Source organism: Lissotriton vulgaris, chromosome 9 (assembly GCF_964263255.1).
Source record: "Lissotriton vulgaris chromosome 9, aLisVul1.2, whole genome shotgun sequence".
Lineage (NCBI taxonomy): Eukaryota > Metazoa > Chordata > Amphibia > Caudata > Salamandridae > Lissotriton > Lissotriton vulgaris.
In genome coordinates, this window is record NC_141697.1 from 883,903,225 (window position 1) to 884,047,403 (window position 144,179).

A 144,179-nucleotide genomic window follows, 5' to 3' on the forward strand; every position below is an offset into this window, starting at 1 on the left:
CGAACCCTGGTCCCGGGCCGACCTCTGCTTCCGGGTCTGCCGTCTCTAACCAGTGAGCCACACCACTCCATATGCAAATCAGTCTTGACCCTGCGCCCAATGGGAACAGTCCAGCCTGAACTGCCAGGCCAGGTCTCAATTTTTTCCGGTCCAGGAAGGACCTGGCTTAGCAGATCGGGCTGAACTGTTCCCACAGGGAACAGGGTCAAGACTGATTTGCATATGGCTGGGTCCAAACTGGGGTGGTGTGGTGAGCAAAAGAAAGATAGAATAAACCAAGAACCTTGTGACTGGGGGTGAATGTTTGCATTGTCCAGCATTCCAGCCATCAATTGTTTCTTTTGCATATGTCACCCTAATTGGGAAGGCTATGCCCAGACGTGGGTCTCATGCTCACTACACCACTGTATGTATGTATAGGCATTTATATAGCGCACTACTTACCCGTAGGGTCCCAAGGCGCTTCGACCGCTGCGAAACCCTTCCTGGCTTCCCTGAGAGACGGTCCCTTAATGGGTATCTCCAGGGTGAGACCAGGCAACCCTTCCTGGCTTCCCTGAGAGATGGTCCCTTAATGGGTATCTCCAGGGTGAGACCAGGCATCCCTGGCGGTCTGGTGGGGCCGTTAGTGAAGATGAGGCAAGCTAATGCCCAGAGTTGCCGAGTGTGATCGCTGATCAGAGTGGGCACCGAGGCGAGAGAATTATCGAGTCCGCTGACCCTGGTCCAGAAACCTGCCGCGCCGGGAATCGAACCCTGGTCCCGGGCCGTCCTCTGCTCTCGGGTCTGCCGCCTCTAACCAGTGAGCCACACTACTTCACCACTGGATTCAAGCTAGCCTGGCTGATGAAGAGTGATGCCCTGCAACTGGTCCCTGGAAGCTTGTTTCCAGTCCAGGAAGGACCTGGCTTAGCAGTTCGGGCTGGACTGTTCCCACAAGGAACAGGGTCAAGCCTGATTTGAATATGGCTGGGTCCAAACTGGGGTGGTGTGATGAGCAAAAGAAAATTGGATTAAAACCATATCCTTGTGACTGGGAGTGAATGTTTGCATTGTCCAGCATTCCGTCCATCAATTGTTTCTTTTGCACATGGTTGTGAGGTTACCATGTCTGTGTGTATGTTTATACGTCTAGTGATTATACCAGCTACAGACTCACACAGATGTCCACACTAAGGAACCTTATGACCAATATGGAGCCATGTATGTATGTAGATACGTCTAGTGGCTTTACTAGCCCCAGACGCACACAGTGGTTGCGGTAATGGACCTTCTTTTTAATAAGGAGAACTTATGAGAGAAACATTTTTTAACCCTTCCACGATTTCTGTCTTGTTTCCTTATTTTCTTCTTTTCCCATGTTCTCTTCTAGGTCGGACAATCAGGTATATTAATCGTGAGTCGGTCCACCCTGTTAGAGGGGGGCCGCTCTTTGCTGAATCACAAGAGGGGTTATCTATTTACCCTCCCTTCGATTTCTTTGGTCCTGATGAAGCGCCAGGGATCAGTTTAGACCAACAGGGGTGTGAAACATGTTGACCTATTTCTATCTCACAAAGGAAATCACACTTGGTTACTAGGGAACTTAACAGCTCAGACAGTAGCACTAACCTACCATGTCTTTTTATCTGACAGGGGAATCCACATATTAATCATAGAATAGATATCCCCTGGCCAGTTTTAATATCACTCTTTCACATACACCACTTACCATCCCTTCAGGACTTTCTCCCACTCATCAAATGGTGTTAAAACTAAAAGATGCCAGCTAAAGTGACCGTTCTGGGGACCCATAGGGCATTGCAGTGCCGGCCCGACGAGGAGCACTTACCCTATGATGAAGTATGACATCCCTAAGGATGTGTGCGGGCAACAAGAAACAGTCTTGTTGACGGTCCCTTATAAACTATCAAGTACCTAGAATTCCCTTATAGCTACCAGGACCAATAATACCTCTTTTTGAAACACAGGGATGTGTGCCGTGTCGAATCTTATGTTTTGTCTGCACCAGGATACACAGTCTGCAATTTCAGTGTACATGTGTTAGGTGAAGGGTCTCTGAGGGCGGTACACTACATGCTGCAGCCCTTAGGAAGACTCTCTGGTCACAAGGCACTTGGTACCAGTGGTACCTTTTACAAGGCAAATGTGGAAGCAAATGTACAGTTTTGGGGAAGAACACAGGCACTGGGAACCTGATGAGCAAGGACCCAGTGCACATTCAATCAAAGTGCATCATAAATCAGACAAAAAGTGTGAGGGGGGGGTACTGCAACATATACTCCCTTTCCTACATCTATGTATAGGTTGCACCACATTAGTACCTGTTTAACACCCAAATATAGCAATAAGAAACAAAAAGGCAGCCACTCAACCTTTGCAAAGGGCCTCCCACTGCACTGCAACATGTGTTGCTGTGTTTTTAGTACTCTTTGAAAGATTTGAGTTAGAAATACAATTTAGTTTTGTTAAAATCTGCACATAGTGCAGCGGACGATGGATTAAGTGGCACATTAAGCAAATCCATATTTACATGAAAACAACACAGTCGCACTGTACATAATTCCAGAGGCCCTAAATATAGGTGCAAATTCATTGAATGCATAGAAGACCACAGCAATTCTCCCAAGATGTACTATTACAGAAGCAGCCATAGAGCTAGCTTATCGTGCTGATGCAACCAGGCTGAATTTTTCCATGGTAATAAGCCCCTGATAATGACATTACATATGAAAATCCACCTGCATTCTGCTATATTCATCAAAGCTTGCATTTTACCACCGTGTCTTGTTAGGTCGAGCGTAGCGATGGATCTCAAGTATACTTTAGTATACCTATATGCTTGAATATGTGGACACGAGACTGGGGCGCGCATTTTCCATCTCGGATTTGGCCTCGTGAGCGCGCGTTTGCTGCTGGCAAGAGCTGTGAGCGTGTACGGCGGCATCAGCAGCGTCTGTTCTCGCGCTCCTGCTTTCACTTTTGAGACGCCACATGAGCCTCTCGCAGGCACCTTCACTATCGCCGATCTCTCCCCCACAGTGGTTGTTTAGGTATCGCAGAAGGATGTATTGTTTTACTGTCTTGCCTTCCAAGCGATACAGACCGGACACCCGCAGATTGGGGTCTGGGTACGTGCTCGTGAACACACGCATGTGCACATCTCACTTTCGTTTTTGTAATGCGCACGCGCGCTCCGTTTCCATCCACTCAACTTCGAAAACCGCTCTGTAATTATCAAATATCAATTCAGAAAAGCTGCATGCGGTGGTTTGCTGAACTAAGGAATATAAAATGCATAAAGCAATCCAAGTACAAATGCAAAACAGCATTACCGACAGACGCACCCATGTTGTAGGGAGCACACAATTACGGTCCAATGTTCCTCGTACAGACTACCGCAACGTTAGTCCAATATAGATAAACTTTTATTTAACAGGGCTCCTTTTGGGGCTTGTAAGAATGCCTGGCCCTGAACCCACTGCTTCTCACACATGTGAATGCACTGCTGTGGCTGGGGTCCAGGTCCATGCAGAAAACACACACGCTTCACTGGCCCTCAAGGTGCGGTCCGTTCTGCCAGGAGTTTCACTCACCATTGCCGCCAGTCAGCCCGACGCCCTGTGCGCTCCAACGCCGAAGGGCCAGTTCGCACGTCCAGCGCCTCCTTTCGGCTCAGCCGCTCGCCGTAGAGGCCCTGCCCCAAACCTTCCCCCTCGGTGCCGCGCCAGGGTCCACTGCTCTCTTCTCAGCAGGGCCTTCCCGACAGGCGGATGTGAAGCCTCAGGTGCTCCAATATGAAGCAGGTTCAGCCAACCGGCTGCAAGCACCTGCTAGAGAGCCAGGCTTTGATGGACCGATGGTCTCTTCGTATCTACCGGAAGTTTTCAATCATGCTTCACAACCCGAATTCTGCCGCACATGACACTACATGCTTGTATTATTATTGTTGTCTTTAAACATTCACAAGTTCAACCCAAATTTCTATCACATGACAGGTGTCATTAAAAAAAAAAAGTTAGCGGTATCTCTCCCCCGGGCCCTCGCCCACAAGAAACACAGACAAAATGTCAAGCGTGACTCAAATGGCAGAGATCCTGAGAAAGTCACTCCCTCCGCCTCGGTTTCTTTATCTGTGAAACTTAGAAAAGCTTAGAAACAGGTTAAATGTTGTTATTAAGTGATATATAAATAACTGGAAGTTAACCTCTTCTGCAGTAGACAAACAGATAAGCGAGGGGCGTGATATTTCTAAATGTTACATTCCCAAGTTAAAGAACTTGGCACGAGTTTGCAGCACCCAACCTATACCTGTGGATAGCAAGGCACATAGTGCTGTGAGGGTCCCCACCGTACTTGAAAACAGTTACTGCAAAATGCCAAACCATAGCACAGTGTGCGACGTAGCTGGAAACCATCATGTCCAAATACCTTAGTAGGCCGACTACATGAGCCCTGTTTGAGTCAGCCAGAATTCTAGTTTCCTTTAAACTTAAAAAAAAAATAGAAAAGAAGCGCTGCATGTTTAAAGAGGATGCAATGGGGCCCCTCTCTGCCAGCACTACTCGGAGTGTGACAGGGTGTCAGGGAGCAAAACCCGCTGCCAGGCAGTGCCATCTGCAGCCGCACGAGATTGTCTCCGGCAAACAAACACATCTGCCTCTGCGTACCCCTCTGTGCCGCCCATCTGAAGCTGGTAAGCTAGGGGGCGGGACCCCCGGTATCAATGGGGGCCAGGGGGAGATGGCATGCTGGGAAATAAGGTAACGCAGCACAATGTCACATCCTGCTGTGCCGAGAAGCAGATTAAATTTCCCTTATTAGCTACCGTATTTTTAATGGCTGTCGGTGCCTAAGTAGGCAGACACTTGCAGTCTCACCCTCACCTCTGCCATCTTCTCTTGCAACAGCATGACCTGCTAATAAGCAACCTACCCACAAGGTTACCACAAACAGATGGTGGTAAAGAGGGCTAGAAGCTATGCCTCCCCCCCGACGCCTCCAAAAGAATCATAGCCACAAAGTCCGTAAAAAGGCATGGTGAGCAGACCAGCTACTTAGGAAGCGTGCGTGCATTCTGAAGTTCATATGTTTGGTCAGAAGGACAGCAAATGAGTCCTAAAATTGATAACCTTCGGCTAATAGGACTGACTAGGTGTCAGTAATGTGTCAAGAGGCAATTAGTTAGTTGGCAGCATGCGCTATAAAACCACTCAGTGCCACATAATTACACGCCACATAATTACACTGCACTCAATGCAACATACACTCCAAATCCCACTCACTGCCACATAATTACACGCCACATAATTACACAGCACTCAATGCAACATACACTCCAAATACCACTCAGTGCCACATAATTACACGCCACATAATTACAGTGCACTCAATAGAACATACATTCCAAATACCTCTCAGTGCCACATAAATACACGCCACAGAATTACACTGCACTCAATGCAACATACACTCCAAATACCAACAGTGCCACATAATTACGCGCCACATAATTACACTGCACTCAATGCAACATACACTCAAAATGCCACACAGTGCCACATAATTACATGCCACATAATTACACTGCACTCAATGCAACATACACTCCAAATCCCACTCAGTGCCACATAATTACACGCCACATAATTACACAGCACTGAATGCAACATACACTCCAAATACCACTCAGTGCCACATAATTACACGCCACATAATTACACTGCACTCAATGGAACATACACTCCAAATACCTCTCAGTGCCACATAAATACATGCCACATAATTACACTGCACTCAATGCAGCACACACTCCAAATACCAACAGTGCCACATAATTACACACCACATAATTACACTGCACTCAATGCAACATACACTCGAAATACCACACAGTGCCACATAATTACACGCCACATAATTACACTGCACTCATTGCAACATACACTCCAAATCCCACTCAGTGCCACATAATTACACTCCACATAAGTACACAGCACTCAATGCAACATACACTCCAAATACCACTCAGTGCCACACAGTTATATGCAACATAGTTACACTGCACTCAAAGCAACATACATTCCAAATACCACTCAGTGCCACATAATTACACACCACATAATTACACTCTACTGAATGCAACACACACTCCATACAATACCACTCTATCTATCTATTGCCCTGACTCTATCGGCCTCACTCTGTCTATCGGCCTCACTCTGTCTATCTATCGCCCTCACTCTATCTATGTATCGCCCTCACTCTATCTATCTATGTATCGCCCTCACTCTATCACCCTCCCTCTATCTATCTATCACACTCACTCTATCTATCTATCGCGTCGCCATAGCATCACTCAGCACCACCACAGCATCACTCAGGGGCACCACAACATACTATGCACTACCACAGCATCACTGAATGCCCAGGCATCACTCGTCGCCACCACAACATCACTCAGCGCCACCACAGCATCAATCTGTGCAACCATTCAACAACGACTGATTCAAATATGTTCTCCCAATGTTTCAAGCTTTATTACAAATGTCACAAAAAGATGTTAATATTTCACTTCTGTTCTTGCATTTTCATCATAATAAAATACAGTGAACATAATCTTCACAAAAGTTATTTACAAAAGTTTAAGCTATTGCCATTATAATTTACAATAACCTTTTTTTACGTATTAATTATTTAAAAAAATTACAAGCCATTGTTATTTGTAATATCAATACATCTAAGTCATGTAAATACAACACATATTGCGTTACAAATGCTATAGCTGTCTCATTTGCGAAAGTTAAAACTATTGGCATTGTAAATGACAAAGATATTAATTTTGCTATTTTCAAAACCAATACATAAATAAAAAATTGGTCATTTACAATACCAATAGCTCAAACTTTCCTAATGCGAGACCTATTGCATTGCAAATGCTTGTTTTTTTCACTGTCTTAACCACTTGCCAACAAATATCATTTTCTTTGTGACCCAGTTCCACAAAATGATTTACAAGTGGGTTGTGAGATTCTTACATCGGATTCAAATCTAGTATGGACATGGCCCGATGTAGGTGGCCCAATACCGATCGGTAACGGCCGAAAATACCGATTTTTGGCCCTTACCGAGCGGTATCCAGCCATCGGGATGTAGGAGCCTGAAATCCGTCCGAATCGGTATTTATACCGAATCGGTATAGATACCGAATTGGTAATAAACCGAATCGGAAATACACCGATTCGTTAAAAGAACGAATCGTTAACATACCGAATCGGTAAATATATCGAATCGGACCATGTACCGAATCGGTAGACATACCGAATCGGTAAATAGTCCGATTCGGACCATCTACCGAATCGGTAGAGTTACCGAATCGGTAAATTACCGAATCGGACAGGCCAAAACTCTGATAGAGATGTAGGGAAGCACAGAAATACCGATTTTGCCTCAAAATCGGTATTTCAAAATCGGCATTTACCATGGATTTGAATCAGGTGGTAACCAACTGCAACCTATAAAAATGCAATGCAACTTGCAGGATGGCGGCATTTTATGTCATTGCAAGGCGGCTACGGCTACAGCAGGAAGGAGAGAGGGAATGGCAAAGAGAGAAACAGGTCCACAGACAGAGGATCACCCTGTTCATGCTCACAGAGGCAGAGATCCTACAGAGGTACAGGCTGGACTCAGACACCATTCTGGAGCTCATCAGGGACCTAAAACCACTATTGGACCACCCCACCCCAAGGGCACACGCCATCCCAACGCACGTGCAGGTGCTATGCAGCCTACACCTGCTTGTGTCTGGCAGCTATCAAAGTGCAGTTGCTGCGGTAGGAGGGGTGACCCAGAGCAGCCTGTCAAGGTTTTTCAACAAATTCCTTGACGCCATGATACAGAGGATGGAGCAATACATTTCTTTCCCTGCAACCCATGCGGAACTGGTACAAACAAAAGCAGACTTTTACCAGATGGCACGATTCCCCCACATCATCGGCTGCATTGATGGCACGCACATTCCGATTTGCCTCCCTGCTGACACAGTATACATATACCGCAATAGGAAGTCTACTTACACCATCAATGTGCAGGTGATCTGCAATGCTAAGTGCACCATCACAGACCTGGTTGCAAAATTCCCAGGGAGTACCCATGACTCCTACATTTTCCAAAACAGCGGCATCTATGCACGGCTGACGGCTGGGGAATTTGGTGAAGGATACCTTCTAGGTGAGACACATCATCAGACCCCCATAACAAAATGTAGCACTGTGAAGTACATGTATGCATGTGAGTAATGTTACCCCTTTTCCTTCTAGGCGACAGTGCATATGCCCTCCGCTCATTCATACTCACCCCCTACCTCAACCCCTCTACACCCAGCCAAAGGAGGTATAACCGGGCCCACAAAAGCACAAGGAATGTAGTAGAACGGAGCTTTGGCATCTGGAAAAGCAGGTTCAGATGCTTGCACAAGAGTGGAGGTGCAAGGCAGTATGCCCCCATCACCTGCTGCAATATCATAGCTGTCTGTGAAATGTTGCACAACCTTGCGGTGAAGAAGGGCACTGAGGTGGAGTTGTCAGACTACGAGGACCATGACGAGGACGTTGCTGTGCCACAAACACAACCTGCTGGGGTGACTACACCAAGTGATGGCAGATACAGACGTGAGGAGATAACAGAAAACTATTTCTGAGTGAGTACAGATGCACAGACAGGTTATGGATGTGAAAAAAACAAATTTAATAATGTTGGCACAACGTTACAGCACTGATGTGCAACAAATGAAATAACTACAGAAAAGGTGGGGAATGGAAATGGGCCGGGTTGCCTCACCCACCCTGGCAGTCTCACTTCCTTCTGTGCTTTGCTGAACCACTGGGATGTGGCTCCCCCCCTTCTGCATGGCCGGCTGCCTCAGCGGAGCGCCTGATGCTCCGGCGCGGCTCAGACACTGCGCTGGCCGGGCTGCTGCGGCTGCTGCTGTCCCCAGCCTCGGCCACGTCCAGGGCAGGATTCACCACCGTGTTGGAGATGATGAGGGCCTCCATGGCAGTGGTGATGCGGGCCATGCCCCTGGTCACCTCTGCAGTGTTCTGAGTGAGGCAGTCTTCCATATTTGCCTCTCGGCGGCATAGCAGGGCGGTTGCTGCGGCAAGTCGGTTGATTGCCCGGTTTTGTACACGGGCATCCCTGCGCCTAGTGTGCTCATGCTCCTCCATCTTGGCAGTAAAGTCAAGTCAAGTCAGAGAATTTGTATAGCGCACTACATACCCAGAGGGTTTCAAGGCGCTTAGGAAGGGGGGAGGATTACTTGTCAAATATCCAAGTTTTAAGTTGCTTTCTGAATGCTAGGTGGTTCTGGGTAAGGCGAAGGTAAGCGGGGAGTGAGTTCCATGTTCTAGCAGCCAGGTATGAAAAGGATCTGCCTCCCATGGTGGTCTTGTTGATGCGAGGTACAGTGGCGAGGGCTTGGCTGGAAGAACGTTGTTGGCGGGAGGGGGTGTAGAAGGACAGTCGTGAGTTGAGGCATTCTGGACCGATGTCGTAGAGTGATTTGTGTGCGTGGGTAAGCAGTCTGAAAGTGATCCTCTTATTGACGGGTAGCCAGTGGAGGTCTTTAAGGTGACCAGAGATGTGTTCGTTGCGTGGGATGTCTAATATGAGTCTGGCTGAGGCGTTTTGGATTCGTTGGAGTTTCTTCTGGAGTTTTGCGGTAGTACCTGCGTAGAGGGTGTTTCCATAGTCCAGTCGGCTCGTGACCAGAGCGTGGGTGACTGTTTTCCTTGTGTCGGAGGGGATCCAGCGAAATGTTTTTTTGAGCATGCGAAGAATGTTGAAGCAGGAAGAGGATACGGCGCTGACTTGTCTGTTCATTGAAAGTGAAGAGTCCAGGATGACGCCTAGGTTCCGTGCGTGGTCTGTCGGGATGGGTGCTTTTCCGAGGGCTTCCGGCCACCAGGAGTCGTCCCATGCAGATGGGGATGTACCTAGGATGAGGACTTCTGTTTTGTCTGAGTTCAGTTTCAGGCGGCTTAGTTTCATCCATTCGGCAACTTCTTGCATTCCTTCGTGTAGGTTAGTTTTGGCGGTGCTGGGGTCATTGGTGAGAGAAAGGATCAGTTGCGTGTCATCCGCGTAGGAGATGATGTTGAGGTTGTGTTGGCGTGCGATGGCCGCGAGGGGGCTCATGTATACGTTGAAGAGGGTGGGGCTGAGTGAGGATCCTTGTGGTACGCCGCAGATGACTTCAGAGGCCTCTGACGTGAATGGTGGAAGACGGACTCTCTGGGTTCTTCCGGTGAGGAACGAGGTGATCCATTCAAGTGCTTTTCCTTGGATTCCGATGTTATTGAGGCGTTGTAAAAGTGTTTTGTGGCAGACTGTGTCGAATGCTGCAGAGAGGTCAAGGAGGATGAGGGCGACAGTGTCACCATTGTCCAGTAGAGTTCGAATGTCGTCTGTAGCTGCGATGAGGGCGGTCTCAGTGCTGTGTTTTGCTCGGAATCCGGATTGTGAGGGGTCGAGGGATTTGTTGGCTTCGAGGAAGGCGGCGAGCTGGTTGTTGACAGCTTTCTCGATGACTTTGGCTAGGAATGGAAGAAGTGAGATGGGGCGGTAATTTTTGAGTTTGGTGGGGTCCGCTGTGGGTTTTTTCAGAAGGGCGGTGAGTTCAGCGTGTTTCCAGTCTTCCGGGAAGGTGGCGGAGTTGAAGGAGCAGTTGATGACGTCTCGGAGGTGCGGTGCTATGACGGAGTCTGCTTTGTTGAAGATGTGGTGAGGACATGGGTCTGTGGGAGATCCTGAGTGGATGGAGTTCATCAGGCGGATGGTGTCCTCAGTGGAGATTGGGTTCCAGTCGTTAAGGGTGTTCGCGGGGGGAGGATGATCAGCAATTGGTAGGGTGGGTTGGTTGTGTTATGGCAGTTGTCAGGCGACCCAGTCCTGTTGCTATTTCCCTGTTACTTGCCACGAAATTAACAAATCCCTTTGACATTTCCTCCATCTGCAGGTTGTGTTCCCGCAATCGGCGCTGGCAAGCCAGGATGGACTTGGCCTGCATCCGCTGGATCCGCACCATGCTCCCCTCAAGCCCTTGGGAGGCGGTGCCCTCTTGTGCTGGTAAAGCACTGCTGGAAGTGCGTGTGCAGCGGCGATTGGTGCTGCCCTGCTGGGTGGCCTGCTGTGCCACAGGTGTCGCAGGTGTGGGTGCTGGTGCCTGACCCGCAGCTCCATCCATGATGGTCAATGGGGCCACAATGATCCTCCTGGCAGGAGATGTGGTAGGTGCTGGCTGGGTCCGTGTGGGTCAGTTCTCTGGTGAGAACTGCAATGGGGGAGATAGTGACAGTAGGGGGGAGTGGGGAAATGAGAGGGCATGTCCTGGGTCATCCTCATTGGCCATGGCACTGCTGTCCTCCTCCTCCTCCTGTGAAGGAACCATGCTGCTTGGCCCTGCCACCGCACTGTCCGCTGTTGCTGGAGCTGTCGCTTGTGGAGCTGCTGCTCCACTGCCTGATGGCGCCCCTAGGTATAAAGAAGCATTTGTGAACTGAGTGCAAATGTCTTACAGTCACTACAATAAAAGCATTGCACATGTCATTTTCATTACTCTGAATCTATTTTTAAGTGCATTGCAGTTTAATGTGCACTGACATTTGTTTCTACATTAGCTGACTACATTTACCATGATGCTTTGCTCATGTATGTTGCTAGCAGTACTGGGCTGGGGTTTGGCTGTACATTGAGGCTAAAGGGGAGGAGTCTGGTAGGGTGTGTCATGCTGCGCATGCTTATTACCTTTTGATGTAGCTCTGGCTGAGCTGTCCAGGTCCCCAACTCCCACCACACTCTTGGTCTCAATCGTTGTGGACACCAGTTCCTCCAGTTCAGTGAGGGGTGGCGCTGGGTTCCTGCCTCCACCGGTCAGACCTGCCTGCTTGTGCAGCTCCGCCAATTTCCTCTTGGTGAGGCTGCGTATATCATAAAACCTCTTCTTGAGGTCGTCCAGGCTCCTGGGGCTCACACCAACTGCATTGACCCTCTCACTGATGCCACTCCACAGTTTCCTCTTGGTGGACTCAGGGACTGTGAGGGACAGCCTCCAAAACAGCTGCCTGTGGACCCTCACCACCTCCTCCACCAATACTTGCAGCTCCATGCTGCTGAACTTGACCTTGCGCTTTCGCTCAGCCTTCTGGCTCTCAGAGCTGCTTGCCATTTTCACTGTGATCAGGATTGTGCTACCACTCTCTCTGCTGCTCACTCTGAATGCTCAGCTCTGGCTGCCTCTCCAGAAAGTTCTAATGAGTTGCACCTGCCTGGGTAGCCACTCCCTGCTAGGGTGGGGGAGGGTGGCTCCACCTCATTGGCTGTTGTCATTAGTTTCACTTTTACTTGCTCGCCGATTCCGTATTTACCGACTCGGTATTTACCGATTCGGTATTTACCAATTCGGTAATTGCCGAATCGGTAAATACCGATTCGGTATTTACAATGCATTCCTATGGGCCTTTTGGCCCATAGGGTTGTATTGCCATTACCGATTCGGTATTTACCGATTCTGTATTTACCGAATCGGTATCTACCGATTCGGTGAATACCGATTCGGTAAGTATCGAAACACGATACCGATTGTTTACGAATCGGTATTTTACCGATTTTTTTTTACTACATCTCATTTTCCGAATTCAAAATACCGATTCGGTAAAAATCGGTATTTTAAATTCGGTAAATGACTTTTACCTACATCGGGCCCATAGTCTGGCCATGACTTTATGAGAGATCTGGCCTTTATATACCAAATTACAGGGACACCAGATTACATAGATTACATTGTTCGTATTCCAGTTAGAATAGACCCTTAATGTCTGTTTGATGCTTCAATGAAAAGATTCTCTGTGATCCATAATGTGGTTACACATAATACAACTTCCATTCCTATAATGTCCAACAAGGCAATCGAATTGTAAATAGCAGCCTACATTGATGCGGGCCTGTTCAGAATGAATGCTGCCTCAAGTCAAATGATCCCTTTAGTTCCTACCCTTGCAAATGAAAACATTGGAATCTGGTCAGTAAGATCTATGGAGGTGAATAAATACCAATTTGTTTAGGATTTATGTGCATTACTCACAATTCAAAATGTGGTAACACGGACAATGCAGTCAGTCTCTTTTGTGTCCTTGATGGTAAGAAGGTGTTCCCTGGAGAATACAAAGCTCTTTTCATGGTTCATTTCATCAATATTCCTAGGTACCCACAGGCCAACAGTTTGTTGCTACAAATTTCTGCTTCTCTAGAATAATTGGTTCTCCACTTACAGTTCCTATTAATACATAGGAACGGACCAAATGGTAATCTATCTCTAAGAACCTGTGGATGATTATTTTGTAATGAAGTAATGTATTATTTTCTGTTGGCTTCTGAAAGATCTTGGCACGTAGATGGCCATCAACTGCACAGATTTCCAAGTCAAGAATATCAAGGGGATTCTGGTTCTAGGTATAGGTGAATCTTATATACAGTATGAGGGAATTCATCCATGATAAGAATTCATGCAGGATATGTTCATTGCCATGCCAAATTACAAAAATGTTGTCAATAAATCATTTCCACTGCTGAATGTGATTGTGGTAAGAAGGGTTAGAAGTGGGATAGAAAAATGTACCAACGGTCAAAATTGTTCAAAAAATAATATGGCAAAGTTAGGCTTAAAACAAACCCCATAGAAGTCCCCTTAGACGGTAAGTTATATGTGTGCTCAAATTCAAATTAATTCTTCTTGACAGCCACCTCATCAAGAGATATATTGAACTCTTTGATCACCACAATAGGTTCTGGGCAAGTACCTAGAAGGTCTGAAATCACTTGAATTCCCTCATCTTGAGGTATGTTTGAATATAGGGATTCTACATCCATTCATACAAGAATGTCCTCATTCCCATCAAAGCTACAATCTCCAATATTGGTAATCAATTCACCACTGTCCTTTATATCGCTCTGTGTTTGATTGACAAAGTCTCTCAAGAAAAAGTCAATATATTTGCCAAGGGGTTCCTGGACAGTATCACACCCAGAGATGATTGGTCTATTTGGTGGCCTGCTGGGATCCTTATGAATCTTTGGGAGTGTATACAGTACGGTAATACGTGGATATTTAGTGTTCGGGAAATCAGATTCAAAGTTACTCACATAGTCTTTTTTGGTAGCCTTTGTAGTAATCTCCCCAAGTAATTCTTTGGAGTTAATGAAGTGGACTAAATAACAATGAAGTATAATGATCTCTGTTTTCTAATTACTTGTAGATCTCTTGTTTAAATTTGTAGGAGACCTTAGATTACAATACCCCTACTCTTGTCTGCCGATTTGATCACAATGCGATTATTTCTTTTGAGCTCATTCAGAGCGTTTCATTCATCAAGGATTAGATTATAAGATTATAAGAGAATTTGATAATTCTCTTAATACCACATTCTCAAATGCTAATATCTCTGCTGGTATTTTAGCATTTGGTGGGCTGAACATAGATGGTGGCTTTTGATTAGTATGAGTGGTAATCTCAGAGTCAAAATTTTCAAGGAAACAAACTTTCAAACTAAGGGGCACATTTGCAAGGGCTTATCGCCACCAGAACGTCACTTTTCATGGTGTTCTGATGGTGATAAGCCCTTCGCCTTATTTACCAGGCGGCATTAAGCCACTCAGCGTAGCTTAACGCCGCCTTCTAAATAAGGCCTCTGTACACGCACCACTTACGTGAAAATGGGGGCAATGAATGTTGTGGTAGGCGTTCCGCCACAACACCCATTGCTTTTGATGCTGCCTCCTATTTACAAGGGTGAAGTAAATATGGGGCAGCGCCAAAAATAAGACCAGGGAAAACCTGGTCATAGCCTGGAGAAACGAGGAGAAATTATGAATTTATCCTTGTTTTTGCTGTTTCTATGTGTGTTGCATTATGCAGCACGCCAGAAAGAGCACATCACCACTAGTGAGTGTTCATGTGGAGGAAGGTTTCACTTCCTGCACATAAACAATCATTAGACAGCGACAAGTTGCAACTTCTATGTGTGCTGCACAAAGCTGCACAAATGGAAGTTACAATTCGCCATTAGTGCTTGTTTATGTGCAGAAAGGGACACCTTACTGCACATGAACAATCATTCCCTGCAAAGCAGACACCCTTGCACTATGGTGCAAGGGTGCCTGTGCTGACGCTAGGCAGTTGGCCTCACCTGTGAAATATTCGTTGTGTGTGTCTTTTGCCGGGAGACAATTCTGTGGTTGATCCCTCCCCCATCCTTTTCCCTGGTTTTGATTCAACTGTCCTAAAAAAATGGTCTGAAAACCAGGATTTGCTGTCCGACCAATGCTGGTACCATCACCTGGCTAAGAATCATACACAGAACTAACAGAGGCTTCAGAGAAAGTCCCAAACGGCTGTGTTTTGCATCTCTCTGAAGGTCTCTAAGGACCAGTGTTGCCAGTTGTCTGTTGTGTGTAAAATTCACCCAATAAATATGTGTATACTATTTCTTTCTTGTTTTTTAGATATCTTTCTGGACCTTGTTCGTTTTTTTGTTCTGTTCAATAGTATTGATTTCTTCAATTGTTATATGTAGATTTCCAATGCAGCCTTTGCGTCAGAACGTGATTGGACCTCGAGAATTTTTTCTCTCTGACTCAGTACTTGTTTTAAGATCCTTTTTACCGTGTGCTAACGCCACATCTATGGCAAGTGCTAGCTAGTGTCTGGAGCAGGTATTAGCAATGCAATTGAGACCTTTTCTAAATTCTGGAGAGTGTGTGACAAAGACTGGGGCATTTCTTACTTGAAGGCCCAAGGCCTCCAAGGTATTTTTCTTAATGATACCACAATTCCTGAGAAAGTTCCTTGAGGTATGTTGTAAATATTTGGTAAATTGTCAGCCTTACATTTATTTTTCACGATTTAGTTTTCCCATGATTCAGTCAAGCTCTATTTTTGGTTCTCACAGTCGCTGTTTCTATTGACTCTGTTTTTTTCTGAGTTCTAACTGGCAGATCCTTCCCTCTAAGGTATTTTTCCTAAAGGTATCACGCTCCCTGATGATGGGGCCACAGTTTTTGATTTAGATCTAATAGTGTATATCTGGCTCATTTATAGATTCAGTCAGATTCCTCTACCCGATTCAGCACCATATAAATTTTAACAGTCCTGACGATGACCCCATAACAAGGCTAGGGTTGAAACAGCGTCGGCATAAAGGGCAAAAGGAACCAGTATGATTGTACCCCTTGAAGGACCAATCAATGGGGTTCCTTTGCTCATTGTATTTGTGTACACACTGCATTATTTGTTTTTCATTTATCACTGTGTGAATACTCATGAGTACTGAGCCCTTTTTGTACCACAGTAAAAATTTGGGATACTTGTTTATGTGTGTTTCTGCTTCATTAGCCCTTTCCCTGCTGCCGTCGGCCAATGGCCGACGGCATACTACGTCCCCAGTGCTGCCGCTGCCGTCGGCCATTGGCCGACGGCATTCCACCCGCGCACGAAAACGCCCGCACCGCGGCGGTATTACCGCCGCGGTTAACGGGTTAATTCACCTATTGATGTTTTTTTACTTCTATAAAAGGACAAATTCTTATTACACGTTGTTTGTCTAGCATATGCCCTGTGTTCTAGATATTGAAAAGGAGAGTCCCTATTTCTTAAATACATGTGTAGGAAAAGTCAACTGCAACAACAAGTGATGGATGGAATGCTTGAACTAATCTCAGTCACTTGCAAAAACGCATGGCCTCATCCTAATCCATTGCTCACAAATTGTACCACTTAGGTTTGGGCCCAGCCATATGCAAATCTTTTTGGACCCTGCTCCTGATGGGCACAGTCTTCCCTGAAAAGGCATGCAAGCAACTCAGAACCTCAGGACCACTGTTTCCCCTATTAGGGCTCATCTTCCGGTTATAACTTGCGTCCAGAGACACAGTGAGCACGGGACCCATGTCTGGGAATATCTGTCTCACTTAGAGCATAAGCTGCAACAATAACAAGGTGATGGATGGAATGCTTTAATCAATCTCAACCACTGGCAATTGCTGCGGGCTGCACCCCAATCCATCGCTATTCACCCACCATGCCATCTCAGCTTGGCCTCAGCCATTTGCACATCTGTCTGGACTCTAACCCTCCTGGGAACAGCCGAGCCTGTACTGCCAGGTCAGGTCCTCCCTGAAATGGAATACAAGCAACCCTTGATTAGTTTCACCCTGTTTAGGGATTATCAGCCAGATACAGCTTGGCTCCAGTGGCACAGTGAGCATTCGACCTACGTTAGAACATATCCATCATACTTAAAGGAACAAATACATCAACAACATGGTGATCAATGGACTGCTTCTGTAGCAAGGGCAGTAAGGAAAGTCATTTAGCACAAGAGTGCAGGAACAACAAGATATTGAATGTGGGTGAAGTGGCTGAGGGAAAAAGGAAGATTGTTTTAAATATAAACGTAACAAATGAGCCCGTGGATGGGTATACAGAGGTGATAATATAATGTGAAATCCACATTAGAGATAAGGTAAATTTCAATCTTGGATGATTCAATCTCACTGTACATGTTGATTGGTTACTGAGAAGTTACTAGACATTGGTCTCATACTGTGTCTTAGTGTCAATGCTTATTATAAACTCATCAATGGCATTACACCTTAAAGTACACAAATGTGTGCTATAGTGATTTGCAATGCTGCTTCTATACTAGCTTAATGTACACATTGACCTTAACATACCTTCGATCTTTTATGGATTTCTGAGCCCTATCGGCTACTTTAATGGATGTTGTACATTTGCAAAACCCCTGCACTACGTAATAAGCAAAGCCTTGTTATGAGGACTGGCAGCAAGAAGTGTGAACTTAAGTGTGACTGTAAGTGACCCTCAGGGGGTGACAATAGCGGAGAGAAAGGAAGGCCCCATCCACTCAAGCATAAATGTTGAATTAACAAAGAAAGAAACTTAGCCAACAAATCTGAAGTTTGGGGGGTGGCGTTCGATAGGATTGTTGAAGAGTTACTGCTCAACGAATCGATGAAGCTAGTGTTAGATTGTGATTCTTCCGGGAATCGTGGCGGTCGAGGGGGGAGGAACACTCTGCCACCAGATGCAGCACAGCCACCAGAGTGAGTAGCTGCTGGTCTCTTGTGTGAGGGAGCCCCCTTCACACTTGGCATCAAATCAGCACAGCTCCGCCGTCTCCTCACTCGCCGACGTCCCTCTGCACAAGATCCCTGTATTGGAGTGGTTGGAGTCGTTGACTTAAAGTGGTGTTTTTCTAAACAGTCCCAGGCGTCAGTAGGTTTCGTGAAAAATTAACTTGTCTAGTTGGCCAGAACTTTAAGCTTCGCTGGGCAAAATGAACAGTAGGTGAGGTCCACCTGCCTCAGGTGCTTCTTAACTCTCAAGAAGGGAACCTTCCGACGTTGGACCATCTGTGTGTAATCTGGGAAAAGGAAGATACATGCATTGGGCATTGTCATATTGTAGGGGATCTGCGGTACAGGCAGCCCTTAGGATGGTTTCCTTTTCTCAAAAGTTCAGGAGGTGGATCATCACTTGTCTAGGACATGATCCCAGAGGAGGTCTTCTTGCCGAAACCCTGTGTGCTCACTCTACCTGGTAGTGGGCAGAAAGGGTCACCAGGGCAATGACTTTTGCAAACCAGCATTCGAAGAAGGAGACCCGATCCCTGCCCTCCTTTCCCTCAGGAAAACCAACAACCTGGAGGTTGTTGCAACAGAAGCGTCCCTCACAGTCTTCTGCCTAGTCCTACAACTCCCACACCTTGGTCACCAAAGATTGAACCTGACTTTCAAGGTCCGTTATTGCAGGTCCCAGCTTGCTAAGTGTGCACTCTGTCTGGGTGACTCGCCCAATAGCTCCCTGTGATCCTCATGTAATAAGCCCACCTCAAGTGCCACTGTGTCGATCCTGGTGCACAGGTCCTGTTGGGACTCTGCTACGGCTTCTGGTATTTTGCCCAATTTATTAGCCGAGGGAGGGTCACCATCACCCAGTGTGCTCTGCTCCGGTGATATCACCCCCTGTCAACTCAGTGAGTAGAGCTGCTGACCCCCACACCTCCCCATAGTCTGAATCCACAAGGCAGGTGCCTAAGAAGATGCATGAGGCAAGGCAAGAGGGGGGAGAGAGAGAAGGCCAGTGAAGCTGTTCCGCACTCAATGGCCACCTCAGACCACCAGAACATCCACTTAGGCAGCGGCAAGGCATAGGCTAAAAGGGTGATTGCCACTCTAACGCAAAGCACACCCACAACAAAGTGCAGACCAGGTGTTAACCGGTGTAAGTTAGGAGGTGGATCTTCTCTGATCATGTACTCAAGATATGTCTCTACGGGTGAAGCCGCAGGGGCTGATGATCCCGCCCCGGCGCAGGCAGCGAAACCAACACCCGAAGGCCATCCAGCCTCACTTGTCCAGATATTAAAAGGAAGGGAGGCAGCCCCTTGCTGCCGCTGGGACACAGAGAGTAGCGTACGCAATCCTAGGCCTCCCTTGTGCCACAGATGATACCTCAAGCACGAGATCGTTGGTACTCACCACCACCACCCAGGGCTTCCAGGTCAGTCGGAGGAGTCAGTGTCTGGGACCAGATGCACAGCTCGGAAGCCAGAGAGGCCCCCAGCTGCGAAGTGCCTCAAATGGGGGAAAGGGAGCCAGCCACCTCTTCCTCACCCTGGCCGCAGGCCACGCCATCCACCGCGGTAGTCCATCCAGTGGCCCATGCACCAGCTACCTCGGGCCTCCGCAGTCCCCTGTCCACGAGGACGACAGTCCACCAGTCCCCTCCCGAGTCAGAGGGTTGGCAGCGAGGCCCACAAGGAATACACCTACCCTGGTCACAGCCCACGCACTGCAGGGGAGGCCCGTCCAGGCCCTCTCTCAGGCTCACCTGGCAAGGCCCCATGCCAGATTCTCCATGCGGGTTCCTCAGCCTCGGAGTCATTCGGCAGACCACAGCAGCTCTCCGGGTATCCAAAGTGATCCTCGGGCCTACAGATTCTGCGCACTCCAACTGAGCTGCAATGGAGGTGGTCAAGCACCAGGATATGGACTGTTGGCAGCTGACCGTGAGTGGAGGCACCGAGCAAACCTAGATTGCGTGTTCCATCTTGCCACGGTCGGCCATGCCCACAGATAGAGTTAACGTATAAAAATGACAAGATAATGAGGAAATGCTATCACAACCTGTGCCACATTTTGCCACGTAATTTGTCTGTTCTTGCCACATAACTTAGCAAACCCAGCTGTAGAATGTTGCCCTCCCCTGCCACATAATTTCAGTGGCCCTATCCATAGAGCACCATAAAAGTTTGGGAATGCATACACACAAAGGGGAACCTCAACATAGCTGCCCAACCCCATGTACTATGCTGATGGAGGCAGTGTCACCTACAGTTCGAGGAATGAAGGGGCCAGTCATGATATACTACAAGGATCTGTCACGAAGAACCTGTATGAAGTCTCCCCTCTGGATCTCGGATAAAAAAAGGCATGTAGTCTACTATTATAATCCGCTACCACCAACCTTTAGTAGAGTCATGGCCTGGTCATGGGGATGACAGTCACCCTTGTTAAATGGAGAACCAGTAGGGTGGACCTTAAACTGCAGAAGAGTCCATAACACATGTGAGGTTCCGTGAGAATCGGAACGACGTTTTCGACTCGTTCGAATATGGACGAGTTTGGTATCTATGAACCGCAAATGACGAGTTCAGTGGGTGTACGTATTTTCGCTACACTACTTTGCACCGTTCGTCTTATTCGTGGGTTTCTGCATTTGAACCCACGGGTTCCATTTTAGATACGGCATCCATTTTGTCTCTTGCCCTCAAGTAGTCAGCGAACGGACACTGTTCGCTTCGTGACCCTGGGATTCCCAAGCTCTTGCGGAAGACACGTGTTCCTTTGAGGGTGACTTTCTGACGAGGGGGATGACACAGCAAAGGCAGATGATTCCGCTCGAAGCGCATCTTGCCGGCTGGTCTATTTTTTCAGTCGTGCATGCATATGGCACGAATCCTTTGATCCTGCAATCTTGCTTCCGATACTGCCCCCGCACTCTCTTTCAATCTGTTGGACTATCTTCCTTGCACCTGTTTCTGTCTTTTCTCTTTGCTCATTTACAGCCTAAATGGAATGTACTTAACGATGAGATGATGTGCTTTTACAGTTGGGAACCGGCGATGTTACTGTAATTATGTTCCGGGTTTCTGAAACATGAAAGCGACCCTTTTGTCATTTACTGTGGGAACTGAGTTGTAATCTTCCCTGGAGTAAATAAACCTCGATCTTTGACGCCGAAGGAAGTGTCCCGTGTCTCTGTCATTTGTGCGCCAGAACAGGTAACCCAGGAAGGTTTCAGGTGTTGTCCCCTGGCACCGCTGGGCCTTAGAATAGCCCAGTCCTTCAGTTGGCGCCCGACACGTGGGGCGACATCAGCGGTACTGGTCCGAAGCCTGACAATCGTGAGGAACTTCGTGTGAAATCTCCGAGGGAAGGTGCACCCCGCTTCATCGATCCTGTTGTCGAAATAAGTGGCCCGAAGACTTTTCCCGCGAAGATTCCCGCCTCCTGACGGCTGCGACGGACTGATGCCCTGACTGTCGACCTGGTTTGGTGCCTGGCGTAGACCTTTGTACAGCGAGACGATAGACGGGCCTTTCTGGTGACGCCATTGTTCTTTCAGTTAAGTATTTGTGGGTCGCTCCCAGTCCTTAGTTGTTGGTTCCTTTACGGGACTTTTTGCTTTGTTGTTGAAACTTAGTTGTTTGCATGGTTCCATTGCATTTGTGGTTCTTCGTTGTTGGTTCTTAGTCGTTGGTTCTTAGTTGTTGGGTTTTATTTGACGATTGCAATTGCCAAAAACCGAGGGTCTTGCATTTTTGCAAGGACATCGTAATTCGATAAACCCTTGAAGTTTGTAAGACGGTTAGTGTGCACGATGCCTGGCCGTAGTTCTTTGTTTGGTTTCTTTACATGCCGCGGTTCGGATTCCCGACTAGAGGACTCATGTCTGATACCTCCGGTTGGAACTCCAATTTATGAGCTCTATAGTCGCCACGGAGTAGGTCCTATGGTATATAATGATTTCTGGCTCCGTTACACTAAAAACAATGGTGTCCTTAGTTGGCCACCTCACGGAAGTTTCGAACTTGCAATTTTAGATACTCTTGAAGCTAAATTGTTTAAAATGAAATCTAGGCCGGCCATGTTTGATTCCTCTCGGTTATGGCGCAAAGAGGCCAAGCAGAAAGAAATCAAACAGATTAAGAAAAATAAGAGGGAAGGTATCATTACGGTAATGAGAAATGCAGAGCAGTTTCAGCGAGACAAAGAAGAGAAAGAAAAAGAAGTCTTTGCTAGATTGCATCATATGGCGGTGGATAAATGTTATCCGGTTTTACCGTCCAGTTCTGATAAGAAGGGAGTGGAATCGACGGAGGACCCTTTGTTGTCCTATCTAATGAAATCAACACCTCCATATGCACAGGATACTACAGTCCCTGTGGTTCCTCCTGTTCCTCTACCTGTTGTTTCGGCAGCTGCTGGTCAGCCTGCCGTAGGTCCTGTTCTTCCGAATCCCCTTGGTCCTCAAATTGCTCTTACTCCCTTATCTGCTCCTATTCCTATTGCTCCCTTACCTGTACCTGCTCAGTCTATTGTTCCTGCTACTTCTGCTGTTTTGACTACTCCTACTGCTCCTACGTTTAGCCCTCATGTTGTTGCTCCTGTACTTCTTTCCTCTTCTCCTTCTGTTCGTAATCGTATACCTAACGCTGTCGCTAACCTTTATTCTCCACTTTTCGGACCGATTCTTGGGTCCGATGTTTCTGATGTCTCTCAGAGACGAAGTCAAATTCCTGGTGGTAGGGAGAGTGAGACGTTAGTAACCATGGCACGCAAATGGATTAGACATCCTGCTAAATATGCTCCGCGTGTAGTTTACGAGACGTTCTCTCAGTTTAATGAGCCCACACAAAGATTTGTGTTTGAAGAAATGTGCAAATCATTGAAGGAGGAGTGCGACGAGGATGAATTAGATAATGTACCGTCCGAAGTGACTGAACTTCGGAATCAATTTTCGAGCGGTATGATTATTGGCGGTAATGTACGACGCGCATTAGAGCGTTTGTTATCTTTCCGACCTACAGTACAACCTAGGGCATTGTTTAGCAAAGAAACTGAGGAATGGATGGCAACACCTGGTCAGTATCCCATGCGAGAAGTTCCACCAGTGTGGATGCCAGGTGATGCTACTGTCAATCCTGCTATTTTACCACACTTCCAGAGAGTTTGGATACACCTCCCATGGAAATGATCAGAGGTTTTGCAGGTGAAGCAATCTTTGCCTGATCCACGAAAGAATCCCGCAGGTTATTATAAGGAGTTATCCCAACTTGTGGATGCTACCATCATGAACATTGCTGATATTGACATGTTGTTCGGTAACGTAGTTCCGCAGCCAATTTGGGCGAAAATTCGTCAAGAAAATCACGCAGCCGAGTTAGGCGGTGATTGGGCTGCTCTGGTGGCGGCTGATGCACTACAAGTTGGTGGGGCTAAGCCTGAACAGTTGATTACGGCTCTGCCCCAAAGAATTATTACGCTCATGAAAACGCTTATGCCAGCGATGAGAGTTAACTGGGACAAATTATCTGCGTGTAAGCAAAAGAAAGACGAGAGTGTCTCCGATTTCTTTACTAGGTTTGAGGAGGCATTTGTCGATCATAGTGGTCAAGACATGAGTACTGAGGGAGGTCAGCGACTGTTCGTTGATAAATTTGTGTCGAATCTGTTGCCTGAGCTAAGTAACAAGTTGAAAATTCCGAAAGTTCTTGGGCTGTTTTCACCACTGCTCAAATATTAGCTACGGCTCAATATTATGAAAATAGAGAGAAAGAAGAAAGTGATCGTGTAGATAAGAAAACGAAGGAGCTTAAAACTAAGGTGTTGTTGCAGCAAGCGTATCCTCCGCGCTCAAATCAAAATGACTCGCAACAGCAAAATCGATTGCAACCACAGTCTTCTAGGTCGCGTTCTGACACCTCTACACCAAGATCTATGCTCGGTTATAATCAATGTGCGTATTGTAGGCTTGATGGCCACTTGAAGTTTAATTGTCCTGCTCTACGTGACCGAAATAATGGCGTTCCGGCTCGAGGCGGTCGTGGTGGTGCTCAACAGGCACCACGAGGTAGAGGTCGGGGTACTTTTCAAAATCAGAACGAGCGTTCTACGTCCTCGTCGGACTCGAACAATTGCTTTGACCAGCGCGATTCATCGTCTGGTAGATCTGCACAGTACCATGTGGACGACCATTACGTCGAGCACGACATCGATGCAGACGGTCATTACTAGGACCGCCATAGACAAAGAGAGGGAGTAGTATCAGTTCCAGTTGATCAGAGTGGGCCTTACGTCGCAGTTGCCACATCGGGCGTAGTTGAGCCTTTTCTGTTGGACACTGGTGCGACAAAAAGTTCCATCATGCATTCGAAACTCCCTGGCGCACCTTTGTCTGGCTTAACGAATGTTTCCGTTGGATTCTCTGGCGCCCCCGTTAGTAATCCAGTTTCTAGCCCTTTGCCCCTCACAATCGGACCTCGTGAGCTAGAAGCTCCTTTGATTTTGACTACTGGTTGTGGTGAGAATCTTTTGGGCCTGGATTTGTTGAAGCGGTTATATGCGACTTTGTATTGTTCTCCTGCGGGAGTGGAGCTTACACTGGGTCAGAGAGTGATCTCTCCTATGTACTTGTCAACAGATAAGCTACCACCGGAATTGAGTTCTCTTCCTGAGTCTTTGTGGGCGACAGGTCCCAATGATGTGGGCCTGTTGGACATATCGCCCTATGTCGTCCAATTGAAATCGAATGTGCGATTACCACGTATTCCCCAATATCGTATCTCTCTTGATGGTGAACGTGCGCTGTTAGCGATCATTTACGATTTAATTGAAAAGGATGTAATTGAAGAAACTAGAGGAAATGTGTGTAACAGTCCTGTGTTACCCATTTTAAAATGAACTGATCCCTCTGAGCCTCCCGTGTACCGTTTTGTCATCGATTTGAGAGAGGTGAATAAAATTGTGATTCCACAATTTCCTGTGGTGCCTGACATTACGGCTTTACTGACTCTGATTCCAGCATCTGCTTGTTGGTTCTCGGTAATTGATCTGAAGAATGCTTTCTTTAGTATTCCGATTGCTGAGGAAAGCAGAGATCTATTCGGCTTCTCATTAGGTGGTCGCAGCTTTAGATTTAAACGCGCTCCTCAGGGCTACTGTGAGAGTCCATCGATCTACAGTCAAGCTCTTAAGAGTCAACTTGATGCGTTTGTATTACCGGCTGGTGCAGCCTTGATCCAATACGTCGATGATCTGTTGGTGGCTGCTGACACTAAAGACATTTGCAAAACTGCTACAGTATCGCTGTTACAGCATCTATGTGATTTACATCACAAGGTGTCACCTTCTAAGCTACAATATTGTTGTCAAGAAGTAACCTACCTAGGCCACTTATTGTCAAAGGAGGGAAGAAGGTTGACCCCAGAAAGAATTGCAGCGATCGCTCGAATGACTGTGCCAACAACTCAGAGAGATGTACGTGCCTTTCTAGGTATTACGTCATACTGCAGGCAATGGATTCCAAATTTTTCATTACTAGCGAAGCCATTGTTAGCACTTACGTGCAAGGATGTTCCAACTCCTTTGCCATGGACTGAAGAGTGTCAGACAAGTTTTTCTGAGTTACGTGATGCGTTGTGTTCGGCTCCTGTGTTAGGTACTCCTGACTACAGTAAGCCGTTTACACTATACGTTCACGAGAGAGAAGGTTGTGCGTTGAGTGTTTTGACGCAACAATTTGGCGGTAAGCAGCGTCCATGTGCATATTTTTCCTCGACCTTGGACCCAGTAGCTAGAGCATTGCCGAGTTGTCTAAGAGCGACAGCGGCGGCTGCGGTGTCCATCCGACAATCTGCAGGACTGGTCATGGATAATATGCTTACGGTAATGGTTCCGCATGCAGTTGACACTCTTTTGAATCGGACAAAAACTCAGGTTGTCTGGTTATGAGTTGACGCTTTTGGCAAGTCATATACAGATCAAGCGCTGTAATGTGCTAAACCCTGCAACATTGTTGCCGACCAATATGGAATCAGATGATGTATCACCACATGATTGTTATTTAAGAACTGAAGAAGAAACTAAAGGTCGTGTTGACCTGAAAAACACTCCATTGACAGATCCCGATGGTACTTTGTATGTTGATGGTTCGTGTTTTAAGTTGCCGAATGGTGATGTGACGACCGCGTATGCTGTGGTGACGTTGAGTACGGTTGTGGAAACTGCGAGATTGAGTCAGAGTTCTGCTCAAGCAGCGGAGTTGATTGCGTTGACGAGAGCGTGTGTTTTGTCTAAGGGAAACCGAGTGAATGTGTTTACTGATAGTCAGTATGCTTTTGGCGTTGCACATAGCTTTGGTCGATTATGGAGAGAAAGAGGATTTATGACATCGCATGGTACGAAGATCCAACACGGACAGCTCGTGAACGATCTTTTAGATGCACTTACATTGCCTAAGCAGGTGGCAATCATTAAATGTAGAGCACATCGAAAGATTACGGATGATATTGGTCGTGGTAATGCGTTTGCGGATGAGATTGCTAAAGAGACAACTAAAAATCTTGCAACTCAGATGTATGTGACGAATTCAGTAAGATGGCCGACAGAGACTAGTATGTGTGAAGATACTGTTGAGAGCGTGAAGGCGATTCAGAATGAGGCCACTGAAACTGAAAAGACTAAGTGGAAAGAAAGCACAGGGAAGTTAGACGCGAATGGATGTTGGGTTGATTTGTCGGAATGTCAGAGGTGGATGTTACCGGATGCATATGTGCTCGCCGTTGTGAATATGGCTCACGGCATGTCACATATTAGCGCGAAAGGTATATGTAAGTTGTTGTCTCCTGTATGGAAGAATGATGGTATTGCTAAATGTGCTGAGAGAGTGGTTAAAAATTGTATGGTATGTCTGATGTATAATCCTGGCAAGGGCACCCCTACTCCACCTGGCCATTTTGCTCCTCCTACATGTCCCTTTGAAGTTATCCAATTGGACTTCATCCATATGGAGAGATGCAATAACCTAAAATACGTTTTAGTTGTGGTTTGCGCATTCTCCAGATGGATTGAGGCCTATCCGTTGAAAGATAATACTGCCCTGTCCACAGCGAAAGTCCTACTGAAGGAATACTTTCCTCGGTATGGAATGCCACGGATTGTATGGTCAGATAACGGAAGTGAGTTTGTGGGGAGCGTGATGAAGAGTGTGTGTAAGGGCCTTGGAATTCGACAAAAATTCCATAGCGCCAACCATCCCCAGTCCGCAGGTTTAGTGGAAGGGTACAATGGCACTCTGAAGCTGAAACTTGCTAAGATTCAAGCGACGACTGGTCTGTCGTGGCCTGATGCCTTGCCTCTAGCTCTCTTGTCGACCAGGGCGACTGTACATTCTCGAGTAGGGCTTAGCCCATATGAGATTGTGTTCGGCCGTCCTGCAAACATTTGGGGAGTCCCGAGGCCCAAGAACTTCAGTGGTCTTGAATATCCAATGTTAATTGACTATCTTCATAATCTGACTGCTAAATTGAGGTTAATTCATCAACTGGTCTTTGAAGCTCTACCGGCACAAACGGAGGGTCCTGGACATCGGCTCCAACCGGGTGACTGGGTTGTCACCCGCAATTTCGGAAGGAAACGGAACCTGGAGCCGAGATTCGTTGGCCACTTCCAAGTTCTCCTGGCCACAAGGACTGCAGTTCGGTTGGAAGGACGAAAGAATTGGGTGCATGCCACCCACACCAAGAAAGTTCCGATTCCTTTGTCATCAGATTCTTGGGTGAGGACTGGAATTGCTGCAACGGAAACAGAGACCCCAACAAGTTTTGTGCCGTTTAGTGATGCTCAACCTGTAGGAGACATTACATTACAGTCAGATACATTTGTTGAACCATCAGCGTTGGAGAATTCAAGGGCTGAACTGTCATCAGAACGATCGAACATTGTTTCACAATCTGAACAATTATTTGAAGAACAAACTCGTCCTGGAAGAAGCAGATATTTCCTTCATTCTCGTGACAAATACTAATAAAAAAACCCTTTTTATTTTTGAATCTTGCGAATTTTGCATTGTCCCCCTTTTCTGTTTTAACAGACATTATGAACAATTGCATCCTCTATTAATTCTTGAAGTTCGGTTTTATGTGTGTTCCTTTTTCCGCAGCTAGGAGATTTACATTAAAATTAAATGTTTGATTAAAGAAAACCTTTCATCTGGGTTGACCGTAAGGCCGTGCGGGTACTTCCTTCTGTTTAGCAGGTTTTTGACACTAGGTCGATTACTTTTGTTGATTCCTGGGAACTCCTGGGAATTGATAATCGCTACTCAGAACGAAGTGCGTCAAGAACGTCACGGACGGTTTTTAGAGGATGGAGTTCTCTAAGCTGTCGGAAGTAGAGAAGATGTCAGCGTCAAGATCTAAGCTTCATAAGCTTATTCAAACCAAGTGCTTTCTGTTTCAGCTATTTTTGCTATTCCTGACTGTTTCTATGCTGTTAGTGGGTGGAGTGTATTTTGGAATACAGTCATTATTGCCTTCTGTTTCACCTACTTCTTCTTCTGTACCGAAATCTACTCCCACTGTTTCTCCACATTCCTTTCATCTCCTACCCCAACATGAACAGGTTAGACGTGCGGAATTCATGAACAACTCTTTTGTCCAGCTCCTACATCAGCATCAGTAGGTGATGAATATTACTAATTGTTGGGTGTGTGGGTTAATGCCACATACCATGGATAGGTGTATTCCGTATTTGGTTCTTCCTTACAGCTCCCAGGGGTCAGCTCGAGCATTCCAAACTATGTTTCGTAGTGCACTAGATTCCTCCCCCCATCGAGAGCCACGCTCTGCAGACCTTGGTCCCGGCCCGCACCACAAGCCTTTGGCAATAGCAATTGCTGATTTAGATAGAGATATTTTTGATGCATCGCTTATTCCAGAGGAAGAGGTGCGAGCATACAAGGATCTGAGTGAGGCTGAGTATAGTATGTCAGTGGGTGATAGACAGCTTAAAAGCTCGTCTCCGATCTGGATTGTACCCCACCTCGGTAATTTCTGCTTGCAGGGACGTGGTCGAAACCCGCGAGCTCAGCTTGGGGAGAGTGCATGTACTGAGACGTATGTTTTGCCAACGCTCTCTTCCCCCGTTTTCTTGGCTGCCAAGGGTACATACTTCGTATGTTATGATCGTGCATATACATGGTTGCCCCGTGACTTCTCAGGCACCTGTTATATTGCGAATCTTTTGCCACCAACTTTTACAGCTGCCCCAGACTATCACAAGACTAGAGTTGTGAGAGGCATTGTTAGCAAAGAGGACACTGCTGGTCAAGAAGCAGGAGACTTCTTTAAGGGTTTCCTGCCGTTTTGGGGGCCTATGGTTAATAGTAGGAACCTGAGACAGTTGACTCGTGTGGTAGAATCGACTGCTAACATAACTGCGAGCGCTCTTGGTAACCTAACAGCAGAGCTTCAGGCGGATAGACTTATGACGTTGCAGAACCGTATGGTTCTAGACGTTGTTCTTGCAGATAGAGGTGGTGTGTGCAAGGTGATCCATTCGAGTTGCTGTATATTCATTCCTGATAACGCTCCAACTGTATATCAAGCCATCTCAAAGTTGCACAAGATCTCCGAATCCATACACGTGGATGTAGGTGATTGGACGCTACTAGGATGGTTTTGGGGCCTAATGTCGGCGTGGGGTTGGAAGATTCTGATGATCATCGGGGTTGTTGTAACGTTCCTATTCACGTGTTATCTTTGCGTACAATGTGGTCCTGCCTTATGTGGCCTCTGTGCTACAACGTGTATAAGACGGCCATCTGTTACCAAGGAAGCATTGATGGATAGAATAATGTTGCAGCAACATCTAGATGATCTGATGAATATCGAGATCGATTCTGATATCGACTAGTGCTTGCCTACATGAGGGCAAAAGGAGCGTCTGAGGTACCGTGATAATCGGAACGACGTTTTTGACTCGTTCGAATATGGACGAGTTTGGTATCTATGAACCGCAAATGACGAGTTCAGTTGGTGTACGTATTTTCGCTACACTACTTTGCACCGTTCGTCTTATTCGTGGGTTTCTTCATTTGAACCCACGGGTTCCATTTTAGATACGGCATCCATTTTGTCTCTTGCCCTCAAGTAGTCAGCGAATGGACACTGTTCGCTTCGTGACCCTGGGATTCCCAAGCTCTTGCGGAAGACACGTGTTCCTTTGAGGGTGACTTTATGACGGGGGGGATGACACAGCAAAGGCAGATGATTCCGCTCGAAGCGCATCTTGCCGGCTGGTCTATTGTTTCAGTCGTGCATGCATATGGCACGAATCCTTTGATCCTGCAATCTTGCTTCCGATACTGCCCCCACACTCTCTTTCAATCTGTTGGACTGTCTTCCTTGCACCTGTTTCTGTCTTTTCTCTTTGCTCATTTATAGCCTAAATGGAATGTACTTAACGATGATGTGCTTTTACAGTTGGGAACCGGCGATGTTACTGTAATTATGTTCCGGGTTTCTGAAACATGAAAGCGACCCTTTTGTCATTTACTGTGGGAACTGAGTTGTAATCTTTTGTTCACATGTTGTGCAATGTCGGAAAGATGTATAAAAGGAGCGACCCACTTAGTGGAAGTTGAAGCAGTCTCCTAGAACATACACGTGTTGTACTTCTTGTGACTTCTGTATTCCCTGCAGTAAATAAACCTCGATCTTTGACGCCGAAGGAAGTGTCCCGTGTCTCTGTCATTTGTGCGCCAGAACAGGTAACCCAGGAAGGTTTCAGGTGTTGTCCCCTGGCATCGCTGGGCCTTAGAATAGCCCAGTCCTTCACATGGAGCACTGGTCAAAAGACATTGGGCAAAGGTCTCTTGTGCTTGAAAACATACTGGGTCTGGTACAAATCAGTGGCAGGTTGTCAAGTGTATACTGCACCAAAAAACTTTGAGTCCTACACTCAAACATCAAATACACAGTCTTCTCATATCACTGGTAACGCTCTTCAAAAAAACTATCATTCTCACATGTGTGTATGTGGTCTTTTTTAACAGACGGTGTTGGCTCTTGTTTGCCCACATTCATGCTGGTACGACAGAATCCTTTACTTCACCCCATCACCCACACGCCTGGGGGTTGATCTCTAACAGTACTAAGAGATACCTACCCCTCTTTGCCGGAAGTCAATTTACTGGTGCAATGCATGGACTTTCAGCAAAGGTGAATGCAGAGCGGAGAGTTACATTATATTTTTTTTGACCTACTAAGCAGTCTCTTATGAAAAAGAAATAAAGAATGGCATTGATATGCAGGAAGATTTCTACCTTTTCCTGAGGCCATTATTTGTTTTCCCTGCCAGGTCCACTTTACCTGCTAAATAGCACACACCTACCAATTCATGAAAGGCAGTAGCCGTGCAACACTTGTGGGCCCTACTTTTGAGGAGGATGAATTCTGAATTAAAGACTTTCTTTGGGGTATTTTGTTTCTAATTTGGCCTCAGCACTCTGTAGTAGCAGGTCATATCATCCTCCTGAGTTGTGGGTGGTTAGCTGGTGAAATGTTTCCAATAAGCAAGTGAATTATCCCAGGTAGAGGGTTTGGCAAAGAAGGCATAGCTGTTGAACCCAGTTGGGTCTGGATAACTAGCCATCATAAACTGGCTGAGGCAGGAGCAAATATGTCCTGGACCAACCTTGATGGTGTGTTTCATGCTCCTTGTTGTATAACCTGCTATGTTTTTGTTGTGTAAAGCACAGCAGACCTTGTGTAGCCTTCTTCACAGTCTGCATCATGCCTTCGACATGTAACTTTTGACTAAAAAGTAGAGGGAATCTTCACTATTTGGTGATGAGGAGTGAGTGATTGTTAGGGTCCAATGCAAACATTTTCACATCGTGGAAAGGTAATATATCTATTTATTTCATGATATGAGTTTGGAATGTCAATTTATTTGGTTATCATGATGCTTGTTTTCACATCTTTCATATGGACTTTTATTGTAATTTTGTTTTTGAGCACTCCAACTTGCACATTTCGTTTTTTAACTTTTCCAGTTTTTGGATTGCTAATTGGTGATTGTTACCACTAGCTTTATTTTTTTAGTCTATCAGCCTTACTTTCAGTTGATCTAACTTCTGTGTGGTCACCGATCCCTGTTGCGGCTCTAGAGATCAAGACTATTTTTGGGTTACCTTTTAGATATTTTGTAGTTGGAGGCTGTGTTTAGGGTTACCATAGTTAGTATAGGTTAGTGTTTTGTTGTGGTTTACAAGTTAAGTGTTAAGTACTAGTATTGGACTTGTAGTACCAAAGTCCATAATGTATTATGTATGTTTTCATTTAAACTTTTTGTTCAGTGCAATATTGGTATGTTATTTTAAACTTAATGTTATTTTAATCGTTATGTTTACTGGCTTATTTTTGTTTGGGAAGTATTTTGTGTATTCTTGCAGGGTTTTAGTTGGACTCCAAGATTAGACCTACTTTATGGATTTTTTTAATTTTAAAGGAAATAAGATATGTTAACCAAACCATTTTTATAATTTCCTTTACTTTTTGGTTTTATTTTAGCAAGTTTATATTTTATTTTTGGGGTTTTGGATGGTTTCTGAGGATTTCTATTTTCATCTGTGGCATGTGTTTTTTACACTTTGCGTTTTTGCACTCTGGTTTCGGCTTTCTTTTTCTCCATTTTGTGAATTGCCTTTTTTTGGCAATCATATTGAGATCATAGACATCAGCAACAAAATTGTAAGATATATTTTATTTGTATTCGGTGGGAAATCTTGTATCGCTTTTAAAGTTGACTATTTTATTATTATGGTTTATTATGTGTTATACATGTTATGGTTTGTTTGCTAATTGGTTTTAAGTGTTGTACTGTTTAGAGGAGGCACTTGTTGGGTTCAAGGTATATGAATTTAATTATTAGTATTTATTATAGTAAGTTTTACATTTCTGTGTAAATAGATGTTTTAACTGATTATAAAAATTAAAGTTACATGTATAGATACATTATTTTGGTACATTTATGTTGTTTACAGTTGTATTTTAGTTTGAGTTGTAATATTTGCATTATTAGAGTAACGTTCTTGCTATGAATTCTAGGAATCAAGGATCTTGTTGTGAGAAAATGTTCTTTGCATTGTAGTTTTTCATACACTTCTTTGGTTTGTTTTGAAACTGTTGGTTGTATTTTGGTTATAGATTGTTATATTCTATATTGCTTATAGCTTTTTCTTTTTTTTAATTCTAGGAATTGGTAGCGTACAGGGTGGCTTCAGCCTAGTGTGCCTTGAAAGGCCTTGGTTCACTCAGCCATTGCATTCTGTGTTTTGGCTTGCTGTGCCATTGTACTGTTATATACGTTCCACCATTGAATATGATTATAGGGTTGGCATCTGCGACTGGAATGGTGCAGTCTGCCAACCCAAGTATATTCAAAATAGTCCATTACAGGGCCTATTTTATCTTTGAGTGTTTAGTAGTAAAGTAACTCCATTACGAGGTTGTTGTGATTTACTACTTCTGATAACAGGAAGTATGCTAGAGCAATTCATTGTTTTATTTAATAGGCAAATTGGCTGTTTGCTGATTACTCCAAATTAAGTGCAGATTTTTGGAGTGGTCTCCATATACTCTTATTAAAATGATGGTAAGAGCCCTGTATAGCAGTATGTGAGTATATTTTTAAAATGGAATTAATCATTGCATGTTCAAAGTCAATGATTACGTTTTTGGGAATAGTAGTTGTTAGTTTTGGATGATAGCTGAGTTAGTTCAGGGGTCTCCAACCTTTTCTGTAGTGAGACCTATTTCAGATCAGTGAAAATTATCGTGAGCTACTAAAATCCAAATGACTTGCACATTTTTATGAGAAACCCTCTATGCCTAACTTATTGACTTCAAGCCTAATTTTTTCAGAGTCCATACTGTGGTTTGAACAAAATACTTAAAGTTCCCTGGAAACACTGATAGGAATGCCTTTGTAGTTCTGTTGTCATCACACTTCAAGACTTTTCAATTAATAGTTATCACTGAAATAATCATTGTAATGCAGTTCAATTAACAAACATGCAAGGAAATCAATCTTACCTTTAATGTGGAACTGTGTGATGTCCTCTAATCAGGAAGGGGAGGGAGTCACAGTGCGTGGCAGTCAGCCAGTGCAAAGCTTTGCTGAATCACAAATACAGATGGATTCAAAGAGGTATTATTCTTCAATTGCAGCTGTTACAAGATGGCTGTGCTTTTCAATATCCAGATCAGCTGAACTTCAGCTATGTTTTATGCAGCTATTTAGACTGAAGCATGAAAAAAAGTACTGAATTTGTCTTGTACTCTACATTCTTTGAAAGGTTACGTTTTGATTTTAAGGTTTTTATGGCACCAATCTTGTTGGCAATTATATTCTCATTTCTCTGTTTACTGATTTTTGGTGTCAGTAAACCAGGCCTGCAGTACACATTACTTTGTTCCTGTTCAACTAATAAAAGAACTTTGAAAGATGATCAAGATTCTTTTCTATAGCTATCTTTTTTTTCTTGATGTCAATAGACCAGGCTGGCAGTAAACCCTGCTCCATCCTTATCTTGTGCAGCTAATAACAATTGTAAAGATGCTGAAGAGTCTTCTCTCCAACTACTTTTTTCTTGGTGTCTTAAACCCAGGCCTGTAGTACATATTGCTTTGTTCTTATTCAACTAATACAAATCTTTGAAAGATGCTGAAGATTCTGTTCTATAGCTATATTTGTTTGGGATCGCAATAAACTAGGCCTGCAGTAAACTCTGCTTTGTTCTTATCTCGTGCAGCTAATAACAATTTGGAAAGGTGCCGAAGATTCTTTTCTCTGGCTACTTTTTCTTTGTGTTAGTAAATCAGGCCTACAGCACTCATTCCTTTGTTTTTATTCAACTAATAAAAAGCATTCTAAGGTGCTGAAGATTCAATCCTGCAGCAACTTTTTTATTGGTGTCAGCAACAAAACAGATACCTGGGTTTTAGATTTCACCAGTATCTGTCACTGAATGTGTATTCATTGCAACTGCATATTAACCATTTCAGTGAGAGACTTGACACTGCACGGTGTCCACTAATCCCCTGTAATCTGGGGTATAGCCTGAAAGGCAACTCTAATAGAGTCATTCAAATGTTCATCAGTCATGCATGTTCAAAACATAGATTTTACAAAGTTCAGATCAGAAAACACAGCTTCATAAAGTAGAATCAAACAGGGAAAACAGTTTCATTGCAGCTGTGTGGATGTTCTTATACTTTTCAGCATCCGCACGATTCCAGAAATTAATGTCAGATTGCCTTGCTTTCAATACAATGTTATTTTGAAGTGTGACAATTTCCATTTCCATGGTAGCAGAGCCAAGCTTAAGAAGTGCATTAATTTTCTCAGAAATGTCAATAACATCCACTTCCATGAATAGGTTTGGAGTAAACATAACACATAGCTCCAGTTGCTCAAATTCACTAAATCTCTCAATGAACTCTTGATTAAGCCTCACCAGGAGGCTACTCAATTTTTCTATATCCAGGAAATCAGCTTTGTTTTCCGAAAGGATTTGAAGCATGGATGGAAATTGCTACATTTTTATTTTCTGTACATGCTTTTTTCACAGACTAATCATGTTGGTGATTCATTTGTTTTTTCATTGTAATTCGCAGTTCAAGACATTTAGTTTTTCAGTCACATCTGTCAAAAATGCTAAATTGAGCAACCACTCAGTATTTGATAAATATGTGGTAACTTGATTTGTAGACTACATGTAAGCTTTCACTTCGGGCAATAGTGAAAAATCTATGCAATTTTCTCCCCTTCTAAGCCATCAGATCTGAGTGTGCAGTAAAAGGTCACCATGCTCGGCTGATATTTCTTCAAGGAATAATTTGAAGGTTTGGTCTTGCTTGGCCTTAGCAGGCATTGAAATAATAATTTTAACAACAGGAGTCATCACATGATCAAACCTCATTACCATGGCACATATTGCCTGATGATGTATAATGCAATGATAGTTCAATAATGGAAGAAAATCTGGATCTGTTTACAATTGGTAATGAAACCAGAATGACATCCTACCTTTGCGGGTTTACCATCAGTTGTTATTGCCACTAACTTTTTCAATGGGACATTTTGTTTCACAAATAAATTATTCACCTCATTGTGGATGTCAGGTCCTCTGGTTGTGGTTTTCAGATGCAATAAAGTTAAACATTCCTCTTTATCAGTGAAATCTTAAAAAACCATTCTAATAAACATAGCCAACTGGGCAATATCGCTTGCATCAACAGATTCATCACACTGAATTGAAAAAGAATTGTTTGTCTTTAAATCCCACTCTATCTACTCTATCATGTTGACCAATAATGCAGATACCCTTCTTCTCATAGTGTTCCAACCTAACTGCACATCTGAAATGGAAGACATACTTTCAGGGCTATTTTTGAAATATTTGAATAAGAACTCAGCCATTACAAGCATTGCTTCCTTCCCAATGGCTCCATCTAAAAATGTTGTTTTGTGCTAGATCAACTGATGAGTAATTTTTAAAGATGCTGCAGTTGCCACATTGGCTGTCTTTGTTGGCTTTGTAAAAAAAAAAAAGAGTGCTGAGTCTGTAGTGCAGAATTTAGTTTGTTTACTTTTTGTGACCTCAGGCTGCTTCCTTTAAGAAACTTCCTCTCAAAGTACATGTGCAATGTTGAAAAAATGCCTCTCAGCATTGCCCTTTCTTCCCACTGCAACTTTTACTCCACAGATAAAACATACACAGTTGTCTTTAAATTGTGTAAATAAAAATGTGTTCCCCCACTCTTGATGAAAGTAGTATATCTTAATTTCTTGTCTTTTGGAGGGACCTGGCTCTTTATCCATGATTATAGTTGTTAAGGCTATAAGCAAGAGTAGAAAATGTTGACAAAGTCAACATCTAATTTATAAAAGGCACGAGTACCATGTGGACACTTTTAATGATGTTGTATTGTGTAAATGTAAATGTGTGTATACTTGTAAAGCGCACTATCACCTAGAAGGTATCTTGGTGCTGTATACCGCTGTGGAACCCTTCCTGGCTTTCCCTGTGAGATGCCCCTTACTGGGCACCTCCAAGGTGAGGCCAGGCATCTTGGTGCTTTCGGGGCCATTGTGGAGATTAAGCAAGCTATTGCCCAGAGTTGCAGAGTGGGACCCATGATTAGAGTAGGCACCTAGGCGAGAATTATCGAGTCCATGGACATTGAGCCCAAGACCCTGCTGCGTCGGGAATTGAACCCTGGTCCCGGGCCAGACCTCTGCCTCAGGGTCTGCGCTCTAATCGGTGAGCCACACTTCTCCAAGAGAAGGTCATTTGTGCAGGTCATTTGTGCTAAGCAGCCATGCTGGTAAATTAAACAGCACCGTTGGAAAGTGAGACAACTAACTCACATTAGTTATGTTTAATTATGAACACTAGATGACTGCTTTTCACAAATGATCATACATATGATTTAGCTTGACCTAAGAAGAGCCAAAAACTATGGGTTGTGTGGAGGTTACCCAACTTCTGCAAATGGGAAGAAGAGAAGACTACAAATCACAAAGGTAAACATTTTGCAATTCATTTCTATTGGGTACTCCTACAGTTGTAGCAAACATTTGACTTTTTTTAATTTTGGCAAGTTTTCAAAACTACTACAGGTTTGGTGACATAAACCTGTGACCTCTGACTTATGGCAACTGTAATCTCTCACAATTCCAATCAATATCACCCTCCTAAGGAATATTAATTCTCCAGTTCGTCTGGATCACCCTCTTAAAAGTCTGCCTTCACCTGTATTTTTAAGTCAATAAGTTCACACGTACGCAAGACAAGAAAAAATTCCGAAAAATCATTAAAATACGTACATGCTTTTTTTCCCTGTGTAACATGAAAGCAACAATTACAGGAAAAGATGCTCTGAACCTAAAAGCTAACTGAGTTTTAAACCAGACATTGCTCATTGGGTGAGGTGAAAATGCCCCAGTATCATGTTGACCAGCTAATCTCCGACTGGCCCTGTTGCAAAGAGCAAGGTAATTTAGCACTGCTGTTCTGAACTGCCCCGATGCTTAGTTTGTGTCTTATCTTCTTCATCAGTACACCACAGGCGACATATCGCCCTGTGAAGCACTGAAGGTGGCCAAGCCGTCTCTAGGGAGAAGAAGATACCAAGTGTTTGAACTGTACAACATAAAACTAGAAAACTTTGGATCAATCCTGGTTCCCCTCTTCAACAAACTGTGTACTCCTGACCTCAGTAACACCCAGCTATGGCTGCTGGCAGACTACTACAATCACCTGAAATACCAATAGAACCTGCAGAGCTGATCACAGCTGTCAGCAGACTGAAAATCGACCACCACACTGCGGCATGCTGCATCCAATAATAACACCTTGGTGTTCATCAGGCAACACATGGGAACACTTCTCACATAAGATCACAAGCCAAAAGAAACACAACTACACACCATACATGGCATAGCTTGCTGTTCATGTGGATAAGTGCTTCAGGGCCACACTTGCATTAGTAAGAGCTATAAATGCTGCAACACATTGCCTCCCCTTTCTTCATTATCACACATGACAGCACCTTGAAGGCATCAGTTCAGATTGGGCACTGTCCAAAATCTCTCCTGTGCAACCTTAAAGGTATGTGTAATAATAACAACCAGGGCCACATATGTGATGCACATGGAAAGTGACTTTCCTTTATTGTCATCAGAGATTGAGGGAGCCCATGATGTACTTACTATTACTTCTAAAAATGCCTCTCAAAGCAGTAATATGATCTTGTGTTCTGAGATTAAGGGGCACATGTACAAGGGAATTCCACCACCACAACGTCACTTTATTCGATACCTGCGTGAAAGTTTAGCATATTTACAAAGCGGCATTAATCCACAAGAAGTGGCTTAACGCCACTTTGTAAATATGGTACAGGGCATATTCCTGCAAAGTGATGCTCCGGTAGTGCTAGGGGCTTGTACATATGCCCTCAGTCTGTGAAAAACATCAATAAGTAAAGAGTTGTGACCATCGCAGAATGAAGGCAGCAACATCAACGTGACTGATTGTTAATTGAAAAGGAAACATGATTACTACAATCCAATATTAAATACACCTGCAGAGCAAATAAAAAGCTGTGTGAATGAATATATAATTGCTGAACTATTTGTCAGGCGGCCATTGGGCAGAGACTTGATCCAAACTCACAGGCTACGGAGAAAGTGCCAGAAGTACAATTGATTTTTTGTGAAAAACTATGTCACTTGTCCTGTGTTTCTTTACTATTGTGTTGCCATGTTGTTATCGATCTGGGTGGGGCTGGTGGGCTCTTAGCTTTATTGAATGCATTTCTAATGCAAGACATACTTTGTAGGAACATTTAAACAGGAGGAACCAGGAGCTATTGTTTAGGTCCAGCACACGGCTCCCTCATTTAATGATTTAGATGCAAGGGTGTGCAGTTCCTGCGACAAGGAAAAGTGCTAATAATCTAGAAAGTCAGTGGAATATCCTTCAATAGGACTAAGTGCCCTCACACAACCCGAAAGGTGTCATGCTTCATCATCTGGGAGTGCTCCTCGTAGGGCCGGCACTGCAATGCCCGACGGGCACCCATGAAGGGGCTCTTTGCCGAAGATCTTTTAAGTATGCCGTTTGATGAGTGTGAGTATGTGGGGTGTGAGGAGTAGTGTAGTGAAAGGGGTGATTAAAATACGTTTACTATTTTAATAAATCACTTAACCTATTTTAAAAACCCCTTTCACTACACTACTCGTCACACCCCACATACCCACAGTCATCAAACAGTAAAATTAAAATATCTCCGGCAAACAGACCCTTCGCGGGTGCAGGTCGGGCAATGCAGTGCCAGCCCGATGAGGAGCACGCCCAGATGAAGAAGCATGACACCTCTTGGGGTGTGTGAGGGCATTTACTCCTATTGGACGAAATTCCACTGACCTGATAGATTATTAGCACTTTTCCTTGTCGCAGGAACTGCACACCCTTGCATCTAAACTACTTAGGAGCCAATTCCGATGTCGGTCAGGAGCAGTAACCGACCGACCTGCTGTGGTCGGTTACGGCCCTGCTAGTACGATGCGATCGAACCCTGTTCGGTCGCATTCGTATGGTTCACAATGCAAGCATGCATTCCGATGGAAAGGCATGCCTACATAGAGAAAAGCAGGGGTGCAGTTCATCCCTGCACCCTGTGGCCGGCACCCCAATGAGCCTGCCACTGAGTGCAGGGATCCACAGAGGGGCACCATAGGTGCCCCCAGGCTGCCATTCAGTGGCCTTGCACCAATGGGGGCCCTACTGGGGGCCCCCACAGACAGTTTCCGACTGCCTTTTCGTGCCAGACAGACCGGCACGAAAAGGCAGTGAAAAACTGCCAACGTATTCCCTTGGTCGTAAAGAGGCGACCGGGGGAGTACTGGAGGATTTCCGGATGGCAGACGGGCTCTCCGAGCCCGTAGTAGGCCATCCGGAAATCCGAGTCGAATTCCTTCCTGACCGAGCCCATCGAAATGGCTCGGTCGGAAAGGAATCCGTCCAACACTAACTGATTCGGTCGGAAGGGCTCCGAACATGGTTCGGAGCCCTTCCGACCCGAATCGGAATCGGCCCCTAAGTGTCTTTATGCCGAGGGGAGGAGCCAAGCGGGTATCCGAAATGGCCGCATAGCCGCTCGGCTCCGTGAGCCCTTTCGCCCAACACGACTATCCTGCTACATATCCTGACTAATGAAGGCATATTTCGATGAATGAAAGAAACAGAACACCTACCATCTACGTCTGGAGCTCCTCCGTGCCGCCGATCCTGAGAATTGTCCCCGGCCATTCCGCGGCCTGCGCGATGCTGAGACCGGGGCGTTGACTAGGCGGGGCCTCCGGCAACAGAAGCAGTGCCTACGGCCATTGATGGGGGCCGGGAACTCGCCTGTGGGGGCCGATGACCTGAAAGACCGCTGCCCGCGGTAACATCCTGAGCCGCTTGACGGGGACCTGTGAGGGGCTGTGTGGTGGCGTGGAATCGGAGGGGGCACTTGCCTTCCGCCCCCCCCCCCTTCCCCAAACTGTGCTGCCCGAATATAGCCAAGGAACGCCCCTGACATTGGCGGGCAGCCCCCGTGGCCCGGCGGGACCATAGCCTTTTGGTGGCTCTCCCTTCTGGACCCTGCCCAACAGTTCGTTTGCTTCGGAGATACCCCTGCGGTGCCTCCACAGTGCGGCCTGGTCTTTGACTGTGGTGACAAAGGGCGTGACCGCTTGGTTCAAAATGGCGGCTGGTGCCCCTCTTCACGGTTCGCATCCAGGTTGGGCGATTGTTCCAGAGATGGGGCCGTACTGCAAGACTGAGTTTACGCCATGGGACGTGTTGGCCGCCCTAACAGATCTGCGCGAAAACATTGGCTGCTTTGTTTGTGATCTGGGTGCAAGGCTGGACGCTATTGTTGTTTCCACATTTATGGGGGCTGCGGTCCTGTCCCAAGAGTCGGCCGATGTACTTGCGGCTGTCCCCATGGAGGAGGTTCCGGACCCTCGTGTGCACCATGGGCCGCTTGGAAATCAGGTCCCTGTGCCCGTGCGGACCGTTTTGACTGCTCGTCTGTCTGCATCCTTGGGACAGGTGCTTTGCTGGTGGATGGGGACAGAGCGCTGTTCTACTCTTTGGACTGGCCGGGATGTATCGAGGTGGTGGCCAGGCTGTTTGTATCTCCTCTCCTGGACGCTGTTATTTATTACCAGCCTTGCGATGTTCGTGAAACCGGAGTTGATGTCCCCTGCTCTTCACTATCTATTTTTGTATGGATTTGTACTATCGCACTGTTTTATGGCTTCACCACGTCTGGGCCCCTCCATTCCGCTCGGACCCTTGGGACTTTGTTTCATATTGGTTAATGAGAGACCTTCCGGTGGGACTACTGCCAGACAGGGTCAGGGATGAAGTGGCCTCCATTCTACATGTTTCATCGCTGACGAATGATTCAGCGGGTGTTCTTGTTGATATTTCATTGCTCTTGCGTTTGGGGTTTGCTGTACTTCTTATGGTGTCGATGCCTTTATGGGACTTCATGGTATGTAAGATGCGGAGCGGGGCCGGGCGGCGCGATGAGGGCCCTCCTCCTGCCTATTTTCACTTCTTTTATTTCCCTTCCTTTCCCTATCTTTCTATATTTCGGGTTCTATTAGGGCGACAGGCACGCGGCTAGGGGGTAGGCCATGGCCTTCTGCGGGTGTGCAGGGTGGGGGGTTGTGGGATGGGTGATAGTTTAGTATTTGTTTCTATGGCCCTTTAGTCTTTCTTTTCTTTTCATGTCATCGTCGTCCATGTTCTTGTGGGGTATTTGAGGTTGAGGGGCGGGGTTTGATCCCGTTAATGATGGGACAGTGCTTCTACCTCTTCTGCTTTATATACTTTGCTTCCTGGTGCCCCCCCCCATGTTGCTACTGATTCAAATATCCTGATTTGTCCACTACCACAAGACTGGGCGCGACTGTACGTCTCTTTCTCTATGTTCGTTTTTTTTTCTTTTATTTTTTCTTTCCTTATTTGAAAATGAACCTCTCACGTTCTGATTCCATACTATTGTGCCTACTTCCGAATCATGTGCTGTTGTTATATTATCCTGGACTTCGTATTTCTTTATCTATACCACTCGCTTGCAAAGGTTTGAATTTGTCTAGCGGCCGGCCGTGATGGTTGTAGGCCCATAACTGTAACTATGGTTGCTGCAAAGAAAGGTTCACCAAAAAGAAAAAAGAAAAAGTGTCTTTATGCCCATTTGAATTTCACGTTGGAATGTCAAAAGTATGGGAATTCAGGCTATTCATTTTGCATCGATGGCTAAGATTCAATGTATGTGTTGGAAAGTGTCAGGATTTAATGCTTGGAGCAAACGGCAATTGGTTTGGGAGGAGGTTGGGCAATATAAACCCCATTTGGTAACTTTGATGAGACCCACCTGGCATATAAAGATAGGGCTCTACTTAAGCATTTGTGCTATAATTTAGTTGTCTGTACATCTCAAACTATATTGATTCAAGGGGTGGTGTTGCTTTCCTCCAAGAAATGTCAAGGTCAAGTGTTAAAGGATAGATATGGTTTTTACTAAGTGCTCGCTGCTGGATAATATGGAAATGAGCGTGTGTCCAAGGGTCGTTTCAGATCATAATTTGAATTATTTTTATTTTTCATTTGGTGTGAATTGGAATAAGTCTAATAGCTCTAAGTTTACCTTTCCTCGCCACCTACTAACTAACAGTGAGTATAAAAATTATGTTTAATTCTTACTAAAGGATTTTTTTGTGTTAGTATAGGATCAGCCTCACCAACAATAATGTAGAATACAATGAAGCATAGGTCTGGGGTATAAAACTGTAATAAATAGTTAAGCAAACTAGAGCCATCTCTGAAGAATCTTATGTTTTACTCCAAGCCATTTCCCAGCTTGAAATATTACATGCCCTTAAAATTACTCAAGGACCGGCTAATGAGCGAGAGGTGTTTTTCGAACATTTAGAAATGCAAACTCGTTTTAGACATAGATTGAAGGAGCAGGCAGCGGCCAGATATGTCAAATACAGGAAGTTACAATATGAATACGGTGAAAGGGTTGTTTGAAATTTAGCACATCGGATTACAGATCAATGATCTAAGGTATAATCCAGGCAACTAGGGGGGCAGACGGGAAGCTCTATATGACTACTACACTTATCTTGGAACAATTCTCCCAGTTATGCAGGGAACTATACAGCCAGACGCAAGAATTCGATCAGGGTGAGTGTTCAGAATAAATTCAGCAGTGTCACCTACCCCTTCTAACTGAGGAGCAGGATGCCGGAAATTGAGGTTGAACTAATGGCCCTACCCTCTGGCAAGGCGGCCAGTGATGACTCTCTACCTATTAAGTTGTATAAGACATTTAGGAGCATATGCACAAGCCCCTATCACCACCACAATGCCATATTTTATTGATGTTGTGGTAGAAATAGGGGCTTAGTCTTATTTACAAGGCAGCGTTATGCCACTTAACGTGGCTTAACGCTGCCTTGTAAATAAGGCCCCCTTTCATGCTATGGTTAGCATGAAAGGGGTGGGCAGGGGTGCTGTGGTGGCCGTTCCACCGCAACACCCATTGATTTTGATGCTGCTCCCTATGTACAAGAGCAGCACACATTGGAGGCAGCGCCAATATTAAGACCAGGGGAAACCTGGTCTTAACTTGGCGAAACAAGAGAAATGCATTATTTATTCTTGTTTTTGCTTTTTTCATGTGTACTGCCATGAGCAGCACACATGGAAAAAGCAAATTGCCATGGATTTTATTATGTACAGGAAGATCCCCCTTCCTGTACTTAAACAATCTGTAAAAAAGAATGCCATTTTGTGACTTTCCTGTGTGCTGCATGAAGGAGCACCCATAAAAGGGACAAAATGGCATTTTAGGACTGTTTCTGTGCAGGAAGGGACACCTTCCTACACATAAACAATCCTCCCCTGCACATAGACACCCTTGCACTATGGTGTAAGGGTGCCTGCATTGGGTCTACACTGCTACGGGGGAATTAAATGCAAGGCTGCATCATATCCTTGTAAATATGGTGCAGCCTTGCGTTTCAGAAGTGGCATAGGGAGGCGTTAAGCCATGACGGCTAACGCCTCACTCCCCCACTTCCTCGTACATATCCCCCATTGAGAGCTACTGGGAGTGGAATTTTCTATGGTCATTCAATCTATTCAAGCAGGAGGGCTATCCCACAAAGCTGAACACAACTAACATTGTGGTCTTTTTAAAAAAGTATACACCAGTTGAAGTTCTGGGATCATATAGGTTTGCCAAAATCTTGGCCAGCCGTCTTGCTCCAGCAATCTTGGTCTTTGTACCCCCTGAGCAACATGGATTTGACCCAGGTAGTGACAACACTGGGCATACTAGCACGGCAAGTGTGGCATTTGTTGTTGCCGGAAAGTGCAACACAAATATGGGCATGAGTCTACTTGATGCAGAGAAGACGTTTGACCATGTTTCTTGGGGCTGCTTATTGGTCACTTTGTATGCCTTTGGTATAAAGGAAGAGTTTATCAAATTGATTCAGGTACTATAAAAGACACCATGAACTTGGATTGCTCATGCTGGGAGCTACTCAGATTATTTTTGTATCTACCGGCGGACATAACAGGGATGCTCACTCTCCCCCTTTTTATTTGCTCTATATATAGAGCCGTACTTACAGTCTCTCCTCAGGAATACAGCTATTCAGCCTCTGGTCCTTGGCAGTCAAAGACTGAACTGACTACATATGCTGATGATGTGGTGATTTTTTCCTCTAATCCATTAACAGCAATTAGTCAGATCACCAGTGAAGCACGTATTTTGGGGAATTTTTCTGGCTATAAGCTGAATTTATCTAAAACTCAGGCTCTTCTCATTTTTACTTCCGACTCTTTTAATCCAGTTACTGCCTCAGTGGTTTATTTAGGCGTTAAGTTATCCCCGAGGTCTTCAATATTGTTAAGCTAAACTACAACCCACTGCTATCTACAATGATCCTTAAATTGAACACATGGAATAACTTACCACTCACTATTGTTGGATAAGAACATATTATTAAAAGTAATATTCTTCCTAAAATTCTTTATTTGTTCAGGACAATTCTTTTGAGGGTCCCGGGGCTCTTTCTTTGGACATCTAGAAGGCGCTTTTGGAAGTTTTATCTGGTGCTACAGGCATGCAAGGTGAGCCATTAGATTTCTGAAACTTCACTATAAGAAAGGAGAGCTCTCACTCTCAGATTTTAAGCTTTATATCTGGGCTGCTTTTACAGGATGCTTGTGCAGTTTACTAACCTTAGACGACCAGACTCAACAGCATTCTGCTACCAGCTAGGTCTTGGAGCAGAGGTTAGGCTTTTATTATTGGCTAAGAGGCCACAACTATTACAAAAGGGTACGCTTTAAGAAACTAAAAGATATTATCTGGAAGGGGTTCTGTAAGAAATATTCTGTTGGTTTTATTAATAAAGATATCCCCATAAGAGACAATCCTGCTTTTCCCCCTATTTTCCGGTATCCAACTTGTAGGGTCTGGGCACACTGTGGGATTGGAACAAGGGGACAACTATTCAATCTTAATGGCTTTCGGTCCTTCTCTGATTTGCAAGAAGTCTTTGAGATCCCACGTAATTCTTTCTTTAAATACCTGCAAGTGAGGACTATATGCGGACGGGTTGTGAATATACGTAAGACATTAAAGGCTCAGATCTTTCTTCATACTATTTTAAGCCATGTATTAAACCTACTATTAGCATGACGTGTCAGGCATTTTCACAGCTTGCTGTAGAAGATACCCCGCTCTCGCCGGCAAAATGGAGAACTTCTCTCATCTGAGATTTCGGCTGAAGAGATCCAGACGTCTTTAGATTTGCTAGATTGCTCTGTACACTCTGTTAATCTCTGTTAATCTTAAATTACAACAGGTGCATTCGGTATGTCTTTTATATTGTAGCCCAGACGTAATTTTAAAATGGGGAGCAACTGCCTTAACAGATAAAACAAAATGTTCTAAGTGCAATCTTCTTTCGCAGATGTCTTGCATATGTTTGCACTGTGTGCTTGTTTACAAACAATATGTATGTCCTTAACTCTGGTTTTGCCATGCAACTTTCTGTTGAAGAATGAATGAAGGGAGCTAAATATGATCTTGAGGGAGGCACTCAGAGATTAATAATAATTATGCGGGTATCTGCCCTGCTTTTTATTGCTAGGGCATGGGTCTCAGGGAGCTTCCCTAAGGATATGGAATGGTGCATCCTTATGCATCAGATATATGAATCGGAGCTCGTTCTGGCTAATGCAAGGGGCTTTTCCTTGCTGATAAAGTTCGATAAAATTTGGAATAATTCTTGGTGGGGTTTTATCATTCATATCAAACAACAAAAGAGTAACCAAAGATTCAAAATAATATTACCACTAACCAAACGGCGGGTAAAATGTGAGTTTAGTCGGAGTCGCTGTGAAAAAGAACCCTCAGGCACCAACTAAGTCAGTGACCAGTTTTCATCATTGGGTTCTAGTTAAAGGCAAGTGTATTAGTGCCCAGGGTGTAAGTGAGTGAATTTAAAACTGGGTAATTCTGATCCCCAACCAAATTTTAATAAGGGGCCAGTATTACCTTCATATAAAAACAAAGTGAAAGTGGACACTGGACCGTTAAGTGAATTTGAACCACCGTGTCCTTAACAAATGTATATAGTCAAGTGGTCAACATGTTTCTGCTTTCATGAGCTAGTTACGCTCAGCATTCATCAGGACCGTATATCTCCCAGCTTTATTTTATTATTGTCAGTCATGATTAATCATAAATTGAAATGTAGCGTGGGGGGAATGGAAAAGGGAAAAAAGTATTTTATACTTGTGATATCTTTTTAAGATAATATTAGACAATTAACTAAGTATAACTATATTCATCTGCGTAGTTTTTCTTCCTTCGTTTCTTTCCATTTCATGTTCACCTCGTATGAATTGCTTATATATATCTGTAACATCCTGTGACCTGTGAAAAACATTGCAACAAAAAAAAGAAAAAATGTTTTCTTACATCCTGTTAGGTGGACATACTTCATTGTAATTTCCTACAGGCAAAAGGCTTGATCAATGGTATTTAAAACTGCCTGGTTATCAGATAACACATTGTGGGCCCTTGTCATATCCAGAAGCTTACAAGGCTCTTGTTTTCCAAAAGTTTTTTATGGAAAATCCATGAAAGATAGGGGCTGGCAGTTTCCAGGATCAGATGTTGCAATCTTTGTAAACACAGGCACAATCCCAGATGTCTTCAAGATCTCAGAATTAAACACGTTTAAAGATTGGCACTTGGCACACACTGAATAAATGCTTCTCAAAATACCAAACAATCTAATAATACCCAAACTGCACCTTCTACCTTTCCATTTGTTTTTTTCATTTCAAAGTATTTTATTGTTGGGAGCCGTGGGAGGATGGCGCCTTCCCTGTAAGCTCCGTGCGACCGCAGAGCTTTTGTCACAATTGCAGCCTGCTTTCCTGTGCCCGCAGGAGTTTCGATGACGGATTTCGGCGGCTGAATGCTCGGAGAGCGGCTTGATGTGTTTTCTTTGTCCGGACCTGATGCGGTGACTCAGCGCTGGTTGTCTCTCCCTCACTGTCCTGTGAGTGGCGGCCGCCATTTTGTATCAGCCGTTCGCCTCATCCAAATACAAAGGTAACCGGCGTTTGAGCACATCAACGCGCGGCAACGTGTCACTTCATTTTCTCTGTCTGATACCCTGCTCATCTTCACAAGTGAGGTTGTTGGTGGCATTTTCACTACCATTCCTTCGTTTTCAGTCAGCAATAATGTTTTATTATCTGCATCATTTATTCGCCTGAGCTTCGAATGAGAGGGAATTTCAGCAGCAGTTGCAGCTTTGCAAGGAAATTACTTCCATGTTGGCAACATTATAAAGTTGTTTTTTCAGCGTTTTTAGTCAAGATTTTTATTTATTTATTTCCTCATAGGCATTGATGCTTGCCTCAACGTTTCCTTTGCTTGTATAATTTTGTATCCAGACTATGAACTGACAGGAAATTACATTAATAATTGAAGCATTTTTGAAGTACAAGTCATTCATGTTTTTGGTCACACCTCTTAACCTTATGTAGAATTAGCTTGTATATTATCACATGCCCTTTCGTCTATGCTTAATTCAGTACGTGTGCATTTTTGAGTCCTAACAGGAGAATGACTCAAAAAAGTGTTCTCTTGAGACGTACGGGCAGACTGAGAACGCTATTAAAGATAAATTCTCGCTCACCAAAGCAAATACAGATGGCTAATGAAGCTCCGACCTCCACAAGAGCCTCGTCAACAGGTACAAAACTAAAGAGAGCCAAAAATGACCCGCCTTCACCCATTCATTCCTCTCAAAACCCTGTTCTTGATATTATTTTGGATGAAGTGAAGGGTCTTAAGTCTTTTATGACCTCGACTAACGAGAAGCTTCAACAAATTGAGGATAGATGGATTAGTATGGAAGCCAAGGTGTTGGATTTGGAGCAACGTATTAGTGATATCCAGGATGTTTCTACTAAAATTCTGTCTTTGGAACAAGAAATCCCTCGTTTAAAGCTTCATACAGAGGACTTGGAAAATAGAAATAGACGCAACAACCTACGTCTTTATGGTCTTCAAGAAAACCTTGATGGACATGATATGCTTATTTTTCTAAAGAAATTCCTACCAGAACACTTGGACCTTTCACTAGTACCTGCATTAAATATCCAACGTGCGCATAGACTTGGTTGAATACAACCTCATGCTTCCAAACCTAAAGGAATATTTATGCTGTTCTTAGAATTTACAGATTTAATGCGAGTCCTCTCTGCAGCCAAAGCCAAGCGCAATCTCAAATGGTCTGGTCACAACATCTTCATTTCTCAAGACTTATCTAATGCCACTAATGCTAGAAGGAAATATTTTTTGGCTCTATGCCCACAGATGAGACAATTGAATATCCGTTATGGCATTCTTCATCCTTGTCTGTGTAAAATTACTCATAATGGGTCCTCACGCTCGTTTGATGATCCTGTCAAATTGAGATCCTTTCTCCACAGCATTTCTGCCAATTATATGGGAGATCCTCCCTCCCGTCCTTTAGTGTTCCTGTGGTTCATTTTGATTACCCTTCTCTTTTTGGCTGTCTGCAATTCTTTTCATGTATTTTTTTTCTATGTCGCTCCATCTCCTGTCGCTGCAGCTATGCCTCATGCATTTAGTGTTCTTTTTTCTTCATAGATCTAGACTTCTGTCCTTGATCTATCTTATCTTTCTTCTCTTTTTATTCTCTTTCCCACTTGCGTTCTTCTGGTTCTATTTTTTTTTTCTTGCTAATGTTACATTTGGTGCATGTGCTTCGTAGGTTGATTTATTTCTATGCAACATATTTCCCTTTTGTTATCTATATGTGGTGTCATTTTCTTTTTAGATATATCCCTGATGTGTATCAACTTTTAATGTATAACCCTCCCATCCCTCCTTCATGTGTAAGTTTGTAACGTGGAACGTACGTGGCCTTGGTCATCCCGTCAAGAGACAAAAAGTACTCTCTCACTTATCCAAACTTAATTCTCAGGTTTCTTTTATTCAGGAGACACACTGTAATGATGCAGAATCGCTCAAATTAAAAAGGCAATGGGTGGGACAAGTTGTTTATTCTCCTGCTTCTAGCAAAAAAGGGGGTGTTGCTATATTATTTAATAAGTCGTACAAATTTTGTCTACACAAAATGATGATGATGGACGTTGGGGAATGGCCAAAGTTGTTATTCAAAACACAACACTGGTTTTGCTGAGCATTTATGGCCCAGTTAAATCAGACCTTCAATTTTGGAATGACATCAAAATTTTACTCTCCTCCATTGATTGCCCTAACATTATTATTGCAGGTGATTGTAATCATTGGATTGAACCCTTCTCTGATAGACAATCTAAATGCAAATTTAATCCTGATAAATCCCACAAAGCTTTCCAGTCGGCCAACACCTCTCAATCATTATATGATGTTTGGAAAACTTGTAACGCTGATTCTCTTGAGTATACTTTATTTTCCAATGTCCATCAAACTCGTTCCAGTATTGATTATATTTTGGTTAGCAAATCCTTACTTCCATCTGTTCACTCATCGGAAATTGGGTCTATTTTAATTTCTGATCATGTACCAGTCCATTCTGTCCTTGACTTATCAATTAATTCGCCAGAGTTTAGCCGTTAGAAATGTAATTACTTTTTGTTATCTGACACTATTTTCATTAAAGAAGCCACTACTCTTATTGATGAATATTTCAAGTTCAATAACCCATCGGACACTTCCATTTCCAATAATTGGGATGCTTTTAAGGCTTCTTTTCGTGCCTTTACTATTTCTTATGTCTCTAGGAAAAAGAAAACTAATCGTAAAAAATATGCGGATCAATTACAACAACTTAAATTATTGGAACATACGTATTTTACGTCCAAATCTCCTAAAACTCTCCTTGAATTGATTACTGCTAAATCTGAACTTAATAAACTTGCAACAGTCGAAGCATGTAATATTCTTCCTAAAGTCAAATCTATGTATCACGGAGGCCAGAACAAGGCAGGTAAAATGTTAGCGAACTATTTAAAAATAAATCTGAACGTAAAAACATTGGTCCTATCAAGAATGACTCTACTAACACCTTAGTGACATCTGCTGATGGTATTGCTGATGTTTTTCATAACTATTATCAATCGCTCTATACTGATGGCACGCATCCCTCTAATCAAAATATGGATACTTTTTTTAGGGGCCTCCCATCCCCCCGTCTTTGCCTGATGAATTCCACTTATTAGAGGAAAAAGTTACCCCCAGGAGATTACCAATGCTATTAAATCTTTGAAAAAATCAAAAGCCCCTGGTCCTGATGGTCTCTCCATTGAATTTTTCTCTACTTTTGCCTCCATTTTTGTCCCCAAACTCCTACAACTCTTTAATTCTTTTATTGATGATGTTAAAGCCTCTGGTTCTTTTATGGATGCTTTAATAATCCTCATCCCTAAACCGGATAAGGACCATTCACTTTATAAGAATTACAGACCTATATCATTGATTAACTACAATTGTAAAATATTTGCTAAGATCCTGGCATCTCGTCTCGAAAATATTATTCCATTGCTAATAAAAACAGATCAAATTGGATTTGTGAAGGGCAGATTAGCATCAGACAATGCTAGAATGTTTGCAAACATCATCTCCTACGGCAATAAATTAAAGCTCCCCCTTGCAGCGTTGTCTTTGGATGCCGAAAAGACTTTTGACCATATTAATTGGCAATTCATGTTCAAAACTCTTCAATGGTTTGGCTTTGGACCTACATTCATTTCCTACATCAAACTATTATACTCCTGCCCACGAGCTAGTATTTTTGTAAATAACCGTTTTTCTAAATTTTTCCCCTTATCTAGAGGCACGCGCCAGGGTCCCCTTTCTCCCTTGCTCCTTGTTTTATGTCCTGAACCCTTTCTTGAACGCATACGAGTTAATAATCTTATTTCTGGCTTTTCATATAATTACACTGAAACAAAATTTCGGCTTATGCTAATGATATTTTAGTTTATATGTCTAATCCCCTAACTTCATTACCTCCATTCATGGATGAGGTTTGGTTGTATTGTAGTGTAGTTCCTATATTCCCAATAGGCTCTTGCCATTGGAATAACATAAACGGCAGTTTAGACGTAGGACTGAGGTCGACTAGGTCTCTACTGAATATGTTAGACTTAATTAGGTATGCCAGATAGCTCAGAGGTTACTAGAAACTTTCTCGAATGAACAGAGAGGAGTTAACTTCCCTGATTAGACAAGAAGGGATTAGTTTCTGACAACAGCATAAACATGACAACTTTGCTCCCTCCAGAATAAGGAGTATGTCTCCAGAGTTGTGTGAAAACAATAGATAGCTATTTCACTCAGTCAATCGTGCATGCTTAGTTTCACCAGAGTGCAGAGAAATAGAGAGACGGGCGTTTTCAATAAAAGGTGTTATTTATTGAGCAGTCTTCTTTCTCATGCAAGAGAAGTGAATTGCCACAATTGCAATACTTATCATAAAGTAAAGTGTGTACAGTAAAAGGAGTATTATAAAATAATACTGTAAAAGCATTGATATGGTTTCTGAGCCATATGATACTTAAAACGGATAAAATATATACAATACATACAAAGATAAAAGTTTGGCTAAACGTACTCAACTGGAACTTCTAGATTACGCCTACCCCAGTGTACCTAACCTAAGCCTAGTATGTGGGAAGGAGTAAGGGAGTTGCAGTTTAAGTTAAATTAGTTTTGCCAAGAATCTGAATCAAGAATTCTCTAAGGATCTAATCAGCTCCATACCTTGGTTTTATGATGAAGGAGGTCTTGTATCTAGTTCTCAGGACTCGATCTCCCAGTAACCCGCAAGGGTGACTGGAAACACTGGAGCTGGATTTTCGCGGAAGGAGAAAAGACAGCGTCTTTCTCAGTGCGTCAAATGGGATGGACGGCTTCCTTCGGCACTCGCATCAGCTGGGATTTGGGTAAGTAGATAGCCGCTCTGCTTCAAACCACTGTGTGTTGCTTAAGGCAAATGCTGGTATATTTATACCTGGAAGGTGCCGTGTTTGACGTAAGGTTGGACTTAAGACGTCATTAGAAACTGTCACTAAGAACTGGCAGTTCTTTCAGGACTCTCAGGAGTTCTAGGACAAATCAAAACAAAAGCAGGGGGAATTCCCGGGCTGCTGGAGGTTTGTTTTGTTTAAAGAACGCGTCATACTTTCTAGGAGTCTAGGGAAGTAGCCTTGCCGTATTTGGACTGCATTGGCTATGACTAAATATGGATATGATTCTTATGCCTTTATAAGGATATGAATTGTTATAACCACATATGGGCATACATCGGGAATATTTAATTAGGGTCCTAGATACGTTCACAACACCTACTCCACATATAATGTCCATCATTACTGAATACTAAGTAATATATAAACATATAAGCATGCATGTGTTTTCCAGCCCACCCCAAAATACATAAAATGCATTTGAAATGGTATAGATACACGAAAATGAGTATTATACTGTACGCTTTCAAGCAGTGGTATCATTCAGATAAAATTTTGTTCATTTAGAATGTTTGACTGAATGAATCACGAAAATTACATTCATGAAATGGCTCTTAATACAGAAGAAAAAGGTCGAGACCATTTGATCACATATTTATACAAGGTTGTACAAGTGCTAGAGGCTGATTCCAAATATTGTCTCTAGAGTCTCTAACAATAGAAGTTCTGTTCTCTAAGAATAGTTCTACTTTAAGCAGAGTATCATGTGCCAAAAAAATGTAAATATTTTGGAAATACTGAAAAAATAATTTCGCTTTCATGGAAAAAAATATTTCCAAATGTTTTCAGTAGTGTTGTTTATAAAAACTGAAGGCCAAATTCAGAGTTCAGGGAGCGCTGTGTGCTCGCTATTTCAAATATTATTCTCGTTGTTAGGAGAGAACATTACCTCAGATAGGCCAGCAAAAACGCGTCTACCACAGTAGGTGAAAGTTGGGCCAACCCTGAAAAATCAGAAATAGTGCAGATATGCGATGCATTGCCGTCATCGGTGTTCAGATCAGCAATGGTCACAGAAGGTTGTACCTGTGTGGTGCTGCTTTCATCTCGTACTTCACCGCCACCTAATCGTAAGGGTGAAGTCTCAACGAATGCCGTCATCAGAATAGGTAGCCGCTGGGGACAAGACGTTGCATGAGTCGTTAACGGACAGAGCAAAGCATCGATATCCATTGGTACTGCTGATGGTAGTGTAAAACAGAGGTCCAACGCGCATTCTTCTCCGCATAGCAGACATCAAAGCAGAGGTAAGATGCAATTTTGCCAGATTAGTCTAAATGAAAGAAACCAGGTAGTATTCAGATTTCTTATCCGGGCCAATACGAGGACCTTAGTGATACGGTCTCGGTATCGTATTGCTAGGATCGTTTCTTCCATCGTAGCCTGAGTTTTGTCTGTGACTTGGCTTGCCATGTCGGAGCAGAAGGAACAAAAATAAAATTCCTGCTACGAGTCCCAAAATAAGAGGCAGGCCACCGAATAGAGAATGCACAAAATTCGGGAAGATGCCCAGAACTGTTTCAAAGGGTGCTAACAGTCCCGAAATTTTTTTCTTAAATACATGTGCGATGCCACTGGTATCTGTCATGTTTAAGATTTGGCTTAACATTTCAGAGAAATGCACGGGGCAATTTGTCGATAATAGGGTAGTATCTCTGCGGCTGTCCTTGCAACTTGCAGGTCATACATCTCTTTGGACGAGGTTAAAGGCACAGTTGTTTGTAAAAGAATAGACTTCATTCTGCTTAAAGTATCAATTTGAATAGAAGAGATATTCACAGAAGGCCATATTGCTGCCTCCATGTCTGGATTGCTGTTTGGATACAATACTTGTATACAGCAAATGACCCTGGAAGTAACGCTCACGAGATAGGCTTTTCCTGGCATCATGCCACAACAGCTGTGGTCACTTATTATAACATAGCTACCGTTGGAAAGTTGTCTGAAAAAAGGCTCTATCTGTGTAGCAGGGGTGCCGTGCAGATGACATGAAAGGTTGTTTGATGAACCTTCGCAGGCTCCATGCAAGTTAATACCTTGACACAGAAGTGTACCGCTTAGTGATTTTTTACAATTGTTACCACTAAGAAATACCTATTTTTTCCCTTCACTATAACATCTATGTGTACTATGTGTATAAGGTAAATTCCAGGAGACTTCATGTATCCTTTACCCAACCTTTCATACAGGTCTGCTGGTATATACTTTTGGCAGTATTGAAACTGAAAAGTTGTTATCGGGATTGTAATGGTGCCATGTATTATCCATTCAATGACAGGTCTTTCTGACATATTGTCAATGGTAATCTTTCTAGTTTTTCAATGCTCAGCACCGTATAGTCTGCTCCTTTTTGTGCCAACGAGATTTGTCTATCAGTAAGGTTAAAGATAGAAAATGATGACGTTGTGTTGATTAGACGCCATGGCACGTAGCCTGAACGGAGGTTTTGTAACGTCCAGCCTAGCTGCACAATAGAACGCAATTGGGACTGGCCATGTTGTAACATTAGCATATCCTGTTCTATTATATCAATAGGAGATGATACAATGCTGTCCAGTGAATAAATTCTGGAGGACAAAGTCGTTAACCCATTGTCCACTACAGAAAGGGATTTTTCCAAATTAATACGATCAATTTCTCGTATTTTTTCTGCAGTTTCAATTTGTGTTACTTTCCAAGCTTCACTGTAAGCTGCGTATATACCGGCGTATATGAAACGTTTTTGACGCTGTTTGCGAGGTCCCATTATGAAATCTCGCAAGTCAGCACCTTCTTTAAGTAAAGTTAAGTGTTGCTTAATTTCGGGAAGTGTGGATCTCTTTTATCAGTCGAGGCATAGTTTTCCTACACTGTCTGTTGTAACTATCCCTGGATGTTGTCTCTGGGAATATCTCGGGTCTGGCCTGTTCTGTTTGAACCCCTGTATTTTATTCAGGAATCTATCTTGACAGTTATTTGTGTCTGTGTGCCAGATCAACCATTTGTTCCAATCAGGAATTGTTCTGTTTTGTTTTAAAATATAGGACACGTCTAACCCCTCATCTGTAGTGGTGTTTCCATCAGGCATAAGCTTTGGTATAGATGGGTTGTTTAAATCTTTTATCTTGGCTAGACCAAGACAGGTTGTTTGTTGAATGGTGTCATTCAGGAACATTATTTGTTCTGGGATCATGCAGGCTCTACATAACAATTCTAAACCTTGTACCTGCCACTCTCTAGTACCCCAGATGGTTTTTGTCTCAATGGTGTTTTTCCAAAATTCAAAACCAAATATACACATTTTTTCATAAAATCTTTCAGAATAAATCAGTTTAGTATTTGTCAACATGTTTTCCAATCCTGTCTTATTTAACATTTTGAAATAAAACGTTTCTGGATTAGTGTAATTATATCCCGAAAAGTATGGAAACTTCTCATAAAATGTTTTAGAACTGCCTTTTGGCGGAGTTGGACAATGTTCCCACTGATTATAGCTGAAAATATTTCTAAGATTAGCAGATTTATGCAGATAATGATGCCCAAAGTGATTGTAGCAATACATTTCCTCATAATTCGATGAACCCTGTAAATAATCATGTTCTGTAAATTTTGCTGACATTTCTAAATATGACATCATATTATTAATATTTTCAAAGTCCCAATCATCAGAGAAAGTACTAGGTGATACAAATTCCCTTAAGGAGATCTTGAATTGGTGTGGATATTTCAAGAGCTCAACCGGGCCATAGATTTCATAGTCAGTTTTGTCCCATGCTATACCACCAGGTATAGGGATGGCTGTGATGTTCACTGATGATAGTTCTCTTTTTTTGATGTGAGAAGATCTGTGTGGTTTCAGGACCAAGTTGATGTTCTGACTTGCTGTGTCCATTGTACTATATTTTCCATCAATCAACCTACCCAAACTTAAAACCAAGATGAGCCACAGAAGGAGGAAAAGTACACCTAACACAATCCATAATTTAATCCATGGTGAAATTAGATATGTTTCTCTGAGTTGATGAAAGAGCTCTGTGATTTTCTTTTTGAGAGTTTTTGTTGCTGGCTTCTCTCCATGTTCACTTGGATCATCGGAAAAGTCATCAAAGTTGATAAAGTAGCCAGATGCAGTTCTGTCATTTGGTGGGATTGCTTCCAGATTTCCATTGATCTTTGGATTTTCTTTTGTTACATTTGTATAGTCCGAGGCTACATCGTTGTAGACAGGTGTTTCTTGACGGACTGTTGCGATTTGGGTTTCAAGAGGCACAAGTTCCATGGCTTTGTTGCATAGTCCTTTTTTGTTCACTGCAGGTTTATCAAATGTGATTAGTCTCTCAGTTTGAACCTCTTGGATTGTAGTAAGATTCAGTCTTCTGCTATTTCTTGGGAGTCCACTGGGCCTACTACTTATTATTGGCCACATGGTTGTGGTTTCACTCCGATTGATACAACTCGGTTCTCCTTTTTACCAGCAAGGGGCGGTAGTACTACTGATCTTGTTCCGCTGACAGCTAAGACAGGTATTGCTTTTCTGTAAGAAGGCCCAAATTCCTTCTTCACCGCGATCTTTTCTCTGACCAGATCCCCAATCTTTGGAATCTAGACAGGTCTTACTGGGACAGGTGTTTTTTCTTCAGTGGTCGTTGGCTTTACCTTTTCATTACTTAGACTTTTTCTGGTTTCATTTAAGTCCTGTAAAACAGCCAAACGATCTTTGATATCAAAGGTTTTTTGTTTCACCACTGAAGTCTGACAATCCAAATCCTGGATGATCATTCTAGTACCAAATAAAAGTTTGTACGGACTGATACCTCCTAGAGAATTTCTTGGCATGTTATTAAGACTACGTTGGACACTTATTAGATGTTTCACCCACCCGTCACCCGAACCTAATACCCTCGCTGTTATAGATTGCTTTATGTCACGGTTTTTTCTCTCCACTACCGCATTTCCCTCGGGATGGAATGGACTAGAGTACCGCAACGCAATGCCCATGCTGGCCAGGGCCTCCTTGTAAGACCGAGAGCTAAACGCAGGACCCTGGTCAGAATGTAGCATGCCAATTGCGTATGTGCCGATAAAGACTCGCAAATATTTTATAACAGTTCTGGCGTCAGCCGAGCGCTGGGGCCACATCTAAATGAATCTTGTCTTAATAATTATGGGATCGCATTTTTCCGTCTGAATGTCTGCGTATAGATAGCCTGATGCTGTTTAATAGAGGTGTCTGGTCCAGTTCACAACTGCGATCTCTGTTGCAGTCCTGACAATTCATAGCAAAGTTATAAATTTGCACATTCATCCCCGGCCACCAGTATTTTGATTGTAATTCTATTAGAGATTTCAGGATCTCTTGGTGCCTCAGACCTAATCCCATGTGTGCTTCTTGAATCAAGAAGATTCTCCGGTTCGTGTTTGGAATTACTCTATCCCCCACTCCAGGGATTTGAGCAAACGGAACGGAGTTCGCATCAATTATGTATGTATTGCAGAGTGGATAGTTTAGAGTAACACCGCATAATTGCCTTCCATTGAGGCTTTTACTGCTAGTAGCATTTCACCGTCTATTTGTTTTTTAGAAAGCTTTTTTGTGGCTACGGAAGCCGGTTGACCAGCTGCTGCTGTGGCTCTGTCAGCCAATGAATTCCCTGCAACGTGAACGCCATCACGTTGAAGACTCTGCGTATGTATCACGTGAGTCTTTTGTAGTTCTTTCTGCAAAAGAACTACTTGTTCCCATAGTTTTTTATGCTTTATTGTGGCACCTTTCTCATCTTTGTATCCGTTTTTTATCCACATGCATGGAATTATTGTAAGACCGGACGCAGTAATGCGAATCACGCACTATTAGTGTGGGGAATTCGCGATCAGCATTTTCAAGCGCCATCTTTAGAGATCTTATTTCAGCTCGCTGAGCTGTACAGTTTCTGAGTGATTCAGTTTTAGTGACCATCGGTCTGAATTTACCTAAGCGCCAGCGACCTTTAACAATCGCGCACGCAGCATTGTAAATTTGTTTTTCCACAACGTAGTGTTGTGCAAATCTGTCTGTGTAGATTACACAGGTGTACTGTTCAAGAGGCCGAGCTTCGATTGACAGAGGGCATTCATATTTGTATTCCAGATCTTCTAGTTTTTTCATTTTCGGATCAAAAGCGTGTTTCACATCTTCTGAAGCAAGAGAATTTTCCCATTGTATCCATTTTGGATCTAGAGCTATAGCATTTGGAAAGCCTGGTCTTGTTACTGCCTCAAGGGCTGATACTGCTGTTAAAACAGATATCCCTTTCCCTTGGGCTAGGGCTTTTTCTTTTGCTACAGCAGTTAGAATTTTTTCAGTAGAACTGAATTTCATTTTAGCTTGTGTGTACAAGTGTGATTTTTAAGCTATTGGTACAGTTTCTCCCTCATTAGAGGTCAGGTATGTGAATCTGCATCTTCCTGGGATGACTCGGATTACAATGTTGCGTTAGTTTGCGCGTGTTTGCAGTTTTGTTTTAGTTAACATGTCTGTCTGTAATGATCTTAAAATTTCTGTGTGTTTTTGAGTCCAATTATTTGGTTTAAAATCAGGTTTTATTAGTTCGTAGAGAGGTTTAACCCTCTCTGCATAATTTAGAATGTATGTTCTTCCGAAATTCAGGAAACCTAGAATTGATTGTAAGTTTGTCAGCGTTTTGGGAGCTTGGAGTACTGCACACTTCTCTAAGAAGTTGTCTGCTAGGCTTTTTCTTTCACTTGATAATTCATATCCTAAAAATAGGACAGTTAGATGGGCAATTCGTGATTTTTTAAAGTTAAATTTGTACCCTTCAGATGCGAACCCAAGTATTATGATGTTCACTCTTTTCAAGTGAGTCTCCAGGTCATCGTCTGTAAGATAGATGTCATCGACATAAAATAATGCCTCATCATCATATATTTGTAGTAACTCTCTTACCCTGGCTGAAAAAAATCCTGGGCTGTTCTTGCATGCCTGTGGGAGACGACAAAATTGTTTTTGGGTCCACATGCTGGAGAAAGCGGTCAAATATCTGCTTTCAGGTGCTATGTTTTGACAGAAGAAACCATTTGAAATATCTAATGTCGTTTTATATTTCTTGCGCACAATGTTATTCATTAGTGCTGCACTATGTGAGTTTTGTACTGCAAAGGTTTTACAGCAGGAGTTTAGGTGTCTGTAGTCCAAAACTAGACGATATGAATCGTCTGGCTTGGAGACGGGAAACAATTTCTCTAACTTGTTTTTTAGCTTCTTGCTTAATAGGATACTGCCTCTGTGCAGTAGGTTGATTTTTTAACTGGATTTTATGGTGAGGAGAATCCTCATCCCATCCTACATGATTTTTATATAATGCAGGGGCTTGGGCCACTGCCCATTTTCTAGCAAATGTGTATTTTTTATGAATTGGAATGTGATTCGAGAAGGCAGGCATAATAATTTCTTCGCCATGTGGGCACTCCCTGACAAACTATGGAGGCCAGTCTTTCTCTGCTAGAAGGATATCATAGCCTTTAGCTAGATTCTCCCAAAAGAGACTTTTTATTTTCCTAGTTTTATCTCCCTCTATAAGTAATGTTATTTCATATAGTTTATGGGGCACTCTAACTCGAGTGTCTGCAGTTTCCACTTGAATGTATTCATTCGTGTCCACTGTCTCCAGAAGATTCATCAGGATCTAGCGAGCTATGGTCACTTCTGCTGCGCTGTCTAGCATTGTCTGGGCCCACTCTCCATTTTTCAGTTGTGTCCTCGGAATTCTCGGCATGTTTTACTTTAATACTGGCTACCTCTTTCTGGGAAATTGGAATTTTTTTACTTTGATGAGCAGGTCCCTTGTCTTTGGACTTGACGTTCTCTTCTTTATGTTCTGACCGTCCTCTTCTTTCCGATTTCTTTGAGGAAGTCTGAAAAGATCGAGAGGGACGTGTATCAATATCTTGATATCTGTCAGGTTTTCTCAAATTGTCCCTATTTCTAAGGTTCTATCTTTTTTCAGAGGGCTCCCGTTGTGGAGACTTTCCCCCCTTCTGGAGAGCTATTTCTTCGTTGGGGAGACCTTCCTCTGGACTGAAACTGTTTTTCTCTGGGAGAGGTTTGCTTATTACCCTCCCACTTCTTCTTTTGAGAGTTGAGATTATTTTTAATGAAAGTTTTTTCAGGATTTTCAATTAGTTGGGGTTTTACTGGTTCACCACCCAAGCTATCTCTACCTAATTCGTCATAGGATTTTTCAATTATTCTAGTAAGTTCAAAAGGTTGTTCTGCTATATCTGTCTCTTTCAATTTTTGGTGGATCGCCACAGATGCTGCTTCTCCTTTTATGTTGGCTAATAATATAGCCGAGACCTGCTTAAAGTATTTCAGTAATTTCATACCTAGTGTTAAAGCAGGTTCTGGACCGTATTCATTTTGAATCTGTCTTAGTACATCTGGTATAACCGCCATAGACGGAACACCATGTGTTTTTGTGTAGATAGAAGCAAAGACTGTGCCCCAAGTATCACAGTCCTCTACATGTGGTGCGATCCCCATTGGGAGACAGATAGTCAGAATTCAGTGTTTTTCGTGAGGGGTAGTATCTGGAAATACTGCCTCTATTTGAGTGATTTTTTGAGCTAACCAGAAGTGAATTTGTTCCTGTTTTGCAGGTGTTTTACCAAGACATGATTGTATATTCTGTGGTGTAATTTTATTTGTGTTCCCCTGTTGAGGGGTGTTTTGTGGAATTTTAATTGCAGGTTGGACTGTTGAAGTCCGCATGACATATTGGACCAATTGTCTATGTATTTTAATTAGTTGTTTTAACTGAACTAAAAGTTCTCTGTCTGACATTGTTTCAATGTCCGGATGTGGTGTGTAGCTGGCTAGAACCGGCCATGTGGCTCCTGGTCTACCTAGTGGACCGAGCCTGGTAATGTGATTTTGATGTTTTAGGGCGCCAATTTATAACAATAATAACCCCTCGCAAACTTGGCACAACGACCTAAGACCAAGATATCAGGGGGAAGATTACCTAGGATGGTTCCCAAGCAATATCCCCTTAAGAAACCGTTTTGATCCACTTGCAGGTATGGAAGAGATAGATTGACCATCACAAAATCCTCCCTGTATTACTAATACCTTAACAATAGGTGAGCCCAGCCAGAGGGAGAAGGGAGAAAGTTGTAACGATAACTCACGGGAGAATGTTTCAGTTGGTGACGATCGTACTTCTAACGCCCAAGCCCCTGAGGCAGACCTTACTAAAGAAAGTGAACCAAGTTCAATCATCTTAAGGTATAACCTGGAAGTATTACCTGAACCAGTCAGAAAGAACCAAAATGAACTAAGGATGCGTCTAATTTCTTGGAACATTGCTGGGCTCGCCTCAAGGTTGGAGGATGAGGCATGGTTAGACTTTGTGGGTGACTCTGACATCTTGTGCCTTCAGGAAACATGGAGCCGATCCACCCAGAACATCGAGGGCTTCCAAGCCTTTAATACCCTAGCGATACCTTCACAAGTGGGTAGGGCAAAAGGTGGCCTAATGACAGCAACCTCCTTAAAACTATGTAAACTTGTAACTTCTATGATAGTTGACTCCCCATGGTTTCAAGTGTTGATGTTGGTTAATTTGTTTCCTGAACCATTGTTGCTGATTAACTGGTATTATAACATCTTTGACAACAATGAGACATTCGTAATGTCGAAATTGGAGGAGGCCATAGCCAGGGCATGCCAAGAGCAACCCCTATTATTTGTCATCTGGGTGGGAGATTTCAACTGTTCATTATGCACCTATGGGGACTCGAAGGTGTGTGGCTTGAGAGACTCCCATGATCAACCCCTGTTACACTTCAAACATACACCCCAGGGGGACGTCTTAAACAACATCATTATTCTAAATGATTTATGCATAGCGGACCCCTGGGTTGGCCTAAATTCTACTCCAATACCGACGTTTCAGGGTACCAGAGGTACGATGAGTTTTATTGACTTTGTAATTGTCTCCAGTGGGCACTTTTACTATGTTGATAAGTTGGAAGTAATTGCTAATGCTGCCAGTGACCACAACCCTCTAATCCTATCCCTGCTTTGTCCTATTAAACCCACACACCCTGTTTGGGAGCAACCTGTAAAGTATAGCAGGAACCAAGGCATTACTCTTAAATGGGGTAAAATAGATGCGGTGGGTCTTGAGGCAGAGATCCTAAATGGATATAGCTCTGAATACGAGGCATGTCTAACACCTACAACTAACCCAGAAAAGGTCATAGAAAACTTTGAATCTTTATGTAGGCATGTAGCCGAACGCCTCACAAAACCAATTGGTAAAAACAGAAGGCTAGGCCCAAGATGGTTTGATGCTGCATGTTCGGCAACAAACAGATCTCTGAAAGCGGCATTAAAACAAAAACCTAGGGATATAGAACTGGTTAGAGCATCCAGATTGGCCTATAAAGAAGCCATAAAAACAAGAAAGTCGGATTTAAAAAATCAAGCCTGGGAAGATCTAGAAAAGGCCTCGGAACTGAAGGATAGCAGGCTTTTCTGGGAAGTCATCAATCGCCCCCTTTTTACAAATAATGGCAAGGACAATATTGTGATGCAGATTGCATGTGAAACATGGGAATCACATTTCGGGAACATTTTTAATCCCCATGGAACTTTACCCAACGAACTATCACCAGGAGATGCAAAGGAAACGGTGGTCTCTCAATCCTCCCTGTCCTTGAGCTCATCGCTCACCCTGCAAGAAGTGGAAGATGCTCTGTCGAAAGGCATACCATTAAAAGCACCTGGCCCTGATCTAGTGCCTTTGGACTTTTTTAAGCACAATGTTAAGGCTTGGGCCCCCGTGCTGTTAAACGTTTTTAGAGCAGTTGTCATTAGCCGTATTCCGGCATCATGGAAGGAGGCAGTAGTGGTGCCAATTTTTAAGAAGGGCGATAGATCAGACCCCCGATGCTATCGCCCAATCTCATTAATTGATGCATCATGTAAGATTCTGGGTAGGGTCATTTTAGCCAGACTAGAATCATGGGCAGACTCTGTGGGCCTTATTGTGAATTCCCAATATGGATTCAGAAAAGGCAAAGGTACTGTCGAACAGTGCCTGAACCTGGCCCTGATCATAGGGAAATACATGAAGGCAAGGAAATCTTCAATTCATCTTGCCTTCATGGACCTCTCAAGTGCATTTGACACTGTGTGTCGGAGCAAGCTGTGGCAAATGATGGAGGTCATGGGTTTCGAGGAACCCTTGGTCACTTTGCTCCGTAGACTCCATGAATCTACTACTGTAGCCATAAGGTTTGGGCCAGGGGGAGAGAAAACTAAGTCTATCCTCTCAACTGAGGGCGTCCGACAAGGATGCATATTAGCTCCTTTTTTGTTTCTTGTATACACTAATGGTCTAGAAAAATATCTGTTGGACCACTGTCATGATTTCCCAAAGGTCAACGGCAGGAGCATTCCAATGCTTTCTTACGCCGACGACACGGTACTCATGACACTCACAGCAAATAGTATGCAGCATTGTCTTGATGCCTTCCACAAATTTATGTTGGACCTAGACCTCAAGGTAAACTTTGCCAAATCCTTTGTTATGGTCTGTGGCCCAAAGGGCACCAAAAGTAGAAAGTTTGTAGTAAGTAACTCCATTATTGAAAAGGTTGAAAATTTTAATTATCTGGGAAACCTTTTCAACAACAAACTAAGCTGGGCCCCGTTAATGAAGACACGAGTTCAGAGTGCTAGTCGCTCAATAGAGGGTCTGTTTCGTTTCTGTGGCAAATTAGGCCAAAAACCTGTCATACATCTAAAAACCTTGTACAAAGCTAAATGTTTGTCGGTTGCTACCTATGGGGCAGGGGTTTGGGGGACCGATAGCCCTGACACGATACAGATTATGGAGAATACATTTTTAAAACGTGTATTGGCTATTCCATCAGGCTCTTCAAACAGATTTGCCCATAACGAAATAGGTCTAACCTATGTGAGTGACATCATTCGCCTTTCCCCTTTATTGTTATGGGGCAAAATATGGCTATCAGAGGACTTACAGCTTACCAGAGATATCCTCCGGGACTGCTTAGAACTGGCAAATATGAATCAGATCCCCTGGCTATCTTATGTAAAAGAAATGCTCCATAGAATAGGCTTGGGAGATATATTTGACAATCCCAAAAATATACAGGGAGATATCAAAACTGTAATTAAAACAAATTACTGGAAATCACCGCTTGCGAACTCCCTGGTTAGCCCTTATGTTCCTAAGGCCACTTTGCAGCACCAGTTTTATCTAACCTTCACAAATCATGTGCAATGGCGATTTTATTTGACAAGGTTTAGGTTACACACCCTGCACTTCCTTTATGCGTTTCCTAAACAGGGGGGCTGGTGCGAGAAACTGCCCCCCTGTCCTTGTAATAACAAAGACAGCCAAAGCACGATGCATATTGTTCTTTTCTGTTCTCTATACAACGACCCGAGAATCAGGTTTATTAAGCCGATCCTCAAGGAAAAACAACCATGCCATTACAAAGAGGGTTATGATTATTTATTATCTTTGTCATCATCTGGTGTTTGTTGTGCAATGTTAAACTTTATACAAGTGTCACTCTTGATTAGAAAACGGTATGGCTAAATATGGCCCCAAGAAGCTGACCCTTTGATCATGTATATCGTATACTGTTGTATTGTGATTTTCTATTACTTATCTTACCTGCCCTCTAATATATACCCCGGTACGAAGAATTCATGAACCATCTGAATTAATTGAAAGTAAAACTATGGGCTTTATTTGTGATTATATTAACTAATGAATTTTATAGTGTTATAACTGTAAGACTCTCTTTAAAAATGAATTTTAAATTATGTTTGTAAATGTAATTGTTCAACTTTTATGATTCTTTTGTTTTGAATCGAATAAAGTTTTTGAAACGAAACGATTTTGATGTTTTAGGGCGCCATTAAACCAGAGCAGATGCTCTTGGTATGTTAGTGGAATTTCAACTTCCTCGAAAGGAGAGTATTCCTCTGGAGATTCCGCTATTTTGTAGTAGTGGAACTCATGTGTTACAGCATGTGCTGCTGGAAAATTTATCCAGGAATAGAATACCTCTGTCTGCCGATATTCATGGGCCTCTACCACAAATACGACTGTACCACCCCTTGATGATACTCCATTCTCTATAAGTTTTATAAATATGGTTTTTCTTATATTGACCGGGATGATTATTGCATCCGGGTCGGTATTTTGGACAGTTGTGTCATCCGCTACGAGTTGAGCTGCCAGTCTAGCTCTCTCCCTTTCGTCCTCACTGTCTGACATTTTTACTGACAGAAAGTTTGCCGAGCATGTTTTGATGAAACAAAGATTAGGTGCACAATATTTTGGAACACTGTATCCTTCAACGTTGACTAAACCAAAAACTAATACATAGGAATCTCTTCCTACTAAGTTCTGGCGGATATTAACCTTTCACCCACTCCAGACGTCTGTTGGAGTTTTTACGGGAAAAAGGGGTCTGTGTGAAAAGCACGACTGAGTTACTATAGTATCTTGCGTTAGATTATCGCCTTACCAAACGTTGGGCGCCATGTAGTGTAGTTCCTATATTCCCAATAGGCTCTGTGCATTGGAATAACATAAACGGCAGTTTAGACGTAGGACTGAGGTCGACTAGGTCTCTACTGAATATGTTAGACTTAATTAGGTATGCCAGCTAGCTCCGAGGTCACTAGAAACTTTCTCGAATGAACAGGGAGGAGTTAACTTCCCTGCTTAGACAAGAAGGGATTAGTTTCTGACAACCGCATAAACATGACAACTTTGCTCCCTCCAGAATAAGGAGTATATCTCCAGAGTCGTGTGAAAACAATAGATAGCTATTTCACTCAGTTAATCGTGCATGCTTAGTTTCACCAGAGTGCAGAGAAATAGAGAGACGGGCGTTTTCAATAAAAGGTTTTATTTATTGAGCAGTCTTCTTTCTCATGCAAGAGAAGTGAATTGCCACAATTGCAATACTTATCATAAAGTAAAGTGCGTACAGTAAAAGGAGTATTATGAAATAATACTGTAAAAGCATTGATATGGTTTCTGAGCCATATGATACTTAAAACGGATAAAATATATACAATACATACAAAGATAAAAGTTTGACTAGTTTGGCTTCTAGATTACGCCTACCCCAGTGTACCTAACCTAAGCCTAGTACGTGGGAAGGAGTAAGGGAGTTGCAGTTTAAGTTAAATTAGTTTTGCCAAGAATCTGAATCAAGAATTCTCTAAGGATCTAATCAGCTCCATACCTTGGTTTTATGATGAAGGAGGTCTTGTATCTAGTTCTCAGGACTCGATCTCCCAGTAACCCGCAAGGGTGACTGGAAACACTGGAGCTGGATTTTCTCGGCAGGAGAAAAGACAGCGTCTTTCTCAGTGCGTCAAATGGGAGGGACGGCTTCCTTCGACACTCGCATCAGCTGGGCTTTGGGTAAGTAGATAGCCGCTCTGCTCCAAACCACTGTGTGTTGCTTAAGGCAAAATCTGGTATATTTATACCTGGAAAGTGCCGTGTTTGATGTAAGGTTGGACAAAAGACATCATTAGGAACTATCACTAAGAACTGGCAGTTCTTTCAGGACTCTCAGGAGTTCTAGGACAAATCAAAACAAAAGCAGGGGGAATTCCCTGGCTGCTGGAGGTTTGGTTTGTTTAAAGAACGCGTTGTACTTTCTAGGAGTCTAGGGAAGTAGCCTTGCCGTATTTGGACTGCATTGGCTATGACTAAATATGGATATGATTCTTATGCCTTTATAAGGATATGATTTGTTATAACCACATAAGGGCATACATCGGGAATATTTAATTAGGGTCCTAGATACGTTCACAACAGTATTCGAGTATCTTTGGCTATATGTAGAACCTCTCTAAGACTGAAGTTTTACCCCTAAATTCTTTATGTTATCAATATATGTTTTCTGATACTAATTTTGCTTGGTGCCCCACTAAAATCAAGTATCTCGGTATTTGGTTTTCTACTTCCCTGCCCAACACAATTAAGTTTACATTTAATGCATTAATCACTAAACTCCAATCACTCCTCCTCACTTGGTCTCCACTATTCCTCTCCTGGTGGGGGAGGTTAGACACCATCAAAATGATGATTGTACCACACGTATTATATACAGTATCTATGTTACCTATTCATATTCCCTTATCATATTTTTTTTAATTAATTCTATTTGTTCACAATTTTTATGGAATAAGAAACACCCACGTATTGCTCTAGCAAAATGTATGCATCCTAAATCTGAAGGTGGTGTACGTTTTCCCAGTTTTAAAGCTTATCATTCGGCCTTCTTAATTAGACAAGCATTTGCTCTAGTTTATGATTTTGCTGATAATCCTATTCCTAGGTGGATTGCTTTTGAGCGTTCCTTGTTAAAAGATTTTTCTTTTCAGAATGTAGTGTATATGTAAAATTGTACCTTTGCATCCAACAACCCTATTTTAAAATATTCCCAGCCTTTATTATACAATACTTTCACCTCTGGTCGAACTCCTTTTCAATGTTTTTTATCCTCCACCATCTGGTACAACAAATCCCTTAAATATAAAGGTAAATCGTTCTATTACAAATATTGGTAGGAGAAGGGTATTATCTTTGTGCAACAACTACTTCACCAAAACTCTGTTATTCCATTTGTTGAGATGCAGGCACTGTTTCAATTATCTAGTTCATGTTTGCATGAATATACTGTAATTTCAGATACTTTGCAATTACAGATTGCCTCTTTTGATATCCCTGTTGATACACCCTCTCTCACTCCACCTACTCCGTTATATAGTTTATTTACGACACAAAGACCTAAAGTAGCTATTGTTTACAATTTATTGTCATTACATGTTACTGAAAGACCTAAGTCTCCTATTGAAGTTGCATGGGAAACTGATTTGGACGTTTCTGTTCCTATTTCGAAATGGGACAAATTGTAGACTACATTATTTAGAGTTTCTCCTGCTGCTCATATAACCCAATCCTTGTATTTTATTTACAATAGAGTTGTGATTACACCTGTTTATATTTCCAAGTTTTCCACTTCCTCTTCCCCATTATGCTGGTCTTTTTCTAATGCGACTGGCACTTTGTGTCATCAACTATATGAATGTTCTAATGTATTGATATTTTGGAAATCTGTTTGGACCATTTGTATGAACTTTTTTAACTGTGATTTTACTCTTTCGCTACAAAATGTTTTTCTAGGTTCTTCTTCACCTACTGTTGCAGATTCCTTCTCTATTTCCTCACTATTTGACCTTTTTATTGCATTAGCATTCAAAGTTATTTTATCGTCCTGGAAAGATAATTCCAAAATTTCTTCCTTAACTTGGTGGAATTTTATATGTGATGAACATAGAATTGCTACTGTTTCTTCTCTTACTCTTTCGCAAAATATTAAATCTGACCTTCTTTGGTTACCTTTTACAACTTATCTTTCTTCTCATGCACCTATGCATTAAATCACTTTTCTATCTTATATCTTTCCATTCTTTCTTTTCCTTTTTCTTTTTCTTTTCTTTTCTTTTCCTTCCTTTTCCTTCCACTGTTCGCTTTCTATTGTTCTTTTCCCATATTGTATTTTTATATTTATATTCTTCAATCATTTTATTGTTCAGCACTATGGTTCATAACTTGTGATTATCTTTGCATTTTCATAGTTGCTGTATATATATATATATTTTTTTCTCTTGAAACCTAATAAAAATTCTTAAACAAAAAGAAAAGTATTTTATTGTTATTATGGGATACAAAGATAAGAGGAGGGAAAAGGGGTGGGTTTTAATACAGTCATAATGAGATAGCTACTTGTAGAAAACAAGTACAATTAAGAATAAAACCAAATATCATCGGACGGTATGGATTGAGAAGAGAGGAATAGATGATGAGAGAGTTACCTTCCCACTTTTTCAACATTTTAGAGTTAATCCGTCTTCTTGAAATGAGAATGGATCAATTTCTCTAAGTGGACTAAAGTCGATATTCAAATGTATTTGTATCAGTACTGAAAGATAAAGGGGTTGATTACGATCCTGGAAAAAAAACGTCCGTACGATTCGTATCCGGAGCCCTCTCCGTACGAATCGTAAACATGCCGTACGACCCAACGAGTACGATCCGGACCGGGATATGTGGACGCGATTCATACGGTCCACGTCAGGTAAGGGCAATTCGTATGGAAAAGCACACAATCACATACACACCGTACGGTCCATACACCCCATGATCGCGGGGTACGGTGCGTACCCTTGCGATCATGGGGTGTACGCACCGTACCCCTGCGATCGTAGGGTGTACGCACCGTACACCCAGCGAACATGGGGTACGGTGCATACACCCCATGATCGAAGGGTGATCGCAGGGGTACGCACCGTACCCCTGCAATCATGGGGTGTACGCACCGTACCCGGGGGTGCCGTTCCGTACCTGTTTCGGGGCGAACTCTGCTGTTACAGCTGTTTTCAGCTCCCGTAGAAAAAGGGTCGTACAGTGCGTACCCGACATGAATCGTACTGGCAGGGTAGGAAAAACCAGCCGCGAACTGTACAGATGTCGCGTACAGCGGGTTCCGAGGGACTTTCGTACGGGGATTTGATTCATACGGTCTCTGTACAATTCGTACGGAGCCCAGCTCCTGGTACGAATCGTACTTCGTCGTACGTACGGGGGACGTTGCAGGGTACGATTCGTACAGGAAAAACGCTCCGAACGGCTATTCGGAGCGGTTTTTCCCGATTCGGAATCGAACCCAAGGTGTTTGAAAGTGAAGAAAGCATTTTCTTGGGATATTAATGAATGTATGCTGGAACAGCTTTTTTTTTTCTCTTAGTGGCGTCAAGTTCCAGCACACATCTATATCATCTTCCTGTTCAATGGAATTCCTTCCAGATTGTGTTTTTAGTAACATGCATTCTTTTTAAAATGTCTTTCAGTCAGGCCGCAATAGTTTTATACCCATCGTATCTGCTAATTCTCAATTACATAGATATTTATTTATTTTGATTCCTGCACTGAGAACTTTCTGTGACTTTTGTTGAGCACCCTATTTTGCGAACTCGTGTTCAGCATACTCAATGATGGCAGTCACAGGCTCTAAAGTTAATATCTGATTAAATATATACTTGGGGGCTTATTTACAAACCCCTTGTGCCACCGGTGTCTCACTTTTCCCATATTGAAAGTGATGCACATGAGGCACTAGGGGCTTGTAAATTAGCCACTTGATCTTTGTAGTAGTGTGCTTCATTTTAAAAGCATAACAGCCTTTAATCTCTACATCTATCTATATATGGATCAGCCCACATCATTGCAATTTAGAATTAATAATGCTGATGTTTAAAATGTTCTATCTTTCTCACAACAACCTAGTGCTAGGTCGCAACTTAAACATAGATATGGACACCATTGTTTATAGGACTCCCATGAGATACAACATGCTGGGCACGCCCCTGCACACTTTAAAGAATTAGAGATGTGCCAGGACAGGTAAAAAAAAGTAATACTCTGTGTAAAGATAATTCCCTTTATTTTTTCTGTAATTTTTGTATATCACTGTGACTCTTTTTTAATAATTCAGAGTCCTTCAGGACAAAGAAAATTCATAAATCCAAAAAAAACTCAGGCTGCAACATTAACTTTGTCTTTTTTGAATATTCTTTGTCCTGAAAGACTCTGAAGTTCTACAAAAGAGTCACAGTCCTAACTAACTAATCCCTAACTCCTGGTCTTCAGACAAGAGAATGTACCCAGTGATTCTAATTGGTAGTTCCCTAAGCTATGCAGCACAAATTTGAGATCTTATATGAGATCTTCAGAAATAATTCAACAAGTCGTTTTCTTGGCCGCAGAGAATAGTGGTGATAAAGATGATGATTTTACCCCAGATACTTTAGTTATTCCAAATGATAGCACTACTAGTACTGGCTCCAAAACTATTTTATTTGGATAAACAAAGCTCCATGTAAATGTAATTAACATTCTTTAGAGACAGCAACACAGAGGGCTGACAGAGAACTGACAGTTCCCCATACCATCTCATTTTACCAGGCCCCTCAACTCCGCTTCCTCATAGAGTGCGAGAAAAAGAGACATCAAAACAGGGGTGCTTCATCGAGCACCTCATAATAAGCACTTCATTATGGCAGTTTCCACAGTTCAAAGAAACCAAGTTGGGAACTCTAATCATCACCAGTGACTAGAGTCACTTTTGCGATCTGGATAAAGTGTCTGAGAGAATGGAGTTCAGCTCCTACCTGACATCTTTTATGCCTATGTCATATAACACTAAGGGGTATATTCACAAGAATGTGTGCTAAACATCACCAAAAAATGCTAATGCACCTTTACACATCGCAGCCTATCATGGGAAAATAACCCAGAATTCACAACAAGGCGGTACCATGCAATAGTCTGCCGAAACTGTGGCCAATGTCTACGATACAACCACCTCGACCGAGATAAAAAGACAAACCTCAACGCAAAAAAACATGCGAAGAGCCCATTGTGATGAGGAAAGCAGGGATAAGCACCGCCAGGCCCCCGACACACATGGCAGGCGGGAATAAGCACAACAAAAGTCTGAAAAAAAAGACAAACCAAACAGAAAACAACAGCAAAGCACAATGGAGGCAACCCGAGCCAGTATTCAACCCCACAAGTCCCATTGGCAACAAAACATTGTACATGGCAGGCCATCTTGGACAAGGTCAATGCAGCCTGAGAGAGGAGGAGGATAATGGAAGAAAACCAGAACATCCGGAATGAGGCCAAATGCTCAAACAATCATAAACACGCCGACAACAAGAAGGCAGCAATGCACACCGGAGGTGGGAGGCCAGTGCCACACCAGGAGCTGGATGACATGGTGGAAATGGTGTCCACCACATCAGTCTGGAGACGGTGGCAGGACTCGGGACCAGAAACTGCCAAAAACAACAGACACAACAGCAACAGGTAGAGGAACCAGCATGGACTGGGGGGACGGGGTGAGATGGGCACAATGGCACACATGCACAATTAAGCACAGCACAACTGCAGACAATCCATGCCCAAGAGTAACAACACCAACCAAGAGCACAAGTCACACAACACAGACACATCACACCTCTGAAGAAGCACAGAAGTGAAAACCACTCTGCCTGAAAGGGAGAAGGGTGAGCCAAATCAGATCTGAAGGGACATCTCACACACAATGAAGCACACACACAAAGGAAACAGAGCACCCCAACATTGAACAGAATGTGGTACAAACACGAACATTTGCACAACCAAACACAGGACACAAGTGCACCCGCCTGTTGCCCATAAACAGCCATACGCATCTGGATAGCATGAAACAGGGACATGACAATGCACAAGTACAAACCCACAGTCCTGATGGGGTAGCAATGCATGTATGGCAGGGAGCCAGAGAGTCTGTGACACACACATTGGCATACAAATCAAGACACAACACAGTTGGAGACAAGTGAAAGTGCGGAAACTTTATCAACAAGTGCGTGTCAGTACGGCCAAGAGAAGTGCCACGATATGCAGACCAATGCAGCAGCATGTCTGAATGAGGAACGTAGGAAAACGCCCATTTCCACCTCAGGGGAGTCCATCACCAACACAAGTCAGTGCAACCTGCTTCGGTTGTCCGCGCATGGATCATGAGTCCAGGCCAATACAGCTATGTCCACTGTCGTCTTGGGACATGGGACCAGATTCACAACATGCAACCAGGCATCGGAACACTTGCAATGGGTCACATCCAGTTGTGGCTGCAGGTACCTTGTCACTCGTCCATGAACGTGAGTGCAGCTGCATAGGCCAACATCTCCATTGAGCGATCGTCGCCCACCACATCTGACATGTCGTCAACGTAATCCATCACCTGACCTGGACAGATGTGCTGACTCCAACCACTGGACCCAATGTGCACCAAAGCCCAATCGAGTAGTGGCTCAATGTGCTCACTGCACACGAGGACTCGTGCAATCTCCCAGGTCCAGTTTCCAGCCTGCAAGCCAAACATCCATGCATGCCATAAACGGGCATCACAGTGACACTCCAGGTCGTGGGCCAACAGGGGGCACCCACACACATTGTAATCCAGGTCAACTACCGTTACGTTGGAGAGACAGACATCCATGGACCACTCGAATATGCACGAGCAACAATGCAACATAGGCTGAACACAGGTGACATCCGCAAGGCGGAAGTTCAGCCTGAAAACTGATCTGCAAGACGGCCAATGACAGTGCGCCCAGTACATGCAGCAGACGTGCACGGTATAGGTCCAAGTGACTGGATTCGAGCATGTGTTCGGAATGGTCTGCCATTGCATCAGTGGCTCTGCTTGAAGCGGCACTGGCTTGCCCTGCGCCAGTCCTTTGGATGAAATGGCATAGCTCGGTGCAATGAGCAGTGCCTGTGTGCAACGGGTGCAGACCTGGGGTGGGGTGGGAGTATGTGTGAAGGCCATTTCATGCACGTCAACTAGGACCAAGGACTTCTGCATGTGGGATGTGTACACGTTAGTCTCACGTCGGGCAGTGCGTAGTGTGGGAGTCGCAAGCAACTGCTATTGTATCTGTTAGGGGGGGCTGGCCACATGCAAGTTCCTGCTTGAAGCTGCAGATGTGCTACTGCCTGATAGTTCAGACAAAGGACCTTTCATCCCTACAGTAACTTCGCCATCTGTATGCATACAGGAGATGTACAGAGGCCGGTCGTGGGTGTGGTGGGATGTCTGTGACCCTGGGAACACTGTGGCACTGGCCTTTGAAGGTGTGCGGCCACGTGAATGTAGGCCAATGGACCACACAGGGTGGACAGAGGTGTAAAGCCCAGGGCTGGCTGTGATCGCGCTGCAAATGAGGCCAGGCAACTGACTCATGCATCTGCAGGGCTGATACACATAACACTTGGCATCCATGTGCCAAGACCCCAAGTGGTCTTGCGCTCCTACATGTCCCAGTACGTGCAGGTCCGCCCTCCTGGTGCATGCTACATTGTAACATTGACTACTGTGGCAGTGGTGGCAACTACAGCCCCAACACAGAGACACACTTACCGCACTTCCTGCCCAAGGCCAGGTCCGAACCATGCCCTGCTCCCCCTGTTGAATCACCACACCCCTGCGCTGACCTGATGAACGCCGGACCAGCACATGCCACTTGTGCATGCAGGGGGGTGCGTGCGAAGCTACATGTCCAGGGTCACTGCCAACGCTGAGTTGACATGGTAACGTCCACTGAAGACAGCACACTGTGATGTTGCAGGGCCCGTGCCCATCATGCTGACACAATGACCACACGGACACACTTGCTCAGATGGTGTGAATGGCTACGGGCACGTGCGCATGGCCACATTTATTAGCAGGCACACATACCGAGTGATACCTGTGTTGGATGTGTGTGGGGTGTGTGCACACCAGCCGGCAAGGGCTGCCTGGTGCAGTCAGAAATCAACAACAGTGTACATCATAAAGGATACAACCATTCAACCATAAAGTCCCCATACCTTGTGTTGCACACAGTTAGTGGCCCGGATGCACAGCATCTTGCACGGGCCTACCGCCACAGGAAGCTGACTTGCGGGGCACTTGGGCAGGGTCACGAATGTAGAGCAGGTTTTCGTAGATGTAAAAGGAGCTTGTCACAGAGTGTCTCATGGACAGTGGAAGGTGTACCCCCAGGGCATGATGCAGAGGGCAGGACCACGCTGAAACAGTCACTATGGTGGAGATGAATGGAACAGACACATGTCGGACACCAAGTCTGGTCCAGCCAAATGAAGATGCAGGAAACCACCAGGCCATGGACTCAGACGCCACCAAGGTCCAACCAGATAGTGTCCATGACTCACTGCGCACAGGGTTAGTGGCACCAGTGCTGTTAGGGGATGCCGCCTTCGATGAGATGTGTCCAATTGTGTAGACTCCTCCACATCTTACCCAAGACACAGTTCCACAAGTGTGACCTACTGAACCGCAGTGTAGGCCTGAGGCAGCGGTCAGCACGGGCCATTCACCGATTGTCACCAGCTTAGGTTGGATGGCCCCATCGGCCTGTGTAGTTCAGGTTCAGTGGCACCACGGGACGCAGACTTGCGGTGAACAGGGTTGATGGCACCAGGTCAGTTGTTGATAGTGTTCGATCACTTCCTTGACTCTGTCCCGGCTTTCGTCCGGACTGAGCCGCATCTTCCTCTTACTCCGCTCCATGCGTTCACTGGTGTGGACTCTGCCATTCATGATTAACGACTAAGTGCTGGATGTGGGACCTACTGGTCTGCAGGGTAGGCTTGAGCCCTTATCCACGTGTCGCTGGCTTGTGTTGAACAGGGTTAGTGGCACGACGAGTCGCCTGCTGGCGTTGAACAGGGTTTGTTGCACCAGGGTTAGTGGCACCACGTGTCTCAGGCCTGCCATATGGAATTATGCCTCTCTGATCAAAGGGAGTCTAGTGCTGTGGCCGCTGCCACGAACTTGGGGTCACTGTCATTCAGGACTCAGGACACAGTTCCACATGTGGGACCTACTGGGTCAAAGAGGACGCCGGTGGAGTATGTAAATGAGAAAGGAGTAATGTGGGCCAGCGTCAGGGGGGGCAGCGATGGTCTGCAGATGTTGCAGAGGTCACGGACTGGTGCTTGGAGATTGCACTAGCACGTTGTGGGCCCTCTTTGACACACGTCATGTTGGCAGGTGAGCGGAGCCTCGTTGGTACGCTGGGGCAGGCATGGCAGGTCTGGGGACCAGCAGCCCGAGGTGCAGCAGGTGCACAGGGATGCAGGCCCCATCGCGCTCGGCACAGGACTCGTTGCGGGCTGAAAGATGCGTTGTCCATTCCGAATGAGAACCACGACCCATGTGACAGCTTTTTGTTCCCACCCCTATGCAGGCCTGGCAAACGCAGGTCAAACCCACTATGCACGCGCATGCAGAGGGGGACGTAATGTGCAACATGTCTGCATTCTGCCCCACAGCCTTTGGGGACATGGTAGCATTCACTGGCCACTACACTCCATGCACCAGCAATTGATCACCATATGGCCATTTCCGTGGTTTGCAGTATGTCGTCTGTCCGGCACCTCCACACCACACCTGACATTGGGTACGTTCACATTCATTAGTCAATTACCGCTCTCACACATGCCTGCTCCATGCCCCTCCTCCCATACTGCTATTGTGTGTCTGTGGTGCCATGCCGTGGCTGGGTTTTGGGCATGGCAAGGCCGGATTCCCAATGGAGTTTTGTTGTCGTGTCTGGTCAGTTAGCATGTGCTGGGTGCCCATTGGCAGTGTCGTGAGTTGCTTGACTGTTGGCTGGAGGTGTGTGGTGTGTTTATTTTGGACTTACCAAAGAGCACTGCATTTTCATGTGTGCCATCCTGGGAGCGCTGGGTGATGATGGGCTGTCGGGAGATGTGAGTATCTTGCTCTCTGTCTGGGGAGTTGGCCACAACATTGTTGAGGCGTCTCGGGCGGTCCACTATTGCTTGCACATTCATGGTATGCATGTGCTTTCTGTTGTGGTAGTTGTGTGCAGTGTGTGCAGGTGGCACGGGGTACATGTGTCCAGTTGTTTATCCCTGACACGTGAGGGAATCCAGCTATAGCATAGGGGTATCGGCATTGCATGATCATTGTCTCCATGGCATCTGTGGGTCTTCAGGTGTGGCTCTTGGCTGGGCACCCTTTTATGCTACAGGTAGTCGTCCTGCTTAACACCAGCAAAAGGCAGGTGTTAATTCCCTGCTGCGACTGCGGCTTATCGCCTGTTTTTGGTTCGCATTGCAGATCATGCAGTTCGTTGTGAAAGTGGTGTTGTGGTTTTTTTCGTGTGTTTTTGCACGGGAACGCCTAATCTGCATCTTATTAAGTTTTGTTGGTGGTGTCCACCGTGGAGATACATTTTGGGGCAGTTATCGCGGGAATACAGGCGATGTCTGCAGTTTGCACCAGCTTGTGAATGGGGTGTTAATTCTATCTCCATTTTTGATGCGTTAAGGTGGGGATAAATCGGAGATAAGTCCTTGTGAATATCCCCTTGAGTTTATACCTGAACTTACTTCCCAACTATTTATGGTACGGTGGGAGGAAAAACATCTACTGGTCGTCCTTGTCTTTGCAAATCAACAGATACTCTGGTTGGAAGATTCCAAGAGATTGCTTATTAAACTTTGACACTGGGTATTACACCATACAATGAAGGAAAGAGCATCTACATGACTTACTGGACTAGAGAGATGGTTATAAGACGGGCTGCAAGATAGAGCCCTGATTCTGCGCTCTACAAATAACTGACTGATGCCGCCAATGATCCTAAAACAATGGGGCAAAACCGATGGGAACAAAGACTGTGGCAGGAATTAACTCCAAAAGTATTGGCTAACCTTTTTGACAGGACATTGGCATTTGCTACCGATGTTCACCAACGTGAAACACAATACAAAATTTTAACATATGCAAAAGATTGCTAGGTGGGCGCCTCTGAAAATAATAGATGCAAAAGGGAGTGTGGCTCTTCTGACTCTTTTCCACGTACTTTTGTCCTGTCCTTAGTTGGGGGGTATTAGGAGGAAATCATAAACAAACTAAATACATCAATTGAAATCCTGATTCTGAGGGAATCAAATGTTATTCTACTAGAACATCTCTATGATGGACAACAATTACTGAAATATCTTAGGAATGAGCTGCTAACTATGACCATAGTAGTCAAACTACAAAGCTTCCTAGAATAGGAACTGTTTCTACAGTCTCTAAATGCATAACCCGGATAAGGGAAGTCCTAGCCATGGAGAGATTAGCACTACCCATGGAAAACAAACTAAAGGCCAAGGAAGGATATTGGAAACTATATATACAAATCTTGGTCCACAACTTTAGGGAGCTTATATGCCCGTGCTACCTCAGAGCAGAAAGTCTTATCCTGGATGAAGTCTCTCAAGTTCTATACAGGTTAATCTGAAGATATGCCTCTCCAAAAGAATCCTCATGAAATTTCACAAATAATTTCTAAACCCAAAAATGGCAACAACAATACTAGTAAATAGACTACAGGGGTGGCTGTCGTACGGGAAGGTCGGGACTTATGCTGCATAGTTTACCTTTACTTTGTTAGATCCTCACTGGCCAGTCAGTTGTAGGCAATGGTATGTGTTTGCTAGCCAAAATAAAAATACAGTTAAACAGTTAAAAAATTGTCTGATACGTACACAAACTTTTACTGTCATGGTGTAGGTATTGAATGTATCTTACTGTCCGCAAGCGTATTGTTTTCTATTTATTAATTATTATTTTTCATATTGACACACAAATAGCTAATTCTTTTCCTCATTTGCCAATTTAAAAATCTGTTTTGATCTTCATGAAATGTTCAATATGAATTCTACTCAGAAATCTTGTTTATACTTATGCTGACCTTTATTTAATGTCACAGAATAGATGAATCAAAGAACGGTTAACTGAACATGTATTGATGTCCACTAGTGTGACATTTTCAAAGAAATTCCTTGGACTTTCTCAGATTATTTTATAAAACTCATATCTTCCCTGGTCAGCAAACTTGCAAGAGACAGTACTTGCTGCACATTCCCATGAGGAGAAATATCTATTTATGCTACCGTTCATCACGCGTTTTTTGTTTTTATTCACAAGGCACAATACAACACAGCACAATACTTTGTTTAACACCTTAAATCCTGTATTAAATATAAATGAGATGCATTAACTATCCTACAATCTAAGATATCTTAATACAAATTCTCTTTTTAACACTTTGTCAGCAGTACAACAAGAGGCATTCTAAAATAGTTCATTTTCTCACATTAAGCTATGAACAAGATCTGTCATATGATTTTTGGACTAAATTCCTTTTGATTATTGTGGATTAATGAAGGAAGGAATTGCTTAATCATTCAAAGATAATACTAGCAAATGCCTTGCCATCTGCATTCAAGATTCAAATGTGTCTCTAATTTTGTCGTTTTTTTTTTGTTTCTTGCTGGGTTTAGGGTCATTGAGAGAGTTTCTTTGTCCAATGAATTTTCCTCCTTCTAGAATAAAGTTGTAAAGTTTCTGAAGTGGCTCCTTATGGCTTGGATGAAGAGGTTGAATAACTCTAATGGAAGCCCATCTCATCGAGCCACTTTCCTTTCCATCAGCTCTTTAATCGCAAAATCAATTTCCTACTGTCTGATGGTATCTACTAATTTCTCAACCTGCTCCTTCAGACAGACAGAAGTTCCACTGCTTCCAGCAACACATCTATATCTGACACTGAAGGTATAACACCTTTTTGTACATAGAAGCCCCAAGTTCTTCCCTAATCTAGTCTTCAATTTAGTGCTTGGATTATGAGAAAACATTTCCAGCACAATTTCTAAAACACTTTTCTCACCTGTTCAATTTCTGTGAGGAGGGCAGTCTCATTGGTAACCTCTATTTGGACTTTTACTGAAGGATTTTATCTTTTAGCTACATTAGGTTTTTCTTATTTATTTACTCTCTCATTCAATAATTTGTCTGCATTTGTGTTCAATTCCTCTACCGGTTGACACTACTCCTCCTAACGTATTTAGGCAAATCTGTAAGAGATCTCTGTTAAGACACGGTGTAGATATGATTTAAGGCATCCCATATTATTTTTGGATTTGCAGTATCATCATGTGTCTTGAAAAATAGGCTGAATTCATGTATAAACTCCTGTAGTAACCCTTTATCAAATAAGATCTTATGATCATCTGATCAAGTTTTTTTTATCATTTTGCCTGAATGGCCATTAATTCATAGTAAGAGTGAGTGCTGTCCATATTTCTCAGAGTAGTGGGAGAAACCATTATTTTGGGACTTTTTAACTCACCAAATATCTAAAATGATTTACTTTTTTCATAAACCTTTTAGCGCCTTCCACAACCTTTGCTTTCTCATATGTGTAAACTTTGAAGTGTGGTCTACCACGAGGTCTAGAGCAACATTAAAATCTCAAAATATAACTTGGGGTGAATGTATTGGGACACAGACACTTCAAGAGATTATACCTTTTCTGGCTTGTCTTGTTTAAAGTGGTTATTTCCAACTGTACACATAACCAGAACCCGTTTGTAAGATGGTTACCTCCAGTCATATAGTAGGACTCCTTAGATGTGCAATCTGTCTTCAGCACCAGTGCCTCTTCACTCTTGTGTAGGCCAAATTTCCTGATCCTACAGATGAGTTTCATCTACTGTCAGTCAGTGAATGCAGTTTAATTTAGCACAGAAGATTCTGGAGACATGGGTGTTTTGTGAGCAGCAGACACACTTGAAACAGCCATATTCCCTTGAGTCATACTGTCTTGGGGAATGGCACACCAGACTTCACTCCATCCTTGATCAACCCTGATTAAATGTCACAATATAAGTATGATTTACTTGTGTATGAATGTGTCAGTCAGCATATAGTTATCTGTTTTTCTTGTTTCTTGACAACTGACTCTGCATACACTACCTCTTCCATCTTCTCACTCCAACCACTGTGCGCCAAATGAGGTACAAATGAACACACACACACAGATCAAAGATGTAGTAGAGCACACACGTTGGGTCTGATTACCATCACTTTTTAATTGTGATATGTGCTGTAATTTCTGTTTTCGCACATATTGCAATCAGAAGTTGGGCAGCAAACACTACACCTAGGCAGTTTCCCCAGTAAATATCAGCTGGTCAAATCTGCTGATATTAACTCGGGTAAAATGCCTGGAAAATACCAGAAATGTGGATTTTGGTGTGGTAAGCACTAAACTCTAAATGTTAAGCCTTATTTTCACATATGAAAGTTGAAATTGGAGTACTTTGTTGTATCTGATAAATAACAATCACTAGTTTATCTTTATTTATTGGATGCAATATGCCTCAGATACTTTGATTATAGATGTGTCAAGTACATTACACGTGTAAGTGCATCCTTGCCTTTTGCATGTTTTACACCATTTCTTTTTACTCTATCCCAATCCAGCTGATAGAGCAGAGCTAGGGCACACTGATCAAGATCTGCAGGTTCACAACCAACGTTTGGCAATACCCTTTGTTTGAGCTATCTGTCTGGTTGTCCAACTATATTGAACAGTGTTAAGTCAATTCTGAAATGTGGAACTTACCTCAGTCCGCACATGCCATCTTGAGACACAATTGTTTAACACCACTGCATTGTAAGGCAATGTAATGTCCACATATATTTGCTAAAAACCTACATGACCAAAGTTCAGACTAGAATTGAATAACGTTAGAGAACGTACTGCTTTGTACATATCATTTTCACCACATTGCCAGTTGTGAATTTTCCACCTACTGTGCATTCCTTTCCAACTACTCATTGTAATAGTCTTCAGATCTTATGATTTTTTCTTCAAAGATTTCTAAGTCCCATAACTATCGAATTAACCAAAACTGATCCGTTGGTTCATAAATCAGAAAGGACTTTCTCTGTTTTGTAACAAGTTTTTTTTCAGATTATATGCTGTCTAATGTATTGCATAAAACAATATAAGTGTACATAATCCAGATATATGTGGAAATGAACTATGCACAAGAGCTGAATCAGTAATTCCTGTGTCATTCGGCAAAGTGAAAAGATATTCACATCCATCCTATTGATCTGTGTCCTGATTTAGGGTCTGATTTAATTATAGGCGGATGTTTCGTTTCTCCACCAGGGTGATAGAGTAAATTACTCTATCGCCCTGATGGAGATTCCACCCGCCTAATTTATATATGACTGCTAAGCTGACAGTCATTTATAAAGCATTGGCAAGAACCGCCATCACTGTGGTTTATGTCAATGCTTTTCACAGTTTGGTGCAGGGCTCCAACAACATGATGGAGTCTTGCAACAAGTTGGTTTCTCTTTAATTTTCAAAAAGAAAATTCCGAAGCTGGATTTTCTTTTTGAAAATAAAAAAGATAATGCCCCTCTCACCATGAAAGTCATTTCCCATGGCAAGGTTTTGTTTGTTGTTTTTTACTGTCCCTTACTGCCAGGGTTTGTCTGGCAGTGACAAACACAAAAAAATGGCCTTATATCCGCCCATCCTAATTGGGCAGATGGATTTACAGAGAGTTCTCCAATGGCTCTTACTCTGTAAGTATATATCAACAAAAGGAGAGAGAGGGTTTTAGGGCACTCTTAGTCCCCAAGCAGTATACAGGTAATCAAAGGAAGAGTGACCGTAAAGGTAAAGTATATAAAGGAGGTGGGTGTCGCACGTGAAGTCTGAGGCCAGTTGTGAATGGTCCGGTGGTAAGACCAATTTCAATAAAAAATACACTGTTTTTTCAGGAAACCCTCACTCACCCTAGTGGTGACATGCTTCATCATCGGGTCCACCGGGAGAGATCGAATACCTCCCCGGTGTGCTGCGACGCCAGGAGACTGCGGAGCAGGTTTTTGTGTGAAGATGAAGTGTGAAAATGCTGAGGTTTAAAAATGTCAGAGGTTGTACCAAAAAAAAAAAAAAACTTTATTCACTGGTCAACCTGACATATTAAAAGCAAGATATGTGAAGGGAAACTAGCCAATTACTTTATACTGGTGTTTACCCTGTGGAGAAGGTCAACATGTTTCTGCCCGTTCTATGTGTTACTTTACTGGGCTTTCATCAGGACCGGTAAGCGAGTGTGCCAATGACAGGAGGGGCGCGCTAAGGCCCGCCCTGCCAATGGTCGTGAAAGTTAAAAATAGCACTATGTGTAAAATTGGTGCAAAAGGAAGAAAAACAAACTCATAAGTAGTGGGGTTTTACCTCTTTTGCGAGGAACCTAGGAGTTTGTAAAGAAATAGATCCACGCCCCATAGAACACAGGAGGGGGGTGGGAGCGACAATGGCACACCGCCCGCAACGCTCAGCACCCGCTTGGCACCTAGCTGCACCCTCGCTGGATCTCGTGGATCTTACTCTGTAAGGCCATCAGAGAGGGTTTGGTTATGGTGGAGTAGTCACCATCGTAGTAAAAAAAATGGTTCACCCGCATATAAATCAGGCAGAGGTACTACTGCGTTTGTGCAGAGGGAACTCTGTTGTTGCGATCGAGTTCCCTCTCCACTAACAATTAAATCGACCCTTTAATCCCCTACATGGCTAAGGAGAGCACCTAGAGGGCCACTGTAGTAATCAGAAAGAGACTTCTTGATGGTTAGATCCAGTTTATTCCTTGGAGACAGCTTACACAACCACCACGAACAGATGCACAGCAGTAACTGATAGTAGTAGAACATTGCACTCCCAAGGATCCCTAAGAATCCCCAGGTAGAAAGAACCAAAACAATTCTGAATAGAACATGGGAAGGGAAGAACAAGAATAAGAGGAGAGTAAAGCACGGAATGGAATACTACACACCTTCCCCCCTAAAAAAAACCAAAAAAAACAAAAAAAAAACTTAAAGGTAGTAATCATGCAACTTTACAGGAGTATGTTTTACACGAATGCTTTTCCTAAGAGAGGAATCATCGTTAGGAATCACAGAACAAGGTATAGGAGCATTTCCACTAACAGGATCGTCGACATGGCTAGAAGATGGTTCAGTGATCTGGCTGCTATTGTCAGGCATGGACGGACTGCAATTACCAGGCACAGGAACAGCACGATCAACACTTTGGTTCTCACAGTCAAAAGAGTTAAACAAAGGAGAAAAAGATGCATCATTTTGGTCGCACAAAGGCTTAGCAGTGGTACAATCATTAGAAGGGGATGGTGCAGAACAGGGTTCAGTATTAGAAAAATCTGAACCTTTACATAGAGAAATCCTTCTAAAATTCCATATTTTTCCATCCTCAACCCTCACAGCCTTTGAAAATACTTCAATAACCTTGCAAGGGTTTGACCACTTACTCCACTTATTGTCAAAAGCTCTGCCTAATTTCACGCGGACAAAATCACCTACTCTGACCTTCTGACCGGAGCTTTTAGTGGACAAAAAATTGGCTTTCATTCTTTCCTGATATCTCAAAACTCTGTCCTTAACACAAGCAGGATCTACAGAAGGATCAGCAGGTATCTTAACTTTCATCCACCAAGGCAGGAGTTTGGAACCAGGCTTTCTGCCTCTAAGCAATTCAAAGGGTGAAAACCCTGTGACGGAGTTAGGTGAGGTGCGGTAAGACAGTAAGGTGGAACGCAGGTTTTTTTTCCAGTCTAGATTGCTTTTAACAGCCAGCTGAATAGACTCTTTGATGACACGGTTAAAGCGTTCCGTCTGACCATTGGCTTGCGGATTATAATTCGACACCCTTTTGTGCACGATGCCACACCTCTGGATGAATGACGAAAATTCTTTGCTTATAAATTGCGGACCATTATCCGATACAATCTCTGCGGGGATTCCTTCTCTGCAAAAAACCTCATCAAGAAATTGAATAATTTGAGTGGAGCCAACTTTGTCGACAATTTTTAGCTCTGGCCACTTTGAAAAATAATCGATAAGGACCAGGCCAAATACATTTTGATGGGAAAACAAGTTAAGAGGACCAATTATGTCAATGCCCAATTTCTTCCAGGGGCAAGAGACAAATTCAATAGGGGAAGTGGCAACAGACAAGGGTTTGACAGTCTTGTCACTTTTGTCACAAGGAGAACATGAACGAACCCATTTGTCGACCATTCTGTCTACACCAGGCCACCAGTAGAACTCGCGGATGCGTCTTTTGGTGCCCGACATGCCCATATGGCCTTCATGGGCCATGGAAATGATTCTTTCTCTCAAGGAAAAAGGGGGAATGATTTTATCGCCACGAAAAACAAAACCTTGGTCGAACATAAGTTCATCATTTACTTTGAAAAAAGAAAGAATGTCCCCGGATAAGTATCGCTCTTGAGGCCAGCCATATTGTAAATGTCTGGTTAAAGAAGCAAGGTCAGAATCATTCGCCATGGCTTCCCTCCACTCAATTTCAGAAATGCTAGAAGAAACACCAGCTGGACCACAATCGTTGACATCATCGATATTAGAAACAACATCTGATTCATTGTACCAACTAACAGAGAGAATAGAGTTGGGTAGGGGCAGCCTGGACATGCAGTCGGCGTGCACGTTTAGCCGCCCAGGGACATATTCAACAGTGCATTGAAATTCTTGCAATTTGGCTGCAAGACGTGCTAGGCGCGCTGTTAAGGTCCTGCCACCACCAGCTGCCAGCATATTGATTAGAGGCTTATGATCGGTTCTTAAACAGAACCTGGTTCCCCAAAGAAATTGCCTAAAATGTTCAGAGGCCCAGGTACATGCTAGTAACTCTTTTTCAATTGTGGAGTAATTGAACTCAGCGCCCCGCAAGGTTCTTGAAGCATATGACACAACGTACTCTTCACCTCTGTCTTTTTGCATTAAAACTGAGCCTAAGCCAACATTGCTTGCATCCACACATACTATGCATTCTTTTTCTAAATCGAAAGGTCTTAGGAAAGGAGCATTAATAATTTCTAGTTTCAGTAACTCAAAAGCATGTTGCTGATCGCTATTCCACACAAACTTCGCATCCTTCTTCAATAACACCCTGAGGGGATGAACTTTGGAAGCATAATCTTGGACGAATTTGCTATAAAATTCTGTGAGACCAAGAAAGGAAACAAGTTGATCTTTGTTCAAGGGAGCAGGGGCTTTGGATATACTCTTGATGTGGTTGAGTTTAGGTTTGATCCCCAGAGCTGAAATCTCATGGCCGAGGTATTCGACCTGACTTTGTCTGAATTTACATTTCGATAATTTAAGTGTCAGCCCATAATCTTGTACACTTTTTAAAACTTTTACCAAATTTTTATTGTGCTCCTCAAAATTTTTCCCGTGTATTAGGATGTCGTCCTGGAAGGCGATTGCACCCTCACATCCTTCTAGAACTGTCTTCATGAGGCGTTGGAAGACGGATGCTGCACTAGCTAAGCCGAAAGGCATACGACAATACTGAAACAAGCCCTCAGGTGTAATGAAAGTGGTTAAAAATTTAGAGTCTTCGTGTAAAATTACCTGATGGTAAGCGCTGGTTAGATCTAGCGTGGAAAAAACACAGGCGCCAGCAAGGGTGGAAATGAGCTCGTGTATGTGGGGTAAAGGATGTCTGTCAATCCAGATCTCCTTGTTTAGGCTGCGGAGATCTACACACAGACGAAGCTCGCCGTTGCTTTTAAGGGATAAAACAACGGGCGAAACCCATGGGGATGACTCAACTGGTTCGATGATCTTTTTGGAAACTAAATCAGATAAGATTAACTTTAATTTATCACGGTAGGCCAAGGGTACATTTCTGACCCTATGCCGGACGGGAACAGCTGATTCTTTAAGGATAATGCGGTGTTTGAAATTAGCGAAAACCCCCAAATTGTCATTGAAAATACAGGAGAAATCTTTTTTTAATTGAGAAATAAAGTCATTTTCCGGAGGAACAACATAGACAGGGGGAGAGGCATTGGGATCAAGTTTGATTCCTAAATCAAACTGATGGGGCCAGCATAGGATGGATGCCCCTTTCGAGGAGACGTAAACCTTCCCCTTAGTAGTTCTATCTTTAAACCTGATCTCCGCCCACATATAACCTTCAAGGCCTATCTTCTTCCCAGTGTACCCTCCAGGGTGTATATCAGGTGGTAAAAGTTCCTTTGAGGACCAAAACTTGTCAAAAACATCCTTGCCAATTATGGTGTACCAGGCACATGAGTCGATAAGCATGGAGATTTCTACACCATTAATAAGAATAATGTCACTTGGAAAACCTTTGCACTCAGTATCACCAACACACAACATTGTATTAATTTCAGAGGGTTGTTCACAGTCATCATACTCCTCATGTGATAAGAAATTAACTTTCTGCGAGGACTTACACATTTTGGTGAAATGACCTGACTTTTTGAATTTCACGCAAATTTTGTTCCAAGCAGGACACCCTTTATAATTTCCCACGTGATCATTAGCACCACATCTATAACAAATTATGGGAGACCTTCTTTGGAAGGGTCTATTGTCCCTGCCGAAGTTGTCCCTTTTTGTGGAATTGAAGGTAGGTTTCCTGTAATTTGAAGGATTCCTGACTAAAGAAACCTCAGGAATAGTTACTTTAGTTTTGGTTTCATGGCCTCTTATTTCGTTAACAAACAATTCCGATTGCTCAATACCTTTGGCAATGTTTAGGACAGCATTAAGAGAGGACTCAGTGCCCATCCACAAACGTTCCTGTATCTTTTTACTCTTGGTACGCATCATGATTTGATCCCTTAAAACTTGGTCAAAATCGATAGTTTCAAAGGAACAAGAACTAGCTAGAGTGCGTAGAGCAGCTACATAGGTTTCTATGGATTCATCTTCTTTTTGAATTCTAGAATAGAATTTAAAGCGTTCCATCACAGTATTAATTTTCCTTCCAAATCTGATGCTTAATTGTTTAACAACCACTTCAAAAACATTTACATCACCAGCACCAGTATTGTCAATAGGTGGTAGACTTTCCAATTCTTTGAGACCGGCACCACCTAGACAATTTTTTAACAAAGCAAGTTTCCTTTTGGGGGAACAACCGTCTTCTTCTACCACGTCTACATAAGCTAAAAAGGTTGGATACCAAAGGTCCCATTCTACTTTGGGATCACCAGCCGAAGGTAAGAAATGTGCAGGTGAAATTATGTTATTCGACATTTTTTCAAAATAGTATTAAAAACACCCAAAAGAAAGAAAAGTAGAAATAAATGTCACAGTTATTTGGTTGAATAAATTGTCAAAAACACAGTTGTATAATAATAGCGATGAAGTCTGGGGTACCTTCTCTTGTGGATGAAGATGCTCAATACAATTCCCTTGTGAACAAAGCTGCAACCAGGATGTAAATTACAGAACACAATAAAGCAAGATACATAAATAACTGTGGAGATGATCGATATGAAATGGTTAAATTACACAAATAGTTGTGGCGTTAAAAAGAATTTTAAAAAAACGGGACTCGGATCGGAGACTGTTGTCATGGTGATTCAAGATGGTTGCTGGAACGCAGCGCTGTGCGTAGAACGACGCTGTCCAATGACGCAGGTACACGCAGAGGCGGCGTGTGCGGATGACGCGTCTAATCCAGGAAGACGGTGAACGGCTTCCAGCAGCGAGTGGAGCGCACGCGAAGACACAGGTGAGACTCGTGTGCTTTTGAAAGATGCACTTCAATAATAAAGGCGTAGAGAAAGATAGAAATGCCACAAAAACACCAGCAGGACGGGGATTTCACACGGAGGTACAGCAGAGTAGGTATAAGATGAAATTCCCCAGGTTGTGAGCGCGGATCGCTCAAATTCTCAAGTATGAGGGAAGATGCGCAAAACACAGGAAAACAGCCGCAGGTGCAATCAAGGCACATCAAGTGAGAAATACTGCCGCTGGTGTTATAATTTAACACATAAAGAATTTTAAAAGTACCTTAAATGAGTCCACACTGCAAACGGTGAACGCTGTCTCCAAACTGGATTTTCTTTTTTTTAAAAAAAAAAATAAACGAGGAACTAGACGGGTCCTGTTAAGCTTCAGGCTTGATATCCCGATCGTCGCCAGAATATGTAGTAATCAGAAAGAGACTTCTTGATGGTTAGATCCAGTTTATTCCTTGGAGACAGCTTACACAACCACCACGAACAGATGCACAGCAGTAACTGATAGTAGTAGAACATTGCACTCCCAAGGATCCCTAAGAATCCCCAGGTAGAAAGAACCAAAACAATTCTGAATAGAACATGGGAAGGGAAGAACAAGAATAAGAGGAGAGTAAAGCACGGAATGGAATACTACAGCCACCAACTTCAACAAGGATGACTTCGGCATCATGGGAGAGGAGGTATTGTTTTCGGAACCTCAGCTCTCCATGGCCCTCCACCAACAGCTGAGCCTCAATGCCTAGCTAGCAGCATGGCAGAACATCATCTGAATATATATTGCTGTGGGGATCACCATAAGAAAGAGTCAGGGTGAGTGCAAGCACTGTGAGGATCTCCGGTTCTGATCCCAGTTTAAGACAATGGACATTATCAGGCGGTCCCCTTGGCTGAAGAGGAAGACCAGCACCCTGGCTCACCACACTGAAACAGAGGGTCTTGTGGACCACCTGCTTGAAACTACACCTCCCCCTGAGGGACATGAACAGCAGCATCCCTCATGATGGAATTCTTGATACTTTATGTCATACCTCCCATTATGGCTGTTACCCTACATAAATTGTTCAATCCAAATCGTTATATAGATTGTCAATGTGCAATGCCATACAAAATATTGTTCTTCAGCATCAGCCATATAGGATCAAAACTTTCTTTCAAGGGGGCTCTTCCCACATGCATTGGCACTAATTGGATGGTCTGCTATGTACTTGCCAACTACCATCATTGATGAATTTATGGATGCACATTATTTGGAAGATAATACATGTATCTTTGCAGTGTGGTAACAAGTGTCAATACATTGTGTGGCACAGATATCTGTTGATATTACTTATTCATTGTAAGGGTAAAATGTAAATAGGTCTCCAATAAGGTTGTCACAAATGACTTTGGTAAGTAAAGCCATAGCATGACATCTGAGTTAAATGACCACATTGTCATTTTTCCCAGATGTTTATGCAGAGCAAATCAAGTTCTTGAGAAGAGGGCATGTTCTTCCAAAGATGTTACCCTGTTGCAGGGAGGCACAGATACCAACTATTACTGGAAGTCACTTTTTTTGCACTTGCTGAACTGTTGCATTCTACAATGTATATATCCTCATGAATAGTTGCTTATGTTCCAACATGTTTTGTCTCCCACATCTCAGCTGATGGGTCTTTATCACTATTTCCCTACAGTAGTCAGCAAGTACACAGGGCGAGCCCAGCTGGCCTCTGGGCAGCAGCAGAGAATCTTGGCTGCGGTGCAAGCACCCACCACAGCATCCACAGAAAAGAAGGAAGAGGGGTTGGAAGAAGAGCCTGCACCCGTTGAAGTCCAACTGAATCTGGGCATGGCAGTAGAGGTGGTCTTTGACACCCCTAAGAGCCTAGTGGACGGGTTTGGAATAGGAGATGGTGTTGGTGGATGAGGGCCAACCATCATCTCATCCTGCTGCCACCTTTTCTGCCGCTCTTCCTCTCCCAAGCACTGCTGGTTACAAACAATGCCAAGGGTAAGGTTTGTGCCTGGCATGCTTGGTCTCTTGATTTTCCCCCTACAGACATAATGAATATCAGGAGGTAGTTTTTGGCTTGGGAGCAAAACGTATGGCCCATTACGCTGCAAAACCAGGTGGTGTGGAAATGGCTTGCTTCCCTACAGGAATCTATGGCTGCCAGGCACAGAGAACTTACCTGCCACTTTTTGTCCTAGACTGCATCCATGTCTTCTTGTCCAAATCGCATCCCTACCAACCTGTTTTTTTTATCTGCCCCTCCCATTCCACTATCCACATTCCTCCTCCTGTGTCTCATCTCCCAATTTACCTGTAGGTTGCTGGTCCTAATTCCACTGTCATAATGCCCACAACTGGAGAATGTGGTGTCCTTCACATTGGAACTACAGTTTAAGATGTCCAGAAGGCAGCATTTCTGGCTTGGAGGGATTATTTATGTTTACCTTCCCCCCTTTCTGACTTTTGAATATTATTTTTATGTACTTGCGTTTTTCATTGGAGTATGGACAGTTGTTTTGTCTTCTGGATTTTTGACTTTTATGTTGTTGACATGTTTTTCTTACATTTATCTTGGAGTTTGATTCGGACTACTTTTTGACCTTTTTGTTTTAAAGTTCCTTTCCCCATCGTTTTACGTATCTCCATGAAGTCTTTAAGTATGTTTTTAAAGATTTTGACTCTTTATTTATGTACAGAACATACATCCTGCTCAAACCCACCTCACTCTTCCTAACTACCCCCGCCTACATTTTGGACTGAGAAATGATAGCTCCATGCTAACCTGCTGGCTGTGGTTCGTCCAAGATATCAGGGAGAGTTTATTCAACAATGTCCCAAGAGTATGTTAAGCATGTACCTTCAAACGGAGAAACATTGGAACAAGAGATGTAAGTGGTCTACATGCTGAAGATGTAAATGCAACGTGGACAGGTTCTATGACATCTTAGGTCACCATGTGTTGTCATGCCTAACTAATGTGGGCACAATTAGTCTTTTTTACCACTTAGTTGACCCAATCTTGCACATCACAATGTCTCATAGGGGAAAAGTGACAGTACATGTTAGAGCAGGTATGTAATATAAAATTACATGGCAGGTATGCAGATGTTGGTTACGTATACTCAGGACAACAGCATGTCACAAATACAAACATTTAGAGGACTGGCTTTATGTGGAAGTTTGATTTAGAAATGCCAAGGTTATAATGGGCAAATATAGGTACATCCTGACACAAAAACAGTTGTTGAGTGTATTGATTGGGGTTAGTCATGTCAGTGATGCTCCATACAAAGGTGTGGAGGACAAAGTAGACATTACCCTTGTGGCAAAACCTTCTACGTGGCTGGATTTAACATGTATTACATATCACGGAAGATCTGTAGGGGAACATGGGGGCATATTACCAACAACTAGCGATAATTATCGCTATGTTGGTTTAGAGGCGATATTTTTATCGCCGAGCTGCGGCGATTTTTATCGCTTAGAAACCTTGCTATTATCAAGGTATATCTCCTAAGCGATAAAAATCGGCCTAAAATGCATGAATATCGCTGAAAAGTCAGCAATATTCATGCATTACCAAGCTAATGCTCTTAGCCATGTTATCCACCTACCATTGGATAAGATGGCTAAGAACTGCTCAGGGGCAGGTGTTAGCTTTTGGAGATATTCGCGCTTAGCGCAAATATCTCCAAAAGTTGGTAATAGGAGATAGCGATGTTATTCCAGTCGCTAACATCTTGGCACGCCCACTTTGCATGTCATTAGTGATAAATATCACTGACATGCAAAGCGGGGTCCAAGATGGTCGCTATCTCCTACTAGCTGTCGCTAACTGGTGTTAGCGACAGCTAGGTAATAGGGAGATCATTTTATCTCCGCTTTCTTGGCTTTTAAAGCCAAAAAAGCAGAGATAAACCCCCTTGATAATATGCCCCATTGTGAGTAACAAGTGACTGTATTCCGTACCAGACTTGGCGTTGGACAGTGCCACACATGAAGGGCAACACTTGCCAGGCTCTGTTATTTGTACAATCCATGTGGCCTGTTGAATTGACACTGGAGTAAGGACAACACCACAGAAGATGGCAAAACAGGTTCCTGCATAGAAAGTTATACAATGAGGCTATTAATCATTGATAAATGTATGAGAATGGACAGGGCATGCAGTTGCGTTACCAGCCAATTTGGAATAACAAGATTGTTGGGAACTCCACAAATGTGTTTTGTTTCATCAAAATACTCCACCACCTGCCTTCAGCTGGTGATTACTCTTGTTGACATCCTGGGGAAAACAAAGAATTACTAGGTTAATCAGTCCGAAATTGAAAAATGTCCACACTAAGTCGTTTTTTTCTAAGGGGACCCTCCAGATCCAATTTATTATCCCAGTTCATTGAGGAGGTACTGATGCCCCGGGTATCGGTAACTCGGGGGGCGAGGGGGGCAGAGTTAAAGAGGACAGAGGGTCAGCTTCTAATGAGACCCTTGGTTTTTAGTTTTTATTGTTCTTCATTACACCTCGTGGACATAAAGCGAATCAAATATGGAAGACGACTACTTGATGCAAACAGGTACTTGCTTCCGCTCCTACATAAACAAACCACTTTCATCTATTACTTTAATAACAAGGGGCCATATTATCAAGAGAGAGCAATACATTATTGCTGCTTTTATCGGCAGGAAACTGCCGCTAAAGCGGCGATAATGGGCTTGATAATATGCCCTTTTGAATTCCCATAGAAGCCCAGGTTCTGGTGTTAACCTGGGCTTCTATGGGAATTCACAAGGGCATATTATCAGTCCCATTATCGCCGCTTTAGCGGCAGTTTCCTGCCGATAAAAGCGGCGATAATGTATCGCCCTTTCTTGATGATATGGCCCCAGGTTCAGTCATTAATGCGGGGACTGGATGACTTAAGTTGCGACAATAACTCAACTCCTTCCCCGCCTGCTGTTGGCAAGTTATTAAGAGCTATTTCTCCCCTGCCTGCCCCCACACAACTAATTAATTCTGACATCAGTGCTTAGATAATGTTAGCTGGCTAGGACATCTCGCTGCTGTCTGAGGATGTGCCCCAAATTGAATTAAAGCCTGGTAATAGTTACTCAACCACAGCTGCGAAGAATGCCACGTCAGATCATTTGCAGAATAATGACTTATCAACAGGTTTTATCCAACAAAGAATGCTAGAGAAATTGGAAGAACACTTCTCAAGACTCTCTCTGATTTCCACTCTGCAAGAGTCATTTTGCGCCACAGTTACTGCCCTGAGTTGCTAATTGGATAAAATGCCATCTCAGTTTACATTGTTGTAAAAAAATATAAAGCACGTTGTTTTGATTTATGCAATCCGTGCTGAAATGTCAGATTCATTAACGTTTTACAAGTGTTATGCTCGCTTTTAGAGACTCGGCCATGGGGGTCTCCTGTTAAGAGTCCTTGTCACACTGAGGATGTGTGCTGGACTTGTGACTTGGAACTATCCACGCAAAGACTCTGGGAAAAGAAAACCACGTGACTAAAGACATTTTTTATGGTGACTCTTTGTGTAGAGTGCTGTATATTCTCGCTGTTTGTTTGTTGTGTTGCTTGTCTTTACACTTGGCCCTATATGTCAGACTGGAATGCATGCAGATCACGCGTTGAGATATTGACAGGGACAGAAATGTAGGGTCTTGGGGGCATATTTACAAGCTCCTATGGCGACTGGAAAGTCACTTTTAGTGACGTTCCTGTGGCGATAGGGCCTTAACCTTATTTACAAGGTAAGCGTGGCTTAACACCGCCTTGTAAATAAGTCACCCTTTCACGCTATGTTTAACATGAAAGGGGCGGGCAATGGGTGTTGCGTTAGGCGTTCCACCACAACACTTATTGATTTTGACGCTGCCCCCTATTTACAAGGGTGGCGTAAATAGGAGGCAGAGCCAAAATTAAGACCAGGGAAAACCTGGTCTTAACATGGCGAAAGGAGGTGAAATGCTTTATTTCTCCTTGTTCTTGCTGTTTCTATGTGTGCTGCATTGTGCACCCTGAGCCCCGCACCGCCAATTAGGATGCGACCGCCACCCCGGCGGTCGCATCCGGCATCTTTGACATTGCGGCGGGTGGTGCTGTAACCAGCACCCGCCGCAATGCCAAAGAGGCATGTTGTGCATTGCCATGCACAATGTGACAGGCACCATGCAGTGCCTGCCACCTTGTGCATGGCATTGAAGGGGGGTACCATAGGTATCCTCCAGTGCAGACACCCATCCCCCACTCCTCCCCGGGGGCCCCCAAAGTCATTCTCTGCATGTCTTTCCATGGCGGACTCTCCACCATGGAAAGGCATGCCTACTGCATCATAATATGGATGCAGGTGCCTGCAAGGCACCACCACTGTATTGTGGGCCTTTTTCCACCCACCAGGCAATCGTGACGATTGCCTGCCGGCGGAAAAGCGGCAGACGGTCTTTCCGTCCGCCGTGGTACCCCCGCCATGAAATATGGCGGGGCAAATGGCAGTTGGGCAGGGAGTTATGGCGTGCGGATCGCCACTGCTGGTCGGGCGGTGCGATCCGTACCCCATTATAATGACCCCCTAAGTCTCAGTGAGATACACAGAATGAACGATCTGGACGTTTTTCTATAATTATTTATTGAACAGTCGTTATTCTAGTGTAAAGTAGATGAGCTACAACAACTACTAAACAGTTACAGATATAAATGATTAGAAGCTATATGAAAGTAAAAGGATACTAGAGTTCTATCATCTTGCAATAATCATGATCCCTAAAGAACCGTTATGCATGTAATGTTGGGGAGAATATAGGTGAAGGGTTATGATGTTACCTTAGCCTATATTAGGGTACCTATATGGAATATAACACTTACACCATGATGCAAGGGTGCCTGTATTGGCGCTAGGCAGGTAAAAGTGCACGAGGAGAGAACAGGAATGTGCCATATAATGTCATATTCCTGTTCACTCCCTTTCAGGCACCGCAGCACAGCAAGGTGTCTTGCTGCATTACATTTGGTGAAAGTTTGATTATTGAAATGCAAACCTTACACCATTGTTGGGCACCATTGTTCCAAGAGTGCCTATAGGAAATGCAAGAATTTCCACCTTTATCCCAGTGCAATTATTATGCAAAGGTGAACACGATAGTGCCAAGAACACTCACCATTTGCATCATTATGTATATTTAGATTTTCACCATTACTCAGTAATACTTAAATCATGTTCATAATTGCACCAACGACCAACAATCCTAACCACATGTTTAGAATTCCCCCATTACTTAGAAATCTATAGTGCATTTCTGGGGTTGTCCTATCACTCCCTAATCCTCAGTGTATGCTCAGATGTTTACCATCACTCATTCATTGTGAATGCTTGCTCATTTTTGGACTCTGGATCTTCAGGGTCATGCTCGACTCGCACCATCGTTTGGAAGACTTGACTGCATGAGCACCTTTGCACCACTCACTAATCCTAGTGCATGTTCAGATATGTGCCATTGCACAGTTATCATTAGTGAATGTTGAGATTTCTCACCAAACATCACATGGCTTGTATTACAATAAACCATTTAATGTAAATGACTTAGGGGGTCAGTTAGAAATTGTCAGAATGAGGGAACCGCTAAGAAACAAGTGGCTCATCTGCATCCATAAACTCATGGATCTCCTGTCTCATAAGAGTGGGGAACCTGCTGCATGGCTGCTGGTGGAGCAGTCAATCGGAGGTTGCAATCCATCTATTGTAGGGCCGCCACCTTTCATGCACTGAAAGATCCACTGTACTAACATTAGTCCTCCTGATGCATATTTTGCATAACTGGTTCCATCATGGGAGATGTGGCAGTCCTGAGCAGTGACAAGGGAAACAAAGACACCCCTTCACAGGGAGAAAATTCTTTGTGGATCAGCACCACTCATTTTGTGTATTTCTGAACCAAACTCCCACTTTTAGATTTATTTGTGATCAACAGAATATATGGTGATTTGCCAGAAAACAGAGCACTCACTGAGCTTTCTGTTCCGCTGAAAATGCGAATGCTAGATGTGGTGTTGACAAAGAGATCCTTGCCAGGTGGGAAGGACCTCTATATATTCTAGGTGATCCTCCACCGCAAGGGTAGAGGCCCAAGCCTTTGACAACTTGTGTGAATGGCAGGCTGCACGACAAGAACTAAATGATCCCAACAGTGCTTATGCTGATGAAAATACACCCTTTCCACCTTTTGTCCTCAGCAGAGATTTATATGCTCCTTCCTCCTTATACTAACACATGCACAGTGGTGAAGTATCGAAGGTCAGTGAAAGTGCTGTACCTTAGTTTGGTCACTAAATGGCCCTTTAAAGTCAGCAGAAGGGTGTAGTACCATAATCAAGCATAATATAACAAGACATTCCTCAAGCAAAAGAAGCATTGTACATTCAGAATAGTGTGTTAGGATGCAGTCAGGTGTATAGGATGTCGAATAATTATGGCCTCCTTACAATGGTTTTGAGACTGCCACCAACATCCCGTTGGTGGCGGTCCCACCGCCTTCCATAGAATCGGTCCAACCGCTGGATTATGATCCGGCAATTGGAGACAGTGGTCGTAAGGATACACTGCTACTTCACCAACTGTCGCAAGGAGACCATCGGGGCAGCGGTCGGACCGTAATCCCTACAATGAGGGCGATGTCTGATGATCTCTGAAAGACGTGGGGCATTAGGCCTGGCCTGACCTTGAGTAAGCGAATAAAGTAAGCTAAATCATATGTCTGCAGAGGTTCTTCCCCTTGAATATTTAGAAAAACATTGTGTTGACTTGTTTTTATAGCACATTTTTCCATTGATTCTGAAAGTGCACTCATGAAGTATTCCACTTTAATTGTGTGCCGCCTAATCCTGACAATACCTTGGAGGGGTGTTGCAATTTTGCCTGCCCTAAGATCCATTTGAGAAAATTGTGAACTTCTCTGCATAATTTCCTTAAAAAAATAATGGTGATACAAGCAGTTCAGAAAATGCAATTTGACATGGCCTATCGTTTAACATAGCATTAATATGCAATTCTGCTTTAATTTTCTTCCATTTTTCTATTCTTTCCCTTGTAAGGGTTATTTTATTTTTCTCTGAGGTGTGGAAAACAAAATAATATACAAATCCCACAATCCCAGGCAGTACAAGAGCGGGTAATCAATTTTTACAGTCTCATGGTGCAATATTATCAGTCAGGTGGTGGATACCTTGCAAGTTCTGGCAGCAGTTAGGTTGCACTAATTATACAATACGGTGTCTCAGACATTAGTAGTGATTATCACTCAGAAATCAGCTTCAAATATTTATTTATCAATACAATAATTATATTGTATATATATCAGCTTGTTGGTTTATGAAAATACATACATTTTGCTATCATATTAACACTTCTCATTTTTGAACATTAAACATGCTTCACACAAAAAAATCACACTTTTAATGAAAAATCATACTTATTGTCTCGAATTGGCACCTTTTCTATTTTTAATAAATACGTGTTTAGTGCTTAAACATTAGTGTATCATTAGGATCAAGTACTTACATGTACTACTGGCAAACAAGAATACATTCCGTGTTGTAGGACCATAATTCACCCTCTGATTCCTGATCGAATTTTTTTCCCCTCAGGTACTCTGCTTACTTTCTCTTGACCAGGGACCCGCAAGGGACCATGCAGGGAAGGCATCTTCTACTTCACCTTGTATGTAGTCGGCATGATGCTGCATTGTTCTTTCACTGTCTTTCCTGATCTCTCTGATGTCTCCTGGTGCTGTCCCTTTTTGCTAACTCTCATTCAGTAGAAATCCAACATTGGGTCTCCATAGTTTGTGATTTGTGACAGCTGGAAGATGTTTCAAGCATCCTCATCCAGTGAACCACTCATCTTTATCTACACAATGCGTGACAGACACTATGCAGTCATGGTTCTTTCTGCTTCAGAGTAATTTTTACAATTTCCAGGCTTGCCTGCCTCGTGTTTATTATCAGAATGTAGTTGAGAAACACCTTTGTAAAATATGATCACTCAATGGGGAAAGTGTAGTGTTAAAGGCATTAGCAAAGAAAGCAGTTGCCCACTCCTTCACTCTCCCCATCTTCAAAAGGGTGCCATGCTTAACAAACACTATTAGCAAGGTGTTAGACCTGGCCTCATTGGCGTTGGTCTCCCTTCCATTATTTCGCTGTTGCCTCCTGTGTTTTTGCTATGTTTTTGTTGGTCTAGATGCTTTGGGCACTTTGCCACTGCTATTCAGTGCCAGAGTGCAAGTGCTCCCTATTGTAAATTGTTGTAATGGATTAGTGACTCCATGATTGGCTTATTTGATTTACTTGTCAGACCCTAGTACAGTGCATTATATGTACCCAGGGCCCGTGAATCAAATGCTGCTGGTGGGCTTGCAGCACTGGTTGTGTCACCCACAGAAGCAGCTTGTAAAGTGTGGCTCAGGCCTGCCATTGCAGAGCCTGTGTGCAGTCTGGGACTGCCATGTCGACTTGGCAAGTGCACCCACTTGCCAGCACCTAAATCTTCCCTTTTCTACATGTTAGTCACCCCTAAGGTAGGCTCAAGGGCAGGGTGCATTGTATGTGAAAGGTAGGCCATGCCCTGATGTGTGCAGCATGCCCTAGTAGTGAATTACAGTCAATTTAGTGTTTCACTATTACAAGGCTACATGTTCCCATTGGCCAGAATGGGCAGTTTGACTATAACCTCTTATAATCCTAACTGACCCAGAGAACAAGGTAGAAAAAAGAGTTTAGTATGCCTGAACTCAGAAGGTTAAAATACATCTTTTAGTGTGGATGATTTTTACATTCTGTGTTTGAAAGTACCACTTTTAGAAAGTAGATATTTTCTGGCCTAACCATCCAGTATGCCTCTGCTAGGTTTGTGTATTCCATGTCTGGTTTGTGAGTGACAGGGGGCTGGAGAGGGCCTTGGTTCAAGTGGTCTGATGGGTCAGGGCTGGGCTGAATAGGACCTGCATCGATTTCCTTTCATTTTCCTGAGCCTTCATAAAATAGAGAGTAGGGGGAGGAGATTTCCTTTCAGCTACCTGGGCCAGACCTGCTTTCAACAATGCTGTCCCCACCTCCTGCCAGGAAGCGGCACCAGGGAGGACAGAACTGTTTTTGGCTGGGCACAGACACTCTCTGCCTTCATAGAACAAAGGATTTTGCAGTATAAATATTGGGACCCAGACCCTAGAACTTTAGATCACTTCTGGGAATCAAGACAAACCTTTGCCAAGAAGAGAAACCAAGGAAGCTGAAGGAGGAGACTGCCCCTGTGCTGTTTTCTGTTTGGGGTTGGCCTGTAATGGTTTCCTATTGCCAAGGAAAGGAGAAAAGGAACTTTGTATGTACCTTAACTATCTTGAGGAAGATCTACAAGGGCTTGAAGTTGAGCTTGCCTCCTGTTCTGAAGTCTCCGGGCCACAAAGACTTCACCACCAGCTCCCCCTGAATTCCCTTGCTGGGAATTCTCCCTGCAGGGAGGTGCCTGCTGTTGTTTTGGGCCCTCTGGAGACTGTGTGTTGCTGGGAGCTGGAAGCGTGAAGCAACAAGGAAGAAGTGTGTCTCCGGCGCTTCAGTTGCCGTCACATCGCTGAGGAAGCATGTCGCTGCCGCAGCTGTTGGCCGTCGTATCTCCGACGAAGCGTGTCGCATTACCGGAGAAGCATGTTGCCACGGCAGAGGTTGCCGTCGTATCACTGGAGAAACATGTCACAGGGCCTGTCGCGGCTCAAGAAACCATTGAATTTGCCACACGGCCATCAGGCATGCATGCATTGCATCCACGTCGCATCGCATCAAAGACACCATTTTTGGCGCATCGCACCGGATCGTCACATCACATCGAGGCGCCATCTTGACGCATCGCACCAGATACAAGTAAGAAATAGACGTTTCACCTCCTCTCCGGTAAGGAACAGACACATCGCCTCCCCTACGCTGCAGTAAGGAACAGGTGCGCCGCCTCTCCCGAAGCAAGGAACTGACGCATCGCCTTCCCTGCGACCCTTTTGTTTGTTTTGTGTTACGCATCCAAGGTACTTTGAGAGTAAAGTGTCGCATTTACCATCTACATTGAACCAAGCTATTTCTACCATTTTAAAGTCATATCCTTCATATTGTGTTGTGGATTTTTGTCGTTTGGTCTTGTGTTAAGTCTAGTAAAGATTACTTATTTTTCTAAACTGGTGTGTCCATTTGTAGTGTTTTCACCGTATCACTGTATGTGTTCACAAATGCCTTACACACTGCTTCTGAGATAAGCCTGTCTACTCGTGCCAAGCTACCAAGGGAGTGAGCATAGGTTATTTCAGGAGTGTACCGCTCCTTTCCCTGATTAGAAGCAAGGGTCCCGATTTGGACAAAGGTGCAAACCATAGCTAACTAGAGACCCCCTTTTCTAACACAAGGTATACAATCAGGTCAGGACTGCTGACCGTTACGGGTACCGGGCATTTTCCCGGTGGGCTGGAAGGGTGGTGTCTGATTTTCAAGTGGTGGGGGCTGATTTTGGTACTGGGGGCCAGTTTTGCAGCAGGGCTGCAATATCGGCCCCCTGTAACAAAAGCAGCAGCATTGCTAAAGCGGAAGCAGTGCTGTGTCTCGCTAGCACCCCCCCCCCCCCCCCCAAAAGGATGGTATGGCAGAATTGCCAGGGCGGGTTTATGTTCCCTGTCTGGCCTTTATAAAATATGTGCATTTTCAGCTCACATTTAAAATGTACCACGTTTTCTTTTTCTCTCCTAGTGAAAGGCTTGTGCTTGAGTCACAGTCTATAAACTCACAAACCCCTCCATCTCATAGGCTGGTCTCACAGATTAAGGCTGCTGGTAGCACAATGCAATGCAGACTGAAAATATGAGCCATGGGTTGGAACAGCGGCAGCTCATCCACAATGGCGTAGGAGCATTGCTCCAATGGCTCAAAACCAGCAGCTGGAAAATAAAATGATATTTTACTATTGTTTTATTTTTCAGCTGCTGGCTGAGCCAGGGTGTGCAGGGAGGGACAAGGACAGGCCTTGGGAGGGGGATGAGGAGTGGGATTTTGTGCACTTTTAAGCGTGCATGTCAGTTTGGCCAGCTGTCTTAGACCAGCCAAATTGACATGCACATGTTAGTTTCTCCAACCCAGCTGTATTGCAGAGCAAGGTTGGGGAAACAGCACAGGCATCCTGCGCCCGAGTGAGTGTTAATCCATCCCCCTCAGGCCAATCCCCACACTGCTCTTATGCTTGAGAGCAGTGTGGGATTAGATGGGGAGTTGTGATGCTGTCCCAGGGACTGCTGAAACCAGGAACTGGCAGCAGAGGAGCGTGAGGTGGGTCGCAGCACCAGGTAAGGGTTTTTTATTATCATTAAACCCCCTGCTGCGTGCTCCCCACGCTTCCCATCGTCCCCCTTTCTTCCCTCCATGCCCTCTCTGTGCCCTCTTCACCCACCTCCACCCTCCCCACCAGTATTTATCTGTGTCGGCCATCACTGGGTTGGAGGCTCTTGCAAAATGATCCAGGCAGCCACAGCACAGAAAACTCCCTTATTGTTGACTAACACTTCTGGCAAAGGTTCCTATCAATTGGGCCACTGTCACATCCAAAACTGGACTAGTGGTTGTCCATTCACCACCAGTTTTGCTGCCACTAGAGCTGAACTTTCCCTGTGTCCCAGAGGTAGCACTGGCCACTGGATTTTTCCACCAGGAGTTATGTTGTGGGCACATTTAACCCCTTGAATGCTGCTGCGATTCTGCGCCTGTGCGGCACATTCCGATCGCGGGTGCGGTCATGACGACCGGGAGCCGTCATCAGCACACAAGCAATGTGTGCCATGACGGCTCCCAGCCGTCATCAGCATGCAAGGGGTTAATCAGAATGATTAATGAGAGTGAAATGTAGCTCTGTGTGAATAGTTGTACTTCCAAATGTTGACTTGAAGAATACCACAGTACAAGAATACCAAGGACCGAATATCAAGGGACAAAATATCAAAAAGGCAGTGCATGTAGGTAAATATAGATTTACTAGTCCTAACTCCACATCAATGTACTGTGAAGATATATGAACCACGTAGGCACATAGATGTGGAGTTAGATATAGAAAATTTAGATTTACCTATCAATATTTTTTCGATATTTTGTTCTCGATATTTAGTACCATCGATATTCTGCCTTCGATATTTAGTATGCATAACTATATAAATACTAGAATACTAGAAAATGTGAACTGTACAGATGTACTTCTTTAAATTAACAAGACCAAGGTGCATCATTTAGCCTGTTGCTTCTCCTTTGACAGCCTGTTTTTGTTTTTTCTTAGTTGAAGTAGCAGAGGAAGTACAACATTTGAGTGGTTCTGCTCCTGAAATTTCTATTGGTGCATGAACGGCACACAAACTCTGGGCCAGGTTTATGAAGGGCTTGCATTGATTTGGGTCATGCAAAGTGACCCAAGGGCAATGCAAGGACATAACTGAGATTTACTATATCACGCCAAACCACCTTGCATGGCATGGTAAATCTGGAGTAATGCAAGGAGGCACAAATCACAACCTGGTGTTACTTCTCCTTGGGAAGGTGTTCCATGGGTGAGGCGTGGTTATTCCCAAACATCCACACATCCACTTTTGATGCATTCCCAGATTTACTAACACTGGGGAACCTGGGAATGCGTCAAAATAGTACGCCTTCCCAGGGGAGTAATAACGAGGAGAAATATGTTTAATTCTCCTTGCCTTTGCCTCTTTCTATGTGTGCCGCAGAATGCAACACACATAGAAAGAGGTAAAAGCCTTAGAAGATTGTGGGGCATATTATCAGGAACGGCGTTAAAATTATTGCGGCTTTAGCGGCAGGAAACTGCCGCTACAGCGTCGATACTGGGCTTGATAATTTGCTCTTGTGAATTCCCATAGAAGCCCAGGTTCACACCAGAACCTGGGCTTTTTTGGGAATTCACAAGGGCATATTATCAAGCCCGTTATTGCCACTTTAACTGCAGTTTCCTGCCGCTAAAGCGGAAATAGTTTTAACGCCTTGATAATATGCCCGTTTTTGTACACAAAGGTGTCCCTTCCTGCACCAAGGCAATCCTGCCCGCAACGCAGGAACCTTTGCACCATGGTACAAGGGTGCCTGCATTGGCGCTAGGAAGCCAAAATTGTGCCAGCGCGAGAACAGGAATGCACCATAACTTGATAGATATAGCGTATTCCTGACCTCTCCCTTTCACGCAGCCTAGCAAGGTGTCTTAATGCGTTTTGGCAAGTGAAAAAATGATAAATATGGCCCTCGTTGTTCTACCCTTCTACCCAATGGATGCTTCACCGAGCATGCGAGAAATGAAAGCACTTCTTTGGCAAACTAAAGCTGTGTAATTACCCACCAGCTTCCTACCACAATACCCCTTCCTTGACATATTGTAGTTGGGTTTTCTACTTAAAGCAGAGCTGCTAAATGGCTCATTTTTCAAGTCTCTCAACTTCCAAGAGGCTTCCTGGTAAAGTAATACCACTATCAAGCAATCATCAGAAATAAAGATTACTGGACTTTTGCATAGGCCTGCAAATTTTTTATGTTTTTAGGTTGCATTTGAAATATACCACCTTTTGGGAGGGATGAAGGGGGCAATCAAGACCGACTACCATTTTGTGTGTGTAAAAGGCGGCTTTATTTGAAACAGGTGCACATCACATGTACTAAAACTGGCAACCGCCTCACAAAACTAACACCTCTCTAAACATCGAGTTACCTGACCCCTTAGGTTTGTGTCTCCCTCCACCCCTACGATCCCCACATGATACAATCCCCCCACCCTGCATATACAGATATACAATTCCATAACATCCTCATGTATCCATTTTTCTCCCCAACATGTTAACTCCAAAACCTGTCAATACCTACAAACCTAACTGCCTTATTGCAACTGTAACTAAGCCCCTCTAATGTAACTCCCAAACTGTTTTCCCTTTCCCCGCTCCCCAAATCCCCAAACATCATGATAAAGACCCGAACTCCAGCCAAACTTGGCCAACATCAACCCAAACTCCGCTTGCACCTGCTCCAAGCGACAAATATATACAGTAACAAACCCCCCCTGTGCACCTGTCCCAAACGCCGCCACCTACCAAGATAGTGAACGCCAGATTACTCCCCCCCCGTAGCCTCCTCTTAAGGGTGGGAGGGTGGGACAAGCTACAAACTTCACACCCAGCCACCAGGTTACAATACCTAAAATGGTGGCTGGGCGGAAGTGAAGACCCCTTATATAGCCCTTTTTGGGCTTGTTAGTCACATTTGGGCTGCCTTTGGGCTCTCCCAGGCAGCCCAACCGGCGACAAAATGACCGCGCCCATGGGACCCCTTCCCCCTCCCAAACCTGCCCGGGGGGCAGACCTCGTGGCTCGGCTGCCCCCCAAATCCCCCTTGGGAGGGATGAAGGGGGCAATCAAGACCGACTACCATTTTGTGTGTGTAAAAGGCCGCTTTATTTGAAACAGGTGCACATCACATGTACTAAAACTGGCAACCGCCTCACAAAACTAACACCTCTCTAAACATCGAGTTACCTGACCCCTTAGGTTTGTGTCTCCCTCCACCCTTACGATCCCCACATGATACAATCCCCCCATCCTGCATATACAGATATACAATTCCATAACATCCTCATGTATCCATTTTTCTCCCCAACATGTTAACTCCAAAACCTGTCAATACCTACAAACCTAACTGCCTTATTGCAACTGTAACTAAGCCCCTCTAATGTAACTCCAAAACTGTTTCCCTTTCCCCGCTCCCGCTCCCCAAATCCCCAAACATCATGATAAATACCCGAACTCCAGCCAAACTTGGCCAACATCAACCCAAACTCCGCCACCCAGGGAAAGTGGGGTAGGTGATTACACCTCTTCCCCCCTTTCCCTGCCCCCCCCCCACCCCGTCACCTTTGCGCACGTCACAAACACATCACTCCCGTCGCACCCCCAACAACTTCGCCAAAACCTCCCGAAGCTCCAACAGGTACAGATCCATTCCCATGCGGGACAAATGCACTCCATCTCCTCTAAACATCTCCGGCGCATCATACTTTATGTCCCTGTGCCATATGCGCGAAAAACCCAAATGACGACAGAACCGCACCATTTCCACGTTTATCTTTCGTCTCGCCTTATCCACCGCCTGCGGCTTCACCGCTCCTCGCCACACTCTGCGTGGTACCAACTCGGTCCAGACCACCGTACACCCTGCCCAACACCTGCGCAGTTCCGCCAGATCCCGCCGCATCGCCCTCATCAGCACCAAGCCTGTTTCATGTACCAGGTCGTTCTCCCCCAAATGGAGGACCAACACGTCGGGGCACCGCCCCCCGCACACTAAACCATTCAAGGTTGTGACCAGCTCTTTCCATCTCATGCCCCCCCTCCCCGACCAAACCACCCTGAACAGATCTGGATTGAACCCCAAACCATCCCCAAAATAGCTGTCTTGTGCTTGCAGCTTCGCCCTCTTCACAAACGAGTGACCCACAATCCAGATCAACATCTCCCGGGACGAGGGTCCCGCCACCGAACCTGGAATTAGAAACATGTGTCAATCAACACTGTCCCCCCAATTCCAACACGCTTGCACCCTCTTGTTCTGCGCCGCGCACATAGCGTTGATAACAATCTGATGGCCACCTACCCAAGCGCATGATGGCCCCCCTCCCCTGCCCCCGGCGGTGCGCCTCGGATGCCGCCCCTATTCGAAAGGAATGCGTGCCAAAATGCCGCCCATCCACTCCCAATCTTGCCAATGACTTCCGCAACACTCCCAACAACTGACGCCCCGTCGCCCCCTTTCCATTCGCGTGCTGAAACACCAGCCCATTCGCTGCCCCTGTGGCCCTCCATCTCCTGCCCCAAAGCACCGGGCACTCACTTCCCTCTCCCCCCCTTTCCATGGTCACCCAAGCCCCCACACTCCTCTGGTCCGTCTTGGACTTACGCAGCCACAAGCGCACCTCCGACTGCATCACTTGTACCTCGGCCCACTCCACGCCCCGTTCGGCCTTGGAGCCCAACAGTTCAGACACCCGGAAGGCCCCCGCAAACATCCACACCATCAGTGTCCCGAACAAGCACGCTTCCCTGCCATCCCTGCACACGCGCGGCAGCATTGCCACCACTCTGCCCAACATTTCAACTGACACCGGCCGCCGCACCGCCCCCCCGCCCGCATTCCCGCGCCCAACCCTCCAACATCCTAGACCCCAATTCACCTGCAGTTGGGGCGTATCCCCACAGTAGCTTACCCATGAAACTGATCCCCGCCAGCTTACCCGCTATCGTCACTCTCGACAATCCCCTTCCAATCAATTCCAGTAAGTATTGTACCACCTCCTCCTGTCTGTCTCTGCCCGGCGGCCGCCAACGCGCCCCATTCGCCACGAACTCCCCCCAGGCTGCCACATACGCTGTTTTGGTTGACTCTGCCAAGGATCCTAGAACCAGCTGCAACATCCGGTGTTGCCTATGTCCCACATCTTCGCCGGCAGTGGAGTCGGGTCCCGTTCCGCGTCCTTGGCTAACCCACGGAATCTCCCCCACTGCGAACGAGATAGAGCGTCCGCAATGTCATTGTCAATTCCTGGTACATGCACCGCGCGAAAAGCAATATCGTGGTGCAAACAGCCTAGCACAAACACTCTCAGCAGCTTTAGCACTTGTTCATCCCTGGCGGACTGGCGATTGACCACCTGCACCACCGCCATATTGTCCACATTGAACGTCACTCGCCGGTGTGCCAGCACCTCTCCCCACAGCCAGATCGCCACTATCAAAGGGAAGAGTTCCAAAAACGCAATGCTCCTCCCGCCCCCTGACCACTCCGGGGGCCATCTCTCTGCGCACCACTTCCCGTTCCAGTAGAGCCCGAAGCCTTCGCTACCCGCAGCGTCCGAGAAGATCTGCACATCCCACACCAAGTCCACGTCCCGCTGTAAGGGCACTCCGTTGAACTGGTGCAGGAAAAAACGCCACATCCGCAAATCCTCCCGCACCCCCGCCGACATGCACACGTGATGATGTGGAGGCCTCCGCCCCGCCAAAGCCCGGCCAAGTCGTCTGCAAAACGTCCTACCGACCCGCACCACCCTGCACGCGAAGTTGAGGTGCCCCAACAGCACTTGTACTTCCAACACTGTCACCTTATCTCTGTCCACCATCACCTCCAGCAGCCCCAGCATCTGTTGCTTTTTGTCCACCGGTAGCCTTGCTTCCATCCTTTCCGAGTCGATCTCGATGCCCAAGAACGACAGCGCCGTGCCTGGCCCCACTGTCTTCTCCGGTGCCAGCGGCACCCCCAGGTCCACCATGATCTCCTGAAATCTGTCCAGAGCCACCTGGCAATTCGTGGAGTCCGGTGCCCCGACCAAGAAAAAGTCATCCAGGTAGTGCGTGACTCCTTGGTGACCCGTGCGTTCCGTAAAAAACCACTGTAGGAACGTGCTAAAACATTCAAAAAGCGCGCAGGACATCGAGCAGCCCATCGGCAGCGCCTTGTCCACATACCAGCGGCCGTGAAACTGGATCCCCAATAGGCCCCAGTCGTCTGGGTGAACAGGCAGTAGCCGGAAAGCCGACTTGATGTCACACTTGGCCATCACTGCGCCTCTTCCCTCCTTCACCACCAATGCCATTGCCGCTTCCACCGAGGAGTACACCACTGTGGCCTCACTCTCACTGATAAAGTCATTTACAGACCCGCTGTCCGGCCACGACAAGTGTTGTATGAGCCGGAACTGCCCCGCCTCCTTCTTGGGCACTACGCCTATAGGGGACACTATCAAGTCTGCCATCGGCCAGTCCTCAAAAGGCCCCGCCATGCGCCCCTCCTGTACCTCCCTGTCTAGTTTAGTCTGTACCACCTCCGGGTGCTCCCGCGCTGAACGCAAATTGTCCGCCCATCGACGCACCCGAGGACCCTCGTATCCCAGCCGAAATCCGTCTTGAAACCCTATCCGTAGACGTTCCGCGGCCCCCGCGTCCGGGTAGTTGCGTAGGGCCGCCGTCAACTTATCCACTCTAACCGGCGTATGAGCCCTTTGGCCCAGGCCCCTTTCCACCCCTGCTGCTACCCGACTGCTGCCCGCTCCCGGGTCGTGCTGCCCACGCCGCCGTGTGCGTGCCGCCATACTGCTGACCGGGCGGGCCCCAGCAGCGCGTCGCAGGGTGCCCATATCTCCCGCACCCTGAGCACTCGTGTCGAAAACGGCAGTGCTCTCTGGCAGACGCCCCTTTATTAAAGTCCCAGCAGGGCCCCGCGGTCCCGGGCTGGCTCCTGGCTCCCGCCCCCACCCCTCCTCGGGTGGGGCGCCCCTGAAAGGGCTGATATATTATCGGGAGCCCGCTGGCGGTAAAGATAGTTTTGCCCGACCCCGCCAGACCCATCGTGTGCTGCCACAGATCACAATCCATCTCGCCCCACTTCGCCTCTGTGTCCCACGCCATTCTCGCCCTGAACTCCTCGTCGTACTGCGCCCACGCAAACCCCCCCCCAGTAATCTGCGCCTTCCGAATGACGTCCATGTACTTAAACAGGGAAACCGACCTCTCTGGGAATTTCTCGCAATACACACTTGCGAAAATCAAAAACGCCGCCGTCCAGTTCTCAATTGTGAGCGGCACCCTCGGGCGCTTCTGCAGCTCGTACTCTTCCTCTTTTGACCCTTCCTTCGAACGAACCTCCCTGTGCAACAACTTCAACAATTCAACATACTCTCCCTTCCATATCTTTTCTTTAGTGGTCGCCATCAAATGCGCCCCTAGCGGCTTGGTGACCCCCATATAAGGAAGGCGTTTAAACTTCAATTCTTTGCTGTCAGGTTTTTTCGCGCCCTCGTCATCCGCTGCTGCGCTGCCCGCTGCTGCGCTGCCCGCTGCTGCGCTGTCTGCATCACCCCCTGCTTCCGGTTTTGCCACCTTCCCCTCCGCCGTCAACCCCGCTGTGCCCCCGCCCTTTCCCCCATGCGCAGCCACATCCGTCCCCACACCCCGGTCCACCACATACCTCCCCTTGCATAACCGATCTCCAGCCTCCAACTCTCCTCCTCCCCCCACCCCCACCGACACCATCCGCGGCGCCTCCCTGTTTTTACCTGCAGGCAAAGCATCCCCTCGCCGCTCTTCGACTCTCCTGTCCGCCACTGATCTGCCTCCCGACTGTGTCCGGGCCGCCGCGGCACCCAGGCCCCGTGACACCTGTAACAAAGAACCAACAACATTACCGGACCCCCGTCCGCCCGGCCCATCACTCACTTCTCCTTCCTCTACAGTGTCTTCTCCTTCTAACAACTCCACACCTCCCCACCTATACTTCCGGCGCGCCACTGGCGCCGCCGACTGAAACCTGCCAGAGGCCCTCCTTTCGCCTCTGCCCTCACTCAATCTAAAATAGTCCTCCTTGTCGTTGCTCCATGTTTGCTGCTGTTCCCCAAGCCGCTTGGGCCCTGTGGGTGCTGGGACCGGCGAGCCCGCCTGGGGCCTTCTTGAGCCAGCCGCGCCGTGATCCCACGTGGTCTCCAGGCTCGCCGCCGGAAGCTCCGCCCTCCCTTCTCCTTGGTGTCGCTGGGCCGCCCCAAGCCGTACCAAGTCTGCTTCCCCTCGCCGGCTATCTCCCTGCAACAAAAGGGTATTGCTGGTGTGCTGGTTCCCTCCCACTGCTCCGCCTCACCCGCCCAGCGCCAATCCCCCCCGCCTTCCCCCGCCCTCCCCTCCTCCTCGTCCTCGCTCCAACAGAGCCCCCCTACTCCTGCCCTTCCGTCGCCCGCGTGTTCCCCCCCGTCCCCGACCCACCCCACCTTCGCCCTCTCCCCGCCGCCACCCTGCCCCGAAACCACCTCTACCCGCCCCGACGGCCCCGCCTCCTCCCCCGCCTGCCTCGTCTCCCCCGCCGCCGCCATGTGAGCCTCCTTAATCCCTTCCTCCCATGAAGGGAACACATCTAGCCCTTCCCACTCCATCTCGCTATCCTCTGACTCAAATAGAAGCGGAGACCCCCCTATGCCCCTGCTCATCCCCTAGCCCCCCCCACAGCCGTCCCCACCTTGTCCCGCCCCCTGTCTCCCTCCCCTGCCCCTCCCCCCACCTCCCCTTGCCCCCCCTTCTTTCCAGCGCTCCTGCCCCTCTCTCCTGCCCCCTGCCGGGCCGGCGAGGGGCTCTCATAATGCCTCCTCATGGCCTGGCCCTCTACCACGCTTCCTCCTTGTCCTTTTCCTCTTCCTCTCCCCCCCGCCCCGACCACGCTCCTTTCTCCTTGCCACCCACCTCTCCCCTCCTTCCTTCCCGCTCGCCCTGCCTCCCGCTCTCCACCGAGGCCCCGCCCCCCCTCCCGGCCCCCCCGCTATGCTCCACAACACACAGGCGGCCGCGCGACTCCACGCGCGCCCGCTCGGCCTCCGCCTCTTGACGGCCTCCCGCCGCCCCGCCTCCCCGCCCGCCCCCAACAGCTCCTTGTAAACGCAGCGAGGCGCCCCTGGCAACGCGCCTCGCCCGCGACCCTCCGTCATCCGGGGCCGCGCTCCTGACATCGGCGCGGCCCTGGAGACTCACCTGCAGCTTCTGTGTCTTCTTCGGCGGCGAGCAGGCCAGGACGGCCGCCGCCACCCGAAAAGACGCCTGCCTCACCGGCCGCGCCACCCACGGCCCCACCAAGAGGTCCATCCGCCCTGCTTCACTCAGCAGGCGGATGGCCTCAAGCACACGTACATCTTCCGCGCCTGACATCCCAACAATATCGCAAACCGACAAGCGATAAATCAGCTATGAACGACAAGCTACAAACTTCACACCCAGCCACCAGGTTACAATAGCTAAAATGGTGGCTGGGCGGAAGTGAAGACCCTTTATATAGCCCTTTTTGGGCTTGTTAGTCACATTTGGGCTGCCTTTGGGCTCTCCCAGGCAGCCCAACCGGCGACAAAATGGCCGCGCCCATGGGACCCCTTCCCCCTCCCAAACCTGCCCGGGGGGCAGACCTCGTGGCTCGGCTGCCCCCCAAATCCCCCTTCTGTTTCTCTCAGTTTAAATGGCAATGTGGGTGTCACAGCTTCTTAACTCGTGCACTGCCTCGGAGGCTGGTCTTACCAGGACTCACTATAAAAAGAACACATACGTCATTCAGGATTATACATTTTTGGTATTTCATTTGTAAAAATAATTACAATTTTGCAAGTAAAAAAAGAATGCCTGAGCTGCAGTTTTGCCATGAATTGCATATTAAAAAGCATTGTGTGGCATTATGAGCGTATTCAGAGCCTGACTGGCAGCCTTACCGACCATGAGACCAGTGTGGACAGTGACCTCCACCACCCTGACTGGGGTTCACACCCCTATTGTGAGATACCCTCTGCTTGGTGAGGATCTCCCTCAGTAGCGGCTGGTATCAGGGCAGAGTGGTGGGGTCGGGGGAGATGGGCGATGATAATACAAAAAATACAACAACAACAAGCATTGGAAATGCAATAGGTCTCGCAGTAGGAAAGTTTGAGCTATTGGTATTGTAAATGACACTTTTTTTATTTATGTGTTGGTTTTGAAAGTAGCAAAATTAATAGCTTTGTCAGTTACAATGTCAATAGTGTTAACTTTTGCAAATGTGACACCTATAGCATTTGTAATACAATGTGTGTTGTATTTACGTGACTTAGATGTCTTGATATTACAAATAACAATGGCTTTTAATTTTGTAAATAATTAATACTTAAATAAAAGTTATTGTAATTTATAATGGCAATAGCTTAAACGTTTGTAAATAACTTGTGAAGATTATGTTCAGTGTATTTTATTGTGACGAAAATCCAAGAACATTGCATTTGCACCTACACACACACAGAGCCACACACACACACACACACAAACACACACACCCACACATATAGATGTGGTAGTGGTGGATCTGGGGGATATGGTGGTGGTGGATGTGGTGGTGGTGGATGTGGTGGTGATGGTGGTAGATGAGGTGGTGGATGTGGTGGTGGTGGTGGAGGTGGTGGATGTGGTGGTGGAGGTGGTGGATGTGGTGGAGGTGGTGGATGTGGTGGTTGTGGATGTGGTGGTTGTGGAAGTTGTTTTTTCTGGATGTGGTGGTTGTGGATGTGGTGGTTGTGGATGTGGTGGATGTAGTGGATGTGGTGAAAGTGGTGGTGGATGTGGTGGTGGAAGTGATGGTGGTGGGTGTGGTGGATGTGGTGGTGGTGGATGTGGTGGTGGTGGATGCGGTGGTGGATGAGGTGGTGGATGTGGTGGTGGATGTGGTGGTGGATGTGGTGGTGGTGGGTGCGGTGGTGGTGGAAGTGGTGGTGGTGGTGGATGTGGTGGTGGATGTGGTGGTGGTGGATGTGGTGGTGGTGGATGTGGAGGTCATGGTGGATGTGGAGGTCATGGTGGATGTGGAGGTCATGGTGGATGTGGTGGTGGTTGTGGTGGTGATGGTGGATATGGTGGTGATGGTGGATGTGGTGGTGGATGCGGTGGATGAGGTGGTGGTGGATGCGGTGATGGTGGATGCCGTTGTGGTGGTGGATGCGGTGGTGGTGGTAGTGGTGGATGTGGTGGTGGATGTGGCGGTGGATGTCATGGTGGAGGTGATGGTGGATGTGGTGGCGGATGTGATGGTTGATGTGATGGTGGATGTGATGGTGGATGTGATGGTGGATGTGATGGTGGATGTGATGGTGGATGTGGTGGTGATGGCGGTGGTGGTGGATGCGGTGGTAGTGGATGCGGTGGATGTGGTGGTGGTGGATGCGGTGGTGGTGGTGGTGGATGCGGTGGTGGTGGATGCGGTGGTGGTGGATGCGGTGGTGGTGGATGGGGAGGTGGTTGTGGTGGAGGTCATGGTGGATGTGGAGGTGATGGATGTGGTGGTGGTGGTGGATGCAGTGGTGGTGGTAGTGGTGGATGGGGTGGTTGTAGTGGATGTAGTGGTGGTGGGTGTGGTGGTGGATGTGGTGGTGGTGGATGCGGTGGTGGTGGATGTGGTGGTGGTGGATGTGGCGGTGGATGTGATGGTGGATGTGGTGGTGGATGTGGTGGTGGATGCGGTGGATGTGGTGGATGCGGTGGTGGTGGTGGATGGGGTGGTGGTTGTGGTGGATGTGGTGGCGGGTGTGGTGGTGGTGGTGGATGTGGTGGTGGTGGTGGTGGTGGATGCAGTGGTGGTGGATGCGGTGGTGGTGGATGCGGTGGATGTGGTGATGGTGGATGCGGTGGTGGTGGTGGTGGTGGTAGTGGTGGTTGTAGTGGATGTGGTGGTGGATGTAGTGGTGGTGGGTGTGGTGGTGGTGGTGGATGCGGTGGTGGTGGATGCGGTGGTGGATGACGTGGTGGATGTGGTGGTGGATGTGGTGGTGGTGGATGCAGTGGTGGATGTGGTGGTGGTGGATGCGGTGGTGGTGGTGGATGCGGTGGTGGTGGTGGATGCGGTGGTGGTGGTGGATGCGGTGGTGGTGGATGCAGTGGTGGTGGATGTGGTGGTGGTGGATGTGGCGGTGGATGTCATGGTGGATGTGGAGGTGATGGTGGATGTGGTGGTGATGGTGGATGTGGTGGTGATGGTGGATGTGGTGGTGATGATGGATGTGGATGCGGTGGTGGTGGATACGGTGGATGTGGTGATGGTGGATGCGGTGGTGGCGGTGGATGCAGTGGTCATGGTGGGTGGGGTGGTGGATGTAGTGGTGGTGGGTGTAGTAGTGGTGGATGCGGTGGTGGTGGATGCGGTGGTGGTGGATGTGGTGGTGGATGTGGTGGTGGATGTCATTGTGGATGTGGAGGTGATGGTGGATGTGATGGTGGTGGTGGATGTGATGGTGGATGTGGTGGATGTGATGGTGGATGGGGTGGTGGTTGTGGATGGGGTGGTGGTTGTGGTGGTGGATGTGGTGATGGTAGATGCGGTGGTGGTGGTGGATGGGGTGGTGGTTGTGGTGGATGTGGTGGTGGATGTAGTGGTGGTGGGTGTGGTGGATGTGGTGGTGGTTGGTGCACCTACACACACACAGAGCCACACACACACACACATATAGATGTGGTAGTGGTGGATCTGGGGGATATGGTGGTGGTGGATGTGGTGGTGGATGTGGTAGTAGTGTTGATGGTGGATGTGGTGGTGATGGTGGTGGATGAGGGGGTGGATGTGGTGGTGGATGTGGAGGGGGTGGATGTGGTGGTGATGTGGTGGATGTGGGGGTGGTGGATGTGGTGGTTGGGGTGAAAGTGGTGGTGGATGTGGTGGTGGATGTGGTGGTGGAAGTGATGGTGGTGGGCGTGGTGGATGTGGTGGTGGTGGATGCGGTGGTGGATGAGGTGGTGGATGAGGTGGTGGATGAGGTGGTGGATGTGGTGGTGGATACGGTGGTGGATGCGGTGGTGGATGCGGTGGTGGATGTGGTGGTGGATGCGGTGAATGTGGTGGTGGTGGATGCGGTGAATGTGGTGGTGGTGGATGCGGTGGTGGTGGAAGTGGTGGTGGTGGATGTGGTGGATGTGGTGATGGTGGATGCGGTGGTGGTGGTAGTGGTGGTTGTAGTGGATGTGGTGGTGGATGTAGTGGTGGTGGGTGTGGTGGTGGTGGTGGATGCGGTGGTGGTGGATGCGGTGGTGGTGGATGTGGCGGTGGATGTCATGGTGGATGTGGAGGTGATGGTGGATGTGGTGGTGATGGTGGATGTGGTGGTGGATGTGGTGGTGATGGTGGATGTGGTGGTAGATGCAGTGGATGTGGTGATGGTGGATGCGGTGGTGGCGGTGGATGCGGTGGTCGTGGTGGATGGGGTGGTGGTTGTGGTGGATGTAGTGGTGGTGGATGTAGTGGTGGTGGGTGTGGTGGTGGTGGATGCGGTGGTGGTGGATGCGGTGGTGGTGGATGCGGCGGTGGATGTGGCGGTGGATGTGGCGGTGGATGTCATGGTGGATGTGGAGGTGATGGTGGATGTGATGGTGGATGTGGTGGTGATGGTGGATGTGGTGGTGGTGGATGCGGTGGATGTGGTGATGGTGGATGTGGTGGTGGTGGTGAATGGGGTGGTGGTTGTGGTGGATGTGGTGGTGGATGTAGTGGTGGTGGGTGTGGTGGATGTGGTGGTGGTGGGTGCACCTACACACACACACAGAGCCACACACACACACATATAGATGTGGTAGTGGTGGATCTGGGGGATATGGTGGTGGTGGATGTGGTAGTGGTGTTGATGGTGGATGTGGTGGTCATGGTGGATGAGGGGGTGGATGTGGTGGTGGATGTGTTGGTGGATGTGGAGGTGGTGGATGTGGTGGTGGATGTGGAGGTGGTGGATGTGGTGGTGATGTGGTGGATGTGGGGGTGGTGGATGTGGTGGGGGTGGTGGATGTGGTGGGGGTGGTGGATGTGGTGGTGGATGTGGTGGTGGAAGTGATGGTGGTGGGTGTGGTGGATGTGGTGGTGGTGGATGCGGTGGTGGATGAGGTGGTGGATGAGGTGGTGGATGAGGTGGTGGATGAGGTGGTGGATCTGGTGGTGGATGAGGTGGTGGATGAGGTGGTGGATCTGGTGGTGGTGGTGGATGCAGTGGTGGATGCAGTGGTAGATGTGGTGGTGGATGTGGTGGTGGTGGATGCAGTGGTGGTGGTGGTGGATGTGGTGGTGGTGGATGAGGTGGTGGTGGATGCGGTGAATGTGGTGGTGGATGTGATGGTGGTGGATGCGGTGGTGGTGGATGCGGTGGTGGTGGTGGATGTGGTGGTGGTGGTGGATGTGGCGGTGGTGGATGTGGTAGTGGTGGTGGATGTGGCGGTGGATGTGGCGGTGGTGGATTTTGTGGATGTGGTGGTGGATGTGGCGGTGGATGTCATGGTGGAGGTGGTGGTGGATGTGGTGGTGGATGTGGTGGTGGTGGGTGTGGTGGATGCAGTGGTGGTGGATGTGGTGGATTGGGTGGTGGTTGTAGTGGATGTGGTGATGGTGGATGCGGTGGTGGTGGTAGTGGTGGATTGGGTGGTGGTTGTAGTGGATGTGGTGGTGGATGTAGTGGTGGTGGGTGTGGTGGATGCAGTGGTGGTGGATGTGGTGGTGGTGGATGTGGTGGTGGTGGATGTGGTGGATGTGGTGGTGGAGGATGTGGCGGTGGATGTGGAGGTGATGGAAGATGTGATGGTGGATGTGGTGGTGGTGGATGTGATGGTGGATGTGGTGGTGATGGTGGATGTGGTGGTGGATGCGGTGGATGTGGTGGTGGATGTGGCGGTGGATGTCATGGTGGATGTGTGCCTAGAAGCGCTATACCTCCCATCATATAGGTCAACATGTTGCTGCGAATGGTGATAAATAGCACGTTCTAGTCTGCTCTACCTGCACGTATGGTTCATCCCATTGAATTTTTCATTAATATAGGTTTTATTTTTTTTTAAAACGATTAAACCAAGACCAGGGTGCAATGTGTTAAATGTGCATAACGGCACAATCACATTACAGAGGCCATGTGACTTTTAGAGACACGTTTCCCTGTGTAACAGTCCTTGTAATGTGCAACCTGAGACAGAAAACTATTTTTCCCATGTCAATTCTGCTGTACCGTTGTAAAAAAATGGACTTTGACACTGTAGTCATAAATGTGTGAAGGTAGTGCGTTTTAAGTTCCGCTGTGTATTATGGAACCAAATTTATTTCACTGCAACGACAGACAACGGGTCGATCTATCGACAGACAATAGTATGTAATTGACGTGGGTAAACGTGGCTGGTCGTCGCCTTTTTTACATGCATCTCCATGTAGAATTAAGGAAATGATATCACCTGGGAGGCACACCACTCTCCAACCGAGGATTACATACGTTCAGACCATCTGGTAGAAGGCGCTATATAAATGCAGCAAATCACCAAACCTTACTCAAAGCACACGGGAAGCATTTCAGGCTCTTGCTGGGCAACATAAAGAGCACGAGCTGTTCGCCCATCCCCCTTGAAGCAGGACTAGCGACCAGAGCCTCCCTCGAGGCGCTTTACTTAACACTCACAGCTCAAGAACACGATTGAATGTATTCAGATAAGATGCTCGGGTGGTGATAGGCAGACGCATCACACCTCGCACCGCCGGGCAGGGCGCCTGTCATCGTGACTCATAATCACAAAATAAAACCAGACGGAGGGCATTGCTGTGGGGAGGGGGGGAGGAGAAATGCGACATGGCGGGCAGGGGAGGGGGCGGAGCGGGGAGAGGGTGTTAAGCAGCAGGGGCCTTTGAAGTGAAGCTAAGCTTCACTTCAAAGGTGTGGGAGGAGTGCGGCTGAGGGAACAGACGGCGATTTGGTGATGTGCACGCGCATTTTAGGTCAATGCGCAAGCGCATTGACCTAAAAGCCACGGGCACAGCACCAAATCGCCAAGTTGGGTAAAGTCTGTTTAAGCCCCTATAGAGCTTTGCCAGCTATGTGCATGCGCACAGCAGGCGAGCCCTAAAAATGATTTACCTGCCGCCCGCTGCATCACCGCTCTTCTGCTCCTCACTGCAGCACAGGCTCCCAATCTCCCCTATGGCCAATCCTGACGCTGCTCTCATTCTGCTGACAGCATGAGAGCAGCGTCAGGATTGGCCAGAGTGGCCTGAATTAGCACTCCCATAGAGACTGGGAGCCTGTGCCTGCTGTCTCCAACCCGGCAACGGAGCTCAGGTTGGAGACATCTCGGTGCCCATGTCGGTTTGGCCAGCCAAAACCACATGCCCACTGACAACAGTGCCATCACTACCCATCTGTGACTGCCCTCTTGATGGCCACAGCCCCAATACTCGGACCTTATAGCTTGAAAAATAAAAGGATAATAAACCTGTATTTTTTCAAGTTTTGAGGCTACTGGCGCGGGGGCAACACTCCTCCGCAATAGCGGAGAAGCTGCCGCTGATCTCACTGCTTTCACACCATCACTCAGTGTGGAGAATGCTCTTGAGGCAAAAGAGTTTGTTAAGACGACACCATAATTTTTTTTGTTTCCCTCGACAAACTCCTAAAGCTGCAGTTCATTTTAGCTAAACAAAATAAAATCATTGCCCTGACAGGCATTGTTTGTCTTCCCTGTGTGGGATCTAGGGCCATATTATCAAGCATGGGCGATACATTATCGCCGCTTTTATCGGCAGGAAACTGCCGCTAAAGCGGCGATAATGGGCTTGATAATATGCCCTTGTGAATACCCATAGAAGCCCAGGTTCTTGTGTTAACCTGGGCTTCTATGGGAATTCACAAGGGCATATTATCAAGCCCATTATAGCTGCTTTAGCAGCAGTCTCCTGCCGATAAAAAGCAGCGATAATGTATCGCCCATGCTTGATAATATGGCCCCTAGTGACAGTCACTATGCCTTAATTGGGGCAGGACTATCGCCTCTGTGACCTGATAGCCCATGGGGAGGGCGGGCAACCAGGTCAATGTTTGTCACTGGTGGAGCCAGCTGAGGCTCCACAAGGAGAAACTCAGTAATTTTCAACTACTAAATGGGGCGGGGAAACCGCATTTGCTGAAGAGTTCAACCACTAATTTGAGGAAGTTCACTCACTGTGGCAACTCTAAACCAACCTCCATGTGTCCCTAAAGTGAAGTTGGAGGCTACAACCCACAAATTACTCATCTTTCTGAAGAGAGTGCAAAAAAAGATCTTTTTGAGCCGGGAAACTCATTATCACCCACCCAACACAATGTTTGCAATCCAGTCCCAGACGTTTTCAATTGTCTTAGTGGATTTGTTCTTCTTTTTCAACCTTGCATAACCAGTAATTAGTTATTTTACAGCAGTATAACAGTTCACCTCTGGCCTTCACACTGTCCCTTTATAGTTCTATATGTCAACTTTAAGTATGAAAGGCAGCATGAGTAGTTGCTATGGCGAACTGGCCTAGAGAATCAAAGGAGAAATTTCACAAAGTGGAACAGTTCTGAACTGAGGTAGTCAGGGATTCTAGTTGAGAAAAGCGGTATACTTTGGCATACCGAAAAGTATGATAGGGATAGGGCGGTCGATCTCAAATCTGGGGAACCGGGTTTGAGTCTCGGCAATGACGCTCAACATCCTGTGATTCTGGGCAAATCACTTAATCTCCCCGTTTCTAACAAAATGTAATGTGTCCTTGTGTAATGTAACTGGTGCTCATGTAAAGCGCTCTGATACCTGATATCTTCGGGTCAAGTTCGAGCTATATAAAACTCGGGGAAAAAAATCTATACTCATTCTGAGTGAAGCCAAACACAATTTCTACCCTGATCGGCCCTGCTCCTTTCCCCCAAGCCCCTCTACCTGTCCATTGCGCCATAGAAGTGACATCCGCATTAGCCCTAAAGGCCTCACCAGGAAAATTATGCAGGACAATGACCAGTTGGTTCAAGCCCCTGAGCATCAGGCAAGACTCCTAATATTAATATAGAGGCACATAAAGTATCGTAAATAACATGGACCAAACAGGAAGTGATGTAGACTTCTGCGTACACTGATCATGCCTCTAGGTAGGGCTAGGGAGCTGCTAAAGTGCCAACATGTTAAGTTTTAATTGATGGCATGAAGGCTAATCACTTGTTAATGGTTTGTTGTTCACAGGACAGATTGTATTAGAGGACAGAAGCCAAAATGGAAGTAACACCACAGCCCCCCCTCCACCCTCCAGATTGAATTGATTTTGAACCTCGTGATCACACACAGCCTCAAAACGAATGAGGTGGGGAAGTGAAGAATGTACTTAAAAATAGGTCTAAACAGTAGCATAATTCTGTTAAGGCATATCCCCCAAACAATACGTTACAAGACTAGGAGAAAATGTGTGCATTTATAAAAAAAATTAGCAGAGGTGATTTTGTGCAAGATCTATTCAAATTTGGTCTCTCCTCATCTCCTCTCCCATGAGGCAAATGCCTTTCATGGATGGGTGTATGCTAATGTTTGGCCTAGCCACAACACACTTAATACACTCAACTTTTTTTTATCCACTTGACCATTAGATTACATTGAATGTTCACAGAAAAAGAATATGTTTCACCTAAATACATGCATCATTGAAAAAATACGAACTAATTGTGTTATTGCCAGCAAACTACAGTTTTATATGTTCAAAAAATCATGTGTTTTTCAGAAACAAAACATTCCACATGCAAAATGTCAAAACACAGGGCATATACACTCAGTGATTTGACCATAACCAAAGGAACACGAATACTACATCAACAATCATATATTACAATACATACATAAATTATTTACATCACAAACAATAACATAAAGACAGTATTGGGGTCAGGGTTAAGTTCAGTATGGAACCAAGGGTAGTGTGCACTTGGGACCAGTAGTCATGCAGCTTAGGACAGGTCCAAGAAAGGTGAGCAAAATCCGCGAATTGGCCACCGCATTTGGGACAGTTATGAGAGCGTGAGGAGTCTATTCTGTGGAGTCGTGCTGGTGTGAAGTACAACCTACGCAGGAATTTGAAGTGTAAGTGTTTGTGTTTGCTATGAATGGATTCGTTTTTGGTCGCTTTGCAGCACCACAGCGATTGGTCATCAGAAATAGGGTAACCCAAATCGGCCTCCCAAGCAGCACGGGCAACCTGATCCCGGGAGGGGAGGTGATCACTGCACATTCGGTAAAGTAGGGAAACCAGGTGTGTGCTAGCAGGGTGCTGAATGATAAAAGTGAGGGGTGTCATCTCCTCCTGGGGGAGGGGAAACGTTGGGAAGGAAGTGTGCAGCAGGGATCGGAATCTGGTGAGGACAAAAGAGTCCATGAACATCCTTTCAGTAAATCTGGGATCCTCTGTCAGCGTGAAGACGTGCCCTTGTGGGAACAGATCTCCTATCGTGTCTACATGGAACTTGGACAACGTGCGGCGCACCACCGACTCCCCAGTAATCAGGAGCCAAGTGGCGTTCGGCAGTGGAAGGGCCTGGGAATATAATTGTGGGAGGTCGATCAGTCAGCGCAGTCTCCCCCACGCCCAGCACGTAGACGAAACTGTTTGGATGTCTTTAGGATCCCTCGGGAAGCCCGACGGGAGTGTGGTGGACAAAGAACCCGGCAATACCATGTCGGCCTCTGGCTTTAGATATGGGACCCTGGCGTCCGGGTGAAACCATGTATATGCATACGAGCACTGCGCCACCAGAAAGTAAAGGTAAAAGTCAGGGACGCCTATCCCACCCTGGTCGTATGGGAGAGTGAGCACCCGCCATGCCACCCGCGGGGTCTTGCCGCCCCACACCAGTGTCAGGAGCAGGGAGCGAACCTGCGTGAAAAAATTCTTAGTGATGGGTATGGGTATATTGTTGAATAGGTACAGAAAACTAGGTAAGACAATCATTTTGATAATAGCGACCCGCCCCGCCATGGACAGTGGGAGCCTATTCCAACGTTCAATTTGCCCCTCCAGGGCCGTCAGCGCAGTGCCGTAATTCAGTCGAAGTATGGCGTCCGTCTCCAAATGTATATGAACACCCAAGTATTTAACTGAGTCGCGGCACCACGTAAGGGGGAAGGAACTGGACCAATCGTTAGTCCTGGGCGTGAGTGGAAATATGACCGATTTGTGCCAGTTAATACGGAGGCCAGAGTATTTGCCAAATCTGGTAATTTCTAGGAGTAAGGGCTCCAGGTTGGTTTGCGGGTGTCGTCCGCATATAGCGATACCAGGAGTGGGCCCGTGCGGAATTGGAGGCCACAATGTAAGTGCCTCTCCTGGAAGTGACAGACCAGTGGGTCCATTGCTAGTATATACAATAGGGGAGACAGTGGGCAGCCCTGCCTGGAACCACGCGCCAGCCGGAACTGGGCGGTGAGGGTCCCATTGAGGCGGAGGCGGGCGACAGGTAGGGTATACAACAATTCGACAGTGTTGACCAGGCATTCCGGGATGCCCATGCGGAGCATTACAGACATCAGAAAAGGCCACTCTAAGGAGTCAAACGCCTTCTCGCCATCCAACAAAATCGCCGCAGCCAGCATGTCGGGGTCTACCCGGTGCAGGACGGAAAACAGGGTGCGGAGGTTGAGGGAAGTGGAGCGGTGAGGGATAAAGCCCGACTGGGCAGGTGAGATAATGGCCTCCATCAGGAGGGAGAGGCGCATGGTAAGCACTTTCGCAAGGATTTTATAATCAAGATTCAAAAGGGACAGGGGCCGGTAGGATTCACAAAGCGTGGGATCTTTGCCTGGCTTAGGTAACAACACAATGACTGCTTCCCTCAGAGTTGGGGGTAGGCAACCAGTTTCGAGCGCCTCAGCATACATCTCTACCAATTGGGGAACTAGGAGGTCTTTGTAGGCCTTGTAGAAGTCAGCTGAAAACCCATCCAGCCCAGGGGCCGATGAGCTTTTCATAGAGTCTATGGCCTCTGTAACGCTCTCCGCTGTTATGGGGTCTGCCAGGAAATCAATTATCCACTTCTTCAAAAACACCATGGCAATCTCATTCAGATAATCCCCTCTCTCAGCGGCATCGTCAGCCAGGGTGGAGGTGTAGAGGCTGGTGTAGTAGGACAGTAATGCGTCACAGATCTCAGGTGTGGTGTGAACCATGACCCCCGTCGGTCCCCTAAGCTCAGTGATGTAGGAGGAGGAGCGGGGAGGACTAAGTAGGTGTGCTAGAAGTTTGCTGGGTCTATCCCCTTCCCCGTATTGTCTGGCCGTATATGATCTGGACAGGAAGCGGAGCTCGCGCTCAGCCTCTTCTCGAAAGTTCACCATTAATTGTACGACTATGGTCCGAGACCTCTATATTTACAATCAAATAGAACAATCAAGATTTTCAAATTAGGAGCATATCCCTTTTGATCAGCTCCACTCCATAAATGAAAAACACATGAATAAGGCAATAGCATCCAATTCCAAACACAGGTACAATATTTTAATCTATTGTATCAATTTCAACCAAGAATATGAAATTCAAAGCTTCAATTTGTAAATCAACACAGAAATATGTACATTGCACCGTATAAAACGTGCAGCATAGCAAAGGGTGTCAAGGATTGTGAAAGTGATTAAAGAAGAAGGAAAATGGAAATCAAAAAAGGTGAAATACAGTTCCAAAAATGTAGTTGTTAACAGACAGTATCAGGCCTATAAATGCCCGATCTGCATAACCTAGCCACTTAATTGATTAGTCCACACTCTCTCTATTGTTAACTTCAAATTGAATTATATGTCATTAATATCTGCACATAATCGTGGGGAGAGATATTAGTAGTGGTCCAGGTTTTAATATATTGTCGACGTTTCGACTCGTCTTGCGGCCATACGGTTAATTATTCCTGGGCCATGCGAGTCTTCTACAGGACAAACTGTGACGGGGCAAAGCAGGGATCTATATGACGACCCCTTCTCGGGAACAACGTGGTTGTAATCCCCACATCAATTGCATCGATCAATTAAATCCTAAAAACTTCCTGTTATAAGTGCTGGTATGGAGGTTAAACCAGAGTTCTCCTCAATGGCCTTGAATTCTCACGTCATTGATAAATGTGCACCTTAGTTTCCCATGTCGTGTCACCAGGCAGCGTATAGTGATTCAACATCACATTCATAGATTAGTATGGGAAAACCATCACGCTAATTTGTAATGCAATTCTTCTTCCTTAAATGATCTTCCTTTTTCAATTTGATATCCACAAGGAGCATAGGTACCCAACACAACAGTTATTATTTTCGGGAGGCATATGTTAACTTCACAGTCCAAATCTAGGTTAAAGCGTGGAAGGGTATACTCAGATGTGAGTCCCTTGCTCATTGCACCATCAGGATTCAAGCAAGCCGGGCCGACGACGGCTGAAATGCCAGAAACCGGTCCCCGGAAGCTTGTTTCCTTCCCAGTGTAAGAATTGGCTTGGTAGTTTGGTTTGCCCTGTTCCCATCATGCACTGGGACAGGAACAGACTAATTTGCATATAGCCGGGATCTGAGCTGGGATGGTGCAGTGAGCTAAAAAAACGGTGTTGGATCTAGCCCTGATCTCTTGACTGGGTGAGAGTATTCTGCTTAATTCAGAAACTTTGTCCATCACCACCCCTTGTTGTTAAATATTTTGTCCACCCTAAGCGTGGAAGGGTATACTCAGATGTGAGTCCCTTGCTCATTGCACCATCAGGATTCAAGCAAGCCGGGCCGACGACGGCTGAAATGCCAGAAACCGGTCCCCGGAAGCTTGTTTCCTTCCCAGTGTAAGAATTGGCTTGGTAGTTTGGTTTGCCCTGTTCCCATCATGCACTGGGACAGGAACAGATTAATTTGCATATAGCCGGGTTCTGAGCTGGGATGGTGCAGTGAGCTAAAAAACGGTGTTGGATCTAGCCCTGATCTCTTGACTGGGTGAGAGTATTCTGCTTAATTCAGAAACTCTGTCCATCACCACCCCTTGTTGTTAAATATTTTGTCCACCCTAAGCGTGGAAGGGTATACTCAGGTGTGAGTCCCTTGCTCATTGCACCATCAGGATTCAAGCAAGCCGGGCCGACGACGGCTGAAATGCCAGAAACCGGTCCCCAGAAGCTTGTTTCCTTCCCAGTGTAAGAATTGGCTTGGTAGTTTGATTTGCCCTGTTCCCATCATGCACTGGGACAGGAACAGACTGATTTGCATATAGCCGGGTTCTGAGCTGGGATGGTGCAGTGAGCTAAAAAACGGTGTTGGATCTAGCCCTGATCTCTTGACTGGGTGAGAGTATTCTGCTTAATTCAGAAACTCTGTCCATCACCACCCTTTGTTGTTAAATATTTTGTCCACCCTAAGCGTGTAAGGGTATACTCAGATGTGAGTCCCTTGCTCATTGCACCATCAGGATTCAAGCAAGCCGGGCCGACGACGGCTGAAATGCCAGAAACCGGTCCCTGGAAGCTTGTTTCCTTCCCAGTGTAAGAATTGGCTTGGTAGTTTGGTTTGCCCAGACTAATTTGCATATAGCCGGGTTCTGAGCTGGGATGGTGCAGTGAGCTAAAAAACGGTGTTGGATCTAGCCCTGATCTCTTGACTGGGTGAGAGTATTCTGCTTAATTCAGAAACTCTATCCATCACCACCCCTTGTTGTTAAATATTTTGTCCACCCTAAGCGTGGAAGGGTATACTCAGATGTGAGTCCCTTGCTCATTGCACCATCAGGATTCAAGCAAGCCGGGCCGACGATGGATGAAATGCCAGAAACCGGTCCCCGGAAGCTTGTTTCCTTCCCAGTGTAAGAATTGGCTTGGTAGTTTGGTTTGCACTGTTCCCATCATGCACTGGGACAGGAACAGACTAATTTGCATATAGCCGGGTTCTGAGCTGGGATGGTGCAGTGAGCTAAAAAACGGTGTTGGATCTAGCCCTGATCTCTTGACTGGGTGAGAGTATTCTGCTTAATTCAGAAACTCTGTCCATCACCACCCCTTGTTGTAAAACAATTGGGTGGGTGGCACCGCTTCCGAAGAGGCGCCCATGGCGGCATCACCGTTCAGCAGGGGGGTTTTATCGAAGCTGAGTTTACGCTGGTTAGGATCTCTTTTACCCATGGTCGCCGAGGGTCAGCCCGTTGTCTGTAGCGGCCAAGTGCGGAGGTGGTAGGCACGAAACGAGGTCTGGCGCAGTAGGCCAAAGGAGAACGGCAATGTCGTAGCCGGTAGTCAAGACTGACGGCTTCGGGAGCACTGTGAGATGAGGGTCGGGTAGACCGGACCAGAAAGGCCATGTCGTGCAGGTCGTGGTAGCGAACTAGGCCGGTAACAACAAGGGGTCAGTCAGGCAGCGTGCAGCAAATGGCCATGTGTCCGGGCACTGCTCTCCAGCAGAGGTGTTGTCGGCAAGGTCGACGATTAGTATCTGGTCGCCGGTGCGAATACCGTTCCCGCTGTGGAAACACCAGATAATATGGCGGCCAGAGGCGGGGAACCGCCAGAAGTTTAGGATCCACACCGCTCCGTGCTACTGTCGGGCACCGGAGGACACCACCGGAGGAGGGAGGCGGGGCCGCCTAGGCTCGTGGCAGCCCAGAACCGGAGGTCGCCCACCCCAGCCCAGGGGCCCAACTGTAGGCGCCAGTGCTCGACCCGCCCCCCGATCCCCGTCCGGGGCAGCTGCTACTCCAGCCCCCGGTCCCGGCCCGCGCACTAGGCCGCAAGGCTGCGCGTGGCCCAGAACCCCAGAGCCGGCGCGGGCTAGCCCCCAGGCAGATGTCCGGGGAAGGCGAGCAGAGGCACCTGGCACCCAAGCGGGCCCCGGCTCGTAGGCGCAGCGCCCCAGCACAGGACTTACCCGCGATCCAGGCGCAGGGAGAGCGGCCGCCGGTTGGGTGGCGGCCCGCTCCTCTGCCGTAACGTCTCCACCCGGGTACCCCCGAGTCCAAGTCTGGAATCAATCGGCAGCAAATCGCTGCCGCTGCAGGATGGATGAGGGGAGCGGTGTCAACGCCGCCTCAGGCCCTTAGGATGTCGTGTGTAGGCCGCCCGGACAGCGGAGCTTCAAGCAAAGGCGGCAATCTTGGTCGCCTCCGTGGCCACGCCCCCCAACGACTCCAACACTTAACTTGGTTGCATGCTTTAAATATCCTGTGGACCTTCATCAAGCGCTTAGAGAACAATGAAAACAGACACAGCCTCTACAGTGGAGGCCAACTTAGCTCATAGGTGGTGGGAGGGGAAGGCACCAGGAGAGTTCAAGGGGGAATTGTGGGGGTGTCGGGGGTACGCAATATTGAAATAAAATTTAAACAAATTAACTTACCTTGCCGCTGGGTCCTGCGTCTCTGCTCCTGCTCTCCTTGTCGAACTCAGGGAACAGGAAGCACAGCCAGGCCCCACTGACCAATCACAATGCTGCAATGCAGCTTTGAGATTGATCTGAGCATCCTGGTTCAGCCAGTAAAGTAAAGCAGCCTGCATGGAGAACAGTGAAAGTGCGCATGACTGTTTTGGGCAGCCCATGAGTCCCGGCTCAACAGTCATGTGGGCATACCACCCCTCCCCTGCCCTTTTCTGAGAGCAGAGTAGCTCCGCCCACCCACCGGCCCGCAATGCAGCACAAACATAAAATGATAATAACTCAAAATTATTATCATTTTATGTTTCTAGATCGCAATGCTTAGATGCATTGAAGTGACGCTCCTCTACCATAGCGGAGGAGCCGCCACTGACCACCTATTGGGAAAAGCTGACTGATTTTATTTAAAAGTGTATGTGAATGAAAACCCAAGTTTCGGAAATTAGAGGAGGGAATACAATTTAAATGAACAGTAGTATTTCATCTGGCTGACAGGATAAACCACTCTGATTTTGGGCAGTAAGCTTTCTCACCGTGATCACTGTTAAAGGAGTCAGCTCTGGCTATCTTCTGGAAGCTTCTATCTGCGCTTGTTTTAAAAAAGATAAGTTAAGATGTATAAATTGCATTTTAGGGGCTCTCCAGCGGTGCCTTTGAATTCCCTGGCTGCCACATACCAGGGCTGCCTAGTCTTCACCTCATGCCTCTTTTCTTCCCCCATGATAACTAGAACGAAATTGTGTGCCAGCACATGCAGCCACTAGCGCAAATTAAACACTTGGAACCATATTTACAATGAAAGTGACTCAGTGCATGTTGCAAGCCATTTCAATTTCAAAGCACAGGTATGCAACATATTTACAACAATATGTCTCATCCCTGTGCTTTCCCCTGCACTGGTGCACCATTGGCTGTCATGCTCCGGTACAGGCACCCTTGCACCATGGTGCAAGGAGGCCTGCGTCGTGGGGAGATTGTTTTTGTGCAGGAAGGGACACCTTTCTGCACAAACACAATCAATTTAGGTGATTTCCTCTTTCCATGAGTGCTGTAGAATGCAGCACGCATTGAAAGAGGGAAAAAAACCAAGGAGAAATGTCAACATTTCTCCTCGTTGTGCCTCACTGCGTAGAATTCTGACGCATATCCAGGTTTACGATTTGTCGTAAATCTGGAAATGCATCAGAATGCATGGGTGTTGTGTGGGAACACCCACAGCAATACCCATGTCATGCCCCTTACACGCATAGTGTTGCGTGAGAAGGGGAGATATTTACAAGCACATGTAAAACCACGCAGGGTGGATTTATGTGTCCTTGTAAATATCAGGCAGCAGGTTGTGCTGCCGGTGTGCAGCGTGACGTGACGTACTGGCGGCGCAACGGGCTTGTAAATAAGCCTCTTAGTTGTTTATATCTATGCTGGAGAGCTACAAGCACACACTGGAACGATAAATTATTATCTGAAGATTCTGATGGAACATAAGAAATAGCGGTGCCATGGTTAGAGGTATGTTCTATGCTTATTTTTATTCCTCTCAAGATCACGCCTGTGCGTCTGCTGAGCGCGGGCTCTGTAATCTCCCGTCAAGTTATTCTGTGTTATCTCAAGTCACTTTGCAAGTACATTGTGACACTGCAGCTTTGATTTGTCATTCCCAAAACCAAGTGAAGTCAAGGTGAGAAGGGGGTAGCCTACTTAACATTTCAAAGGAAAACCTGATTTTCGGAAACCTACCATGGACTGAGAAATAGTCAAGAGTTGTGCAACTCCCACAAACCTACTAAGGCTGCTGGAGCTCTGGAATGAAAAGCTTAACTTCCGCTGTAATCATGAGTGGCCTCATAACAGTATCAATATTGGCCTTCATACAGGTGCTCCTGTAATCAAGATATGGGCAGTGGCAGGAGTTATGGTCCAACTGAGATCATAAGATTTGGGGCACTTCACGGATCTGTTATGTTTCACCTGGACACTACACCTGCTTGGTGAAATACCATTAAAAAAGGAGGAATTACCAGTGGAGTCATGACAGGAATTACCGTTTTCATTTCTAAGGGGACCCTCGGGGCTCCACTTGTAACTAATTTTAACTCCATTTGTCAGACCATGTTTGTGGGGCCACAGACCAGGTAGGGATTACTGGCAACATCTGTGGGGCCTGGAGTTGTTTGCCTCTACTTTCCCAGGGTTTATCGTTCTATGTCTCTATAAACTGGGCAAGTACAACCGTTTCAGCACTTGACTCTCAGTGTTCAAGTTCAAGTTCAGGAATTTGTATAGCGCACTACTCACCCAGAGGGTCTCAAGGCGCTTGAGGGAGGGTGGGTGCATTACTTATCGAATAGCCAGGTTTTTAGTTGCTCTCTGAAGGAGAGGTGGTTCTGTGTAAGTCGGAGGTGAGTGGGGAGAGAATTCCAGGTTTTGGCCGCTAAGTAGGAGAAGGATCTTCCTCCCATGGTGGATCTGTGGATGTGCGGAATTGCGGCGAGGGCTTGATTGGATGATTGTAGTTGGCGGGTGGGTGTGTAGAAGGACAGTCGTGTGTTGAGGCATTCGGGTCCTAGGTCATAGAGGGCCTTGTGTGCGTGGGTGAGGAGACGGAACGTTATTCTCTTGTTGACGGGGAGCCAGAGGAGATCCTTCATGTGACCGGAAATGTGAGCATGACGGGGAATGTCCAGTATGAGTCTGGCTGAGGCGTTTTGGATGCGTTGGAGTTTTTTCTGTAGTTTGGCTGTGGTCCCGGCGTAAAGGGTATTTCCATAATCCAAAAGGCTGGTGACCAGTGCTTGGGTGACTGTCTTTCTTGTTTCGGTGGGGATCCAGCGGAAGATTTTTTTGAGCATGGGTAGGATGTTGAAGCATGAAGATGAGACGGCGTTGACTTGTCTGGTCATCGAGAGGGAGGAGTCTAGGATGAAGCCCAGGTTACGTGCGTGATCTGTAGGTATGGGTGCTGTACCCAGGGCCGGTGGCCACCATGAGTCGTCCCAGGCAGAGGGGGATGATCCTAAGATGAGGACTTCCGTTTTGTCCGAGTTAAGTTTTAAACGGCTGTTCTTCATCCATTCGGCTACTTCTTTTATTCCTTCGTGTAGATTGGTTTTGGCGGTGTTTGGGTCTTTGGTGAGGGAGAGGATCAGCTGGGTGTCGTCTGCGTAGGAGATGACTTTGAGGTTGTGTTGGCGCGCGATGGATGCTAGGGGACTCATGTATACGTTGAAGAGGGTGGGGCTGAGTGAAGATCCTTGTGGTACACCACAGATGACTTCGGTGGCCTCTGATTTGAATGGGGGGAGGTGGACTCTCTGGGTTCTTCCGGCGAGGAACGAGATGATCCAATCCAAAGCTTTTCCTTGTATTCCGACGTTGTTGAGGCGTTGTATGAGTGTGCTATGACATACTGTGTCGAAGGCGGCGGAGAGGTCGAGTAGGATGAGGGCAACTGTTTCTCGTTGTCCAGTAGAGTTCGGATGTCGTCTGTAGCTGCGATGAGGGCGGTTTCGGTGCTATGTTTGGCTCGGAAGCCGGACTGTGAAGGGTCGAGGCTTTCTCAATGACTTTGGCAGGGAATGGGAGGAGTGAGATGGGGCGGTAGTTCTTAAGTTCAGAGGGGTCTGCTGTGGGTTTCTTCAGAAGGGCGCTGAGTTCGGCATGTTTCCAGCTTTCCGGGTAGGTAGCGGAGTTGAAGGAACAGTTGATGACATCGCGGAGATGGGGTGCGATGATGGAGTCTGCTTTGTTGAAGATGTGGTGGGGACATGGGTCGGTTGGCGATCCTGAGTGAGTGGAGTTCATCAGGCGGATGGTGTCTTCAGTGGTGATTGGGTTCCAGGCGAAAAGGTTGTGAGAGAGCTGTTTTGGTTCGGAGGTGGGTGGAGTGGGCTGTTCATCGGACTGGTTTTCAAAGCTGTTATGTATGTCGGCGATTTTGTTGTGGAAGAAAGAGGATAAAGAGTCGCAGAGGTCTTGGGAGGGAGTGATGTCGTTGGTGCCGGCGGTGGGGTTGGTAAATTCTTTGACGATGTTGAATAGTTCCTTGCTGTTGTGGGCGTTTTTGTCGAGTCGATCCTTGAATGCTGATTTCTTGGTGGATCGGATCAATTGGTGGTGTTTGCGGGTGGCGTCCTTGAAGGTGGTCAGGTTGTCAGAGGTTGGGTTTTTTCTCCAGGTTTTCTCGAGGGTACGACATAACTTCTTGGTTTTCTTAAGGTAATCGTTGAACCAGGGGGCCTTTTTGCTACCTTGTTTGATCTGATGGTTTTTCAAGGGTGCTAATACGTCAGCGCTGTGGGTGATCCATTGTGTGAGTTTGGTGGCAGCTTGGTTTGGGTCCGATGATATGGCAGGAGGGTTTTGGTTTAGCGATGTGAAGAGTTGGTCGGTGGTGATTTTGTTCCAGTTTCTTTGAGGAATAGGTTGTGGGGGGTTGTGGGTCGTGGTCTTTTTGTAGCTGAAGTGAACGCAGTTGTGCTCTGTCCAATGGAGAGCTGTGGTGTGATCGAAGGAGATGTGTTTGCTGGAGGTGAATATAGGGTCGAGCGTGTGTCCGGCAAGGTTGGTGGGGGTGTCAACAAGTTGTTTGAGTCCCAGATTGGCCAGGTTGTCCAGAAGGGTGGTGGTGTTGCTGTGGTTTTTCTTTTCCAGGTGGAAGTTGAGGTCTCCCAGTAGAATGTAGTTCTCGGAGGTGAGGGCATGTGGGCTGATGAAGTCGGTGATGTCTTTGTTGAATTGTGTGCGGGTTCCTGGTGGTCTGTAGATGAGGGTGCCTCTAAGTGTGGTCCTGGGGTCGGTGTGGACCTGGAAATGAAGGTGTTCGGCGGTCGCTAGGTTATCGTCGGAGCAGGTCGTGATTTGGATGGTGTTCTTATGGACGATGGCGATGCCTCCTCCTGTTTGGTTGGTGCGGTCTTTTCGGATGATCTTGTAAGCGTCCGGGATGGCTATGGCGATGTCGGGCGCTGATGAAGCGATCATCCAGGTTTCTGTAAGGAAGGCGACGTCCGGCGATGCAGTGTCAAGTAGGCCCCAGAGTTCAGTGGCGTGTCTGTGGACCGAGCGGGTGTTCAGCAGGATGCACTTCAGGTGGTTGGAGTTGGAGCTGTGTTTGGAGGTAGTGGATTTGGTGTGGGTCCTGGTGCAGGCGAACTTGCAAGAGTGGCAGGCGAAAGGACCATGGGTGTGTCCTGGGGCAGCTTTGCAGCATTGTGGTGTGCGTCCGGGGTTAAGGGCAAAGAGGGTAGCGGCGTTAAACGTTATGCGGGAGGAGTGGGTTTTGCGAGGACCAGGGGGTCTGGCGCTGGGCACGGTCCAGGCGCGGACGGGCGTAGACGGGCTTACCTTTGGTGCGCCTTCGGCACGCATGGGGCGCGTCCGCTGCGTGTGTATGCTGCGTGTGTATGCTGCGCGTAGGTCCATCTGTCATATATGGATATTGGAGGGGGCGGAGGGAGGGAGGAGCAGCTGGGAGGCGGGAGCGAGGTGGGGGGACGGGCTGGAGGCACAACCACCAAATGGCAGCGACAACAAGGCAAACAGGACGAGACTGGGGCACAATGTGAAAATGCAGCTATGGGCACAATCAGGCACAAATTAAACTAAGGAAGCTATGCGGGCAATGCGAGCAGTGGAGCGCTATGATAGTGAGAGAGCGCAAACTGAATAAAATGCATGAGTGTACCACTTTTACATGTAGTAAGCACAAGTCATGAAGAGAAATGCCATGAGTGCTGATATTATATTCCCCTATATTCTGAAGCGTGTAGTTGATCTAGAGATTTTATATAGAAGTGGAGCAAATGCAGACATGTGTGAAAATGTATAACCTTATTAGGCGTGATTAACCCTGATCCATATTATGTAGCTGCTAATGAAGGAATGTCAAGCATAGAACGGAACAGGCCTCATGGCCAGGGCTGAAAGAGTGGGGACAGGGGTCCACTTTCATAAATATGGATTGCACTAATGCTATTTAGTACTTTTGTTTCGATAGGCTTATATATTATAGATGTGTTTACATAATCATAAAGTAGAGTATTAACATGATATTGATTAATGAAGGATTGAAGAATGTAATCATTATGAGAAATGTTGTAGGCCTGAAATGTCTAAAGACTCAGATTTACACGTATTAGTCTGTGCTGAGAATAATGTTGCAAACTTTCGTTAGAAGTTTATGAGAATTGGGATCCTGGCTGCAGATGTCTGTCTGCAAGTAAGAGGGGGGATCCAATTATACATCTAATGAATAGAGGGTTGTTCAGGAGACTGGCACAGACACGGAGGAGGGTTCAGGAATGTTTGAGGGGTATCGGCGGGCCGGAGAAGAGTCTGAGAAGCAAGGTCAACTCTAACGCACGAGGCCCCAAAGAAGAGCATCATGGAAAAAGCCAGAAGCTACACCACGTGAGGGGCGTCTCACGAGGGGCGTCCCAAATGTTGTTGTGTGTTTTGATATTAGGGACAGCACCCCTGGGTGGAGTTAGAGCAGATGCCTGAGGACCCTTTAGAGAGCGGATGGGTAGGCAGAGAGGGGTCATGACTGGGGATCATAGGTTTTCACCTAGAGACTAAGAGTGAATGATCTTCCTTGGAAGACATTCACAACTGACACCTTTTGTTAGGTTGGGATTCTGTTAAGTAGGGATACCATCCAGAACAGGGTAGGGACAGCCTAACCTGAAACTTTTATCCCGGCTGTAGATGACTGAGAGATCACAATACGTGTCTATGCTTGCAGCCCTACTAATTTTAGAATTAGTCCTGGTAGTTTTCTTTGCTCGTCTGAGGGCTTTCAGAGAGCACATGTATGTAGTCGTACCCATATATCTTGTGAATATCATTCTGAGATGCTTGTATTTGCAACTTACCCTAACCTTATAATAAATCTTTGAAAGCTAGAAGTTGTTTGTGGTTCTTCCGAGCGGAGTCCATTATTGATTGAACTAACCTGGTAAGAGATGCACTTTCTTCCCTCAATGACAGGCAATAAAGGTTCAGTCGACCAGAACGGGGTTTAGATCAAGGGTGATAAGATAGCGATCAAAATCCCGCCCCGCAGTTGGTAGCTATAGAGGATGGTTGCCTTCTTGAGGAAGGTGATCTAGGCCAGGTTAGATTACCCCAAGGCCCCTAGAGATCGATGATCGGAAGAGCCGCCCGCCGAAGAAGGTCCGGATGACGTGAGACAGAAAAGCAGCAGTATCGGTCGAGAGTGAGTATAAAGGGTCATGCGTGTTAGATTGCGGTGTTTTTGTACTGTATCTATGTTGTAATGTCTGGCGGAGTTGAATGTCTGTAGAGTGACTGTGGAACAGGTTGTGAGCGCGCGCAACCGGTAGAAATCTTAAGTTCAAGGAGAGCTTAAGTGGTTCGGGTGTATCGGACATCCAGAGTAATTGTCAACCAGTGTGAAGGGGGTCATGAGGTACCATTGATCGCCCGCAGGACCGAGATAGGGGGAACGTGAGAGTGAGTGCGTGAGTAACGGATGCTGGTCGGAAGTTACTGTGTGTGTAAGCAACCTATCAGAGAGACGATAGACTTGTCGTCAGATGAGTTGACAATTACAGATAGACTGTGGACGTACAGTCGAGAGAAGTGACGGCTTGGTCGGAAGTAGTCATTTTTCAGTGTATGAATGGGACTCATGCATGACCGGGAGACGAGCTGAGAAAGAAGGGGTGCTGCTGCGAAGCGGAGACGAGTGACGTCAGATAGTGCCGCTCTGGGATTGGCCGGCCGGAGCAAGACCGCGCTGTGATAGGCCAGTTAACAAAGCCGCGCTAGGATTGGTGGATTGTCATCAGGAAGTAAACAGAGTATTGAGGCTGGAAATTGTGCATATAATCATGAAGTGTTTTAAATGGTTAAGAGCGGCTTTTAAAAGAGAGAGGCGGAGATCTTATGAAGGGGAAGAAGCCCCGCCGGAGGGTACGCCGGCTTATTATATGGCGGCAAATGTTGGGCTGCACACAATCATGTGGATTTCAGAGTGGAGTAAGATTACAGAGGGAAATGAGGAACTGACGTTTCCGAAGTACGGGACGTTCAGATTAGAGGTGCTACACTGATTAAAAGCAGTTATGACCTCAATGAGACCTATGCCTAGACCGACCCAGTTTGAAGCTCTCAATGCCTGGATTAGGGCAGCGCACAAGAGGAACCTGAATAGACGACAAGAAAGGGTGAAACGATCGGTAAGAGCAGTGCAGGAGGCCAAATGGGATGCGGATGCTAAAAGATGGAGAGTGCATAACATTGAAGTAAATAAATTGTACCCAGTGTTAGAAGCACCCGGCAACAGAAGCCCCCTAGAAGAAGATGATGAGAGCGAAACAGAGGACAGCCTGATAAATAGGCTACTGACAGATAGGCCACCCCCGTATAACAAGGAGACAGAAGAGGTAGAACACAGTGAAGGGGGGGGGCCAGCATAGGGGAGTATAGACCGCTTCCCGTTTCCCATTGGGATCCCCCTGCAAAGAAAGAACTGTCACAGCCTAGTCCGTTGCCGCAGGTGGTCGGGAGGTTTGTGGTACAAAGGGTGCCAGAAACGGAGTGTGCCACATCCTACGCACTGCCAGATGCCCTGCAAGTACCTGTTACTATAGGCCCTATAGTATCGATTTATGACCCTGAAAGAGCAAGGGGAGAGGAACAGGTACGGAGGGACAGGGAGAGAGCAGAGATGGCAAGGAGGAACGATACGATCAACTCCCCAAGTCAGTTGCCAAGACCGAGAGATTGGAGCACCCCGGTACACACAGCAGAGGATCCAGTAGGGGATCCGGGGGGCCATAGATGGCCAGTGGAGATGAGGGGATCAGGACGGAAATCCTTCCAGGAGTTAAGCGAGTACATGAAGAAATGGGACGAGGCAGTAGAGGCTCACAAGAGCCTCATAGCGGCGGAAGCTGGAAGGGAAAGTCAGGATAGCAAGACCCGGACTCACTGCGGGGCTGATGAAAGCAGTCCGGAGTGGGACGGGAGGGAGAAGGACAGTAGGGGAGACACCCATTGGGCCCGGAGTGGAGGTAGATCAGACCTGGAAAACGGGGACCCCGAGTGTGGGGGGGTGTCTCGCCCAATACACAGTGAAGGAGACAGGAGAACGCAGGAGTACAGAGACAGCTTTAAGTGTACCCACTGTGTGCCTAGAAACGGGGAACAGAAGGGGAGTTGCGAGAGGCCGCGCCATAGTCCCTGTGATTACGGACAAGAACGCAGTCCAGGGGATATGGGGAACCGAGAAGGATCGTACCAGATACTGAGTGATACTAGACAGAGAGGGAATGGCGACCGGAGGGAGAATAGCAGAGAATCCTACCGTGGGGAGAGAGAAGAAAGAGAGAATGGACAAAATAAGATTGGGGGTAACAGGCCCGTGTTCCATCACCTTCCAAGATCGGATGGCCGAGCATGGGACCTAAAGAGATGGGAGCAAGGGAGAACACTCCTTAACTCTCCTGAGCCCAAACGTAGGGCTCGGAGTTGGGATGGTAGAGAGACCAGTGAACCCCCTTCGAAAGACATATTGCGAGCTGAGATAAAAGCCAAGAGACTCGATGTCGCCAGCTTAAAGTCAGATCTGGATGACATGGTAGATGGTACCCTGCCTTTAGAAAGAATGGAAATGTATGAGCAGGATGAAATACTGTTCATGGCAAAGGACATCACTCGAAAGGCGAGAACAATCCATGAGAAGTTAGTCGAACTAGCAGGCAAATATATGGTGGACCTGTCCAGGACCAAAGCATTACAGGGTAACCACAGGCTACATTATTCAGATCGAGACTTAGATGAGAGAAGAACAATAGGATTGAAAACGCACATAAGGGAACTGATCACTGGAATAAGGACGTGGAGGGCACTGGATAAATGGGAAGAAAGGTGGTCCAAGAAGGGGACCGTCAGGAGAAGCATGCTTGGTATGACACCAGGAGGATTACAGAGAATAGAGGCATACCCTTTGCGTGAGGTTGCAAACGGGAACTATGTGCATGTGCCATGGAGTAGGGGAGATTTAGCAGCTTTTACCAACTCCTTCCCTAAATTGAGGGAGAACCCAGTAGAGTGGTATAAGCAAGTAGAGAGGTTTGTAAAAATCTCAAAAGTCCTATGGATAGATCTGAACACGCTGTTTGACATTGTAGTACCAGGAGATTTGTGGACAGCATGCAAGGTTAGCGCTGAGTGGCCCACAACAGAGCCAGAGAGAGATGCAAGGACTAATGGGCCGTCCGAGACAGTAATGGCAAAATACGAGAGAGTGATGACTTGGCTGAAAGAAAAAGTGCCAATGCAGGACATAGATTGGATCAAAATAGATCGAACTAGACAGGAACCCAAAGAGACAGTTCACGAATATTATGAGAGATTGCTGAAGGCGTTTAAACAGTATAGCGGACTGGATGTAATGGATCCTAAGGACATAGGGCAATTTGTGTCTAAGTTCGTTTTGGGTCTGAGACCGGATATCAGTTTAATGATTCAGCAACACTTGATTTGTTGGCAAAATAAACCTTTAGATGAAATCCTGAGATATGCCAGGTACTGCTGTGATGAGATAGACTCCAAGGCAAAGAAGCTAAAAGAGAAACTGATGGTGGTGCAGATGCAGGCAGCTGGTAAGGGGGGACAGCAGCAACAGCAACAAGGAACAGGAACTGGGGGTAAGAAACAGTATAGCCAGAACAAGGGCAATGAGGAGAACTCCACCTTTAGACCTAGGGTAGACATAGCCGCCTTGAAGAAAACGACTCGGTGCCACCAGTGTAACGAGGTGGGGCATTGGAAACGCGAGTGTCCCTACAACGTTGAAATAGGGGAACAGGAGGTAGAGAAGGAAGAGGTCCAGAGTACGCCTGCGAGAGGGGTAACGCCATACCAAGGAAAGGTGCTCAAAGGGGGGACTCCTCCTCCACGAGCCCAGTTCCCTCAGCCACCCAGAGTAGGGACTATGGGTAAGACATATAGACAGATGCCTCTGTTTGTAGGAGGAGAGGAATGCTATTACGTAGATCCACTAACTGGACAGAGAGTGGAAAGGGAAGACTGTACCCTCGGGGCAGCCTTAGATGTGGACCAAAGGGGACCCTACGTCGAGGCCGAAGTGGCAGGGTGCCCCACGACATTCCTAGTGGACACGGGAGCCACTCGATCCACGATAAGATCAGCCGCAGTTCCAGGCCTGCCCATGTCAGGAGAGACTATACAAGTGGTGGGGGTCGCAAACCGGAGAATGACTAGCCCATTGACAGAACCAGTGCAGGTGAAAATAGGGAAATACAGCGATGAGCATCAGTTTGTGGTCTGCGATTCTAGTCCTGTATGCCTGTTAGGAAGAGACCTTTTGTGCAAATTAAATTGTACAATATACTGCACACCACAAGGAGTGGAGATATTGACCAATGATGACGATGCTGACTTCAAAGTCGCAAATTCAAGAATATGTGTGGAGCTGTATCCCACTTTGACCGTGGATGAGCTCCCATGGGATCTGAGAGAGACTGTGGCACCGGAAGTGTGGGATTTCACTGGGGAAGAGATTGGACTGGTCAAGGGAGTAGACCCAGTGAAAATCGTAGTGAAACCGCACGCCGAGTTTCCAAGAACACCCCAGTATAAATTGACTCCAGAGACGATTGCAGGCATAAAACCCGTGATCGAGTCCATGATTAAGCAGGGAATATTGAAGGAAATCGTGGGTAGTCCATGTAACTCCCCGATTATGGGTTTGCAGAAACCAAATGGGAAATTCCGGAGAGTGCAGGACCTCCGAAAGATTAATAACATAGTTGTCTCATGTTGTCCAGTGGTACCGAATCCATCCGTTATATTGTTTCAGATACCGTTCCAAGCCGAATGGTTCACTGTGATAGACCTTTGCCAGGCTTTCTTTTCGATCCCTCTGGACGAAGAGAGCCATTTTCTTTTCGCATTTAAGCTGGAAGGTCGCGTACTAACATGGTGTCGTATCCCCCAGGGGTATACAGAGAGTCCATCGATCTTTAACCAGCTTCTGAAGAAAAATCTTGAGAGTCTAGTGCTGCCCCAGAAGTCAGTTCTGGTCCAGTACATAGACGACCTGCTTGTGGCGTCAGAAACAGAAGAGGCTTGCAGAGAGGACTCCATTGCGTTGCTAAATCACTTAGCTGTAAATGGGCACAAGGTGTCCCCTGGAAAATTGCAGTACTGCCTGACAGAAGTGCAGTATTTGGGGCACAGAATAGAGAAAGGCAAACGAAAAGTGTCACCAGACAGGATAGAGGCGATCATGAAAATGAATGCGCCTAAAACACAGAGAGAAGTCAGGATGTTCCTAGGGATGGTGGGTTATTGCCGACAGTGGATCGCGAACTTTTCACTGAAAGCAAAACCCTTGCAAAAACTGACGCACAAGGAGGTGAGTGATCCGGTACCATGGGACAAAGACTGTTTGATGGCGTTCCTGCAGCTGAGAGAGGACCTGTGTCGTGCTCCTGCTCTGGGAATGCCTGATTACGATAAACCATTCTTGCTTTACTGCTGTGAGAGAGAAGGTTGTGCGTTGTCTGTGTTGGTCCAAATTCATGGGAATGCCCGTAGACCAGTTGCCTATTTCTCGGCTACTTTAGATCCAGTAGCCGCAGCGTTGCCCGGATGTCTCAAATCCATTGCTGCAACAGGTGTCAGTATCGAGCATTGCGAGAACATCGTGATGGGGCACCCGTTAGAGGTATACGTGCCCCATTCTGTTGAACTGTTGATGACCAGGACCAAAACACAGCATCTGACCAATAGCAGGCTCACGCGCTATGAGCAAGTCATTCTTGCTGCAGAGAACGTGACCCTCAAGAGATGTTCTGTTTTGAACCCTGCTACCTTGATGCCTCTCCCAAGTGATATCGATGATGATGAATGTACAGACCATGATTGCCTCGATGTGACTGAACTATGCACCAAACCGAGACCTGACATCGTAGATGAGCCACTGACTGACCCCGATGAAATTTTCTTTGTCGATGGCTCATGCGTAAGAGACGAAGTTGGGCAGTTGAGAGCAGCGTACGCTGTTTGTACAATTACTGGAGTTGTGGAAGCCGGATGCCTGGAAGGAGTCCACTCCGCTCAGGTAGCCGAAATTATTGCATTGACGCGTGCCTGTCTGGCAAGCAACCAAATTCGAGTCACCATATACACCGACAGCCAATACGGTTACGGGGTAGTTCATGATTACGGGCAGTTATGGTCTCAAAGAGGTTACATGACGTCTTCAGGCTCTCCCATTCGAAATGGAGAGTTTGTGCATCTACTGTTGGAAGCTTTGCAATGTCCAGCAGGGATTGCAGTTGTAAAATGTACCGCTCATACTCGAAATATGGACTTCGTGTCACAAGGCAATAGATATGCCGACGAAGTTGCGAGGTACTGCGCGGAACAAGGGTACTCTTTCACAGAGGTGGAAGTGGGCGGAATAAATGTAAGAACTGAATTAGCCATGATATTAGAAACTGTTGATACTTGGGATGAACTGAAGTGCATGCAAGAAAACGCACCAGATTTTGAAAAGCAAACATGGGAAAAGGCAGGATGTGTGGTGGGTGAGGCTCATTTCTGGGTTTCGGCAGATGGAAGGGCAGTGTTACCCAATGAGATGGTGAGCCCAATGGCTAGACAAATCCATGGTCCAGTACACCTAAGGAGAGACGCTATGCTGAGAGTATTCAGGCAAACCTGGTATAACCCTAAGTTTAGAGTAGCAGCCGAAGCAGTGTGCCAGCGTTGTGTGACCTGTCAGCAGTTGAATGTAGGGAAAAGAACACCAGTTGCACTGAGCCACATAGGGAGGTCTGGAGGTCCATTCAATCGCATGCAGTTAGACTTTATTGAAATGCCAAGGTGCAACCGCCTCCGTTATGTCCTGGTGGTGGTTTGCGTATTTTCCAGATGGGTCGAGGCATACCCTACACGTAGGTGTGACACCCTCACAGTAGCCAAGTTACTACTTAGGGAGCTGATCCCTAGATTCGGGGTACCGGCCTCTTTGGAATCAGATAGGGGAACGCATTTCAACAGCAAGCTTGTGAAGATGATTTGTGCTGCTCTGAACATAGACCAGAAATTGCATTGTAGTTACCGACCAGAAGCATCAGGAATCGTGGAGCAGATAAATAGTACTATAAAGGCTCAAATCGCAAAGATGTGTTCATCAACGTCCCTGAGTTGGCCTGATGCTCTGCCATTGGTCCTTATGAGCCTCCGTAGTACCCCAGACAGAAGAACGGGACTGTCACCTCACGAGGTGTTAATGGGGAGAGCAATGAGGTTGCCATCTGTACCAACTGCTGCACTGTTAAACATCACAGATGATATGATCCTGGACTATTGTAAGGGGCTGTCTGACGCCATTCATTCTGTGTCCCTTCAGGTGCAGGCTGCCGAAGTTCCGTCGTGCCAGGACCCGTGCCATGACCTGTGCCCTGGTGATTGGGTGCTTGTGCGAAAGCACGTAAGAAGAAGCTGCCTGGATGTTTGTTGGCGTGGGCCCTACCAGATCATCCTGATCACGAACACTGCAGTAAAGGTGGGAGGCCTGCCCAATTGGATCCACGCGTCGCATACGCGGAGGGTCCCAGCACCTCTGGAAGAAACAGCTCCTCTCTCGGATGGAAGTCCAGCTGTGGACCGAGAAGCCATAGAGGGGGCCAGCCAAGCTGTAGAGGTGCCGGAAGAAGCAGGGAACGAGTCTGACCAGCCTGAGGACGGTCAGTACAACAGCGAAACAGACGACGCTACTGAAGGAGAAAGTAGCTGGGAGTACGAATCAGACACTGACCAGGCTGAAAGAGAGCGAGAGCAAAGCAGAAGAACAAGGAGCAGAAGGGTTAGACGTGGAGAAGCCAGCTGGCCTCAAAGAAGGAGTTCAAGCCTGAGGTCGACTCCAGAAAGAACCCTTCCTCCGATATCCGAAGATTCAGACCTGGAAGAAGGTGCTCAGGGCGCTGAAGCACCGGACCTAAGACGGTCAAGAAGAGTACGTGTGCCTAGCAGAAGATACGCCACCCCTGAGTGGACATATCTGGCGACAAATGTCTTGGGAACGAGCGACAGGGAGGATCAGAGCGGTGCTGGTGTCCAGCTCTGAACCCATCATCACAGTGGAAGTACAGCTGTTAGTACCCGGAGTCGAAGCAGAAGGGTCACTAACGTTCACACTCCCCAACCCTCCCCGCCTAAGCAAGTTAAAGCACATGTTTTTCACCGAATTGCAATTCCCCGACTTTGGAACAAAGATAACCAGCCATGAAGAGCACGTTCTTCGTTTGCAAATATTGAACTATGCTGTCCAAGCCGCAGGCTCAAGCCTGATTGTGGATGCTTAGAGACTTTGTAAATAAGCAAGAAAAAGAAGATTACCTAGCGCCTAGGAAGCAGAGAATCTTAGGGACCTTCCTATTAGTTGACGGAGAAGGGCTAGGGTTGTCTGTGTTAAAGCTTTAAAAAGACTTTTGCAAAGGAGGTTGTCAGCTTCCAGTTGTGTGGTTCTAAAGACAGAAGGAGCAAAAAGGACTGTAAAGGATCGGGAAGAAAAATAACTTTGTGTTGAAAGAAAAGAGAAGAATCCTACTGTCTGACGAAATGGAAGCCGGCACCCCGAATCGTAGAGCCAAATGTATAATAGGCACACTAATAGTAGGAGTGATATTTCTAATAGCTTTAGTAGTTACAGTTTCATATGTAAAGGGACATGAGAATGAGGCAAAGGTAACCCATGAGAAAT